Here is a 144,179-nt window from a genome sequence, read left to right on the forward strand (position 1 = left end):
AGTGGAGAGCAATTTGACTGTAACAGAACGTGCCTTTTGATCCCACTGTTATTAGGTTTCTTAGTTCTCAACTTAGATGAAGTATTAACAAGCTGTTTCTACTGGATTACAAAGACGGTTTATAATTTCTAATCTAGACCAAAAATAACAATAAAGTAAAATAATCAGAGCCATGTGTATTGAAAATCATATTGTATTAAAATTATATCTATTAATTTACATTGAAAAGACATTAAAACAAGCGATTTACAATATAAACTAAACACAGTAGAGATTTATGTTTAAAGTCAAAACTTTCCACCCACTTTTTCTAGGGAAGAGTTCTAAGCAGCCAATAGTTGAAGCAGCAGTGTTTATACACAATATTACCATATATTAGAAATAAGATTTAGCTATTACATGATAATATTAAATCTATTTGGATAATAATAGTAGATTTTTTTTGTTTACTAGGTAAGAGAAAGACTTCTTCTTCCGGAAGTATTAAAATGAAAGGAGACTAAGCAAACTTCAGTAAAAAGTTACTAGCACAGTAATGCAAATTTTTCCCCACTGGCCTGAGTAATTTTGCTAGCTGTATAGAAACGTCCTTTTTTTTTTCTTAAGAATTCTTTGAAGGAAAAGAAAATCTAGATTTTGAAAGCTGATGCTGAGCAAAATTTCTTAGCATGTGTTGGATTTTCCCCCTATTCACCATTGAAAGATTTTGCTGTTCATTATATCTCAATATCCCTTCAAAATTCCCATACTATTTTGCTCAGAAGAAACATTGACATTTCATTGAAACATATTTCATTGAAATGTGGTGGCATGTCTTCACCTCCACTCCACCCCCACCCCCCAATCTTCCCTCTTCATCAAATCTGGAGTTTATCTTGAAGGACAGAAAAAAACAAAATTGTCTTCTGCTTGGTTTGTTTTTATAGCTAGCAGGCTATTATTGTCCACGTGATGCCGCTTTTGGATTGGAATACTAATATTACAGAGGATAACTTCATTCCTAGAAAAACAACAAATCCTAGCTACCCATCTTGTGTTCAGTACTCAATATTCAACAAAAGCTAAAGGCATTCCCAGAAAATTTGACAAATATCCTTATAACACATGATTTCAAATATCTATTGACTAAATATTACAGTGCATGAATCAAAGAATGGCATGTATAAGAAATTCTTAAATTCTTCCCCTACAAATCTTTATCCAATGTTCACATAAACGTGTACATTCACTTAGATGTCCAAAACATGATTATGCCAATCCTATAGCACTATCCCTAAACCTACTTTTAATACTAAAGATGGCAATGAGTTACATGTTCAGCACTTTGGGTTCATAATGATTTAGATTCTAATTCAGTCACAGGTTTCCACATTTTAAAATTTTCCTTCTTGTTGGCATTCCTTAGGTCTTAATCACATGAGTTCTATATGTTTGCTAAATTGTAATTTCTTCCTGTAAGAAAAACCCTTAGTTTTGTCATTATTCCTTTCTATGTATCATCATTATGTGTTTCCAGAGTGCTGCTGAAAGACATTGTGGAGCGATTTGGGAGGTTTTTTTCTTTATTGCAATTCTGAGACAAGATGGTTAGAAATAGAAGGTGATGTCATTTGGACATCTAGTAGAATTCTGAATAAGGCAGTTTGACAGCTTAATAGAAGTCTAGTATTGAAGAAGCCTTTGTTTTCATTAAAAAGCATGTAGTAAAATAAGGCAGTAAGATCTGCTGGAGTTAGGTAGCACTATAATACAGTAAATGCTTTGCCACAAGACATGCAAAAGATGTTTAACTAGACAAAAGATGGTTGGGCCAAAAATTAGTACATTGTTAATAAAATGTTGAAAAGCAGAGAATCACTGAAAAATAAACCAGTTTTTCTAAAAACGTCAGAATTTAAGGAGATCTTTGTTTTTAAAAAAGATCTTATTATGCTGCCTGTATTAGAAAGTATAATGTTTAACCTTCTCAGTTCCTGATCAAAGAATGTTGAACACTTTAGTTCTTTAAGTGAATTTCATAAAAATACCCATTCATACATTCGTGATCAGATTTGTTTTGCTTTATCTTCTTGAGAAAACTCAATATTTAACTCTACTTCAAAAACTGGCTGATTTTTGCAATACAGAGTGTCTCAGAAAAGAATAGAGTAATTGTGCTCTCATATCATACCCACTCTGTGTTCACCCCGAATTATGTGGGAGGAGAACTCATATTTGTCATGGCTCCTGTACCCACACATGTTACATTCAAAAGGGTCACGAAAACCATGACATCCCATATGGATAGTGAACATAACATAATCCAAGAAAAGAACACGGCAATGATCACATCGAAAGAATCCAACGGGTTCACCTTCTTTGTTGAAAACTTTCAAGACATCACAAGGACAAATGGTTGATTGCCTGAACATGTCATATGATCTAGGGTTTTCCTTGAAAGTCAGCAGTCCATTCCTGGCCTGCAAAGGAGGAGGAACCATTTGATTTTGAAGGTAGGCATGATTCTGGTTCTCTTCTTGAATGTTATCTGAATCTGTAGAATTTTGACCACTATTGTTTGGAGAAAGGCCTTGCTCAGTAGGTATCTTGTCTCTCGGTTGGATGTCACTCCTTTCCATTTTCAGTGGGTTGTTATTGGGCATTTCAGTGTGAGTGAATGTAAGAGGGTACAGACTGCTGATAACAGGCACCATCTCTGAAGTTGGAGCAGCTGAGGTCTGCACAAGTGAGCGTGCTGGCTCTGCACCAAGATAGCCAATGGCATTGTTGAAGGCTTGCTCTGCCATGCACCCTGGCAGCATAGCCTCTCTCTCCTTTTCATATAAAAAGCCATGGCTGTAATTCACTTCAAAGTTAGGATGTTTTTCACCTACAAAAGAAAATAATACTTGAGGAGTTAGAAAACAAATTTCCCAAAGCGCAATATTTATGATGAATGAAGGAGGTCACACCTTTGATGGGCAGCCTTTAATAAACAAACAAACAAACATTCTCTGCATACTTTCTAGCCTGATTCAAGTCCTGGAAAATTATCTTTAAAGTAATGCAGAAAAGGGAGAAAAAACCAGCAGGTAAAATGGTTCACAATATAGGCCTGGTATTTGAAAAATAAAATCATGGAATCAGGGTAAGCAGTTTTCATCAAAACTGCTGACACAGCCAACTTTTTAACCTGCAGTAGACAATACTTTCATATTAAAACTTTCTAAGCTACTTAATAGAAACTAGAACAAAACCTTGAGATATTTATCACTGGCACAACTATGAGTCAAGGACCTCCAATGTTCGGTGGATAGGAGTGAAACCATACACTCACGTTTCTTTAATAATGTGCTTGAGAGTGCTGACAGCTTATTGCCAATCTCAAGACCCATCTGATAGTTCAAAGGAATTTAAAAAAATCCCCACAACATGACATTTCACTATGACTCATAATACCTGTTCTAGAAAACATGAATCAAATAATATTCTTAAGCTAGGTTCAAAGAGGCATCCTGAATATATGTCAATATGTTTGCCACCCATCCAAGTTGCTGGGATGTGAACAAAAGTATGCAAATATACTAACTTGCTTGGAATAGAGTGATCATTTATGTGGTAAAACTGAGATTTGGTTGCACTTGTTGAATTTGGCCTACATGTGCCTGAATGTATCAGTCTTACCTTTACCATTAGTAGGAAATGCCCCATATGGCACACAGATACTAAGGCTGGTGCTACAGTCTATCCTGCCCTTATCAAAAATGCATTATGCAAAATCCTTGAATGACCAAAGCCATATTGGGCAGTGAAAGTCAATTTTTAGGGGCCCATCTGTGATGAACATGGTAGAGGTAGCCCTCAACTTACGACCACAATTGACCCCAAAATGTATGTTGCTAAGTGAGAAATTTGTTAAGTGAGTTTTGCCCCATTTTGCAACTGTTCTCACCACATTAGTTAAGTGAATTGGCTTCCCCATTGACTTTGCTTGTCAGAAGGTTGAAAAAGGTGATTGCAAGACCTTGGGATGCTGCAACCATCATAAATGTGAGTCAAGCATACAAATGTAAATCACATCACCATGGTGATGCTGCAATAGTCATAAGTGGGCGAAATGGTCATGTCACTTTTTTTAGTGCTGTTGTAATTTTAAAAAGTCATTCAATGAACTTTTGTAAGTCAAGGATTACCTGTATAAGGAAAGTCCAATTCAGAATTTAAAAAAGTAAATGCTAAGGAATACAAATGAATTAAAAAAAGAAAACATTGTTATGTTTTTTAATGAAAATAAGATAAATGATATAATATTTTATATATAATATAAACTGATCTGAGTAGAATTGGTAAATACTTGCAGGAAAATAAAAATATACATTTAATTATGAATAAAAGGGTTGCAAAAATGTCGGAACCAGAGTCACTTCGATTGCTCTCAGTATGTATGAAAACAGGAATTTATAGTTTGGTGATGACTGAAAAACTACAGAGGAGTTTTAGACCTTTAGAATGGATGTGATTCAGAGGAAAATATTATTCTCTGAGGTGACATGATTGAACGGGTGAAAAGAAGATAATGAAAGAATACAGAAAAAGTTTGGGTTACTCTTGAAAGCTGAAGAATGAATGAAAACAGTAATTAAAATTTGCTTAGAAGAAGTTCTGTTTCTTTCTGATACATAACACCATTTATTCATACATACTTATGTGAAAAATATTACCTTAAAATCATAATAGATTTAATTATGATTTTATAATGAGAAATTGAGAAAAGTAGTTAAGGATACAAGAATAATGAATGGCTCCAAATGAGGGGCAGACCAATTTTCATTAGTTTCATAAATGCTTCTTTTAAAAAAGAAAAAAAAAGACATAGGAAAGAAAGTAGTAAAAGATCCTAAAGTTGAAGTAAAAACCTGTGGGGAAAGAAAATACAAATTATGTAAGGGGGAAAAAAAGATAGATTAAACTTCCAGGAAAATGAACATATGTTAACAAGGAGGAAAATGTGAATACTGTGTAGAACAGAATGAAAAGAATTGTGTTATAGAGGATCGCAGAAATATGAAGACTTACTCTAATGATCACTATGTAAAAAATGGGTGGGATGATGAAGTGAAAAACGTGGTGGATCTGGAAAATGCACGTAACAGAATGTTGCAGAAATGAGGATGAAAGCTGTAGCTAAGAGAGAAGGGTAGCTGCAAGGTCTTTAGTCAAAGAGAAGAAGGAATTGTTAAAATTTAAATGAAAAGGGAAACTCACATTGATGAAGATAAAAATCTTGTGAGCGATCAGAGCTAACCAAGGAATCTTCATCAGAATGAAAGTAATGGGATTAAATATAAAACCAGTGAAATTATTTGAGCTGAAACTAAAATGAGAAAAGCATGCTGGGCTAGCTGAAGAGATTTTTATGTAAACAATAGTTATATTTTGAGGAGTAGAAGTGAAATGGATGTTTTAAATATTTGTGCCTATGAATGAAAAGGAAGTCATAAATACTGGGGAAATATTGAAAAAATGGTAAAAACTGCAGGTGTAGATGATGTAGCAGAAAACACATTAAAAGTATGGGTGTGGCTTGCTTGTGGAAAAATTATGTGACTTATTTATTACATATGTGACACCTGCATCTCTAATTAGAAGTAATGGTCATGTCTTTACTGAGAGCTATGTTGAGTTCAGCCCCATTGAGCTTGATAATGATATTGATCCTGCAGATAATATTGATTTTGATACAATTAATTTTCCAACTGCTTTTGTAGTATGAACAGAATCAACAACACTTGGAATCATTTAAATGGAACCATACAAGTTTCCTATTAAGATAAAAATGCACTGAATAAAATAAAAATTTAAAAATCTGAGGTCGATGCGATATTGTGACTTTGGTTCAGTCATGTACATTCAGCCCAATTCATCTCTCAGGGCTGCTGTAGAGAAAATGGGAGGTGGAAGAAGTATTGTGTATGCTCACCTTTCTGGATTATTTATACAGACAATAAAGGTGAGATTAATATATAAAGAGGTGGCAAATAAAACACATTTGCCATCTCTTTATACAACCTTTTAATGCAACCAATCAAGAGAAGACGAATGCTGATCAAAGCAATTGGTAAGATTTTTTCACCTTTTTTGGAGAAGACGCTTATACTGATCAATATTTAATTTCACCCCCTGACATGGAGCTAAGAGCTCAATCTCATTGTGGGAAAGCAGGTGGCAGAACTGTGAGTGATGGAGCCACTGAGGCAGAAGATGGGGCACATAAAAAAGGATATAAAATTGAATCATTCAGTATCTCTACAATAACTGGAGATTCTTAGTCACTAGACAAAATCTCAGATTGTCTCCTTTCTCTTTGAATCAGGGGAAGTATTGGTCTATGATACACTCTTCTTTATGCTTTTCATTGTCAGAGCTCAAAACTAGCAAAACCAACATATTGGTTATACTGCAATGGAATTCTGCATTGGTGAAGAAGATGGTTTCTCCCACCATGGAAAAGAGTTTATTTATTTATTCATATCCCACATTTGTTACTTTAACAAATGACCTAAGGCAGCAAACATATTCAACACATCTTCCTCCTCCTATTTTCCTCACTGCAACAACCCTGTGACATGCATTGGGCAGAGAGAGAGAGAATCACTGGCCCAAAGTTATTCGGCTGGCTTTCATGGTTAAGGCAGGACTCGTCTTGAACTCATAGTCTTTTGCTTTCTACCCTGGTGTTTTTTTTATATATATATATACACACAAGATGGATTGATGACATCCACAAATATTGTGGGCCCAATTGGTAAAAGAAAGGACTCAGAATTATATTGATTGGAAACATAAGGAAGAGGTTTCATCCTGCAGTGGATAGATAATGGCCAAAATGATGGTGATGATGTTTTATCAACAGGAATAAAATACAAAACAGAGAAAACAGAAAAACATTCATCCAACGGTAACAATGACAAAAATGTGTACAAAAAAGGAAAACAATAATCCAAACATCATAAAGAGCTAACATTGAACATACAGAAAAAATCTAAACACACACACACACACACACCGTATTTTTTGAAGTATAAGACGCACCTTTTCCCTCAAAAAAGAGGGTGAAAATCTGAGTGTGTCTTATGCACTGATTACAGCATTTTTTGCCTCCCAAAACCCTGCCTCCTTTGCAAAAATGGCTGTGCATAGGCTTTAGGAGGCTTATAAAGGGCTCCTGGGGACAAGGGAGGGCACAAATGACCCAAAAAATGAGCCATTTTTTGCTTGTTTTTCCCCCTCCACCCTCCAGGAGCACTCTATAAGCCTCCTAAAGGCTATGCATGCCCTTTGTTTTTGACAAAAAGGGCCCGTTTTTGTGAAAAACGGGCTGCTTTGGGGAGGTCTGCAGAGTGTATATAAGAACAGTCAACAGGTTAACAAGAACATTACTCCAATCTTCAAATTCCTCTGTTAACCATCTGTTATTGTATTGTATCTAATTCACCTCCAGTCTCTTATAAAGCTGTCTAGTCCATTGTCTCTAATCAATTTATTTGTAAACTATCATATTTCCCCTTAATCTTCTCTTTGCAAGCTAAGTATACAGTTTCTTTAATTATTTTTCATATGCCACTGTTTTTAGATCCATCATCATGTGAGTTGCCTCCCGAACTCATTTTTGTTTTTCTGAATCTCATTTAATGTCTGATGCCCAGTCCTGGAGCAGATTTCCAAGCTAATAAGTGTGCATTATTTCCCATCACACAGGTGTAATGGTTTTGTTAATGCAATCCAAAATAGCATTGGTCCAATTAGCTATTTCATCATAATTTTTGCTTATGTTCGGCTGGTAATGTACTAAAAACCCTAGATTATTCTCATAGGCATGGTGGTCAAATCTGATTTCCCCAATCATGGATCTATATATTTGATGTTTCCTCTGATGCATCATCTGTTAGATAAAGCTAAATGTTCAAGATTGTAAGCATTATTTTATTTGTGTGTTTTTTTTTCCTTCTAATTATTTTAGCCAATCATTATTTAATGTCATCTACCAATTTAAAAAGTTTCCATTCCATCCAATAGGTCATGTATAATAATATTTAATAGCAGGTGTCCAAGGTCAGAGCTCACTCAATATGCTCCTTCCAATGAATTTATTAGTATTCTTTGTGTGAGCTTTTCAACTAAATCCTCTGTACTGCAGAACTGCAGAACCTCTAGATCACGTTTACCTATCTTGTGTGCAAGAATGTAATGAGAGGTTTTGCTTTTGCTAAAGACAGTGCTCAATGTCCTATATCATCTAACAATATCAGTTTTCCCTTTATTTTCTACCAAGCTAAGGGATTGCTCTGTCATGAAAAAGGGACAGACTGACATTTGTCCTTAAACCAATTCTCACTCCTACTAATCACAGCCTTTTTTTTACATTCTCAGAGGCATACATCTTTATAATCTCTTCTAGTATCTTACCCAATGCAGATATTAGTTTGTATGTTTCGCATTACTTGACAGCCTGACGTTTTCCAAGAGAATCAGCTGGTACATTTAGCAAACTATTGCAGAAAATTGGGTGACAGACATACATATGACCAGCTCAAAGAACACCCCCCCCAAAAAAGATGTAAGTCCCAAAAGATAAAAGTTGCAAAATAGGAGTGCCAAAATGAATATAGCACTCCCACAAAACAACAATTTCTAGGCACCCAAGTGGTCAGGAGAATAATAGATTAAGAGTGGAGTGAAATGACAGTGAAACTGCAGCTTTAACTTCTGAAGATGGAATCAGCAGAATAGTTAAGTTCTTAGAAAAAATCATGATGATGTGTCAATTCTTACAAAGATTAGAATCAAGCAGGAAATTGTTTTTCCTGTGACATTCTAGGGAAGTAAAGTTGGACGTTAAATTAACAGAATAGAAAAAGTATTAGTTTAATAATAGTTAATTAATATTTAAAGTATTAATTCAAAAGATACTTTTGAACTATGGTGTTAGACAAAATACCTGAGAATACCATGGATAGCCAAGAAGACAAGACAAAACAAAACAAAAAAGGCATGCATTGAAAAAATCAACCCAGAATTGTTATGCAAGGCATATCTTACCAATTTCAAACAAGTATACTTTGGAAACATTACACAAAGGCCTAGATCTTTGGAGAAGTCTATTATGCTAGGAAAAGTGAAAAGAAAGAGAAGAAAATGAAAGAGAAGATGAGTACAGGTAGCAAGCTGGATTGATTCAATTACAGGAGCAATTGATGCACTCATAGAAGACTTGAAAAATCAGAATAGAGACAGATAGTCTTGATAAAGCCAAGAAGTTGATACCAACTAATAATCAATCCTATGTGGAACTTTTCAAAGTCTTCTTTGATTTGATGGACAGTTTAGTTGATATATTGAGACAGAAGAACAGTAATTCAAAGGATCAGTTTCAAGAATAGATCTGATTTGGATTTCAAAGAACAAATGTAGAGTTATTATCAAATATCTTTTAGAATTATAATCTTGTGGATTTGGTTTATAAGAGAAATTCAAATTCTTTTAGATGGAGACTGAATGAAATGTTGTTACAGAAAGAAGAGTAGCAAAGGATTGTGAAAGGAAATTAAAACATGTTTTTGAAAATAAAGACACTCATTTAAGTACGATTTGACATGCAGGTAAAACTATTATTAGAGATTATTTTACATACCACAATATTGTACTTAAAAAGAAGAGCCAAGAGAGTACACAAGCTATTTTGGATAGTACAAAGGTGAGGTGGCAACAAATGAAAGACATTTCTAGAGAAGATAAGAATTTCTCAACAAATTAAATTGTTACAACAGCAGTATGAGAAATGGAAATAAAAATTATTATGTAAAGCAAAAAATGGTTGAATTTGCAAATAAAGCAGGAAAATGGCAAGCTTATAAAATACAAAAAGAAGAAGAAAATGGCCTAGAGTCACTTGGTTGAGTTAGAAGCTGAATGAATGAGTGAATGAATAAGTGAAATGATAAGGGGGAGAAACAGCTATAATGGACAATGTGGCTATACAAAAAACACCCCATCATTCCAATTTATATAAAGGAATGGATATTTTACTAAAGAAAACAGATGAATTTTTAAAGAAATAAAATTTATCACAGATTACTGAGGAGCAAAAACAAATTATGAATGAACCTATAACAATAAGAGAAGTTGCTCAAGATAACAACAACAACAACAAACAACCAGGGAAGATGCCTGGACCAAATGGATTGTCAGGTTCTTATATTTTGAGGATGAACAGAATGAATTTTATCTAGGAAAGAAAATCCTAGATACTTGGAAAGAGATCAATACAATACTAATAGCTAAATAGGGACAAAATTTGATTTTAACAAAAAACTATAGGCCAGTTTCATAACTGGATAATTTCTACAAGATGTTCATAATCATTATAGCCGATAAACCTAAAATAATTTTGTAAAAATGTATTTATTAGGACCAATGTTGATTTTTTAAAAATCTAAAAGACAGTTAAGAGAGACACTGTTATAAATGTGCTAGATATTTTGGGATATTTAGAGCAACATTATGCAAAAAAGCTGCACTGATTTTGTAGATGTAGAGAAGGCTTTAGACCATTTGAACTGGGCCTCTTTATTCAAAGAGATTTTAAATGATGTTTATTTTGGGGAGAACTTTTTAACATGAGTAAGACTGATTTATACATCACAGAAAGCATAAATAATTGTTAATGAAGAGCTAACAAAACCATGTAAAATACAAAAAAGAACAAGAGAAGGATGCTCACAGTCTCTCTTACTTATTTAGGTTTCTGAAATACTAAATAGAGATAGAAGATGGGAGACTTTAAAAGAGACTTAAAATTTAAGAGCTTTTGTAGATAATTTGATATTGATTCTGGAAGATCCTTTAAAGAGAACTGAAATATTAATGGACACATCAAAATTAATTGGTGCATGGTAGGTTTTAATAAGGTAAAATATCTGGGTATCATTATGCCAAATATGATTGTATATTATTTCAAAATAGTTATGTGAAGACATGGAATGAAATTAAAAAGATATGTTAAGATGTGGAAACTAAAATTTGCTGGGAAGAATTTTTATGATAAAAATAAATGTTTTGCTTAGAATGATGTTTTCATTTCAGACAATACCTACATTGATAACTGATGACACATTTAAACCATATCAGGAGGATATGTCTAAATTTGGGTGGCAAGGGGAAAAAAACACGAGTTAAATATAAAGTATTATAAGATGCAAAAGAAAGAGGATTGGACAGACCTGGTCTGGATGAAGAATGGGTGTTGTGTAGGGGTAGGCTCCTGCCGGCATTACTACCGGTCCGGTGCCCGAAATTTTTTGCTAGAAGTAAAGATATTAGAAGTTGGACAAAAGAAATATAATATAAAATCAAGAAAAAAGCTGGGGGCGGAGGGAATATAGATTTCAATAGTTTTCTTGTTTGCAATTATTAGAAAAATTTAAAGTAAATAAAAGAGTTTATGATTTTGAACATTGTAAGAGTGACTTTGAAATAAAATGTAATTGCTAAAATGTATAATTTTTTATATTAAAACTTGAAATAGAAGAATGCATGATAAAGTAGGCTTAATTTTTGGATAATAATATGCAGCTGTAGTAATGTAAAATATATGGCTGAAAGGACTGAAATTAACATTATGTTAAGAGAATTTTTATAAAATGTACCATTAGTACACATCACCAGAAAAATTGTCTAGAATGTTAAAACACAATCCAAATCTATATTGGAAATACGAACAAGAACAGATATTTTACATTTTTGGTGGACCTGTAAAGAAGCTAGAAAATTCTGGCTTCAGATATTTATGGACTAATTCATATGAATTAGTATAATATACAATTGAGACCATGGGGTTTTTTTCAGGATTGATGGACAAACACTTGCAGAAAAAATCATGGAACTTTGTTTTGATACATTAGAATTACAGCAAGATTATTGTATGCACATAAATGAAAAGATTTGACACTAAATGTGTCAAAGACTAGACGGAGAAGATGATGAAAGTGGCTGGGATGAACAAATTCATTTATTTGATCAGAGAAAAGACAATATTTATGTCTATTGCTAACTTATAGACTTCCTTGCACAAAAAAAAGAAAAAAATGAACTCATTATTTATGGTTTTGATGATTAGACAGAATATATTGCAGAAAGAAGAGAGCTACGTTGTAATCATAGAATAAGAGATAAATTCATATTGTACTTATAACTGCTGTGAAGTAAATCAGAAGCTAGTTCATTTTCAGATTTTTGTTTTTCTCTTTCTTTCTTTCACTTTTAGCTTTGTCTTTGATTTCTTCCTTCTTTTCTTTTTCTCACTTTATATTAATTTATATTAGTCTTTATCTTATTTTATAAAAATCTTTAGCATAATTATACTAAGAAGGAAGTTGGCTTCATAATCTTTACAGATATCTAATCTTGTTTTCATACTGACTGTGAATCAAGAGTTTGATGTTTGCAAGTACCAGCATATACTGATAGGTACAGGGGAAAAATAGAGAACAGAATTTAAATGATCTTCCTTTCATAGAGGTCATTCACCAGATTAATTTCATTAAACAGATTTTTGACAGTTCTGCTCAGTAAAAAGATGACTAACAATGTCTAGGCCAGTATATGTTCTTTATCTTCTGGGTCTGTACAGTAAGACAATTGTGTTATTAAATTTGCACTTATAATATGAAAGAAAATGACACAATAAAAGAAAAATAATGCAATCAGATGTAAATTAAAATGCATTCAATGAAAAATCAGAAATCATATTGCTTTAGCATTCAGGTGGCAACAGGCTGGCTAGAGAGGTACCCAGTACAGGTAGTCCCTGATGTACAACCATAATTGAGCCCATAATTTCTGTTGTTAAGTGAGACCTTTCTTAAGTTAGTTTTGCCCCATTTTACAGCCTTTCTTGCCTCAGTTGTTAAGTGAATCACTGCAGTTGATAAGTTAGTGACATGGTTGCTAAGTAAATCTAGCTTCCTCATTGATTTTGCTTGTCAGAAAGTAGCAAATTTAGCATCACATGACCTTGGGACACAGCAATGTTCATAAAAATGAACCAGTTGCTAAGCTTCTGAATTTTGATCATATGATCATGGGGATGCTACAAACGTAACTGTTAAAAATGTTTATAAGTCAGTTTTTTCAGTGCCACTGTAACTTTAAACAGTCACTAAATGAACTGTTGTAAGTCAAGGATTACTGTAGTAACTTATAGGCTCTGTTCTTGTAGTTTGCCACAGTAAAACACACATTATCACTGGTTTAAAATACAGCATTTCTACACCCATTCCATGCACCTATCATTCTTCAAGAAGTTTAGGGTGGTATGCATTGACTTTCTGTATTTTTTTCTCACAATATGAAGTTCATAGCAGATTGAGGATTTTACTTTCTCCTTACCTAGTATTCTACCTCCAAATGCTATGATTTATCGACTACTACTGGAGAAAGAGTTATTGATTAAGTATAGAGTATTAATACCAGTAATGTTGAATCAAACTTTGAATTTTCTTAGTTCTCCAAGCACAAGCAAAAATAATCTGCTCTTTCTGCAACCCTAACATTTTGGATTCATCTCCAATATTCACAATGAAGCTTGCACAGCAGAAAATCTGTGTCACTGCAAAGATGCTCTGATCAACAAATTCTTACACAGAGCCATTTCTGGAGTTTAATATATGGCACTATCAAACAATTTTGCATGGCTTTTGATGTAAATGACTGAGGGAGGTCTTTGCGGTAAAGGTGAACAATTGTTCCGCCTCCACTTTTGCAAATTCAGAAGAAAAATATTAGGTGAACTTTATTTTTTTTTCAATGGCAAAGGAATAATAGCTGTAAGATCTTTAGATAAATGCAAAGTGTTGTAGATCTCTTCATACAATTGTGGTGGGTTTAATTTAGGGGCTGGGGAGCAGGGAAGAAAAATATGGCATATTGGTTTGGGCATGTTTCTACTGTAAGAAAACAATATTTCCTTCTATTCTGAATGGAAATAGAATAATACACAAAATCAGAGGTTAAAGATAGAAAAATCGATCTAGTTCTAAGGGCTATTGCTTAAAGATTTATATTATGGCATTAAGATCAAACAGTGGAAGATGTATACCTATGATTCAGTGGGTTTTTATTAATCTTCAAAATTTAAATGAAGCTGCCAAAAACTACCTCCCAAAAATGGCCAAGCCTTTAACATTGTACTGAAATCCATACTGAAATCATTTAATAGGCCTCCTTTAAGTTTGGTAAAAAGCTGAGAAATCAAGCAACCACCCAATTTTTCCAGTTGAGAAATATATTTGATTTGACATGGCCCACATAATTAAAAATATTTTTTCTCTTATAGCCTGGTTAGTATTAATTGTAATTCCATTATTTCATATTTGATAATATAATATACTTAGGAAATACTATAAATCCTAGAAATTAAAAAGAAAAAAATAATTCTTCAGTTAGGGGTGGGGTTTTTTTGCCTTTTTTTCTCTTTTTCAATTAATTATTTCAGTTACAATTGAACAAATCATATTTTCATTAAAATTCCACAATATAATTATCAGATGCCTAAAATAAACTGCATTAAAATAAACATAATTTTGAAATGTCAATATTGACACCGACACTGATATTATTTTATTATAAACAATCATTCTAATTAATAAATTATTTTTAAATAAACAGTATATGGCGAGAAGATAGGAATTAAAAGGAATATTACATGATTGTATATGCAAGCACCTGAACTTTTCTTTCTACAAACAACTGATGTGATTGAGCAATCATAATATTTATTTTAAAAAATTCACTACTGATTCAATATTCAATTGATCTAATTAGTAAGTAGAAGAAAACAATTCTTAATCAACAAAACAGAATGTCTCTGCATTTGCTTTTAACACTGCTTCATCTAGCTCTCTGACGGTGGTGAGGAATGAGATGTTTTACTCTTGTAGCAGTTTATTCTATATTTCAAAAGACTTATTGCTGAGCTTTTGAAAAAAATATTTATCAATGAAAAGCAGTCAGCTAAAACCAGTTTTGCTAAAAGTATTTATTATAATACCTATTTCATGGAAGAAGAAATAATGCTTCTTCCCCCCCCCACCCACCCCAATGTAAGATAAAGGAGAGAGAATTATTTGCCCTATAGTATCTGCATATACTTTGGTAACAGGACCTGCTGTTTATACTCCTTTTTGTTTTGTGGCTGCCTTGATTGGTTGACAATAATTTGAAATCAGTGACAATTCTCAGTCTAATGCTCTCTTGTAGGCTTTGTGGTTTGAAAGAGTCATCTATCATCAGAAACCTCTCCACTGTATATTTCAGGGGCTGATCTGTATTAAGCCATGAATACGCCTAAATCCATTCATGTCATGGTAAAGAGGGAAGAAGGAAATACAGTAACAGCTTTTCCTTATTTGATATGTTACTGTTGTCTAATAAATGCAGGTTTATATTCGTTCGTAAGAAGAACCATGTCATATTTCCATTGCTTTTAATGGCCATACCCAAAAGAGAGTCCATGAAAAAAAAATCCTTACCAATAAATTTCTGTGGCATGGAACGTTTTCGTTTGGCAACATTGCTTGCTAAGCGGTCCAGGACAAGGGCCCGCTCAGTCCCCATCTCAGTTCTGATGTGCCTTCTCTCTGAACTTTCTGGATTGGGAAAAGCAAACAGAAAAATTAGAATAAAGTCCTTAAAAGCAAGTGTTAAAGGAAGATGTAAATGCCCACAACTGTTCATTTAGCAGAGCTGCATGGGATTAACTGTGTGGTTATTTTTTTCTTCTTCTTCTCATACCTCCGTTTCACTAATGTGGTCAGCAGAGCAGGAGCAAAATAGAAGACACATCCAAATTTTGCAATTCTCAGATTCACAAAGCCTCACAGAATTAACATCTTGATTATACACTTCCTCTTGTTAATGAACAAGCTTGACCTGGTAGTTATGAAACACAGAGGAAGATCTTGTCCCGCCCAAATTTCCATCTGATTTTGAGAACAATAACCAGACACCTGCAGAACGGCCCCTGAAGATGTAAAATGCAGGGGCGCATGGAGAATATTCAAACCCGTGAAATGTTGATCCACTGAGATGAAATCTTACAATCTCCACCCTATGAAACATTACTTATTATTAATAGTGACAGTAATATTCATGATTGCAGAATATTATCAGTAGGCTATGTGCAGAATTACTTAATAAGAATAGACACTATAAGACTATTCCACGTATAAGGTATCAGGGTAATAATGGTGATTATAGCAAGAAAGAAACTTGCACAACAAAATTTCATGATGGCTGGGTTTATAACACATGTTAAATTCTATCTACAATGCATTCTTCTCTTAATTTCTATGAAATAGTACAGTCTAGTCATATTTTGTTTTATTATTATAGTTTGTTTAGAGTTCTGTGAAGACAAAACAATAGAATGTAGGGGGTTTCTTGGTTGGGAAATATCGTATTACAATTATTTGTCCCACAAAGCAAGGAGGTAGGTTAGTAAATGGAATAATTGTCATAATAAAACGGCCCCATTTCTCCATTTTCTTAATATTTTGTGAGTCTCAGTGTTTCATTGCAGCTACATCCCAATTCCTTTCAGTGCAGAAACACATGGTAACCTCTCCCAAGGATAACACTAAAACCATTTTTTAAATCAATTATATATCTTCTTAAAGAAAAAATGTATAAAATTGAAACCATGTAGCATTGACATAAACATGTCAATTTGCTTCTGTAAGCATAAGGGCAGGCTGCAGTCATATATGAGGTTAGCAGATGAAAATGTAAAACAATTGAAATGGTGTTTTTAGTCATTTTTAGTCTTCCTGCATGGAGAATTGGTGTTTCCAGGAATCTGATGGCACTAATCATTTTGACAGTGCAATGGAATGGGGAATTGGCCTGGTGTTGTTGACCTCTCTAAGAAACCCTGGGAAACAGATGCCAGGTTACACTTACGCACAGAGAAAGATACATACCTTTACTTCATAAGATTTGATGTTTGCTCCTTTATTAACTTTATAAACAGAACATAATTTTAGCTGAGAGATGTAGTACACTAACATTAGTAAGAATTTCTTAATTTGAATTGATTGTAATTTTGAAAAGCAGTTGTCCAAGCATTTTTGGACAGTCTCTTGAGAATGGCTTCTTTCCAAACAATTTGTCAAATTCTAGAATTTGCATACAGTTTAGGTGAAATGTTTTAATTTTGATCTTGACTGGATGGACATAATTTTCCCAGTAATTTGATGTTTCAAAGGTGGCTTTCCAAAAATATTCCTATTGCTCCCTATTTTTGGAAGCGAAACCTTATATTATAGTCTTTTAATTTGTCTAATAGTGGTTTTTTAAAATTCTAAATAAAAAGATTTCCTTCCCTCCATATTGCAATTCTTTATAAATTAAATAAAATGTCCCCTAAAAACAAATATATATCTTGGAGGAAAAAAGCTTAAATAAATTTTCCTAATTTTTTAAAAAAATCACAGTATATTTTTATGAAATGGTTTGCAAAAAACTTCTGTAAAACAGACAATATCTGTGAGCACCTTGAAAAAATATGGGATTTATTAATAATTACTTTTGCCAGATTAACTATATCTTATTTTTCATTAGTAGATTATAGCAAAGCTGCATATGTAATATAGTTTGTAATATATTTCAGCAATGGAGTAGATAAAATACCTCATGATTAGCAGCTACTTAAGTACAACCATAATTAGTGGATATATAGCTCAATTAACAATTATGTTCTAACAGCAAATCTGTTTCAAGGTAGATCAAACTGAACTCAGGTAGGAGTGAAGTGTAACGAGGTTTAATCCTGTGTTTCAATGGTTATCAAATCTGCTGACGATACAACAATTTCTCAAAATATTTGTCAAAAACTTTGAGGAGTTGCAAGATTGGGAGGTTCCTGAGAGAATGCCTTCTCAGCAGTTCCTTATGAGCAGGCTTACCACTTCAATGCAAAATTTTGGTAAGCAAAAAACAAAACAAACATATATTATATTTCCAGAGCCTGTATAAAGACTAATGCGTTTTGTTTGGTTTGGTTTGTGGTTTCTCTTTTCCCCCCCATCCACCTCCTCTACATTTGACTTTTAAGGAAGAATAATTATTTCTTGAGCAGAACTATTGATTCCCACCCTGGAATTATGAATGAGGAAGAGAGGTAGCTATCAGACTACAGGGAAGAGGGGGTTGCAAGAATGGGGGGACAGGATTTTCAAGTATCAGAGTCTAAAGGAAATAGATGATCAGGCAGTGACTTTATGGCAGTGCAACTACATGGGGAAAGAATGCCAAACTCAACTTAAAATCTTTAGCGGTTTGCAAGCTTTAGTATTTTAAAAGCAGGTGATTTAAAGGAAGTGGGATTTTTCTTATGATCGTAATAGCTCAGGAAAAAAAACCCATCAATTTCTATTCTTTTTTTGGACTTCCTTGAGTAAAAATAACAAAGTGAGGAGAGAGTAAGTTATCAGTAATCATTCTGATACATATACAAACTAAAATCAGTATGGGAATTAAGTTTTTCCCTATATTTGCATTTGTCTCATGAATAAATAATATCAAAATGTATTACTTTACTTGAAAATATGGTAACAGTATCTAAACAAATATTGTTTGGTTTGGGATTCAAAGATAAGCAAATTTATCCTGGCCATTAAAAGGAAAAAAGGTTTAAATTTCCAATCAGACAGATTTCTAAGCTGTAATGTTCTAGCACTGTGTTGATACTTGAATTATTTTTTAAATAGTATTCTTATTTCTTGCCCAGTCTTAACCCAAATGAAATCATTAGTTTTATTCATGTAGTGGGTTATGCAAAATCTTTACAAAGGGCTGTTAGGGAACAAGAATCAAGTGTACCAAAGAGACTGGAAATGTGGTTTAGAAACAATATTTAGGGGTGGGGGATTATATTCATTAGAAACCAAACATGAGTCAATAGCATTTGGCTAAAGAAACATTAACTCCAATTTTAGGCTACATCAACAAAGGTACAGTTTCCAAATCTATAAAGTAGTACTTATACTTTGTTCAACACTGGGCAGCTCTCATTTTAAGATCTGTATTTGGTTTTGAGACTATCCCAGCACTTTAAAAAGATTGAAAAATCTGGAGGAGAAAAATTTGGGAATTAGAAATTATATCCTATTCAGAGAGATTGAAATAATTGGAAATGTTTAGCCTTGAGAAATAAAAACTGAGTGTGGCTTTAAAAAGTACTGTTAAAAGGCTAAGCATGTGTTACACAGAAGATGGGAAAAGTAGGAAGTCTCCCTTTGTTTGGATAGGAAGTTTATTTGCACTCCTGCAGTAGACAAATTGCACTTAGTGCCCAAACTCTATCATCATTTTATAATAAAAAATAATTAAGCATTTCAGTCCAGTCTCTCTTATTTTTATATTAAAAAAATATAAAATAAAACAAGAAAAGCACAAGTGGCAAAATAGTAGCACAAATAAAAGCCATAAATAACAATGCAGAAAAGAATCTGATGAGACTTGTTTAATTATTTAAATGACTGTTGATGCTCTTAACATTTTTTCAGCAGACCTGAAATAACATCAATTAAATTTAATGCAGTATTAACATAATCTGGAATTGTGGCTTTCAAAATTTGTTCCTCTGAGTGCAACAAGTTTGTTAGTATTTTATTAATGAGAAGATTTATGAAAGCAGACAAACTTGCTAAAAAGAAGTTTGTCTAACATATTTTTCCTTTGTTTGAAAGAAGAACAAATACTAAATATGCTGTAGGCCACTCATCCACAGCAAAAGCATACACAGAGTTTCATATTCAACTTCACACAAACCACTTTAAACTAAAACTTAAAATACAGAAAAGCTTGGATTTTTTTTTTACCTAATACCATCCATTCTGAATTTTACCTTCTTGGGTTAAGCAAGTAAGAATCATCTACTGGGAGGAGTTCAAAGATCTGTCTAACTGGAATTTTTTTTCTTTGCAGAGACCAAATTGATGGCTTAAAGACTGATGCTGAGAGTAGCTAAGATGATTATGATCTGCCCCACTGGAAGAGGTTTGTCATTAAAGAAAGAAGTGCTTAAAAAGCATTATATAGACATAATATTGCACCACATATGAAGGCTGTTGCTCTGTAGGTACTCCCTCTGTTGTTACAACCTCAGACACCCATAACTTTAATCTTAAACTGTCTAGTGTGGACCTCACCCCTTTCCTAAGAGGTCTGTAAGGGGGCATGCATAAGCGCAGCAGAGTGCCTATTGTCCCTGTCCTATGGTCCCCACTTATTGTACCCATTTCCTGTGTTCATGTCCATGTTTATAGTTATATCTTTATCTCATACATGTGAATAAATAAATAAACATTTTGACAACTAAATTTCAAATTCAAAGTTATTTGAATTGGCTCTGATATTCGTCATAAAAAGGCAGATTACTTAATTTGCCAACTTGCACTTTACACAGCAAGTGCTACTGAAGGCACAGGGCCATCAAAACACACATTTCCTAAATCGTGCTCTGGAAATTAATCAAAACTGGTGACAGGGAAGAGTAGGATTAACCACTGCTGTGACTTTTTGTTTCTTTCGTAGGATATTAAGTTGACCAAAAAAAAAAAGAGACACAGTCCTACTATAGAGCAGTTAAGGCAACAACATAGACACTGAAAGAACGTAAGTTCCAGTCCTGCCTTAAGAACAAAGCCAGCTGAGCCAGTCCTTCTCCCAGTTAACCACAGGTCAAGACTAACTTGAGAGCACACACACACAAAAAAAAAGTCAAAGCATTCAACATGCCTCGTCCCTATTTTCAATTTAAGGATTGCATATAGGGGAAAATAATTCACACAACTTTTAGGAAAGACCTACTCTTATGTTCAATTTTGTTTTGCAGATGACATTTCTTTTGTGTATTTGTAAACCTCATGGTATTATCATAGTGTTGAGGCAAAAGATCAGAATTAATACCTATAGTTGAAAATCTGATTAGCCATCTATTTAAGGAACATCAATTCTATACTTTTTCCCAAAATAAATATTTAGGCATGTGTGTATCAAAGGATATAACTCAGTAGTGCCATGTAATATAAATAAGATACAAAGAGATATTAATAGATGGAGTCTATTAAACCTTATCCTTTGGCGAAAGGTAAATGGTCTCAAAATGAATATTATTCCCAAATTATTTAATATTACTTTATATAGTATTAAATATTGAAGCCAACAATCGGTGTTAATTTTCCAATTTGGACAATTTTGGGATTCTTTTTTAATTTTGGAACACTGCTTGGAATGGACAGTTAGGAATGAAATATACTAAAAGCAGAATCTCTTGAAATAATTGCATCAGTCAGAATTGTATGGAATTTAATACTTATTTTCTTAGTTTTCATTATTTCAAAATATTCAATAATCCACATCAAAATCTAGATATTTCTAAGTGTGACTTTTCCTGTGTATGTTTCCAGACCACCAAAACAGTAGATACACTTTCCAAATATTCATATATTTTTGTGCCCATTTTTCATCTCATACACATTTTGTATATAGTTTTTTTTTAATTGCAGTGCATTGCAATGTCTGAAAAGTCTTTTAGTTTTTAATATTCACAGAGTTTTTGTATGGGATGCTATTTCACTAAGTTTCAGTTCACAAGTGTTCTCTGCTGTACTTGAAACACAGCATACAAACAATTCAAGAAGTTAATTGGATGGAGTGATCACATAATTATTTCTAAATAAATTATTTTTCTAAATAATTAAATAATGGTTTAAAATAATTAGATAAATAAGTTTCTAAATAATTATTTCTGGATTATGTAAAATTTCACCATATATATTTCTTTCCAAGAGGCTTCCATACTAGAGGAAAAATACTCAGATCACATGGAAAATATTAATTTACGGAGCTTGTGTCCATGCAGTATAGTTTCAATAAGCTCCACACTAAAGAACATACAGTATACAAGTTTCTCTAATAGGAATCTGGCCTGTTTAATGTAAATGCAACTAGACCCCCCCCCCCAAAAAAAACCTTCTTGACTTAACTAGAATTCTTGACTTATAAGTAGAGATGGGTAAATCTATCACTTGTGGATTCTTGATTTCCCATTTTTCAAGTGAAATGTTCATGTTTCAATTTCACATACAATATAAAATTTATCACATAATCAATAGGTCATTATAAAATTGTATATGGAAAACTTAATATTTTTAGATTGTACATGATAAACCTGATAAAGATTTTGTGTGTATTATTCTAATTGATGCATTTTGCATGTATTTTGCCCAACTATATACATTTTTGCAAATGTGTTTTGTTAATAGATGTGTTTTAATTTGAAATACTACACTGTGAAAAGTAAAAAATTCAAAGCAATTTTTCAACTCAAGTATTGCTACAAAATGCAAAATAATAATGCAACTGTAGAATAAATATTTCAAGTGAACAGAAAATGTAATTTAAACTAGCTGATAGAAATAAATCAGTTAACTGGTTATAACAAAATATATTTCCGATATATTACACAAAATAAATAAAAAATATATTTGTGAACCATTTTTTCAAACCTTAATATATTTAAATGTAATCTAATCAATCAACCCAATTAAAGCTAGTATTTCTAATACTTATTTGCATATGACATTAACTTAAATGTCATCTATTGAACTACTGTGGTGACGTTAAAGGATATTCCAATAAATTATAAAATGGAAAAAACTATCAAGGAATGGTAAGAATAGCTAAAACATCATCATAGTAATAATTAGCTAATCTTATCAGTAATATTTTTGTTATCTTTATTCCATTTCTTTCTATATCCCTTGCTTCTCTATTTTATTATTATTTGAGTGGTGAGTCTTTTGGAGAAACAGTTCACTCTGTTTCAACATGTGACTTTTGTCATTCCAGGCCTATAGTTTCACATTTTTTCAGAGCAAGAGAGCTGGTTAACAAAAACCTCAGAAATACTAAGCGTGACCTGAATGAACGGCACTGTTTCCTGTAACACCAAATGATGTGGTCGCCAAAGGAATGGAACACGGAAAAAGAGAGCCTGCTAATGGTCTGATATGAATCTCCAATCAAGCATGGGAGCCACATTTGAATTCAATGTTATATGCACGTCCCTACCTTCCCCCAGTGTTCTCAGCCCTGTGGTCATAAATGTTAAAATTATCACCAATGACGAATTCCAGAGGAGCAGTCAAACAAAGGTTAGTGTTAGGTAATTAAATATCTAAATATGTAAGTAATACAGAAAATCTCTATGTTCTCTCTTCCAATAGATCAGCTAAATTTGATATAACCAGATAGCTACCCTGAATTTTGGCAATAATTTATTTTACCTGTGTCATTTATAATTTTAAAAATGAGTAGGTTTCTTTTAAATTATATTCATAATTCCAACTGTTCTGTTATTTTTGACACAAATATTATGATCAGAGATTTCTTTACTTCTTGAGATATTGATATTACCTCAAAATAACCTATTTGCCAAATTTCAACTTTGAAGTACTGCATTGAACAAATGCCTGTAATTTTTAAATCCATATTTCTGCAATTTATTTTTTAAAAGTGAAGGTAGATATTATCATAAATTAGAAAACTATAAAATATTAACAAATACTAAATGCAATTGTACATCAACCATTATTTTTAGTCCTGCAAGAAAAAAAACATACATGAAGGGATGGGTGATTAAGAAGTTTGATAAACAAACAAACAAATATAAAGTGACTATATCCTCAGCCAAAAATTCCTACTGTAGACATAGCAAGCCAGATTGCTGCAATAAAAGCCATTTGAAGAGGGATGCCATTTTGGGGCAATCTATGCCTTAAGACAGACACAGTTTTTTTTTTAAATGCCATTCCTTCAGTGGTACATCTGAGAGAAACCAGCAATAAAATCACAAGTTACAATCATGTGATGCCTCGCTTAATGACTTTCCTTTAATAACTATGGCAGAAGTAAGATTTGCACTCCATTGCAGTGATATGATAGTTTACTTAACAGCCACATTATTAAGGACAGTATTGCTGAGTTGGCTGTGATCATTAAATGAGGACCACCTCTATGATATTTAAATTCCCATACTACCCTATTTTTTGGAGTATATATGTACCTTTTCCCCTCAAAAATGAGGCTGAAAATCTGGGTGGGTTTTATACACTGAAAACAGAAATTTGGGGCCTCCTGAAATCCCACTCCCTTCACCAAAATGGCCGTGCATGGCCTTTAGGAGGCTTCCAGAGTGCTCCTGGGGGTTGGGGAGGGCAGAAATGGGCAAAAAACAGGCCAATGTTTTGCTCAATTTCCCCCCAGCCCCCAGGAGCACTCTATAAGCCTCCTAAAGTTTATGCATCCCCTTTTTTTGACAAAAAACAGGCCCGTTTTTGCTCATTTGGGGGGGGGGTCATTCCCCAGGAGCACTCTACAAGCCTCCTAAAGGCTATTCATGCCCTTTTTTTAAAAAAAGGCCCATTTTTGCAAAAAAAAACAGGCTGTTTTGGGGAGGTCTGCAGAGTGCAAACACTTTTTTTTTTAATTTGCCGTTTCAAAATCTTGGTGCATCTTATACTCCGGTGCATCTTATACTCTAAAAATATGGTACATTCATTTAATCACATAGTTCCATCACTCTTCCTTACAGCAAAAGGAAAATAAGATTCCCAAAAATACTGTTCAAACACAGCAATTAAGAATTCCCAACTGCTCACCAGCTTCACTGAGGCTAGCATTCTGCAGGTATGTCCGACATCTTTCTTTGTGTTCCTCTAATGAACTTCTCTGCTTATAACTCCGTCCACAGAATTCACACTTGAATGGTTTCTCCACTAGAAATGAGTATTTGATTTATAGATGTTATGTAATAAATATTATATGATTTTAACATATCAAGTACTTCAGTTCATGATCTGTTAATCCCCAGAACAATCCTGCCAGATTAAATAACCAACAGCCTTAAGACTAAAATAGTGAAATATTCCCTAAACTGGGAATGTTTCATTTCCTAATCTAAATATATCTGATTAAAAGAAGGAAGAAGCTTTTTTGCTTTTCTCTGGTTAATGCTGCACAAGAAAGGTATTTTAATCTTTTTTTAAAAAAGCCATGGTCTCATGAATGTCTGTGGAGGAATTGGGTGTGTGTGTGAGAGAGAAATGATATCACAGGCAATTACTTAATTGACAACATTTGTACAATGACATCATGACACACAAGATCACATTTTGACTTGAAGAAATTGGCTCTGTCTGAACCTTCGTATTTCCATGCTGTCAGCAGTGGAAACCTCAGCTCATTTATACAATATATGATTCATCAGCGATGTACTGGAAACTGCTGCAAAGCTAGAGATTTACTTTGCTTTACTTTTGGATGCACTGCAGCTCCATTTCCATGCTAATGAGACCTCTTGCTTAATACCTCCTCATGGTTCCTGAACTTTAGGTCCCATTAGGGAGATGCCAGGATGACTCTCTTCGCAGCTACATCTCAGCTGTCCAGACATAAAGTGGAGCATTCGATTATTTTGTCCTTGCCTCCATGTTGGATAAACTAGCAGTGAGAGGGGCTACTGATATTCCTTCCTTCCTTCCTTCCTTCCTTCGTCTCCCACTCTCCCTCCCTCCCTTTCTTCCTTGCGGGAAAGGTCTGCCAAGATTTCAGTAGCTAGAGGAGCTGTTGCAGCACAAACTATTGTTCTGATTTTCACTTCTTTTTAGTATTGCAAGGCTCAAATCCTGAAAATAATAACAAATTATCTTTATACTACCTCTGACAATTTGAAAAGAAAGAAACAGTAGCAGTGAAGAAGTGCCACCAGTATTCTCAACCTTTATTTGGGGTATTGACTAGGTTTTTTTGTAATTCTTTATTTCTTAGCTCTTAATATAAAATCAAGTCTTCTCTCCCCAGATCATTTATACTATTTATTTATTTATTTACTGTATATTTCCTATTTCTTAACTGTCCATTCCCTCAGAATTGTTGTTCCTTACTTGCGGCAACAAAATTGGATTGGCTTTATCACATTGATCAATCTGATGTAATTAATGGATTCTTAAGTTTCATGGTTAATATGAAGGAGAATTGATCATTGTTAAGGAAACTCAACTTCTAATTTCCACTTCTCAATTTAAAATGGGGACCTGCAGTTCTATATGGAGGAATATATTATCTCAAATAACACAATTTTATGATCCATGTTTTAATCTGAGAAGTAAACAAATACATATATAGAATTGCAGAATACACACACACACAGAGAGAGACAAAAACATGGTAAGGGAAAGTTATCTCCAATAACAAAAGAAGAAAATAAATGAAATTTATAGATGAAAAATTTGCAAAATTATGTAGGAATTGGATGGAGTTATCATGAAATTGGATATATATGATACTGATGAGTAGTAATCTAATCTCTTTAGTCTAATCTAAGATTAGATTAAAGACTTACTTTTTCATTTATGGTTTTAAAACAGGTAGTAATAATAATAATAGTAAATGAAATATACTGATAAAAACAGAAATAAAGGAACTAAATCAATCAATCTTACGAGAAATAAACACTTACCAGAATGTGTCCTTAAGTGACCTGTGAGTGCATCTCTTCTTTGACAAGCGTAGCTACAAAGGTGACATTTGAATGGCTTTTCCCCAGTGTGAAGTTTAACATGGCGGAGAAGATTTCCCTTCTGAGTAAATGAGGCTCCACACTGATTGCAATGGAAAGGGCGCTCACCTTAAAAACAATATGAGTGGTGAAGTGATTATTAGAACATTACAGTCTTAGCTAATGATAAATTCAAATTATTCTGCCATAAAAATCAGGAGTTGATTTATTCCATTAAGCTTTCTACTAGCCTGAGCTAGTAGAAGGCTTAATTGAATAAAGGGTTGGTTGAGAAGGGGAAAATCTCTGTTTCTGATTATATTGCACAGTTTCCCCCAGTTGCCAATCAGTAGCTTTCTTTACCAAAACAATGTCCTTTCAGAGTGTGTAAGAGTAACAACATCTTCAAGGTACCCTCCTCCCCAAAATACATACATATGCACGCACCTAAGTTGTGCCACTCTACCTTGCTTGATCACTACCTGGGATCTACCCAACTTACTGCATTGCACTAGCTACTGGAACAGCCTCAGATCAAGTATTTTCAAATGAGATATTTCTTCTGACTGAATGATAATTACCAGTATGGCTGCGTTTGTGAACCACCAGAACGTTGAGGCTGACACAACCCAATCCACAAATGTCACACTTCAGTTTTGCAGTATTTGATTTGACAAGGTCACATGGTTCAGAATGCCTCTCCAGTTCCATGTGGTCATAGTCTCCATATTCCGGCCTGCAGTTATAAAGGATTCTGGGTTCTTCTCCAATTTCTACTGGCTCAGACTTCATAATTCCACCTTGTTTTTCATCATAGTCACAATTGATCTTAAATAAGCTGTCTTCTGGAAATAACATCAACATGGTCCCAAAATAAAACATAAATATAAAACATCACAGAAGGAATATTATTATTACTGGTGTTGTTGAATAGTATTTTTTACATTTTCTTATTTCCTTCCTTCATATTTTTCAGCTTTTTTGATAAAATAATCAGTCATCTGCACAATGAAATTTACTGTAGATCAATAAAATCCTACCATTACATCCAATATTTTCCAGGGGACAAGAGGAGAGGAGAGGAGAGGAGAGAGAAGAGTTGCTACTTTCTTCCTAGATCTGAGGGAGACTGACTGGCCCAAAGTCAGCCAGCTGGCTTGGTGCTTAAGCTAGAGCTTACTATATTCCCATTTCTAGCCTGATGCCTTTTTCAGTACATTTAACTGGCTCTCTCAATTCTGATGTCAAAACTGAATAGAACTTTAAACTGAACATTCAGTTTGATTCAAAAATGTTCTTTTATGTTCTGATTTAGAAAACATTCATTTAACTTGTTTAATGAACCTTAACTGCAGATGTTATTCTCCTTCCATATATTCATAGCTCAGCAATACAGACTGACATGCCATTTAGCAAATATAAATGTAGTAAATTGATTCTGAATGAAGGGGATATTTTTTTCAGTTTCCAAAAAACTGCCTATCTCCAGCATAAGCATTGTGATAATGGATTTCAAGTAACAGGACTGCATTCTGAGTACTCATTCCTCTTGACATCACCTACATTACAAAGCAGGTTTGCTGCATTCAGAATAGGTTGGAACTTGGAAGAGTAATATTAGCTCAAATGTTAACTTCCATTAAGAGTTCCTTTTTTAAAGACATAGTGGCCGCTACTTTGGATGCATTTGTGGCAAGTCACTAAAATAGTTTGAATATGATTATGTTTTCAGTTTAGGTTTGTAAGGTTTGTATTTGGAAAGAACTGTCTGCCAATCAATGCATATTCTCTTTCAACTCATGAATAACAGTGTCTCCCCCCAAAAAAAGAGATATTGTTCATAGTCTTCACCAACATGCTTCATCTATTTATGGATATATACACATCAGTAAATTCTATACAGTTTGAAGGGAAGTGATATGAGGGAGGGTTAATTATAAATATACTGTACATATACAAAATGTTTCCAGTCACTAGGACGTGTTGCAATCTAAATTGTAATGATGATATTTCAGTAATGCTGTATGTCCTTTTCCTATGACTATACCATTATTTACTGGACCATAAACCAAGAAATCAATCAATCAACCATGTCAACATGGGTCTGGTGAATTGGGTGGTGTGGAGAGAGAGGATAGAAGGTATGTACTATGCCTAGACATTGGGAAATCCAGGTATTAAGGGTCTCCAACTTGACAACTTTAAGATATGGCTGGCTGAGGAATTCTGGGAGTTGAAGTCCACAAGTCTTAAAGTTGGAGAACACTGTATTAGATAATAGGATATTGAAGGATGGGAGGGATAAGCAGTACAACTGCAGTTGTTGACTTAGAACTGTCCATATGGATTGTGAAAGCTTCTTGAAAGAAGCTGATATATCCCAATTCAAAGAAAAAAAGTTGAATGTTCTGTGTTTTCAGAAACACCATAGGTAGCACATAAATAACATCTTATTTAAGATCTTTCAGAAGTATTGCTAAAATGTATTCTATTACTAGATTAATAATGGCATATGAAAATCCCCCCAAAAATATTCTACAAGTCTTAAAATGATAGCTGTGAACCTGCCTTACTGTTTCAACCATCCTAAGAGGATACTAACGATAATGTTTCTCACAACCTTTGTACTGCAGCTTCTAAGTGAGAAGAAGTGTTGCTGAAGAACTTTCTCAGGTAAGACCGCGAAGGAGTACTGTGGCAGTGAGATGTAACCAGTTTAAGCAGAAAAAGAGGCCTTCCATTTTTTGCAGTTCAGTACTAAGGAGAAGCTTTGCAAGAAAAAGAGGGACTCAGAAAAGGGGAATGACTTTTAGAGAACTCATGTTGCTTTATTTATTAACTTTGCCTGCAAAGGTGTTTATATACTTCTCAGTGCTGAATTCTGAAAACAATCAGATTCGTGCCAATTCTTTCACATAAAAAATACCACTTTTCCCAAAAGTCAGGAGTTTTTGGTTGTTGTTGCACAAAAGAAAACCAGTCCTCTATTTGGGGAGTTTCTTAATTTTTTTTTCTGGGAACTCCACTGGGTATATATACAGTAACTCATTCTGGTATTTTTCTTTTTTGAGGTTCCTCCATGGTAAAAAATATCTGCTGTTCGCCTTTCTTCTAAACCACCTGCTTTTGTATAAGTAACTCAGCCTTTGATAACTTCTGGTAGGAAACTGAAAGGATGCACCTGAATCTTCCTCCTGAATTTTTTTTTACCATGCTCCAGCTGTGGAAAGCTCCCCACAAAGAAAACCTTGAATTTTTCAATGCACTTTGTTTAAGAAGTCAATGGAAAACATATGCTGGCTGGCAGAAAACCAAAACTGAGAAAATAACTGTTTAATCACAAGCAACCCAGTTCAAATAATATTGTAAGAGTTACCCTGTGCTAAGATGGATAGTGAATAAATTGGATGGATGGATGGATGGATGGATGGATGGATGGATGGATGGATGGATGGATGGATAAATAAATAAATAAATAAATAAATAAATAAATAAATAAATAAATAAATAAATAAATAAATAGTCTGGTCAGCAAAAGATAGGCAGCAATGAGAATAATCTTGCTTTGACTGATAGTTTACTTCTAGAGGATAAAAAAAACATACTCATGGCAGTATGCGTATGAGTATGATCAGGAAGCTTTCCTTAAATCCCACCACATTCAACCCATTACAGTTTATTAATTTTTTTTACTTTGCTTTTACTTTGCTATCATGGTAATCAATGCTATCTCCTCCTTTTTCTCCCTCATCCCAACCCTCCTGTAATTGATTTACCTGAAAGAGAAGCGGGGAGCAAAATCACCCTGGAATTTTCAGAGCTGAGGATGGACCGAAACCGGAATCCTCCCAATACTATCCAATGCCTTAACTAATAGCTATGACACTATAGTGGCTTTTTTTACAGCCTATTGAAAACTGCAAAAAATCATCAATAGATGAATAACAGAGTTGGATGGGACTTCTTCTAGTCCAATCCCCTACTTAGGCAGGAAGCCCTGTACTTTATTTAACTATACAAATTCAAACAAGTGGTTGTCCAATCTCTTCTTAAAAACTTCCAGTGTTGTTCCCATTGATGAAAACTGGAAAGCTCAGAATTTATATAGTTGAGCTGAAAATGTATTGTATCGTCTCCTAATAAGTCTCAGTACATCTCACTGAATTCAGTAAAACATCTGACTAAACCTATAGAGTATGTTGTAGTTTAGTTTGTCACTCTGTATCTATTTAGCTGACAATAACTACTACTGAAATTTCAGGATGCTGCTCTGTAATTATCATATTTATATTGATAATGAAGAAGGAGCTATTGGCTGCTCTTTTAAAAACCCTTTCAATTCTTACTTATATTCTTATTCTATTATTTTTTCTCTTACATACAAAATTACTCTCTAAGAAAAAAAATAGCTTTCTCTGCCACTTCACCTCATATATAACTAAAACTTCTTTTCAGAACTTTCTTGAAACTTTAAAATAAAATAAAACTAGATGGGTCTCCTGAGCTAGATTCGTTATCCATATTGTGAAATGGGTTTCACAGGACTGCCAATATAACATGAAAGAAAAGAAACATTCTAGAAGCTAAATTCAACTTCTGCAAAAATTAAATCTTGCTTTGAAAACTCAAATTTATTTTGCCTATCTATCCCAGCAATCATCACAATATTGCTGTAAGGGAGTGAAAATCAGTACATTGTAGATTAGAAAAAGAAGTCAGTTTCTGAAGATATGTCAGATGAACATTATTTATTTACTGAAGTAATATTTCTGAGAGTCTGAAATCACACTAAATTCAACAATTTAGTTCATACCTAGCAATATTTTCTTTTGTTCATTTGAAAAGTAAAGCTTGTTCTCATGTCTATAGAAGCCTTATTTTACCCAAACTAGTAAACAGGATCCAAAGATTACAAATAAAACACCTTACAAGTTGTAAACACTTATAATTTTCTTTTTTATGCTTAATTAACAATAAGGATGCACCCAGATGCCAGGAATTCAGTCATCTTAATAGGACAAATTAATGTCACACCTGAGTTGTTGTAACAATTCCAAGATAAAGACACCTCATGCTTGTAGATGATTTGCTTGGTATACAGCCCACCTTCATCAATATATGAGGTATATAATAGTAATGTGTGGGCTATCCTTTCCTAAATATCCTATTTAAAATGTCCTAGAAATGTGTCAACAGCAGTCCATTAGCTTTAAGAGTTTGATGCAGCAAAACATCATTGCAGTCCATCACATACAAACACCCACCAAACCTCTCACTTAGCTGTAACAAATTAAATGACATTGCCTCTAGGCAAAAGTGATAAGTATTTAATATTTAGGATGGATCTACATTACAATATAAGCACACTGAGATTCTTTGGGGCCATTCCCAGAAATCCATGATGGAGATGCTTGAGGTGGCCCTCTAAGAATCTATGAGAAGGATGTTTGGAGTGCTAATTGAGAATCTATTGGGTAGGCTAACACAAGGATTTATCTCAATACATGATTCTGGAGGTAATCCTAAAATTATCACACTTTTTATCTAACCTGACATTTCCATTGAACAACACAGAAATTATTTAAATTCTTTTGAGTATTGCAAGTAAGACAGGTCCTCTTAACCACAGATTTTTAAGGCTTTTAAAACTGTAGAGAAGGATCTCCAAAGTGTCATAAAAAGGCAGTTCTTCACCCAGTTATACAGATATTCCTGCCTGATTCACTTTCTTACTCTTTCAGAATTCAGGATTAATATCAGGTTTTAATGTCAGAAACAATTTTTTATTTACATAACTCACAAATGCACCATCAAATATAGTTTCATTAGGAAGCAGTCAAGGTTAGCAATATATTTGTGTAGAAAGACAAATCTATCTGTCATTTTCTACAGCTTTTCATTCACAACTTCAATCCATCTGATTTCTGTACCAATTTACAATTTTAGTTTATTTTTTTTCAAAGGAGGCATGAAAATATACCCCCCCCTTTTTGTTTTAGCATATAGATGGATGGATGGATGGATGGATGGATGGACGGACGGACGGACAGACAGACAGACAGATGAAAGCAAAAGAGAGGTTTTAATTTAGTTAAACAATTAGATCTATTTTTCCTCCTAATTAATATATTTTTGTACTCATTTTTATGTTGTATCAAACTATCATAAAACACAGAGAAGTGCAAAAATGAAAAGATATCTACTTTGTGCTGTTTTATTAAGTACGAATCAGGATGATTCATATTACAAAGTGAGCAAAATAATTATTACTATTTCTTCAACATTAGGGTTTTTAACTGGTTAGTTTTCCTGGCCCATTGGTTTTTCACTAACTGTCAGAATAGCTAATGTGACAGCTGAAACAGTATCATGGCTGTTTCACCTACCTACCCATCTAACAACAAAACAAAACAAAACAAAAACTATTAAGTCACATACAAGAGGACCTTCAGGACTAAATGAGTTATCAGCTGGTGGATAATGCTGATTCTCTTTCTCTGGAGGTCTACAAACAGATGATCTAGTGAATCCTGTATTTACTGAGGGATGGACTGGATAACTGAAGTAATTTCCACCTTTACATTCTGCAATGACAAATTTCTATGCATTCTTCATTCCTCAATTTTTTTTTGCAGATTTAAAATATTTCACTAAATTGTTGCTAGAAAGGCTTTCCCAAACCTACATTATAGAGGCCACAAATGGTCTTAAATTGTACAATTACATCAAAAAAATGGCTGAATCTTGCTATGTATATAAACTAAGGAAGAAATGAAGAGGAAGAAATGAAGCCACATGCAGTCACAGGGGCAAATGTCTAAGTGACTGGACTTTGGCCTAAAATTAGGCAATACCCCTGATCCTTCAAAGCAAGCTGGGGGAAAAAAAACCTGAATTAGAAAAATCCATCTCTTATCACAAAATCTATTTAAAAAGATGAATGGTCCTTATGGAAAATGTCTATCAACATCAGAGAAACTTGAAGAATGTGTTTCTTTTAGCATTTATCATTGAGAAAAACTGGTCACAAAAGATTGGAGAAAGAATATCGATGTTGATCTCCAATGTCTTGTTTGTCTAAATAATTTATAGACATAAAAGCTAACTTAGAAAATTGTTATCTTGCAGGTTGGCTTCTGGGGATAGTTGCGAGGAAGAAGAAATTTATCCATGATTTCTTTTACACCATTTCACTCTTAATATCTGTCATTCTGAACTTCACTCATTTACACTATGGTTTTGGTAAAGTGGGAAGAAATTCAGAAATATCATTTTTAATTTCATGAAAGGGAGTGACATAGGCCTTGTGGATCTGAGTTTGGATTTTGTTTTTTTTGAGGGGTTTTCTTCTTTTCACTAAGATAGGAAGGGATTCGTTTTGAACTTGTCTTGTTTTTTCATTTAAATAATTCAGTTTTGGGGTGATGCCTCAATGAACTCAAACAGACAGTAAACACCTGGTGGAAATTTCACAAGCTAAAAATAGCAACAAAACTTTCTGAATTCCCTACCAAGCATGAATGCAGAGTGCAAACTGGTTCACTTCTAAGAAGGGAAGGAGGGGGAGGGGACAAGCGGGGCATTCTTCTGAAATAAAGACATGGAATACTATTAAGATTTTTAAATACTGGAACTTATGTTTCCAACGTAGAAGGCATCCAGGTATTTGAAGCAACTTTATCTCAGAAAACATAACTAAATATTATATTAATGGTGGTTGATATTGTTATTTTCCTATTTCAAAGAGCCCATTCTAGATATGGTTTCATAACGAATTCCTGAATAGTGAACGGATCAGAAACTTAGTTTATCATCATGGCTTTGTTTGTCTTTATGGGATGCCACAATCCCGCCAATCATTACTATGGCTTACAACACATTTTGCTGGTTTACTTCAAAAAAATTCAATTTAGGAGAATGGATTCGCTTAATGATCATGTGATTCACTTAATGACCATGTAATTTGCTTAATGGTTACCTTACAACTGTTCATAAAAACAATCATAAAATTGCATCAGGTCACTTAGAGACTTGTTTAACAAATGCAATGATTTTCAATCAAAATTCCAGACTCAAGTTACGGTTATTAAATGAAGACTACCTCTAATTTACTTGTGGAAGGAGAGTTGTGTTAAATCAAATAGTTACATGCTCATTTACATGGTTTTTGAATCATGTTTCTTCATTTATGTGTGCTGCTCTCTGTATGTAACATTGTATGTTGTTCCTGGTCCTGTGCCTATATATGTATCCCTCTCTTATGGCTATACATATGCTTACAATTAAATATCTTTAGAAAGGAAGACTTGCGCTGGGCTTGCGCTATGTATACTGAAAAGAGAAGCACTTCATTTATTTCTTAACTATAGAATTATATTTTATTAAAATAAAGGAAAAAGATAAAATGATAAAATCTGACGATGAGTTTCAAATCATGGCCACAATCAAAGGAAGGCCATGCCATTGTAGTGTGTCAGGTTCCACCAACGTTTTCAGGTTTTTAATCCTTTCTATAATTTCTGTAATTGCTTGCTAACTGAACCTGCAGAAAAAAATATCAGCTGAGTTTGCTACATCACCCCACACCTGCACCTTACTTTCATTTAAAAATAAATATATTTTTTTTTTCAGTTGCACCCCATTTTCTAACTCAGTAGGACGGTACACAAGATCTAATTTTCTGACTAGAAAAACACGGCATTTCCTTTCCTAGCACAACCACATGTCTTCTAAGGCAAGGGTGGCTGGAACCTCAGCTACAAGCCTAAGTGTACTTTGGGCTGATTTTCCCACCTTCTTTGCTCCTCTTTCCTGCCCATAAAACACCACCATCACCACACCAGTTAATTTAAAAGCCTGAAGTAGGAACATTTATGCTGCAGTTATTTTTCCTTTTTTGCATGCACCAAATCTATGATTTCAAATTCCCACGTAGAAAAGACATGTCTTTAAAGAAGTTATTTGAAACTTCCACAGTGGTTTTTTGACCTTTTTAAATGAACACATAAAAATTGTCTTCGTTTTTCTTTATGAAAATAAGTGACTTCTATGCCCATTGTTGTTTATCTCTTCCACGTAGCTTTCTCTATCTTTGTTTTTCTTTTTTAAAAAAAAGCCTTTTCAGATGCCCAGGCTTTCTTTATCTTATCACCATGTTTCCTTCAAAGGTCTGTGGGAGTCCTATGTAATATGAAATAATGCTTGCAATACTCCTTGACAAAAACTTTGGCATGGTTTCAATGTCACTCGTTGCTGGGGGGGGGGGAGAGCAAATGGTGTAGTAATGTTGGAGAAAGAAATGTATTTCTATGCACAGGCAAAATATCCCCATGAATCTCTTACTTTTGGCCATGGAGTTCACACAAACAGGGAGCTGTCCTTATTTCTCTGTCTGTCTTTAGAAGATACAACATGCTAGTCCCAAAGATGCTTTTCTTTCCAGGGGCAACTGGACATTCTTGTTTTTCCTTTTGAAGATGTTTCGCTTCTCATCCAAGAAGCTTCTTCAGCTTTGACAAGATAGTGGAGAATGGAAGAGGCTGTCAGAGCTGAAGAAGCTTCTTGGATGTGAAGCGATACATCTTCAAAAGGAAAAACAAGAAAGTTAAGTTGCCTCCTGAAAAAAAAGCATCTTTGGGACAACCATGACCTGGATGACTGAGAATCTCTACAGACTCATACAAGATGCCACTTCTCTGTCAGCAGAGTACAAACGTTGTCTATTTATAGCAATAGCAGTAGACTTATATACCGCTTCATAGGCCTTTCAGGCCTCTCTAAGCGGTTTACAGAGAGTCAGCATATTGCCCCCAACAATCTGGGTCCTCATTTTACCCACCTCGGAAGGATGGAAGGCTGAGTCAACCCTGAGCCGGTGAGATTTGAACCGCTGACCTGCTGATCTAGCAGTAGCCTGCAGTGCTGCATTTAACCACTGCGCCACTTGGCTCTTATTTATACAAGCAGGTGTTAATATGAGGAGGATTTGCATACAAGATTCTCAGTTCCAACTTCTGTGCAAGGATTAGGACTTTTAAAGAAGAGATTGGACAACAAATGTCTGAAATGTTACAGTGTTTCCTGCTTGGAATAATAGATGTCTAAGGTCCGTTCCAATTATCACTAATGGTCTCTTCCCCATTACAACCATATTTATTTTATTTACTTTTCAAGACTTAATAGTGACAATCAAAACTTCCAACTCTGTTATTCAGTTATTTTGAATGTCGTATGATCATGCTGAAAACTGAAAGAGAATTATGCATGTAGGAAGTTTATTTGCTTGAGAAAGACAAAACAAAATCTCTTACCCCATGATGGATGGGCCGGACAGCACTTTTCTAAGGACAGCATTTTATTGGAGGTATAGCACTGAATGGGCAGCATGCTAGAAACGGCCTTGTTGAAAATCTATATTGAACTTTGCCAACAATAGCGATGACCAATCCCTTTTCTGTTTTTACTTTTCATTCTTCACCATATGCACTGCTAAAGGGGTTTCAGAAGACTCTGGCCAATTTTTTTATTTTTTAATTAGCAACACAAAATTAAGCTTAAACCGACTGGTTGCTTATAGATTGGTTGTCTATGAACAATAGTGGTCTGCAAAACTTAGGGCATGTGAAAACTCATGGGTGTATGTTTGGAGATTGTTATGTGTGTTGGGCCTGGTCTCGGTGTTAGGTGAATTTTGTTGTATGTGTAAACTGTGTATATTCGTACAATGACAATAAAGTAAAGTAAAGTAAAACCTAGACTTCAAGAGTCTAGGAAAAGTAGCAAAAACATATCATCTTTGCAAAGATGACATATTTCTGCTAGTCTTCCTAGATTCTTGAAGTTTGGTTGGCCAGGAAACAAAGGGCTGGAGGGGAAGGGAATGTGAACTTTGGGACTTCCAGAATCAGTTTTGATTAAATGGCTATTAAGTCTTGAAAAGTAAATAAAATAAATATGGTTGTAATGGGGGAGAGACCATTAGTGGTAATTGGAAACATACATATTTGAAAATGATCACCCTTAGTACGCACAACATGCTAAGCAAGACAAAGATGAATTTCAGTAGTGTGTGCTTTGACATATTGTAAGAAGCCAGGTATTGTCATTTAATGTTATATAACCAAGACACATTATAAGCCATGATATATTTCATATGTTATACAAACATGCAACAGCAGTGTGGAAAAACTTTAAGTGGTGTTTAAGTGGTTATAATGGAGTAGGGAGAAATTCCCAGTAGTAGTAGTTAGGAATTTGTCTTCTCTGGAAAAGAAGCATGAAAAATGGCAGAAGCATGATAAGTTCACACCTAACTGTCTTTTTCTTCTTCTTTTTGTTTGAATAGGCTACTTCTCTTCAGTGTGAAGTATGCAAAATAGAATATATTAAATACATAAAATCAGTCCTTCTCCCTCCCTTCCCCCCCTTTTTTGGCTTAAACTTTGAAGCCTCTGCAGTACAGGGAAATAAAGAGGAAGTTCGTGACCTTTTCCTTTTTATCTCCCTTGTTGCTTATCACTTTTTTTTGATGCATAGACAGTTACTGTTCTGCTAACTCTATAAGAGATAAAGGCAACGTTTCCGAGCTAAATTCTGTTGGTGAAAAAAATTGAGTTGATTTGCCCTCTGAATCAGGCATGAAATCCTCTTACCTTTGCTACCGATTCGGAACTGGGAACGTGCGCGCGGTGCTTCTGCGTATGTGCAGAATCTTCTGCACATGCACAGCGCATCCATGATGATGTCTGGGCAGGTGGGTAGAGCCTCCTGCCACCACCACTACCGGTTCGTCCGAACCCGGGTGAACGGGCAGAATATCACCTCTGTTCTGAATCCTTCCAAACTTGTAAATTTTCTACCTGGAGACGGCTTTTTTCTCTGTTAGAATTCAGGCTATCACTACCCATTTCAATCTAAAGCTGCAGTTAATGGCAATTTTGCAAGAACAAGTTAGATTGTAACCGAGGAGTCAAGATTTGACCATCTCCTGCTTTTGCCACCCATGTAGTTCCTGCCTCCCATCAACCAATCTTTGTCCTGGGTCTGTTACGCCACACGATCTTCTTAATCCTCACTCCCATCCCAGTTCCCCACAACCTATTCTATGTGCCTTGAAAGCCCAGTAGACCCATTCAGGTTATGGAAGACATTGCTGTTTTGGTGTCTTCATGATGATGCTATTACAGGTAGTCCTCAACTTACAAGAGTTCATTTATCGATGGTACAAAGTTACAATGACACTGAAAAAAGTGACTTAGGACTATTTTTCACACTTATGACCTTTGTAGCATCCCTCTGATCATGTGATCAAACTTCACTTACTTGGCAACTGACTCATATTATGACTGTTGCTGTGTCCCAAGGTCATGTGATCCCCTTTTTACAATCTTTTGACAAGCAAAATCAATAGGGAAGCCAGATTAACTTAACAACCATGTTACTAACTTATCAGTTGTGGTGATTCACTTATCAACTGCGGCAAGAAAGGTTGTAAAATAAGGCAAATGTCACTTAACAAATGTCTCACTTAATACAGAAATGTTGGCTCAATAGTGGTCATAAGTTGGGGACTACCTGTACAAACAATAGAATTCTGGTACTTTATTTATGTAATTAATGTGTGTGTGTGTGTGTGTGTATGTGTATGCATGCGTGTGTGTATTTATGTCACATTCTGTCTACCAAATTATGAATTTTAATTGTACAGCTTATACTTTACCTTCTCTCTCTCTTTCATTAGTCGAATTATATTCTTTCTCATATTCACTGTTCTGCATGTTTTCTGTTTCATGATATGAGTTAGGACCCCCATCATTCAAAATATCCCGTAAACCTGATACAGTTTTAATGAAAAGAAAACAAAGACAAATGTTGAGGAAGAGGACGAATCACCGTAGCAGGAATTTTAATGAGGTTTGAGACCTCATTAGGCTATTTTTAAGGTACAGCATGCTTTGAGTATTGGATAATATGGCATAGACTTAGCAGTAAGGTAGGAAGATAAATAAGTTTGTTAAGTTTTATACATAATAAAATGTAATATATAATAATATAGTAAAAGCTTCCCACAGGGAAGGTTGTTGCTGGTTTGTACCACTGTCCAAAAGGGCCCTGTCACAAGTAGGTAAGAAGCTTTTTTAAGGAAGGAAATGAGGAGAGTTTAATGGCCCAAACCTGCATGTTCTGTCTGTTCTTGACAACGGCTGAGGTCCAAGCCAGCTGGTGAATCTACAACAGGCAAACACAAAGAAAGAACTCAGTCTTTGTAAACTCTGTACTGTATCACTTCTGTAATGCAAGCGGGTACAGATCACAAGGGCTCAGAACTGTGTTCTTATTTTGAAAACTTATTTTTCACGTTAGAACACTTTTCCAAAGTGACAGCTCTGAAAGAAATCTATACAATGTCTTGTAATACCTGCAGTGGAATTCATGTAATAACTAAATATATCCCCAGACTTCCAAGGGCAAATAAATTATCAGAAGAGAAGACAGAAAATTCACTCCTAAAGCAATGCATGTAATTTCTGGGTAGATTCTGATGCAATATTTAATATTTATTGTCTCTGCAAGCTGAGCCTAGTGCATGTTTGCATTTTTATTGCATGGTTATGGCTATATTGTGACTTCTTTGATCTCCTCTGTGGATGTCCCTGAAATTTACTTAGGACAGGGTTGGACAATCTGCACCCCCATGCCACATATGCACCTCAGTACAAGATCATATTGAAGTTTTGGGGCAAATTATTCAATTGCCACTTTTTTCTTTTTAGGAAAAAAAAGATAAGAATGGAAATGAAAGCACTCTGAGAAGTTTAAACACCCTAATTTTTATCCAGTGGCAGAAACTGAGGCAGAAGTTTAGACTCATTAGAAAGAGAAAGTTTTTCATATATATTAGAACTGGTTTGCTACATGTTGAAACAACAACAATAGTAACTTTATTGCACTCCAACATTGCAATTGTTAAAAATAAGTACAGGACATTAATAATGGAATATCAATTTAATATGAAAATAAATGTATTATAAAACTAGACAGCCAGGTTCTAAAGAAATAGAGCAGAATACCAAGCAGGTATTTACAATTTAAAAACTACATCCAGTTTTGGTCACCACACTATAAAAGAGATGCCGATATTCAAGACAAAATGCAGAGAAGGGCAACCAAGATGATTAAGGGACTGAAGGCTAAAACATATAAAGAACAGTGGCAGGACCTGGGCATGGCTAGTCTAGTGAAGAGAAGCATCAGGGGAGAGATCATAGCAGTACTCCAATATTTGAGGGGCTGCTGTAGAGAGGAGGGGATCAAGTTGTTTTCCAAAGCACCTGAAAGCCAGATAAGGAATAATGGATGGCAACTGATCAAGGAGAGATTCAACCTAGAAATAAGAAGAATTTTTCTGAAAGTGAGAACAATCAACCAATGGAACAGCTTGCCTTCGGAAGTTGTGGGAGCTTCGTCACTGGAAGTTTTCTAGAAGGAACTGGACTGCCATCTGTAAAAAAATGCGGTAGGGTCTCCTACTCAGGCAGGGGGTTGCTTTAGAAGACCTACCAACTCTGTTAAAGGTGCACCATTTCCATCCCAAACCCGAATCCAATCCAGGCATGAAAGAGAAGGCTTTTACTCCCATCCAGTGCTCCTCAACTGCTCAGCCAATTCCCATCCATGACATAGGCCAGTTGTTTTTAACAGGCTCTTTTCCTTGCATGATTGGTCTGTTCATTGCAAAACTGATCAATTGCCTTTGATGAAGATCAAATTTTCCTCTTTTAAAGGCAATATTACAGTTTCCCTTTTTAAGTTAATTTCTTCCTTTCACTCCACTTTTTATCATCTTATCAAGGAATCTGAAAAATCTTAAAATCTTGCTCCTGGCTGTTACATAACTGAGAAATTTAGTTCATTTGAAGCAGCAGGAAAGTGTTAACCGCTTCCCTTGCATTACCACCAAGGTTTATGGAACATACACGGGGCCTCTGCAAGCTCTGAATATACAAACTTTGATAAATGAAGACTTTTCCAAACCACTATCAAAACACTGCTTTTATCTCCCTAAGCAAACCAAGTGCTTTTGGGTGGGGGTGGGGAAGTTACAGAATTAGGAATATATGATTAACATGAAATAGGTTGAGTGAAGGAATTTAATCCAATCTCTTGTCCCATGCTTCTTCACCACTTGCAAGAAATATGGACTGTAGCTTAAATTGTAACATTTTAATTGTTCCTGTTTCAAGATTATTTTTAAAATCTGTATTTATCAGATATCGCTTAAAAAATAGGTACCTAATACATCTGTACATTATTAATCAGATAACACTTTAAAAAATAGATACCTAATACTGTGGAATTAAAAAAAAAAAGATGGTACTTTTGTTTCCAGTTTCCAGTTTATTGGTATTTGTATGCCGCCCACTCCCAGGGGACTCTGGGCGGCTTACAGACAAACAAGGGAATTTAAAATTAAAAATAGAAATATAATCATTTTAAAAATACGCAACATATATACACTTAAAATGGGGCTGGATGCTGATCAACAGCCCCAGGCCTGCCAGAACAGCCAGGTCTTAGTGGCTTTATGGAAGTCCGGAAGAGTAGTGAGGGTTCGGATCTCTACGGGGAGATCATTCCATAGGGCCGGGGCAGCAACAGAGAAGGCCCTCCCCCAGGGGGTCGCCAGCCGACATTGACCCGCCGATGGTACCCGGATGATTCCTCTCCATATCACTTAAAATGGGTTATGTATACCAGGATACACAATATTGATCAAATAACGATCACAGAAATGCATTGGAAAAAATCTTTTTACATGATGTTTGAAACTGGAAGGTCAAGTAAAGCCAATTAGTTCTTGAGCTATAAGTCAGAAGTTGATAGCCACTCATTGCTACCTTCCTCAACAGTTGTTTCTCACATGTAAACTTTAGATAGATGCCATCAGCTTTATTTGAGTGAAAAACCCAGAGAACGTATTTGCTGAAGCACTATTGAAAAAAGTGTGCATCATAACAAAAAAGAAGGGAAATATCTCTAAACATGAATATCTCAAAACTTTTTTCTCATAATTATTATGCATTGAGACGCTCTCATCCCATGTAAGAAACTAAGGAGTTTCAAAACAACACTTTCAAGGACAGCCTGAATCTTTTTTGAAGTTAAGCAAAACTACTTCTTATTTATTTTTCTCCTTTTCTTTGATACTTGCAGAATTTAGCTAAAGTTTAAGAACATGTTGATCCATTGTCACCAAAACAATACACACCTTTTCATTTTCTCATATATTTTTAAAAAAATATTTATGTACTTTCCCACTATGTTGATATTTGAAAGGATTGCCTCCATAAGTTGTACATTCTTGCAGAATAAAGACACAACAGCAGGTGTAGACTCTATGGTACATATGCACCAAGGACAAATTCCTTGTTTGTCCATTCACACTTGGCCAATAAATAATTCTATTCTATTCTATTCTACTTCAACAATATGCACCAAGGACATCTGAAGCAAAGAGTGCTTGCAAATTGACCACAACACCTTTTTTTACAAGTAAAGAGGGGGGGAAAGCTAATAATGTTTGATATCAAAAATGAAAGTGATTGTACTTATTAAAGAACAGCTGCAGCTTAAGCACATGTAACATTATCTGACAATTAAGATTGTATTGAAAAAGGACGTATTGAAAGAGGGTTTTCATAGAAAGGAAAGGAAAAACTGCCCTGAATTTTAGGTCAATGGTTTTTGGATGTATGTACTCAATGATCAGTATGCATAGCTGCTCCATCCACTCACTTCTGAAGGTTTAAATTATAGAGAGTTGGAGAGAACTAAAATGAAGGCTGAAAACTGTCAGTGTTAACAACTTTCACTCACAGAGTTTTTAAATAGGGCCTGGTGACCTCAAACTTTCTCTGGGACAAAAAGAAAAGAAGTGGGGGGGGGGGGGGAAGAAACAGACATAAACTTCAGGGAGAGATCATAGTAAGATTTATTCCCAATAAGAAAAAAATAATTGGATGACTTGCCCAAGAAATAAGCAAACAAAAGGATATCATTTAGGGTTTTTACTAATATCTGTTAATTCATTTGATATGAAGAAAAAACACTTAGTCCTCAGATTTGTAGGTTATCCAAGATAATATTTTAACAATCCATAGTTCATGTCCAGATGTCCATAGAAGGCATGCATTCACCAATAATGTGGACCTTTCCTTTGCAAATGTATTTCCAATGTCAACTAAATCCTTTGTTTCTACCTTTAAGACCTGGAACATACCTTCAAAAACTATAAATTAGCTTTACATACGAAATAGCCAAATCTTCCAATGATAATCATCTGGATATCCTTGGACGGCTAATGACAGGAACCCAGTGAGAAAAAGGCTGATGAAATATTTTATCTTTGTTGAAGACTTAGGAAATGCAGTCTCTGAAGAATAATTGAATGGCCAGAACAGTATTTAAAATGAGGAAGGGGCAAATCATACACCTAAACCTTCCCCAGTCTGCAGAGGCCAAGAAAACCTCTATTTATTTATTAATTTATTTATTTGGTTTGTATGCCGCCCACTCTCAAGAGACTCAGGGCGGCTTACAGGTCTGACAAGAACAGACCTATGGATGTTAACTCCTTATTCATAGGATTAAGAAAGCAACTGGGTTTGGAGAACCAAAAGGAATGAGATCTAGGATCTGGAAATCCCCAACTAATGATACTGTTAAGTACACCTCTTACTTCATGCTACCATTCCCAACTTTTTCTATTTTTTAAAAAAGTAGCCTTTTAAAATTAAGAATGGGGTACCAGGTAATGTTTTGTTATTCACATTTGTAAAGTAGAATATTTTAACTTTCCATTGTCCCAGGATTTTAATTGCTCTTTTCTCAGGAAAATAAAAATGCATCTAATCTTAGGGCATAATATATATTTGTATATCTTTGCCTGTAAAAAAAGAAATAGGGAAGAGTTTGATATAAAGACTTAAAAGTTTATTTTAAAATTTGAGCTCCCTCCATTTGCCTAGAACATATACTTAAATATATATATATTATCACTACCTAACAAGGTGAAAAGATTGCAGGAGGGTCTCAGAAATCTTTTCCCCCCAATTTTTTTCTCTTTTCCTCCCCTCTTCCTTCTTTTGAAGACAAGAATGCTTAGTCTTTGCATTAATATTTTGCATTATATTTGCCTATTTTCTTGCTCTGCAATAATCATCTGTATTTTTGGCTAGTCTAAAATATCATTGTTTGGGATAGGACAATAAAACAATATTAAAAATATTGGGCCACATTTTGGAGAAAATCTAAATCTTCAACATCATAGAAAAAGTATAATCCATGTTGGACTAAATAAAATGGAAAGAATGCAACTGGAAAAGAAATTATTTTGCTTCTGACATTAGGAAGAAAATCAAAGACACCTGCCTCATTTTTATTATGTTAATCCGAAAAATATATTTTAACCTGAATGCAATCTGAAAAAAGAAGTGTAGTGGTGTTTTACATTTATACACAGGAATATAAATAACATACATCTTAAATCCTACTGTTCATTTCACAGGTTTGCATTTTCCTCTCTCAAATGTAACACATAGACATAAAAAGTATATTTGTTTTGATGTGTTAGTACCAACTCACTAGATGCAGAGACTTTTTAAAGGTGTAGCACACTTTTAAAAACTGTTTTGGCACCATGCAAACATTGTTGCTAGAACCAAATCATGTTGACTGAGAGGAATTCCCCACTGATTTCAAAGAAGCTTTCTTTTAAATAAACACATGAAATTTCACTTTGTGACACATAAATTTTTTAGAGCACAAATTCACTTGACAGATGGGATCTTTTAATATCACTTATGGAATTATAGTGAAGAGTTCAACCTGCTGTGCTGGATATAGAAATTCACAATTTACCTGTTTCGGGTTTTTTTACTTTGGAACGCAAAGCTCCTAACAATGGCAGACAACATTTATGACAGGTAACTGATTCTGATTATCTTGATTGCAGTGACATTTTAAACTTCCAGATTAAAATGTTTGAAACATGCAATATTTTTAAATTTTTATATCTGAAATTATATTCTATATAACAAATAAAAAGGAAAATTGGAATTGTATATTAATTGTGAGAGCAGCCACATCCTAATCAATATATACTTACTTGTGGGAGGATTTTGATATTTAATTTAATAAACTGTTATTGAGGTAATGGTTTAACTAACTTCCTTCTAAAGATTCTAACCTATGACAAATATTTTCTGTTAAAATATTTCCTAATTTACTAGTCAGCAAAAAGCATGTACTGAAATATATAATTCATGTTTTGAGAAGTTATGAGAACCAGAAAAAACAAAGCTAAACTTTTTCTTGTAGTTTTTAGTGACATTTTAGGATGTTCTTTGCAGGTTTAGAAATACAGCCATTTGGGTGGGGAGGGGGGTCTCTTGGTAATATATTTGTAAATCTTATAATTCTTCTAGAAATATATTGATTGATTCAATATTACAGTATATAAGAAAAATAAATCTGTTGAAAAATCCTAATAGCAGGCATACGAGCAAAGAGGCATATAAAGCAAAGTTATGTAAATTGTGGAAACTTAGTAAGAAATTGGAGTACAAATGTATTACTCTGACCGAATGTTCGCACTATTATTCCTCTGAGATGTTAAAGTTAAAATCTAGGGGGGACGCTTAAGTGGGCAATGAAAAGGAAATAGATTTTAAAGCAAAAATATTTTATAAAAAGTTCGTAATTCAGATTACTATGGTTGCTGAAAAATAAAAGAAACTTGAATTTTGCTAAAATAAAATCAGCAGAATTCCAGTAAATCTCTCACCTTCCATTTTCTTTGGCAGCAGCACCTAGTCAGAAAGCTTCTCTCCAGGGTTCAGGGATTCCACTGAACTTCAGAAAGGAAGGAAGATTCCCAAATAGGCAAGTTTCAGATTCAAAAAAAGGAGCTGGGTTGCATTGTAATAATGAGATGATAAGGACAGGAAATGGTTAGAAGTTGTGTAGAAACAGGGCGCCCTCAAGCTGTGAGGAAGGTGGTCCAGTGGATGTAAATCATATTCCCGAACAATGATAACTGTTGAGGAGTTATTATTATTCATTCCTGGCTACAATTGTTTTCCAAACTACTGTTAAAAGAAACATAATTCCTCTAGCCCTAAAAGTACTTTTTCGTGATGCTTTTTTTAAAAAAGGATCTTGAATCTGATAGGGCTTAATTCAGTCAGAAAACATTACCCCCTAATCAGAAAGCCCTTGATTTTGTCAGACAGAATAAAAATATGTTTCTTTCTTTCTTTCTTTCTTTCTTTCTTTCTTTCTTTCTTTCTTTCTTTCTTTCTTTCTTTCTTTCTTCTCTGTCTTGGGATTTGGTTAAAAAAAACAAAAAAGCAAAGTTCTTCAAATTGCTATTTATCTTATATTTGCCACAGGTTTTTGTTATTTTAAATCTAAACATTGGAAAGCTTGGCTTGCTTACTCATAAGTACATTTCATTTATAGTTACATCATTATCCTATATCCAATATTCATCGCTACTCTCTACTCCCAACAATCTCTGGTTGTGGCAACAGCCCCAATTTGCAAAAGGAGAGAATCAGCCCTAAGAGGGTGCGCACACCACTGGCTAAGGCTATTGAGTCCAGCAGTCAACTGAGGGATTTAGAAATGATATGTTCTTCTCCTGAAAATTGAGCATTATATGGGACTTTGGGCAGTACACAGCAAGGTATTAGGCCACAGAGCTGAAGTTAATATGTCCACAAAGAATCCAAACATTCTCTGGAACCTAGCTGAAAACCAGTAAAGGAGAAAGGTAGTCATGGTTACAATTGGTTGACAGTTGGAATGTCATGTGGGTGAGGAAGGGAACTTCTTGCTCTTTTTTCTTCCGTATGGACAGAAGGCTGTCTAGGCCCGGGTAGGAGGAAGGATGGGCTCTCTCTTGCACTATGCAAGGGGGCAACACTTGGTTAACTCTTTTTCTCTGCATTGTCCTGCACCTATTCTTCCCTGCAAGGTTTGTGCTGAATGCTTTCATGGCCCCAGAGCAAGGTATATGGCATCTTATAAATTGTGTGTATAAGGCAAAGGTGGAGAACTTCTACGGAGTTGAGTAACACTCTACTTCTTGATTCTCTGCAAAAGGCCTCCATATTCCTCTAAAAATGCTGAGAGCACCAGAAGGAACATGGCTCATTTGGGAGTGGTGGGTGGGAGGGTCAATTTTTCCCCAACAGAAGAGGGCAAATCATTATAGTTTAAACACTTCCTAAAAGCAACGGAGTAATTTGCACAATGAAAAAATAATGCAAAATGCTGTGGATTTAATAGCATATGTATACATTCTAAGATTGTATTTAATTTGGAAAATGAGAGGTGTTAAATTACAACATGATCTAAAAACTGCAGGTCTTTAATGGAAAAGATATGTTCTTTAAGCACTAGACAGACAGACAGAGTATTTCTGTATATAACATATATCCATGTACTATGTTATTTATCCCGTATTTTTGTAATATAGATAGATAGATGGAGGGATGGAGGAAGAGAGAAAGAGAGAGAGAGTATTTCTGTATACAACATATATCCACGTACTACGTTATTAATCCCGTATTTTTGCTCAGAAGACTTACTATTTTTTTATTGTTCCATGTCTCCCTCCCTCATTTCTTTCCTCTCTCCACTATCTTTTATTATCCCTTTCAATATTCTTATGAATGAATCAACTTCTTTCCAACCTCATCAATTTCAAGTTAACAGAAAGCATATCCTTAAAGTTTCTTTGAGCATAATCCTTGATTTTCAATGAACTGGTTTTATTTTTCTGCCAATTCTCTGGACTATCCTTAGCTTCAGAAAGAAATTATGCACCATCTGTTTTACAGTTTTATTTGTATCACATTTTTGAATTTGCAAATGTGATTTTTTTATAAATGTACAGCCCATGATTAGGGTTCCGCTTTTTTAAAATAATATTTTTTTTATTTTTATCTTTTATTTCAATTTCTTTGGGTTTATAGTTTATTATTGTAGATTTCCAGGATACATTGCACATGACAGGAATTCTTTATGGTGCCTCTGTTTGTTTAATTATTCTCTAATAATTTATCCTGATTAAGTTTTTTCTGCTTAAAGTTAATATATGGAATTAAAAGAACAATCTGAGAAATCAATGCAAAAGATTAAAGACTAGATTTTTATTTCCCTGAACTACATTGAATTCTATTTACCCTTGGATAATTTTGGGGGTATAGATAATTTTTTTCTTTAAGAAATATAGTTCTCTTTGGAGGTTTATCAGTAGTTTCCGAGTTAAAAGGTTCCTAAGTAGTTCTTTTCCATAGAGTTTGCTCCTCAGTGTGAAGTCTTTGTCCCAGCCTGCAATTGTGTGGTGCAGGTTTTTGTTTCCTCAACTTGAATAAAGCAATTGCAAGACAGAAATGACCTGTGCAATACCCCTGATACATGTTTTTTTTAGAATCCTAGAATTACCAGCAATTTTGTGAGAAAGGAATTCTTAATACAAATGTTCAACCATTTGTATTTATTATTATTATTATTATACAATTGTATCACAGCGGCCCGTTGTTTCATTGGATTTGGCATTGGTTACTAGTCGGGCCCCACCCAGGGGCCTAGGACGTTGTAACGTATTTTCGTAATATGCGTGCAGATCCAAGCAGTACAGCTTTTTGCATTTGACTGATGGTGATTTTGTCAATTTTTAACTGTTTTAAATGTAATTCCAGTGCTTTTGATATAGCACCCAGTGTGCCAATTACCACTGGAATTACCACTGCTGGTTTGTGCCATAGTCGTTGAATTTCGATTTTTAAGTCCTGGTATTTTGCGATTTTTTCATGTTCCTTCTCAGCGACCCTGCTATCACCTGGTATTGCGATGTCTATGATTGTGACCTTATTTTTCTCAACCAATGTGATGTCTGGTATTATGCACCAGTATTTTGTCTGTTTGTATGCGAAAATCCCACAAGATCTTGACCATCTGATTTTCGGTGACTTTTTCAGGCTGATGTTCCCACCAGTTTGTTGCTGTTTTAATATTATAATTTTTGCACAAATTCCAATGGATCATTTGTGCTACTGAATTGTGCCGCAATTTATAATCAGTCTGCGCAATTTTTTTACAACAGCTGAGTATGTGATCAACAGTTTCATCAGCTTTTTTGCAAAGTCTGCATTTGGCATCATCAGAGGATTTTTCGATTTTGGCGTTAATGGCATTGGTGTGGATAGCTTGTTCTTACGCAGCCAGGATTAGTGACTCTGTTTCTTTCTTTAATGTACCTGTTGTTAACCATAACCAAGTTTGTTCACTGTCCACTTTATCTTTTATTTTTTCCAGAAATTGGCCATGCAGTGCTTTGTTCTGCCAACTCTCCATTCTTGATTTTATCACATTTTCTGTATTCTTGTTTCATCTGTTGGGCCTTCAGTAGATTTTTGTTCTTTACTTCAATTAATAGATGTTCTTGACTTTCTTTTAAATAATCAGCCAGTGCATGTTTTTCTTCTTCAACTGTTTGCTTCACTTGTAATAATCCTCTGCCACCTGATTTTCAGGGCAGATATAGTCTATCAGTATCACCACGTGGATGTAAACTGTAGTGCATTGTCATTAGTTTCCTGGTTTTTCAGTCCAAAATGTCCAAATCAGCTTGTGTCCAGTTAACTATACCAGCTGTGTATCTTATAACTGGTATTGCCCAGGTATTTATGGCCTTGATTGTATTTCCACCATTCAATTTAGATTTTAAAATTTTCCTAACTCTGTTGGTGTACTCTCACCTTACAATAGTTTTTACTTCTCCATGCTTGATGTTATCCAACTGCAGAATGCCTAAGTATTTGTAGGCTTAATTTTCGTTGCATTTAATTAGTTGGCCATTGGGCATTTCAATTCCCTCACATGCAGTGATTTTGCCTCTTTTTATGGATACAGTGGCGCATTTTTCCATGCCAAACTGCATTGAAATATCGGTGCTGAATACTCGGACTGTGTTTGTCAATGATTGGATTTCTATTTCTGACTTTCCATAGAGTTTCAAATCATCCATATATAGTAAATGCGAAATTTTTTCAGCTTCTTTGGCTGTTTGGTAGCCTAATTTCTTTTTTTTTAAGATTACTGTTAGTGGGATCATCATTATTATTATTATACAATTGTATCACAGCGGCCAGTTGTTTCGCCGGATTTGGCATTGGTTACTAGTTGGGCCCCACCCAGGGGCCTAGGACGTCGTAACGTATTTTCGTAATATGCGTGCAGATCCAAGCAGTGCGGCTTTTTGCATTTGACTGATGGTGATTTTGTCAATTTTTAACTGTTTTAAATGTAATTCCAGTGCTTTTGGAATAGCACCCAGTGTGCCAATTACCACTGGAATTATCACTGCTGGTTTGTGCCATAGTCGTTGAATTTTGATTTTTAAGTCCTGGTATCTTGCAATTTTTTCATGTTCCTTCTCAGCGACCCTGCTATCACCTGGTATTGCGATGTCTATGATTGTGACCTTATTGTGACATTATTATTATTATTATTATTAGAATTTTTTAAATCTCACCTTTATTATATTATGATTCAAGTCAGCCAATATATGTAATTATTGCTCCTGTTTTCTCCACAACAACAATCCTTTGCACTGGGTTGGTTTGGGCTGAGAGAGAGTGATTGGACCAAAGTTATCCAGCTGGCTTTCATCTTTAAAATGGGAATAGAATGACCTGGTTTTCAGGTCAGCGTTTTAACTGCTACACCAAATTAGCTCAAGCATTTATTGACAATGGAAGGTTTTGAAGCTTCTATGATAAGTTCAACACATTAATGTGCACATTAACTCCCCAGAGCAGATCCATAAATACCAGACTTCATTCCCAAAATAAGCTACCTACAACCAAAAGCATCAAAGGAGACTTACTTTCTTTTTACAGCTGAGTAATCTAAGAGCTAGATTTAAAATTTAATACTTTAGAAATAATAATTTTTCCAACTGGTGGGGGGACGGACCCTGAAGGTTTATCAATGCTGACTATGGGTTAGTAATCAAGCAGCAGTAATCAAGTACATATGAAAAATACCAAGTTTGGAAAAGTATATGATTATCGTATCATCGTTCCTATCACCCATCTCCTCCAACTTATGACTGTGGGACTTTGTTGCTTGTATTCTTACAATTTATATTGATATTGATTGTTTCCTGATTGTTTGTTTGTACCCTATGACTATCATTAAGTGTTGTAGCTTATGCTTGACAAATGTATCTTGTCTTTTTATGTACACTGAGAACATATGCACCAAAGACAAATTCTTTGTGTTTCTAATCACATTTGGCCAATAAAGAATTCTATTCTATTCTATTCTATAGAATAATTTTCCAATCATATTCTATATGATGCAGCTGAAATAACTATTACAAGTACGTAAAGGTGGATTTCTTTTTGCTCCATATGATTACATATTCATTCAGCTGCTGTCTCTGAAGAAACAGCTATTTATTATCCAAAAACCTTGTTTGCAAAATATTAATATGGAGCAATAAAAGGTTTCAAATAGTAATACCAGTTTTTTAATAATTGATTTTTTTAGAAGTAAGCAAAATCTTTTCTGATAACTCCAGGACATTGGCTGTCAGATAATATATGATAAGTTTGGAAGCATATTATTTGCTTAAACTAGGTTTGTCCAAAAGCCATGGTATAGTGATAGCTTGATTCACAAGGCAAAGTCTATGGCTCCTCAACTAATGGGAGATTAAAGTAACTATCCAAAAATGAATTGAAAAATATTTATGGAAATTGTTTAATTCAGTGGTTTCGGACCTTTTCTTCACCAAGGACTCCTTTAAATACCATTTGTGGCCACATACCATGGCCACAGAACCTCAAAACTTAATTCAAGATTTAAATCATAACATTTCTTCAAGCATTCATGGAACACCTATGACAACATCATTGTCACTGGTTTAATCCTTAACACTGCCCATGATGCAACAGCCACAGCAATTTGGTTCCTTTTGTCCTTCATAGTTATCTTGACTTGTGTCTCACTAATAATCTCTTCTATTGCTGAGGCAATATAAATTTTTTATCATTACACATCTACCTTCACAATGATTGTTGGATGATGCTAGATGACACTATAAATCATGAGGGAGGAAAGGTTTAGGTTTATAGGTTTATTGGATTTATATGCCGCCCTTCTGCCAAGGACTCAGGGCGGCATACAACATAAAAGAAAACACATATTAAAAAAATTAAAAGGGACATTAAATAAAGTATCCAAAAAAACCCAATTGATATTTACAATAAAAATTGCCATTCCCCGCTGATCCAGCCTATCACGTCCATAAGTAAGTTTTGGGGGGAGCAACCGGGATAACACCACAGCGTGGGGAGCGGCAGCAGCAGAAACCCCAGGCAGGGCGTCCCACACTCATGCCGGCAGCTGCAGACGCGCTCCATTCTCCATTCACCACCAACCACCCCATTTCACTCACAACATTCTGGCTACAAGGCAGGAAATCGCAGCTCAAGGGTAGCCCCGAGGTCCCAGGAAGTTCTCATAGCTGGACCTGGAGCCAACGATGGAATAGGGTACCCCCTGCAAGCCCTGAGAAGGACAATCATCTCCCTGAAGTCCTCCTCAAACGCAATAGGACACCATCTTGGGCATGCTCAGTAGAGTTAGGAAAAATGCCTTCACTGAAGTCTTTGATCTACATTTGTTCTGAGTCACTTCCTTTGTTCACATGTGGGATTAATTAGTGTTTTTCTTATTTCTTACCTGGTAAGAAGGAGGGTGGGAGGGAGGGAGGGAGGGAGGGAGGGAGGGAGGGAGGGAGGAAGGAAGGAAGGAAGGAAGGAAGGAAGGAAGGAAGGAAGGAAGGAAAAAGAGGAAATAAGTTTTATTTGATTAATAATCTGAAGAGTTATAAATTATAAAATAAATGGATTTGTATGAATATGACTATGAAATCTGCTAAAATGCAGTAAAACACATGTATGTATAGTACAAATTGTAGCCTTATTGTGTCCTCTTTCTTGGCTTGAATGTCCTTACACAAATAATTTATTTGTGAAACATGTTCTGAACATTGTATAGTTTTACAAAAAATCTTTTTTTGGTGAAATGAAAACAATTGCATCAGGGAAATTGATGTAATAAAGAGCAATATCAAGACAATTTGCATTGAGAAGTCTTTGGGAAGTGTATTTTTAAATATGTACATTAGGGGAAGTGGTAACTAAAACTTTTTTTGTTTAAAAATATGCTAGAAATATATTTTTAAGTGGCAAAATAGCAAACATTTGCTCATTAATTCCCAGGTCTAATCTGAATGATAAACTTTAATACTTTTTCCCCCCTGCAATAGGAAATGGAGTGGACGAAACACAGTATTCTGTTAAGTTAATTAGAAAGAATTATATATATGGCAACGTTAATCATAAAGGTAACATTTTATGTTTTTAATGAAAAACTAAGATGATGCAAAGAATGTACCTATATTCTGGAAACAGATAAGCTCAAACAAATTATTGACCCATAAAAAGCAAAATTCTTTAGGGAAACTAAAACCAAGAATTACATTTTATGTTCTATCACTGGGCAGACCCTAAGAGTTACTTATATAAAATTCTGAAATCTTCCAGCCTCAGTTATCATTGTTAACGGAAGACTACCTGTATGTTGAAAACATTTCTAGCTCAGCCACTAGGTTCTCTTGGCTGGTAACAATCCACAAAAACCAATTGAAACGAACCAAAGGTGTTGGTTCACCTGCAGGAAAAAGGCATTCCACAGTTGGGATACCATAGCAGAGAAAGCTCTTCCCCATATTATCCCTAAACTGCAGGACATCGAAACTACTGCTGAAAAAAGAAAATAGTGTGTTTTTACAGCAGACAGAAAAAAATAATCTTCAAAGCAATTGTTCTGAATGTGGAGCAATCCTGTGTTCAAAACACTTGCCCAAAGCAATCTATTTCACAATCAAATCAGCAGTTTCACACTCAGAATAGGAGATTGTTTAAAGAAAATAGTTTTAAACAATAGTGTGGGTGAATAAGCTAAGAATATTTATTTGTGATGGAAAACAATAAGGCATCAGGAACTTGAAGATATGTGGACATCAACTCCCAGAATTCCCCAGCCAGCATATATTCTTAAAATCCCCCCCCCCCACCAGTCATCTTAAAATTGCTGAGGTTGAGAAACACTGATTTAGGCCAGCAAGTCCTATCATCAGCTCAGAATACAAATACAAATTAAAGCATCCCTGACAGATGGCTGACTAGTCCTCATAAACATTTTCAGTGAAGTGAGGGGCCATCATTTCTCTGAGCAATTGATTACATTGTCGGATTGCTTTTATTCAGAGAGATGTAAGTTCTACTTCACTGGATGTGTGCTCAAGGGGAAGCTAAGGGAAGCTTTAATTTTCTCTGTGTTGTTATTTTGCACAATAGCTATGGAAGATGCCTGTTTCATCTTCTTCTGCAGTCAATGTTTATGTCAAAGTGCACAGAAACAGCCCCTATCTTGTCTGCATGGATTTGTCTCTTTCACAAAGTGAAGTTATAGACCCCAACTATCTCTGGATTGGACCAGATGGACAGAACCTAAAAAGTAAGTTACATTTTAATCAAAATATTCATTTGTTTTCAAAACTTGCACTATCAAAATGGTCCTGCAAGCTCTATTTGTTCTCAAAATGTTATAGCTCTGTATGGCATACAAGGTACATTAACAATATCAGTAACAGAGGTGGATTCCTACCGGTTCGGACCAGTTCAGCTGAGTAGGTAGTAACTTGGCCTGCAATGCCCACAAATTGATTCTCTTGGCGGCGCCATAAGCACCGCCGTCTTGTTTTTTGCTTTTGCGCATGCACAGAAGCGTTTTTTAAGTACTTCATGCATGTCCCTGAGTGAACTGACAGTAGCAGCAGTTGGAACCCACTCCTGATCAGTAATAATAACAACAATGCACAAAAGCTGTAAACATAGTACTTGGAAAAATATGCTTTTTCCTCAAATTCAGCTGGTAGAGGTGTGAATCAGGAAGTGTGGGTAGGAGAATCTCCAGCAGAGATTCTCCAATTAAGAAAACATACACAAGCAAAGGATGGGATTGCAGGATTGTGAATCCCATCAATTTCCAAAATGCCTGTGAAAATAAAAATCAAGGAGAAGAGTCTTAGGAGAAAGAAAAATAGTTTAAAATGATTCTTGCTTTACAAAACCTGTTCAGAGGCCACTGTAACTCACAACAGTGGTATTTATGACTAGTCCTCAAACTTATGTCGGTTGAAGTGTCCCTGAAGTCTCCAATCACAATCCAGGTACTTGGCACCTGACTTACAGTTAATTAATGTTGCAGCATCCCAAAGTCACGTGATCATCATTTGTGAGACTTCTTTCCTAGCTTCCTACAATCACAGTCAATAGGGAAGCTGGCAGGAGTTCACAAATTGCAAGTCTTTCCTACTTAAGTTATTCACTTAACGATGGCAGCCAGAACTGCCATAATTTCCATTGCAGTCACATATCATGCTTTATAACTGCATCAGTTAGTAATGGAAATTCCATGCTCAATCACACACACACACACACACACACACACACACACAAAAACACACATGCAAATCATAATATCTGAACAGTTATATACTGAAGGAGACAGTCCTCCTTCAAGTATTAGGAAAAACTACTAAAAGCCTTGAATGCCATTGTTAAACAGGAAACAAAATTGAGGTGCCTCCTAAAAATGTGATATTCAACTTTTACTTTCCAAGGAGTGCTGTTTTAAAAGCCAAAGTTAAGATCAGGTGTATCTAAACTATAGCCTGCAGGCTGGACACTCAGTAATGAGCTCCACAAGATTGTAAACTTTTAACATATGATTTTTAGTAGTAGTTACTCTATTCTATATTTTATAACTAGCTCAAGACAATTCTTCACTCAGAGTAGCCCAGGAAAGCCAAAAGCTTAGACAGACCCAAACTTGAATTATGTTGACCTGGCTTCTCATTTTTGTTGCAGGAAAACAATATGTGAACCTCACAGAAACTGGAAAGCTGATGTTGGTTGGTTTTAAGGAGCACATGTCTGGATCTTATATGTGCACGCTTTCTTACAGAGTTTTTCGAAACGACATGCAAGCAGAAGAAGAAAGATTTAAGACCTATAAATTTATGGTTTATGGTAAGCCCTATTTTAGGTTGTGCCAAGTTGCTCCTCATTAGGCTAATCTAAGCTTTAAATCCAAATTAATAAAAAAAAAACATTTTAAAAAGTTTGGATTTTCAAAAGGTCTAATCCACCTTTCACCTAGTCTCCTAAAGAAACAATTTAAAACAAAATATTCCATTAGACATACTGTATAATTTTAATTGTATGAAAAATAGTAGACTATGTTGGAAAATAAAAGATTCACATGAAAATATAATCAACTGCTATCTTTTTTTCTGCACTGGAAAAGATGTGCAGGCAATATATTTTTTTCTGCCATGAGTTGGAAAATAGTTCGGGGGCAAATTAAGAGGTTGGTTGGTATGAAAATACAGACTTCAGGCAAAGAATTCAGTAGGAAGTACTTCCTCCAGCCCACTCACAAAGCTTCAGGGCCAATTCAACATGATGGAAATATGTCCCAGTGTTTTTCTTATTCTTATTTTTTACCATAGTATGTCCATATAAGAGTCTGAATTTGATTGGAACAATTGTATCAGAGAAAAGGGGTGCTTAATTTTTTCCCTGTGGGCCACTGTTCTAATCAAAAGAATCCCTTCCCTGTAATATGTTTTCAAATGCCTATGCATTTTTTCCATTATAATGAGTAAACAGGTGAAGAAATTCTAACAGAACAAATGTTCCACTAGAACAATATTGAAAAGTTCTTTTTCTCTATCTCAACCTTCTCATAATTGTTCTGGTCTAATTAAGACAACTTCCTCTTCTGTTTCTTTCCCAAGATCAAAAACAATTTTAAAACATCTTGTTCACCCTTCAGATATATAAGGTAGTTTGCGTGCAAGGGGAGATGAACAACATAGAAACATCATGCCACTAGATGGCACCTACTACCCTCCAAATAAAAATGCCCCAGATCTGAACAGCCAAATCTTACCATTTCCTCCCCTGTGAAATTACTATTTTGGGTTTCTTAATTTTTAAATTTAAAAATTGTGTATGAACATGAGATACTTCTTTGATAAAACGTTATGATTCCATCCTATTTCATGCCTGTATTTACATGATATCCTACATTTCTTAATTGGTTAACAGAATCTCCATAGCATGTAAGATTCCATTAAATGTGATAGTATGACAATGCTAAGAAAATGAATTGGTTTTCCACAGTGTATAGAACCCCAAAATATATCAATCCCATTTTCACCTAGTATTTTATCTGCTTCCAAGTAGTTTATGCTATTTTATGTGGCACTAAAAAAAACATAAGTGATTATGTATTATATTAAAGGCATAGTAGTTATTCCAAAATGATAAGCCTCCATTAACTCAAATTTTCCAGTTTTTAGTTGATCCCTGCACCTCTGCCTTTTATAGCAACTTGAGCTGTAGATCACACTGGGCAGTTTTTGTAGTTCATACTGGGAAATATATATAAAATAATGTAATGTTATGTTGTTACTATATTATGTTACGTTACATTGTGTGTATATCAATCAATCAAAAGCCAAGAACACTAAACCAGTGTGTCTCAACCTCACCAGTTTTAAGATGTTGGACTTCAACTCCCAGAATTCTCCACCCATAATTACATCTTCACTGAAGTGCCTGTTTTTAGATATTTTTTTTTCTTCATTGTGACATCTGTATGCTAGTCCAAGTATCCTCTGGAACATTCATATTTAAGTAGCAGGCAGAAATCTATATATATAAAAGCAAAATACCACTCATGCAGCATCACAGAATCTTCAGAATTGTAAAGCCTACAAACTTGAAATTTGGCTTCTAGGTGCTCACTAAGAAAGAATTTTTCAAAATGACATCAGATCATTAGTATTTTTTATATTATTGTTAACCCGCTCTGATGCTAAGGAGTTAGATGTTCTACTCCCCCCTCCCCACCTGAAAACCCCAACTGCTACTTGGGCATAGCCAGCACATGACTCTTCTAGCCTTCAGGCTGGGAGTTTGGAGAGGATCAATGGGGACATCCCAAGGAAGAGAAGGGGATAAGATAGGAGAGGCCTCTGTGGAGTAAGCGAGAGGAGAGAGAGGGAGAGGAGAGAATGATCATAACCACTCGTTAATTTTCAAGCTGTAAGTGTCAATTTATCAAGCCCAATCACATAGTTTTGTAGCGGAGCACAGATATTCAGCTAGTATATACTGTACATATACACATATATTATGAAGATATTATTTTTTCGATCCTTCTTGAGAAACAATGAGAAAAAGAAAATAAACCAGGCTATTGAAATGGCTATCCCAAAGTAGCATATTTGTGTACTTCATCTCATCAGTTTGTCAAGATGGTATGTAGATACTTCAAAAGAGAATGCTCCAGATTTTTATTCTGTATTTCTAATGCAGACAATAATAATGTAGATAATAAACCAAGATTTATGAAGAGCAACAACATATTACTTTCCCCGCCACTTACATTCTATTTCTTTCCTCATCCCATTTTTTGAAGCATATCGAGAACCAGACTATACTTATCGTATATCTGTTCACTTTACAACCAAAGAATGCAAATTAACAGCTAATAGACAATTCTTTGAAGAACTACAGAAAATCTTGAATAATCTGATTGATTATCTGAAATGCCACATCGCCGATTCATCATACAGATGTTTTTCTGTCAAGCGACCCAAACATGGATTAGTAGATGAACTATTCATTGTTTTTCAAGGTAATATAAAAATAATACTTACTTTTTCAGCATACTTTTTCTCTTATCTGGACAAACTGTGTGGAGCTGGATTGTGGGGGGGGGGAGTCTCTGTTCAATATAACTATGTTTTCAGTGCCTTTCTTATTGATGGCATGATTTCATCAAATCATAATCCCTTTAATTTAGTTCTGTGTCCTCGCCCTCAGCCAATTTTATCCATTTAATACAGGCATAGCTGCTCTCCTTTTGGTTTTTGAAGTGAGCTTTGTTAATTTTTCCCTTTGAAAATTCCAAGATTGTGTCATTCTGAAATATATTCTCTTGAATTCAGTCACAAGAGGTTTGCTATGGGTAGTCCATGGAAAACTCTGAACAGAAAATTATTGCGGGCTAATTATTATCACCAGAGCTTCTACTGTATTTTGAGGGAGGGGGGATTGTCACAGGCTAAATCTTTTTAATCCAGCATCAGCAAAAATTCTATACATCTATTGGAAGTTCAGCTGAAAGACGAAATCAGTTGCACTGCTGAAGTGAAGTGATGGTATGACTAATCTGCACCCTGAGTGGAGTATATATCTTGAATTCATTGCAATTTCGGGGTCACAGAAAAATTGGGAAATATTTCCTCAGGAAACTTTGACAGCCAGTATGAAAATGCTTCTTTCAGCTGCTGTCCATGGTACCTAGTTAGATAAATTGGGACTCTAACAGCTTTTTTCTTCCCACTTCCATCTGCTTTCACTGTAACAATTGGCTTTACATGTTTTGATCTGGGTAACTCAAAGATGAAGCTGGATTACAGGTTATGTCTCTTTTAAATTAATTGTTCTTCCTAGGAACAGCTCTACATAAGGCACAGTTGTTATGGCCCAGGGAGAAATAGCCTTTGTGGCTGAAATCATAAATCCATACAATTGTGAGTCCCATTTCAATGCCCAGGTTTGAATTATTTATTATATTTAGGCACAATTCATAGAGAAGTATATTTTTATCTGCAAATGTTTATTTCTTTTTGTCACTTAGTAAATCCATTTGCCCCTGGCTGGGAGGTTAGTTGCCGTCACATTACCACTGACTGTGAAGAAATTACCAACAGCCATGTACATAAGGTTCGAGATTTTCCCCCCAGACTTTTTCAAACTGGCATGTTTCTGGATACTCAAAATACCAAATAGTTTAAAAGGTGTCAAACTGCAGGTTGTGGTTGCAAGAACCTATTGCTGGGCCCTGGGATCTCCCTGCAGATTTAACTATTTAACTTTAGCATCAAAATGCAGAATTCAGTGGTGGGGGTGAGAAATAGGGTATCAAAGCATAGAGATGTTTGAAATCTCAACAATAAAAATAGGTAAATATCCTATTTACCTATTTTTATTCCACCAATTAAAAAGAGAAAAAAGTTTAAGCCTACCCTGTTCAGTGAACTGATGCATCAGCACAATTGCCCTGCATCCTTTAGAGTCTGAAAATTAAAATAAAATTAAGTCATCCTGAACCAGATAAGCTGTGTTCCTGCCAAAATAGATAGATCATTAAAAAGTATATACTTCCATAAACGATGAAATGTCACAGTCACTTTCTTCAGAGTTACTAAATTAGATTGAGGATCAGATTGCAGGTCATTTTTCTGTAAGAACTTTAAATAACAATAAAATCCAACCCAAGATCATAGAAGTTTATTCTCTCATTGGTTGTTTTAATCAGCTTTTAGAATACTATCAAGATTTAATACAGAGGTCTTCAAACTTGGCAATTTTCTTGTGGACTTCAAGTCGGCTGGAGAATTCTTGGAGTTGAAGTCCACAAGTCTTAAAGTTGCCAAGTTTGGGGACCCGTGATTTAATGCCACCTTGGCATAGAAGAAATACCATCATCCAGAAACATTGCTTCTGGGCCCCCACCCTCTAAACTGAGACAAACTCATAATTTCTCACATAAAAAATATATCAAATTATTCAATTCCATTTAGAAGAGGTACCTGAGAGTAGCTGGGAGCCAAGACATCTAGGCCCCTTGAGGTTAAAATCAGCACTTTGAATCACAAAATACCTTGAAATCTATCTTAAATCAATGCAGGGATTTTATCAAAACACAAAACTGCAACACAAGCATTGGCAGCATTCCCCCATAAACAGAGAGAGCAAATACCAGACAGGATTGACCTGAAGGCTTATTAGAAACATCAATATAAATTGTTACAGCATTTATTTTATCCACCTGGTTATTTGGGAGTGTGCTTCTGATGTATCCTTACAACTAATGTCCATTGGAGTTGGGTGCCCGATAAATTTAAATAAATAAAGTTTGTAAAGTGGACTGGATAAGAAACAGCCTTTCCTCCTAGAAATTTGAGAAGGGTGGCATTGGCCACATGAACTCTTCGGTTTAATTTACCTACAACGAAGCCTAGAAGATCCCCAGGCAGTTGACCCTTTGATTGGCCTTACATTGTGTGAGCAAGATTTCAGGACGCTGGGCATCAAGGTTTATTCCTATGATTTCATTTATTAATGTTCTTGTTTTAATGTTTTAGGCTCGAGGGCTCATTGAAAAGTTTTTCCGTGAACAATGGTACATCTTGAAGCATGAGTTTGTGAAGATCCCTGCAATCCATTATATAGATCACAGTTTCCAAGTTACTCGGCTAGACAGCTGTCGTCCAGGGTTTGGGAAAAATGACTTCATCCACAATGACTGTGCAAATTGCTGTGGTATTTATTTTAATCCATGTGCTTATTTACTCAAGGACTCTGCTTTTGATTTAACCTCACAACCATCTTACCATTTGTGATTGGTCATAGTTTACACGGCAATGGTTAAATCCTCTTAGCTTGTTGGTTAAATCAAGCAAGAGCATTCATTTATTTTGACAAAAACCATTTTAGGGGGGATTTTTTTTTTTACTGAATTTGATTTAGGGTTCAGGTTTTCTTTTAAGTTTACTGCCACCTGCTAAAATGGTCTATAGCTGCACAGTGTAATGTCCCAAAAGGAATTATATTAAATTACTATAGGTAATTTTCAAATACTGTTTTGGGTTATCAAAGGTTCTCTGCAATTTTACTCAGTTTTATCACTAAGAAGATTATTCCCCTGTACCAAGATCTTTTTAAATCTTATTATTGGCTCTAGGCTATATGTTTTTTCTGCTCCTCTACATTGTGCCAATCAATCTGCTTATTTTCATTTGAACACAGCGCCACTTTGTAGAGACAGTTAAGTATGACTTGAGAGGTTCTGGCCTCCTGATCTCCTATCAAGATCTTACTATCTAACCCAGTTGTCCCTTTTTCTTCCTTTTGTTATCTTTATCTTCCTTTGTGAGCTCAGTTCACTGTGTGTTTTATTTCTATTTTCCTGCCAATATCAGCTACCTCCTAGTAGTTTTCCTTTGTGATTATACCCAGCTTCCGTGTTCTGTGCATGTCCTTTGAAAGGGCTCCATATATCCCAGATGGCTTACTGGGCTCTCCTCCCAACATCTTCTTTATTATTTTTCTTATTGGAATTGTGTGTAATTGAATTTCCAGTATTGCTAAGACGAGGAGGAAGAGGAGGGGAAGGAGGAGCTAAATTATAGCATCAGACACTTTGAGTTTCATTGTTTTATCAAGTTCCAACCTCTGATTGAGGGATTCTCTTTGTTCATCCCTCTCTATTCAATTTCAGAAGAATTCCTTATTTTCATCAAATCATTTTGCATGCTCTCTTTTAATCTTATCTGTTCCCTCATCTCTTCTATTGCATTAATTGCACCTTTCTATTCTGTGTATACACACATTTTCTCATCTTCACTTTAATAGCCATCATTTTCACATATGCATTTTTCCTCATATGCAGCCTTGATAGAATAGAATTCTTTATCGGCCAAGTGTGATTGGACACACAAGGAATTTATCTTTGGTGCATATGCTCTCAGTGTACATAAAGAAAAAATAAAATATATTCATCAAGAATCATAAGATACAACACTTAGTGATACTTATAGGATACTAATAAGCAATCAAATTATACTAGGAAACAATAAAAACAATATAAGTTGTAAAGATACAAGGAACATGGATATAACCATAAGTGGGAAGGGATAGGTACTAGCAAGGATGAGAAGAAGAACAGTAATACAGTATTAGTAGATAATTTTACAATGTTGTGGGAATTGGTTGTTTAGTAGTGATGGCATTTGGGAAAAACTGTCCTTGTGTCTTATTGTTCTGGTGTGCAGAGCCCTAAACCATCATTTTGAGGGTAGAAGTTGAAACAATTTTTATTCAGGATGTGAGCGGTCTGTAGTTATTTTTTTTTACAGCCCTATTTTTGCCTCATGCAGTATACAGTCCTCAATGCTTCCATGTTGTTAGCAATTTTTTTCTACAGTTCTAATTATCTGTTGAAGTTTTGTCTATCTCGTTTGGTTGCAGAGCCAAACCAGACAGTTATAGAGGTGCAGATGACAGACTCAATAATTCCTCTGTAGAATTGAATCAGCAGCTCTTTGGGCAGTTTGAGCTTTCTGAGTTGGCACAGAAAGAACGTCTTTGTTGTGCTTTTTTGATGATGATTTTGATGTTAGGTATCCATTTTAAGTCTTGAGATAGGATAGAACCTAGAAACTTGAACAACTTTACCGTTGATATTATAGAGTATTGTCTACCGTATTGTAAAAGATGATAGTATAGGAATGTTTCTCCTAAAATCTACCACCATTTCTACAGTTTTTTTTAAATTATTATTATTATTATTATTATTATTATTATTATTATTATTATTATTATTATTATTATTATTATTATTGTACAATTGTATCACAGCGGCCCGTTGTTTCGCCGGATTTGGCATTGGTTACTAGTTGGGCCCCACCCAGGGGCCTAGGACGTCGTAACGTATTTTCGTAATATGCGTGCAGATCCAAGCAGTACAGCTTTTTGCATTTGACTGATGGTGATTTTGTCAATTTTTAACTGTTTTAAATGTAATTCCAGTGCTTTTGGAATAGCACCCAGTGTGCCAATTACCACTGGAATTACCACTGCTGGTTTGTGCCATAGTCGTTGAATTTCGATTTTTAAGTCCTGGTATCTTGCGATTTTTTCATGTTCCTTCTCGGCGACCCTGCTATCACCTGGTATTGCGATGTCTATGATTGTGACCTTATTTTTCTCAACCAGTGTGATGTCTGGTGTATTATGCGCCAGTATTTTGTCGGTTTGTATACGGAAATCCCACAAGATCTTGACCATCTGATTTTCGGTGACTTTTTCAGGCTGATGTTCCCACCAGTTTGTTGCTGTTTTAATATTATAATTTTTGCACAAATTCCAATGGATCATTTGTGCTACTGAATTGTGCCGCAATTTATAATCAGTCTGCGTGATTTTTTTACAGCAGCTGAGTATGTGATCAACAGTTTCATCAGCTTCTTTGCAAAGTCTGCATTTGGCATCATCAGAGGATTTTTCGATTTTGGCCTTAATGGCATTTGTGCGGATAGCTTGTTCTTGCGCAGCCAGGATTAGTGACTCTGTTTCTTTCTTTAATGTACCTGTTTTTAACCATAACCAAGTTTGTTCACTGTCCACTTTATCTTTTATTTTTTCCAGAAATTGACCAATCAGTGCTTTGTTCTGCCAACTCTCCATTCTTGATTTTATCACATCTTTTCTGTATTCTTGTTTTGTCTGTTGGGCCTTCAGTAGATTTTTGTTCTTTACTTCGATTAATAGATGTTCTTGAGTGTCTTTTAAATAATCAGCCAGTGCATGTTTTTCTTCTTCAACTGTTTGCTTCACTTGTAATAATCCTCTGCCACCTGATTTTCGGGGCAGATATAGTCTATCAGTATCACCACGTGGATGTAAACTGTAGTGTATTGTCATTAGTTTCCTGGTTTTTCGGTCCAAAAGGTCCAAATCAGCTTGTGTCCAGTTAACTATGCCAGCTGTGTATCTTATAACTGGTATTGCCCAGGTATTTATGGCCTTGATTGTATTTCCACCATTCAATTTAGATTTTAAAATTTTCCTAACTCTGTTGGTGTACTCTCGCCTGACAATAGTTTTTACTTCTCCATGCTTGATGTTATCCAACTGCAGAATGCCTAAGTATTTGTAGGCTTCATTTTCTTTGCATTTAATTAGTTGGCCATTGGGCATTTCAATTCCCTCAGATGCAGTGATTTTGCCCCTTTTTATGGATACAGTGGCGCATTTTTCCATGCCAAACTGCATTGAAATATCGGTGCTGAATACTCGGACTGTATTTGTCAATGATTGGATTTCTATTTCTGACTTTCCATAGAGTTTCAAATCATCCATATATAGTAAATGCGAAATTTTTTCAGCTTTTTTGGCTGTTTGGTAGCCTAATTTCATTTTTTTTAAGATTACTGATAGTGGGATCATTGCGATGATGAAGAGAAGAGGTGAAAGTGAATCACCCTGGAAAATTCCTCGCTTGATATTAACCATTCCGTAGCTCTCATTCCCTACTGCCAACTCAGTTCTCCATTGTTTCATTGCCTTTTCAGTAAAGGATGTAATATTTTTGCTAATGCCAGTTGTTTCTAAGCATTTTATGATCCAACTATGTGGCAGTGAGTCAAATGCCTTTTTGTAATCAATCCAGACCATATTCAAGTTCGTTTTTCTGTTCTTACAATTTTCTAATATCATTTTATCAATTAGAAGCTGATCTTTTGTGCCCCTGCTCCTTCTTTTGTTGCCTTTTTGCTCTACTGGCAAGATGTTGTTTGTTTCCAAATAATCCATCATGTTATCTGCAATAATGCCTGTGAGTAATTTGAAGGTTGTTGGTAAGCATGTTATTGGTCTATAGTTTTCAGGTGTTGTTCCTTTAGTTGGATCTTTCTGAATCAAGTATGTTTTTCCAGTTGTCAACCATTCATCAATTTGGCCCTTTTGTAAAATTTCATTCAGTTGCCTGGCCAATATTGCATGTAAACTGGTCAGATATTTGAGCCAGAAACCATGTAATTGGTCCTTTCCAGGTGATGTCCAATTCTTTACCTTTTTAACTCGATTTTTGATCATCTCAGTTGTTATTTCTAATACTTGCATTTGTTTGTTGCCAATGCTTTTCTCAAAGTCATGTATCCACTTTGCTTCCTTGTTGTAGTCCTTTGCATTTTCCCACAATTCTTTCCAGAATTCAACTGTGGCCTGCTTTTCTGGTTTTTCACTTTTGGTGTCACCATTCACATTAAGACTTTGATAAAAACGCCGTTGGTCTGATCGAAATTGCTGATTTTGTTTATATTGGATGATTCGTGCCTCATATCTTTCAATTTTTCTAGCTGTTGCTGTTATCTGCTGTTTTACAATCTCTACAGCTTCATTGATGTTTCTTGTATCCAATCTATATCTTCTGATTAGCCGATCTATGATTTTGTTGTTTTTAAGCCGTTGCTCATGCATGTTCTTTAAGTTACTAGCATCTGCCCTTAATTTTTTGATTTTTTGTTCTAGACGGATTTTCCACTTTGGCTTTGATGCTTTTTCTGTTGTGTGACTAGGTACTTTAATTTTAATGCCTAGTTCATTAGTGACTATTACAGCTGCGCTGTACATTAACTGGTTTGTTTCCAAGATGGATCCCGGTTCAATTGTTGAAAACACTGCATTAACCATTTTCATGATAGGGGCCAAAATTTTCTTAGGCACAGTTTTTAGTGATGGTAAACGTTGCCTTTCCTCATTAAGCAGAAAATGCTCCATGATCTTATCCTTCAATTCTTTTTGTTTTTGAGTTAGTTCATCAGTTGGTTCAGTGATAACTGGTTCTAGTGGTGGTGATGTTATTTCCTCCCTGAGAGCTTCTTCTGGGAGTTCTACTATAGTGTCTTTAGTTGTGTCTTGAATATCAGTTATTTCCGCTTGTGATATTGTTTTTTGGGTTTTGCAATTTGCCTGAATTTCCTCATGTTCAACTTCACTAAACACTTTATTCTGTATAATAAATCGCCTTTGATCTGCTAGTCGTTGTTCACTAACATTTGAATCTGGATATTGTTGTTTCCATAATTCATACATTCGCTTTAAATATCCTCTTTTTTCTGGCTCTGAGTTGTAGTAACAGGCCATTATGGCACGGTTTTCATCTGCACTATATTTTTGTCGTTTTGTTGGCTGGTCCACTTGTAGCCCACTTGTCGACGGATGTCCAGGGACCCCAACATCCGCCGTGGCCCTTGTTAACCCGCGCGACGACCGATGCGGTATGGAATTCTTATTCGTTTTTTTCACCATATTGTATGGGTTGGCGGGGTTTTTTTTACGGGACTAGATGCCAACCTGATCCCAACCTTCCTCCTTTCTCATCCGGGCTTGGGACCGGCAACGGCGGAGTTATTATTATTATTATTATTATTATTATTATTAGGATTTATAGGCCGCCCTTTTCCCTGAGGGGACTCAGGGCGGCTTACAATCATTAGGGAGGGGGTGCAGTTCAAAAATAAACAATATGTGAACAAAATAAAATACTAAAAACACAACTTGCATTCAACACTCAACACTCGGGTGGGGCAAATGAGAAGCTTATCCCCAGGCCTGTTGGGATAGCCAGGTCTTGAGGGCTGTGCGGAAGGCCTGGACGGTGGTGAGTGTGCGTATCTCGACGTGGAGATCGTTCCACAGGGTCGGAGCTGCAACAGAAAAGGCTCTCCTCCGTGTAGTCGCCAGTCGGCATTGACTGGCGGATGGGATTCGGAGGAGGCCCAGTCTGTGCGATCTTATCGGTCGGAGGGAGGTGATTGGCAGAAGGCGGTCTCTCAAGTACTCAGATCCACTACCATGAAGGGCTTTAAAGATTGTCAACAACACTCTGAAGCGCACCCGGAGATCAACAGGTAGCCAGTGCAGCTCGCGGAGGATGGGTGTTATGTGGGCGAACCGCGGTGCGCCCACTATCACTCACGCGGCCGCATTCTGAACTAACTGCAGTCGCCGGATGCACCTCAAGGGCAGCCCCATGTAGAGCACATTGCAGTATTCCAGCCTAGAGATCACAAGGGCTCGAGTGACTGTTGCGAGAGCCTCCCGGTTCAGGTAGGGTCGTAACTGGCAGACCAGGCGAACCTGGGCAAATGCCCCCCTGGTCACAGCCGACAAATGATGGTCGAGAGTCAGCTGTGGGTCCAGGAGGACTCCTAAGTTACGAACCCTATCTGAGGGGTATAAAATTTGACCCCCCCAGCCTGATAGATGGAACATTGGCCAAATTATTGGGAGGGAAACACAACAGCCACTCGGTCTTGTCCGGGTTGAGTACCAGTTTGTTAGCACTCATCCAGTTCTTAACGGCCTCAAGACCCCGGTTCATCACGTCCACCGCTTCATTGAGTTGGCACAGGGCGGACAGATACAATTGCGTATCGTCCGCATATTGATGGTATTTTATCCTGTGCCTCCGAATGATCTCGCCCAGCGGTTTCATGTTAAATAGTAGGGGGGATAAGACCGAACCCTGCGGCACCCCATATTTTAGGGGCCTCAGGGACGATCTCTGCCCCCTGACCAACACTGACTGCGACCTGTCCGAGAGGTAGGAGGAGAACCACTGCAAAACAGTGCCTCCCACCCCCACCTCCCGCAGTCGTCGCAGAAGGATACCATGGTCGATGGTATCGAAAGCCGCCGAGAGGTCAAGGAGAACCAGGATGGACGCATGGCCTCCATCTCTGGCCCTCCAGAGATCATCGGTCAATGCGACCAAAGCGGTTTCTGTGCTGTAACCGGGCCTGAAGCTGGACTGGAAGGGGTCAAGGTAACTAGCTTCCTCCAAGGCCCGTTGAAGCTGGAAGGCCACCACCTTCTCAACAACCTTCCCAATAAAGGGAAGGTTGGAGACAGGACGATAGTTATTTAAAATGGCTGGATCCAAGGATGGTTTCTTCAGGAGGGGTCTCACCACCGCCGTTTTAAGTGCGGCGGGGAAGTGCCCCTCCCGAAGGGAGGCGGTTACGACCGCCTGGATCCAGCCACGTGTCACCTCACTGCTGTTGGCAACCAGCCAGGAGGGACACGGGTCCAGAATACAGGTGGAGGCACTCACAGCTCGAATGGCCTTGTCCACATCCCCAGAGGCAACATCCTGAAACTCAACCCAGAGATGGTTTGCCAAGTAATCCTCTTGTGTCCCGGCTGGAACTGCAGCAGTGGAGTCCAAGTCCGACCGAAACCGAGCAACTTTGTCCGCTAAGAACTGGGCGTAGTCCTCAGCCTTACCCTGTAGGGGGTCTGCCACGTCCCTCCTATTTAGGAGGGAGCGGGTGATCCTAAGTTTTGAGTGTATTTAGTTAGTGTATTTAGTTCAAGATTGTTCTGGTTGCATCCAAAGGCTAGTTCAATCTCCCATCTGTATGCAGATTCATTGTTGTCTCGAATGAGACCAATCACTGTTGTTTCATCTGTAAACCTCAATACCTTAACAGAGGGATCTTTTGAGATGCAGTCATTGGTATATAGAGAGAAGTGGAAAGAACACACAGCCTTGGGGGCTCCTGTGCTAATTGTACAGATATCTTATGTGATTTTACCTAGCTTCACTTGCTGCTTCCTGTCTGTTAGGAAGCTTATGATCCATTTACAAGTGTGATCAGGTCCCCCTAGCTGATTTAGTTTAGTTAGAAGGATATCTGGAATGATGGTATTGAATGCTTACCTGAAGTCTACAAAGATGTTGTAGTATGTAGTGCAGAGTCATATTAACAGCATCATCTTTCAATCTATTTGCTCAGTAGGCAAATTGTAAGAGGTCTAACAGCAGATCCATATTGGTTTTCAGGTGGGCCAGCACTAACCTTTTAAAAGTCTTCATTCCAACAGATGTCAGAGCAACTGGTCTGAAGTCGTTCAGTTCCTTGATGGAGCGTTTCTTCGGCATTGGGATATTAGTAGAGTGTTTGAAGCAAGAAGGAACATAGCACATCTCTAGAGATTTATTAAAGATGTGGGTGAAGATGTGGGCCAGTTGGTTAGCACAAGCTTTTAAGCAAGAAGGAGTTGCCTTCTCTGGGCCCGGTGCTTTTCCTGGCTTTTGTCTATGAAATAGACCTTGTACCTCATTCTTTGTTATTACCAAAGGTTGTGGGCCCAATGGGATGGGGTAGGTTGTAGGTGGCTTGGCTGATGTTGATGTGTCTGAGGTGGGCATTGTGAAGATGGGTGGCAGTAGTCAAATTATTTTAGTCAAATAGGACATAAAACTATAGATAGTCACAGAAACTGTGGCTTTACATTATTATGCCACTAACATATAAAATATCTTCATTCTAAATTCTGTAAATCAAACTATAGTGTTACTAAGAAGGTAGGAAAGCTCTTTTGGTATAGGGCTTCAGGGATCAGGCTAGAAACCAGGAGACTGAGTTCTAGTCCCGCCATAGGCGAAAATCCATCTAGGTGACTCTGGGACAATCCCTTCCTCTCAGCCCTAGGAGGAAGAAAGCAATGATAAACCACTTCTAAAAACTTTACCAAGAAAACCATAGAAACTTGTCCAAGAAGTCATCAAGTGTCAACAATGAAATAAAGGCTAAAAAAAAGACACACACCCCCAAAAAAATGCCCAATCACTTATTCTGCACTTCTTGCCTTATCTTTATTATTCAGTCCTGTCACCCAGCATAAAATTTCCCCCCTAAAGATCGGATTCAGAATGTTGCATAATTTTCTTTTCAGATCACAATTTTCTCTTTCCAGCTCATCCCTGATTGTTCAGTTATCATCCTCTTTTACAGCTTTCTATTTTCATATTCACTAACAATGACCTAGATCACACCAGGTCAGAGGTAGGTTGCTGCTGGTTCAACCCGGATTGGTGCATGCACAGAAGTGGCATGGGTGCAAGCGCAAGCATGGGAGCTTGCCTGAACCAGTAAAGTAAAGTAAAGTAAAGTAAAGTAAAGTAAAGTAAAGTAAAGAAATTAGCAATCCACCACTGCACCAGTTCATACCTTCTGTTATACTTTTCATCCCTTTCATTCAAAATTAAATCTTTACCTTTACTTCCCTGCATGTATTGATAACTCTACTCCACAAGATCACATCACCTTCATTCATATCTATTGCATCTTTCCCATCTCTTCAAGTTTCACTGAGATACAATATTATCTTTCTCGTGTTATTTATTTATATTCATATTATTAATTCATTTCATATAATTCAAACCCATGCATATTTCATCTTATATGGCCCATGAGATTCAAGTATTTCAAAAACGTCAACAATGAGCGGATATCTTCCTTTCTCTAATTGACATACTGTTTATTTATTTTGTTTGCAGTTGCCTGTGACCCTGGGAGTTACAGCCCAAACAATGACATAACCTGTCAGCCTTGTACAAGCATCCGGATTAAACACTATGGAGCAAAATCCTGCTAAATAAAATCAAAATAAGAAAAGAAGAATTGCTGCAAAGCATCTTGTTATCTCATCATTTACATTTTATGTTATGTTTAGATATTATGCTGAATTCAAGATTCCAATTGAAAAACAGTAGTTATGCATTTAGCAGTGGAATTATGTAGTAGAATTTACATCCCACATTATTGGCAACTGATAACGCAGTATGAAAAATGCCAAACTTCATAATATCTAAACAATATAAATTATATCAGTTGCTATGATCACTGAACAAGAAGTGAAATAGTTGTCTTTCATGGCTAACAGCTAATTAGCCATGCAATTCATGTGGTATGTAATTGAACTCTGTGATCTAGTTCTCTATGCACTATTCAGTAATTCCATTGTCATAAGCAAGTCTCTGAATATTATCACATTTGCCCTGGCATAATTTTTGAAGGATCTGCAAAGTAATCCCAAGAAAGCAAAAATTGGAAGAAACAATTTGAATGCATGTTCCTAGAAAGTGAAAAGCAAATCAAGCTTATGGTTTAGTAATTTAAGAGAAAGGTTTATTTAGCAGGAATTCAGAAGATAGGCAGGAAAGGCTATAAAGAGGAAGTCTATGTTGGAGAGAGCAAAGGCAACATGGAAGATGCTAAGATTAGAAATATTGTAAACAAAGAACAGGTAGAGTAAGAAATAAAGAGGAAACAGAATTTTTCCTTATCTGTTCACTGCCCATGGGAGTCGATAAATAGAGAAGAGGAAGTACACCTGAATCCTCCTCCAAAACCTGCTGAAAAACCTATCAAACCTTTCCAACCTATCAAACTTTGCAATCGGCTCTAATAATCAAGAACCAGTAGCATTAGTCTTGTTCCAATCTTTGAAAACAGAAGGAACAGTATTGAATTTTATGTGAAAAAGTGTTAACTAAGAACACTCATTTGGGCAATTTAAATTTTAAAACTTGTTATTTAGAAAATTTGTCAAAGAATGGAAGGATTTAAAATCTAAAGGCATTTTTATTATCACACCATAATGAAAATAAATTGGGCAGTTCATAAATTCTAGAGAACTGAACACTGAACCTGACCACTGTTGAGCATCTTCAAGGAGAGGGAGGGGAAGAGACTAAAACTGACAAATACAGTAAAATGGCAAACAGTTACAAAAAGGTTAACATTTCTTATTATTGTCTGGACACTTGCAGTAATAGATAAAAATCACATTTGATGTACAGATCACCATTTCAGAATACCATCGACACAGAACTACACAAATATGTCTCCTTTTCTTAATACCTAAAATAATGGATATCTGCTCATTTCCCTGTCCTCTTAGCATCAAATTGGGCAAATATGCCTCCTTTTTTCCACTCTAATAACAGAAAAAGTTATATGTTCTCTTCTTTATTGGAAATCTGGAAAGAAGATTTCAAAAATGTAGGGTGGCAAGTACTAAAGCAACTCAAAAACCTGAACCAAAATAAAAATGGAAAGGAGGGAGAAAGAAAATTGTGACAGATACTACTAGTGATTGGAGGGATAGGGCATGCCTTCACCACTGCAAAGTCATTCCACTGATTGTGTCTACAAGAACTAACCTCATTTCCAAGTAATGGCCAACAAAGTGTTACAGAATATAGCCTTGAATCTATGAAGAGACTAGACCAACAAATGTAAAAGATAGTGGTAATGCTGCTGAAGCATCTTCTCAATCTGGAATGTGCTATTTTTTGTTTCAAGTTTCATGCTGAGTCTGGAAGTCAAACAGATTGTAGCATTTTACTCTCAGTTGAACATGTACTCATTACATAGGTCACTTGTGAAGCAGCTGCTGATCATCATTCAAAAAAGAAGATGGATCACTGCTACTTTCACCACTAATTTCAGATTTTCAGACATTTCTGAAATCAAATGAATGCCTTGGTGATGCATCAAGAAAAGGCTATAGAACCTGTGTCTTGGAATTTAGGATTTCCCTCACTTCACAAATCATTCTAAGCTATGATGAGATACCAGAAGAATTCTTCTCAATTTAAAAAAAACATTTTGGAACCTATTAATAAATTTAAAGTAATACATTTTATTTGAACAAAATTTTCAATTAATGTAATAAATTTCATACAATGCAAATGGAAACTTCATGTTGAACTCCTGGCTGATTCTTACAGAACCTTTGGGTTCCAGGAAACAGAGTTTGAATACCACATTCAAATCTTTTGATGTTCTGACTAACCCATTCTGATTTAAGAATTCTAGTTGATAGCTTAGTGCTTTGTGTTGGCTCTTCAAAAGCTATGGCTTGTAACAAATCATGATGTATAATAGAAGATGATTAATGAACCTAATCTCTGACTATGGTCTGGTACCCTTTGAAATTGAGCTTTTATTGGATTTTTAATTTTTTAATAGTGTGTTAATTAGGAAATATATTTCTCTATCCTTTTATCTGAGATTCATTAATATAGTAGATGAAGTCAGAAATAAGTTGCCACCCAGCCCCCGCTCCCCCCAAATAGCTTCCTAGGTAATGGAATCTGTAATATATCCTTGGATCTTGTTAGCATAGACAGATAAAATCAGGAAGGGACAGTTCCTTAAATAACCCTGTCCCATATCATGAAGGGCTCTAAAGGTCCAATTCCTTGAATATAAACCTGAAAATAAAGTAGTAACCAGTGTAGCTTGCAAAGCAGAGGTACAACATATGTACCACCAGAAACACACATGTGCTCAGACTGTGTATTTTACTCCAGTCTGAAGTTTGCAGATACTTTTCAATGGTAGCCCTATTTACAGTGCTTTGCATTAGTGTAACTGGGAAAGGATTAGAGCATGCATGGCCATGAGTAGGTCTCCTTGATCTAGGAACTGGCACAAGTGCTCCAAAGTTATGAAGTTGTGCAAAGGCCCTCCTCGCTCCACTGTCACATTGAGGTAGGGGATGGGATGCCTTAACAATCATGTCTCAAATATGTTTTTTCGAGCTTCAGAGCTAAAGAAGCTTCTTGGATTCTTGTCTCAACAAAACGTCTTCCCAAAAAAGAAAAAAAAAACCAAAAGTCCAAATGCCTCTTGAAAAAGCACCTTTGGGACAACCATGATCTAGATGACTGAGAATCTCCATAGACATAACAATCATGAATTCTGGTTATTTGTAGATCTCATGGTTTAAAGGAAAAACAGAATCCTTTGTTAAAGTAAAAGAAAACACAACTTTCAAGTATCAATTATAGTTCAATCAGAACATGAATAAATATAAACGTTTCTATACACTTACAAAAAAGAAATACATAAATACACAGAGAGTTGTTCCTCAGTTTTTTCCAAGACTCTTGTAATAACCAAAATATAATTAATTTAAAATCTAACTCCAAACCTCATCAAGCCCCTTGGCCATACGCATACAACGACATAGATACAACATAATATAGGAAAATTACTGAGAATTGTAGACAATCAGGTGGGAAACTCCTTAGCAGCTAATATCAACAATTTCTTAGTCCTCATTATTTTCTCATAAGAAAATGGGAAACATCAGCCTATCTGAAACCAAAGAGAAGTTTTGAACCGCTAAGAACTTTTTTGAAATATTAGTTTTAGTTCACAGCCTGGTTGACCTTTTCCAGTCGCAAGGTAAAAATTGTCTTTTTATATTGTTTTAATTCTTCCTTTATCCACTTAGGATCTGCAGGGCATACAAGCTGGAGTATAGAGCAGCCAATTCTGAGCAGGCATCATTATTACACTGGCAAGTGATGGAATCTTCCTCAACTTCTAAATCCAGCCCGCAGATTTGCAGCATATCGAGGTTGAGATCAACTTCCTCCTCCATCAGGGAATGGGAAGGAAGAGTGAAAGTACCACTTTCTTCACCAGAAAGAATCCTTTCCAAAGTGAATTTCACCTTTTGAAATGAAGCAGGAGAACAAATGAGAGAGAAAATGAAAAGAGAGGTTGGGAGACAGAGATAATGAAAAAAACAATTTACAAATGCAAGTAACTGGTTAGCCAGAGATAGAGTCAATAGAAACTGCAACAATAATCATGAGATCTGCTCCTAGTTTTAAATTTTAGATTGGGCAGCTCATTATCACCCATGCCGGTCATGATTATAGTCCAAGATTCAAACTCAGAAATGCTGAGGCTGATGGAGACTCCCTGTTTTGGATCTCTCATACTGCAGCTTTTTCCAAATAAATATTTTGGATTGCAACTGACAACATAATGATATTTTGAAACATAATTTAAAAACAAAGGAGGCACAATATAATTATTGGATGGGATTTCACTGTCCCAGACAAACCCAATATATAATCCGAGGGTTCTGCTGGACTTACAACTAGATTTTTGTAGATTTTATTAATATTTGTAGGCCGCCCTTTTCCCTGAGGGGACTCAGGGCGGCTCACATAAAATCGGGGAAGGGGAATACAGACATTAAGATAAGACATATAATAAAATAGTAAACAACATACATTCATCATTCGGGAGGGGAACTATCCTTGTCCCCAGGCCTGACGGGCGAGCCAGTTCTTCAAGGCTGTGCGGAAGGCCTGGACGGTGGCGAGGGTGCGAATCTCTACGGGGAGCTCGTTCCAAAGGGTCGGGGCTACTACTGAGAAGGCCCTCCTCCTTGTAGTTGCCAGCCGACACTGGCTGGCCGATGGTATACGGAGGAGGCCTAATCTATGTGATCTTATTGGTCGCAGGGATGTAATTGGCAGAAGGCGGTCTCTCAAGTATCCAGATCCACTGCCATGTAGGGCTTTATGGGTGACTAATAGCACCTTGAAGCGCATCCGGAGATCGACAGGTAGCCAGCGTAGCTCGCGGAGGATAGGTGTTATGCGGGTGAACCGAGGTGCACCCACAATCACTCGCGCGGCCGCATTCTGTACTAGCTGAAGTCGCCGGATGCTCTTCAAGGGCAGCCCCATGTAGAGCACGTTGCAGTATTCCAGCCTAGAGGTCACAAGGGCCCGGGTGACTGTTGTGAGAGCCTCCCGATTCAGGTAGGGTCGCAACTGGCGCACCAGGCGAACCTGGGCGAATGCCCCCCTGGTCACAGCCATTAAATGGTGGTCAAACGATAGCTGTGAGTCCAGGAGGACTCCCAAGTTGCGAACCCTCTCTGAGGGGTGTAGAATTTGACCCCCCAGCCTGAGTGATGGAATATTGGTCGAATCTCTGGGAGGGAAACACAACAGCCACTCGGTCTTTTCTGGGTTGAGCACAAGCTTGTTAACCCTCATCCAGTCCATAACAGCTTCAAGGCCGCGGTTCATCACGTCTGCCGCTTCATTGAGTTGGCACGGGGCGGACAGATACAGTTGAGTATCGTCCGCATATTGATGGTATCTAATCCCGTGCCTGCGAATGATCTCACCCAGCGGTTTCATGTAGATGTTCTACATGAATTCTCCTACTCCTACTCCTATTCTCCTACTCAAAGAATAGCTGGCAGTCGTGGCTAGTAGAACTTTTGCTCAACTTCATGCTGTGCACCAGCTATGCCCTTTCCTGGATAGGGAAGCTCTTTAGTCAGTCACTCACACCTTTGTCATCTCTCATTTGGACTATTGCAATGTAATCTATATGGGACTATCCTTAAAAAGTATCCAGAAGCTTGAATTGGTATATATTGTGGCCACATGAGCAATTTTGAGTGACCCAAGGATGGCACATGTAACATCACTGCTGTGCAAGCTACATTGGATGCTGACTTGCTTCCAGGTCCAATTCAAAGTGTTAGTTATAATCATTACAGCCCTATATGGTATGGGGTCAAGAACTGTTTTTGCCCCATTAGATCAGTCCATCCCCTTGGGTCAGGCAGGAAAAGTATGTTGTGAGCCTCAACAGTTAAAGAATTGTGATCTGAAGTGTCCAAGAAGAAAACTTTCTCTTCCATTGTCCCTGCCCTGTCTGTCATCCAGACATGAGGCAGGCTCCCAGCCTTCTGGCCTCAGAAATATCTGGAAATTTGGTTCTGGTGTCTTGCTCTGAACTCATGGAGGTGCCTGAAGCCATGAAACTAGTTAACATCTTGATGCCCTCCCCCCCCTGCCTTTTTAACTTTGAATTTTAACTTTTCCTCCTAATATGATATTTATGCACAGTTTATGTTTTTACATTTTATTTCTACACATGCAGGGTTCCTCTGTGGGGGAAATGGGCAATTTCTAAATTCAATGAGTGAGTGAATGAATAAACAAATGAGTGAATGAGTGAGTGAGTGATTAACCTACACATTTCATGCTTCCTTTGAATTTGAGACAAGGGCAAATAGTCCTTCTTTAGTCCTCTTTACCCCAGGCAGTTTATTTCACATAGCTTTGTATCTAATTGTATTGAAGGAAGATAGGCTTCCTTCTTCTCCTCGCCTTCAAAACTGTCTCCCGGCTAACAGCCCAAGCCACTTCACAGAAACTTCAAGTCTTCCACATTTCACCGTCAAATCAATCCTAATATAATATTCAAAGTCATTCCAGACATGGAGAATAACCTATAACTGGATAGGGATCTGCTGTTTGGAATTCCATGCAACGAATTGGAGCTTGGGGAAATGGCCAGTTTTTGCTTCTTCACCAAAACTGACAATTTCCAGCCACACCTTTGACTCATTGCTCTCTCAGTAGGAGCTGTGGCCCTTAGAAGCACAATAAATGAAAACAATGTTCTGAAAAGGGATTCCGGCATATGGCAGAAGGGCTTCTAGTGACCACAAAGCCACTAGGATGCCTAGTTCACAAATAGAGCATTTCTCTTTTCACTGAATCAATATATCTTCCAAGGAATTGGCACATCTCTGCCTAAACGCAACCTTTTGTAAAACCTCAATGGAATTCTGAGGAACATCAGTTTTAGCTACCTGCTTTTTAAGGCATGCATGTTTGGTATGAGTTTGAAAAAGCATTGTATATTACAGCAAGTAGGAAAAAGATTATAGCAAAAGATTTAAGATAGTAAGAGCTCACCATCTCCATTGGTTTGGCCAGTTGTTTCTTTTCCAACATTTTCTGTAAGAGGGGCATCATCTCATAGTCTAATTCTATTAATGCAAAAACAGAGACAGGTATAATTCAGACGATTCAATCATATGATGTTGTCACATGTGGAACTTATCTACACTCATTTTTCTTCTTCCTGATATGTTTTCCCCCCTCCCCTCACAGTTTTTTGTTGCCTCCAGAATATAACATTTTTCTCAAGGCATCTTTTATTACTTTTGTGCTGCTGATTGCAGTTTCTGTTGCAGAATATTGCAGCATTCCTCTTTCTTCACTTTAGACTTGGAATGAGGGAAAGCATTTGTGGGCAAGTTTATAAATGTGCTCCATTCCTCTTCTTTGATAACAAAAATAGTAAGTCAGACTTTTGGATGAGTGGAAATTCTTATTTTTCAGTGAGCATCTGCGTAAGTGCTCAGTTTGAAAACTTCGTTTATGTTTATTAGAACAATCATAGAGCAGTATGTGCTGTGAACAACAAAAATAGAAGGCTTCAATGTGAAATCAACTCTAGAGGGATTCCGAAGCTGCTGGCAGTTTCGTCTGTCTGTCTCCCTGCCTGTCTCCCTGCCTGCCTGCATGGTTCTTTCTATCCATCCATCCATCTATCCATCCATCCATCACATTGTCTTGAGAGCCAATACAAATAGAACAGTGTCTATCTGTATAATAAGATTGTGTTAAAATTGTCACTCATTTTATAAATATATTTAGCTAATGGCAGTGGTTAAAAATGCGGCAAAGAAACAACATAACTCTTTGAACCAGGCTGAAAAGGTTTTGTTGAAATTCAGGCTGGGCAAAGGCAGTTTGTGGGGGAGGGGGGAGAAAAAAGTATGGCTAATTGTGTTTCTTTCATATTTAATTTAAGCGTTAAAAATCCCTTTCTTCCAGCTTCAGACTTCTCATTTGAAAAACACAAATTGCATATCTATAATTGCAATTTATAGATTCAAGTTCTTATATATATTACATTAAAACAAATTACTATAAATTGTGCCTGAAGTGCTACAGATGTAATACAGCAGCAACATTCAAATGTCGCCTCAAACCATGATTTATTTCTTCATAGAAACTATTGTTTTAGAATGTTGGCAGCTAGATGGTTTGCCTGTGCCTGCTCTACCCATACTTCTCCTACCACTTTCCCAGGGTTCTCAACTTTTTCTCCAAATTCAGTAACAATCTCTTTCTACAATAAATTCTGCTCATTGTGGAAGGTTGGGAATGAACTGCTAAATTCTGAAGGGGTACCTTAAAAGAGGTACCTTCCAAGCTTGAGAAAGCAAAGAATACTAAATAAGTACAACAACATCAAAATGATAGTTTCTTGTACCATCTATAGAAGAACAAAAGAAGTAGATTGGTCCCCAGAGATCTTGGTTTTCTCCTCTTTTAGTGTCCTGGAAAATCCCTAAGTAGGATAGCAGCATTTCTACTGGAACTCGGAATTCCTCATTCAATGACTCCAACATGGAGCGATCAGCATTGTCACCTGCCATGGAAAGCTCCAGCTGGTGGGGAAAAATATATAGCAGTCAGTCAAGTAGAGGTGAAATAGAGAGTTAATATCTAATAAACACAGTATGATTACACCCAAGTGATGTAGTGATTCAGACCTGATCTCAGCCATGAATTTTTGATAGTTGATTTGGGGCCAGTTACTATGTGTTAGTTCAATTACTATGCTCAGGGGAATGTTGTAGGAAAAGAATTAGAGGAAGGAAAGTATACAATGTATATCACCTTCAGCTCCAAGAGACAACAAGGATATAAATCTAATTAAGAAATGAGTAAATTCACAAATTTTGAAAATAATTATTTCCTGCTATGTAGCACTCAAGGGTTCTTGGAACATATTTACTCAGGAGCTGAGAAAATACATTCTAGGTAGAAGTAGGCTTGAAGTAAACAGGCAAAAAATAGGCAGCTAAACAGGAAGTTGGAGCAAAAGGGTAGTAGTGGTGATAGAATCTTAAACATTCAAGCAGAAATTAATCTGAACAGGATTCCACACCTAATAATCTACAGAAGCAGCAAAAGAACATGAGAAGTCCTGAGATAATGGTCTGTGGACTGTGCCACTTCAATTGGCACGAGGAGGGGTCCTGTCCTTCCCTGTGTAAAAATGGTCCTGCGAATTAAAAAAAAAAGAGTAAACTTATCAGGGAATTTTTATCTACATCCTTTCTCCCTGTTTCACAACTAGTATTGATATGCAGGGTTTATATATATATTCTCCAATCCATAAATGAAAACCCAACTTTTTCATAAGAGAATAATATTAAACATTCTTCCTTGGTTACCATCAATTCACTTAAAAAGGAATTTTTAGGGTATTCAGGAAGGCCAAAAACAAAGGGCTATGCGGCAATATGATCCACAATCTGGGGAAAAGTATACTTTCTAGTTTGCATTTAGCTTACTTGACATTAGCAATAGATTTAGATTTAGAATAACTTTATTGTCACTTTGAATGTACACTAATTGGCATACATTAAAATGAGATTTTGTTGCATAGAGCTTTCAAAGAGTCTAGAAATTCATGAAAAAAATTATATCTGAGAACTCTTTCTGACCTTAGAGAGAGACTGATTTGTATCTACAGAAAGATGTATTTTCAAAAACCGTGTCTCCTACTCATGCCGAGGTGGCGCAGTGGTTAAATGCAGCACTGCAGGCTACTGCTAGATCAGCAGTTCAGCGGTTCAAATCTCACCGGCTCAGGGTTGACTCAGCCTTCCATCCTTCCGAGGTGGGTAAAATGAGGACCCAGATTGTTGGGGGCAATATGCTGACTCTCTGTAAACCGCTTAGAGAGGGCTGAAAGCCCTATGAAGCGGTATATAAGTCTACTGCTATCATGCCCAAAAAGAGTACAGACCACATATTTGCTTCAAATATGACCACCTCATTCTGCTGCATGTGCAGATCTTGGGATATTGCCCTCCTTGGGCAGCATCACAAAATATGTTAAGTATTTTCAGAGCATCATTAAGTCATCCTTAACTGATGTAAAGTTCCTTCTCACTATTATTATTTTAACCCAATGGCTGGATGAATGGAAGATGCTCATGGAGAAATGACTTAAACAGTCTTCCAAACGTGCTGGAACTATAGTTCAGACTATCTGAGAATTGTGACACCTCTTCTCCTAACACATTTGGAAGACATGTGATTTGGAGCTTGCAATATTAGGAAAGGGGGGGGAGGGATTACTTACATAAGGCAAAGAGATGGAAAAACAAAGGGATAAGTGTGGTTGTTGTAGGAAAAATAGGGGAAGGAATGATTATTACAAATATTTACCTGGTTGAGTTATTTATAATAATGATAAAGGCAAGGCAGAAGTCTAATGAATAAATCCATATTTGTACCGGATGCTACAGTACAAATGGATAGCTGTATGCCATCAAACAGCCAAAAAAAAAGGAACATACCATGGACCGTACAGTGGAAACATTTCTGTTCTTCAGGAAAATCTCAAAGGATTCCAAAAGATTCTTCTTCAAAGGCTGGGTCTGGCGCAACAGTGGCTCATATGCTTCCTTAACTGCATCTTGCACCTGTTGGACAGCTAAAGTTCATTGGTTTTGTTAAGATTATGAGCAGTATAGTTTCAATTCAGTTTCTAGTTTTTAAAAAAGAGAACACTTTGAACAACTGCTGTGACCCATATTATTGGGTCTCTGTGTACAACCTAATCGGCATGTGTGGTGGAGAGACATTACTGATCTTATCAAAGAGATCTGCACTATTGGGGAGACCAAATATAAGAATGAATCAAAGTTCAGTCATAACTTGCCTGTGAGTGAAGATCCCAGTTCACTCTGGAATGCTACGATGAAAAGAAGAAAATAAATATTAGATTGAAATTAAGAAGAAAAAGCTGAAGTATTCCTTCTTTGGAAGAGGTGAAGGAAGAGGAACAATAGGACACATTGTTTACTCAATGTTATTTTTTTATTGACCCAGAACTAAATTATTAAAAGTCTCCAAGCTTCAAACCATGTATGGAGAAGGTCCACTATTGTACAACATTTGGAAATTCAACAGAGACATATAAAATACTAGTAGTTATTCTATACAAAGAGACACAAATTAGTTGAAGATTGATTTTCCAAATGCTGATAAACTACAACTCCTACAACTGAAGCTGTAGTGCCACACTGCCTTTGGGTGACTAAACAGGGCACTTTGTTGACATGGAAACTCAGACATCTTTTTGCCTCTTTCCTCCATAGCCATACTTCATCTACATGTCAATCCATTTAATTAAGCTATGGTTGATAGAATTAACCCAGTTTTCTAGGTTCACACAGGTCACCGAATTATAAGCCAATGATGTTGGATGACTTCACATCATACATTGAGCTGCAAACTAATTAACTACATTGTAGACTAGCATTTTCTTTTTGCAGACTTAACCTTTTACTCACAATAAAAAGTCATCTTCTATGATCTTTGGTTGACAGCTCTATCTTGTTTGTTTGCTTAGATTGCTCCACAAACAATCATGCTTTTTCTAATTTTCATACACACATTTTTTTGAAAGCATAGATATTAAACATACCATCATAAGTGAGTGAGTGGTCCAACATTGTTTCAAATCCCTGGTTGAGGTAAACTATAAAAAAAACAAAAATGCAAAGAAATTAAAAAGAAAAGAAAGATGCCTGACCCTGAGTATGGCAAAAAAAAAAATCAATGAAACGATTTTTTCACTCACCAGAGTCTTCTTCACAAATTTGGAGTTTCTCAATTCCATATGCCATCACTGTACCAAAAGGAATTAGCATGGACTTATTTTTCATTGTCTTGTGCTGGCCCTGGAGATTTGAGCACAGGATGTTAAGAATGTTTCATCCTAGACCAAGTCACAGATTGTGAAGGAAGCAAGCTAGCAATCCATAGGCATTCTCATCATCTCACAGAAAACAGGCAGGGATGATTCCACCCTCTAGTGATCAGTCATAAATTGTCTGACTGGAAACTCATAGCCCTAAGATTACCAAAAGATTACCTATTCGGGAGAACTGGTTGGTAACTTTCTAAGTAGTTCAGAGAACCGATTGTTGGAAGAAATCTCCTTTTGTTTTTCTCCACTTTACAGGGCTAATCCTGTAAGGAAGGCAGGAAGGAAACATTCTAGTGTTGTTTCTAGCCTAATCTTTATTGACCTGCTTACAGAAACTGCCTCTCCGGTTAACCCTTATTACATTGTAACAGCTAAGGCGAAGCACCCATCGACCTGAGTGACCTTGAATTGGCCAAGCCCACCCAGTCACATGACCACTGAGCCCCACCTACCCAGATAGTCATTAGGGCAGAGAACCGGTTGTTAAATTATTTGAATCCCACCACTGATGGGAATGCATCCCACCCATCTTATTTACAGCTATAAGCAGTCAGGAAACTCTTTCTTATAAATGTAAGTAGTGAGCACTACTCTTCTTCCAGCAGACCTCATTATATTCACTTTGGAATATAGTAAAGGAAATAAATGTTCATTCCGTATTCTTTATTCAGTGCATTTGGTTATGATGGCATGCACTTTCCCAAAATCTCTCTTTCCTGCAGGTCCACTCTGTGCACACACATGAAAAATAAAGCTAACAATATACTGTTACACAAGTATAGTAATCTTTCTGCAGTGAATTTTTATGCTTTCCTTTTGCCAATTCCTTACATTTCAGTGTGCAACATTATTTATTGTGCTTTAGTGGCACAATGCTATTACACACTCCCAAAATCTGTCACTCAAGGGCTTCCCTCTGTGCTATAAGGTAGGGGATATATATATACATGTAGTACTAGGAGCCATATTTGGTCTTTCAACAGCATGCCAAGACCATGCTCCTAAAAGCAGAAGAGCCAAGATCAAAAGAAACAAGTCATATGCTATTCTCCATGCATTAAACATTTTTTCTTAGAAAAGTTTTACTCAAGTGAAGTTTAATATTGATCTATATAGGAATAGGTTTTATATTGTTTTGCTTTTGCCACTGTGTGGAAGTGGTCTGCTACAGTCAGTAATTCCTGCTGCTCTCCTATCCAAATACTAATCAATCTATCTATCTATCTATCTATCTATCTATCTATCTATCTATCTATCTATCTATCTATCTATCATCTATCTATCTATCTATCTATCTATCTATCTATCTATCTATCTATCTATCTATCTATCTATCTATCATCTACCTACCTACCTACCAACCAGGGGTGGGTTTCTCGCCCCGTTCCAACCGGTTCGGTTGGAACAGGGCCGGCGGCGTCCTCGTGCACGCGCGCGGTGCACGCATGCATACTAGCGTCTGCGCGACGCTCCAGCTGCTCCTGGACGATCGCGCAGGCACTGTATGCGTCCTGTGCATGCGTGGAAGCGCAGAACTCATCAAAACCAGGTAAGGACCGCGGGTGGGCGGGCGCGCCCTTCGCCATTCCCGGAAGTTACTTACTTCCGGGCTCGGCGACCAACCGGTTCGCAGGGACCGCCGCGAACCGGTTGAAACCCACCCCTGCTACCTACCTACCTACCTACTTACCTACCTACCTATCTATCTATTTAGTCAACATGTACAAGGTCACAGGTATTAGTATAGACATGGACATTATTGCATGAAGTTGGGACAAATAAATGGATATAAATAAGCATAACATGGCCATGAACACATAAAATGAGTACATATCAAACTGGGGGGGGGACAGTAGGACAGGGATAGTAGGCACGCTGGTGCACTTATGCACACCCCTTTAGGGACCTCTTAGGAAACGTATGAGGTCCACAGTGGACAGTTTAAAGTTAAAGATATGGGGATTTGAGGAACTAACAACAGAATCAGGTAGAGTGTTACAGGCATTGACCACTGTATTGCTGAAGTCATATTTTCTGCAATCGAGTTTGGAGCTTGGTTTACTTTGAGTTTGTATCTATTGTTTGCCCGTGTATTCTTGTGGTTGAAGTTGAAGTAGTCGTTTACGGTAGGATATTGTAACAGGTAATTTTGTGTACTACGCTTAGGTCGGAATGTAAGTGGTGTAGTTTGAGGTTGTCCAGGCCTAAAGTTTCAATCCTGGTGGCATAAGGCTTAACCTTCCTTAGCTTTTCAAGCTTTTCAAGGTCAACCCATTTAAACTGTTACTGCTTAAACAAACCATTTTCCCCCTAATGTCATATTTAAAATTAAGTTTGATAGCAGCTATAGAGGTTCTGGGGCTGAGCTCATGTTTTGGTCAGAGAGGTTAAGTTTGTGCTTATTCCTATGAAAAAGATAAAATACTTGATCAATCAATTCCTCCTTAAGGAATGATATTGTGGTGATTTTAGTCATTAACCTGTTCAGTTAAAAATCAAGAAACAGCAAAAAGATGAAGCCAAAAATGATAACCACACCTGGATTTTAAGTATGTTCACTGCAGAAATTTCCCCCTTCCCACCTGCCTGGATAGTCTCTTCAATGAGAAAGGGCTCCATTATCTCCAAAACTTCTGTCACAATATACAACTGGAGTTTAGGGTAGATTTGCTGGACAATGCTGAGAGAGAGATCTCTCTTCCTACAAACAAAATGCAAGATGGTAATAGCTGCAGTTCTTACAATAAGGTTAGAGTTCTGGAACTTCTCACGAAATTCCTGGAAACTTCATTCTATCCTGGGGGAACTATCCAAGGCTTCAAAATGAAATCCTTCCACCTAGACTGGAACTGGCCCCAAGCATTTTACTATCTGCAGTAATGCCTTTAGTTGGTAAGAAAGTTCACCTTTCCACAATGAACTATCACATCTTAGGTGATGCCCTAAAAGAAACAAGCTGCTGGAGTTTAAGCTCAGCTCTACGTTTAACTACCCTGTCCTCAATTCCTTCCATTTCCCAATTCCTTTACCTAAGAGGAATTGGCATTATGGGCCAGCAGAAACAGTTTTCAGCAGATTGAGATCAGTACAGAAGTGCTTGAAAGGCCAGAAACAAGGTGACTGGGAAAGATGAGAGGTGAGATCCCACTGGCTTAAGCAAAGATAGAACATTAAAAAGGGCTCAGCAGGACTCCAAATTAGGATCAAAGCAATTTCTCTACCATTCCCTACCCTAAATATGAAGACTTATTGCCCTACATAACAGGATCCTTGCTCCCCTCTGCCCCATTTTCAACAAGCTGCATTATTAAGTCCTGGAAGCTAGGAGCTTAAATCTGAGAGAACTGGCAAAACTTCTCATTTTCTTTTCTGAATCTTCCCATCACCTAAGTCCACAGAGATATTGTGGGAAACTGCCATGACTGATCTTGAATAGGTTTCCTCTGTACAGTGGGGATATTGATGTGTTTTTTAGACAGCTATTCAAATGAAAATCCAGGCGATGAAGCCCTGTCACACGTTAGCATGAATGTTCTACACCAGTACTTTCGCCTGAATGGGTCTCAAGAGATTTATAAGAGTTCTGCCAGAGTATCATAACTACCCCTCATTTCATTGCGATCCATAAAGTCCCCAAATGCATTGTAGCAGACAGGTCAAAGTCATTTATTTATCCCTTTCTTCAGCTTTTAATAATACCAAAATTCAATTGCCCCTTTGTGCTTCATGGTTGGATTACAAATGTTTTTGAGACATTTTTTTTTCATGTACAATTCTCAGGAAAGCTACCTAGTTAGTAATTAGAGCCTATTCTTCCATTCGTGTCACACACCCTTGGGTAATAATAAGCAAAGCCATATTCACCACAACTCTCCTGGGTCCACATAGGTTTTTCGGAGACGTACTGGAGAGGCATTCAAGCAAGCTAAGGCCAATCCACCAACATCTACTTCTGTAGACTGTATCTTAAAGTTCAGCCGTCCTCCAGATTTGTGGCATGTGTTAGCAGAAAACAAAAGCGGCTCAGAATGCTTCAGCTCTAAAAAAAAAAATGAAAGCAAGCAAAAGATAATGCTCAAAATACAGTCTAATTGTTTTACCATGGTCAAACCTACTGGAGCAAACCTTACACATTTTTCCTCTCTTTTGTATACTCAGATTCCTTTCAAATAAGAAATAACCCCAATTCACTGAATTCATATATAACACTGGTTCTGGCTTAGCAAGTTGCATGACTCTTGCCACTGTGATTTATAAATGCAGGTTTATGTCTTAGCACAATGTTTGCATGTAGGATTACATCTGAATCAGGGAAATTACTGCAAAGGATTGATCTTCAGATCAAAAGAGGAATCTACACAGACTGTATTAAATCTGTGAGCCTGATGAATGATTTGGGTGTGGTTTCTGAAAACTTTTATGTTTCTCCTTTGGTCCCAGGGCTCCCAGAAAACTGTGCAGGCTGTATTTATCCAAAATGATCTCTATGAATTAGTTTGAACAAGAATACCTATTTCCATTATTGCTTCTTCTTGGAGTACGTCTGCCAGTTTGAAAGAGATTGGGGAATATTTTCTACTCTTCCAAGGCCATCTAGATGGCTTTTTAGTCACCAAAGAGAGAAGTTGAAAGCCATCATTTTGTGCCAGGCTGCTCACAGGAATCAGTTTCCCATCAGAATCCAGTTCTTGGGTAAGCTGCTTGGCCAATTTTTTAAACATTTGTTCTCACCAATGGACAAATGGGGCAGAAATGATATTGGCAAGGAGATCTCAAACAACCTGAAAGGAGGGACAAAAGAAAGCATCATCATCATCATCCTGAATCAATCCATAGCAGGATGAAATAATCTTCATTGAGTAGATCATAATCTACCACCCTTGTCTAGTACAAGTTGATAGATTTTTTTTACTTCCCACTGTAAGGTAGAATCAGAAGAGTTAGCCCAAAGTCACCCAACTTACTTCTGATACATGCATAGACAGACACAGACACACACAAATTTTCAATTAGTAGAGTTCAGGAGGAGAGGATTGCTTGACAATTAAAAGACTGCACAGGAAAACTCCAATATAACTGTGAACAAGTCAGTGCTAAAGGGGGAAAACACACCTCTCCTCTTGGCTGTGGACAGATAGTGAAAACTCTAGTTTTATCAGGACAAACATAAGGCATTTAATTTCTCCCTTAGCTGCAAGCACCCTTATCTTCAAGAAACTACCCTGACATGACCTCTTTGGCCATGGCTTGCCCTAACCATCACATTTCCTGTTATCTATTTTTTTTTTTAGTTTCAGACTTTTCTAGCTGAGATTGACAAGAATGTACTGCTGAGAAAATTAATGGCACTAATCATTGTTAATCTGTAACTTCCATTAATTAAAATAAAAAAATAAACAAATACGTCCTATGCATTGTTATACAATCCATGATTAAAGGTATCACAAAATTGCAGACTTTTATCCTTAAGTTAAGTGAACTTAAAAAATTTAAATTTCCCTGTCCCATGATGCCTGACTGAAACTATCCCAAAAGTGCTTTAAAAAAAAAAAAGCAACTGGACTTCGTTTTTTCCTTGAAGATGTTTTGCTTCTCACCCAAGAAACTTTTTCAACTGAAGGAAAAAGCAAAGTTCAGTTGCCTTCTGGGGGAAAAAACACTTTTGAAATCACCATGATCTAGATCTAAAGAATATAGAATCTAGAGCAAGGGTGTCAAACTCAAGGCTAACCTTAACCTTAACCAGCCCTCTGGCATCAAACACAACTCTGATGTGCCCTTCATGAAATAGAATTTCACACCCCTGATCTAGAAAATCAATAAACATAGGACTGAAGTGATTTCAGGGCATTATGGGAATTTTTAAATGACACGCATTTTATAACAGATGGCTGCTGTGTTGCTTCCCAGAAGCCGACTGGCAGTAGTAAAATTTGCTGATTTGCACTAACTAATCTGGGGGCTCATCAGATAGGAACTTGTTTCAAATATAAAGCTGTTCTGAATGTCACCTTTAAGAGTGAAGAACTTACGCCATAGATAAACCATTATTTACAAGGGCTCAGAATTACTATTGTAACACAGTTGAAAGGTTGTTATAGTTATGTCTCTATAGGAAAGTATGAGTTTTGATAAGGATCACCAAATACACTCCCTGGATTCTTTGGTGTAAGATACAGTTTTATAGCAAAATGTATCAATGAAAATAAGATATGTTCATTATGCATATACTCTGGAATCTGAGCTTTAAAATCTCCATATCTATCTATCTACTGTCCATTTGTGTGTCTGCCTAGCTATCTACTTACCTATCTATCAAATTTGTATGCCACCATTACTGTGATTTTGCCAAATTCTTGAAATGTGGAGATAATTAACCATAATATTGCTCTTAGATTGTTGTTTAAGATTGTTCCTGTAATAGGCCCATATTCGATCTTACTAGACTTCAGAAAAAAAAATATTTTCCCATTGAATGGGAAACAGCAAGGCTATCTGCCAAAGATAAATATGCCTTAGCCTTCAATTCAATTTTTTATGTAATATTTGTTAAATATTTTATTCAGGCTATTTTGTCTAGTACCGAGTTCAAATATATGCATAGCTTGCCTTTGGGCCTGTTGGCCAAAAATGAAATTGATTTGTTCAGTTTCCTTGTTAGCTTTCTGATCATCTGATGTTGGTTGCTATTGGACTGGTATTGCACAGAGGAGTTTCTAGGCTTTTGAAAGTTTCCCCAAGCTAAGTTCATCCCATTAATTCCCTCAAAATGGTTATATTCCCTATCTTTGAAAGAGAGGCAGGATATTTGAGGAAATGATTTAAAAATATTTCTTAGTCAAGTGCATTTCTTATCAATGTTTTAAAGGCAAGATGAAAAGCAAAGGAGCGTCATTAATCATTATTCAAATATAATTAATTAAATATCAATTTCAGTTAGTAACAATAACTACAACTCATGTGGGTTGGATCTGGAATTAACCATATTGAAAAGGAGATCCTTGAAATTAGTTCTACTGAAGATGGTCATAATATCAACAGATGAATCTAAATATGACTAAATCTGGAACCAACAGGCTTGACATTCTGCTATTCAAGATACTTAGTATTTTGATATATATAAAACAGGTATAATTATTCTTTAGCTAAATATTATTTCTCTCCAAATTAATCAGTAGCTTCTAAAATCCAACCGTTGACATGAAGGCAATATTTATATTCCTTCAGCTATTGTTGGATGATGCTATGAAGATGCTTATAAGTAACAAATGGAGAAATAGTCAATCCCATAGGGAATTATTTGAATATTTGTGTCAGTTTGAATTGGAGACAAAGGGAATCCACACTATATTCAAAGAGTTTAGTCTTCATAGGTGTGCACAGGACTGTAGCCTCTTCTATTATCCTAGTCAATTTCAATACAGGTTTTCCATTCATTTTCTTGGTATGAGAAATTAAAACTGAAATATTGTTTCAAACATCATTTGTGAAGAATTTATACCTGGTGCTGAAAACAAAAGTTTATGCTGATGAAAATAGCCCATAAACAACTTCCCTAATTATTACCACTTAATTTGTTTGGTGCAAAAAAAGCGGTTGTTGGAGATCTTTAAATGTATTTATTTTATGGTTGAAACTAGTCTCGTTTCCTTTTTTGCTAATGCTTTGATGCTATTTTGAACATGTTCATAGAATTCTCCTTAAAGAACACACAGTCAATGTAGTAATATACTACTGTTATTATCTGATTCAGTTACAACATGGGTGTCAAACTCACAGCATCATTTGCTGTCATGTGACATTTTCCCTTCACGAGGCTGGGGTGGGTGTGGTCTGCACATGCACACCTGGCCCAGGTGACACCATTGAGCTATAAGATTTCCAAAGGCAATTAAGAAACACAATGAAGCTAATTCCAGAAATTGGCAATGTACCCTGTGCAGCTTCCCTCTTATTAATAAATTCAAACATTTTCCTTATTGGATATTTTCACCAACAAGGATCATGTTTATACTGTTGTCCAATATGTTCCCCCAAATGCTCCATGCACTGCCTTTGCTGGAAATATATCAGAGGCGTCAAGGTTTACTTTGGCAGTTTGTGCAAATTGAACCAATTGTAGTTTATGGAAGAAGCCATGGTTAACCTAATCATGACTTAGAGCAATGTATCTGCTCAGTCATTATTTTCAGTCTTAGATCACAGAGAGCACAGAAGCAGACTTTCTGATGGCCTTTAAAGAATAATTGTTGACTTACCCAAACTCTGATTCCTTTAGGTTTCTTCTTAGATTTACCAGTGCTCTTTGTTTAACAGGAATAAATCTGATGTTGAATTTTAACAGAATCTTTGCAGGGTCAATCTTTCAGGTGCAACCACAGATTGAAATGAATTATGAAATGAAATGTTGACCTCTTATTTTATAGTAAGAGGCGGAAGTTAGAGCTTCCGACACCCATAGTCACTTTCTTCCCTTTTCCTTCTGACTCACACAAAAGGCTAGTATTCATCTGTGCAGGAGGGGATAAATGTGGTTTGTTTATCTTAGGGTGAGGGAGTTCAAAAGTGCCAAGATCCAAGCTGACCTCGAAATCACTCTCCTTGACCTAAACCCGATTTTCCCTGACAATCATGCCAACCAAATGGGCAGAGGATGAACTCTGATGTGGTGACATTAAAAATTGTACAGGCTCAAAAAACTGAAATTCCTATCATGTTTCCATCCCACAACTTTATATGATCAAAAACTGATTTGTTTAGCTTTTGCCTGAGGAATGATTGATGTGGTGACATCAATGAGTGGAAGGAGCAAGCCCAGTATTCTCTGGCTCTTCAGGGGCATACTAGTTTGGGGAATTTTATTTTGGTGCAGGGTGCTCAGTGGTCTGAATGGTGAGAGAGAAAGCTGATGGATGACAACAAGGGTGAGTGGAGTTATTCGACGGTTCTGGGAAGCTACACCATGGAGGTACTAAGGAAGCAGTTTGAAGAGGCCAGCTTCTGGGACGTCCCTCTCTGGTCCATTCCTTCCTCAGATGTGGCTCCTGAGGCAGCTGGGGATGGACAGGGTCAGTGGTTGGGGTCATATTAAAACAAAGAGATATTTACTCATCCTTTATTTTCTGGCATATTAGAGGGAGGGGATGAAAATTGGTTCCTTGTGTAAGTTGATGGTTGGCTCCCTGAGTTTGGTGACAGATTTTTAAAAGGATACAGGGACCAAGGAAAGGGCCAAAGAAGTTGTAGATTATTATAGATTAAGGGTGTCAAACTTGCAACCAACAAGCCAGATGCATCACATGTTGGCCATGCCCACCCCCGGTTTAGCAAAGAGGGGGAAAACCGTGATACGTCACATGACAAAGTGATGCCGTGAGTTTGACACCCCTGTTATAGATTGCCAAGCATTTCCATCTCCAGGATATTCCATTCCATTCCCAGTTTCTGGATTTGCTAGTCCTTCCTCCCAAAGTCCCAAATGATACTGAATTGTTGGTTGATGATCTAAATTATTCAGATTTGCAAAGTGGAAATAAGAAATAATTCTCTTCTAATATACACTGCCTTTTTTTTAGTGCAGCAAATTAAGAGCCCTGTCATACTGTACAACGTTTTCCATTTCTGGGTAGCCTTAATATATGTAATTGTGGTCCTTTTTCACACTATTATTTTATAGTTTTTCATTGTACATCACCCAGAGTCACATTTTGTGAGGTAGGCAGCCATATAACTATGATGATGAAGTAAATAAAAATGAAATAAAATAAATATATATTTATTGTTATATTTATCTAGAGAGCTAAACAAATGAATGAGCACAATCCCAGGCAAGAATCCAGACCTTCCCATATCTCCTTTAGCAACTCCTGAAAATGTGTGGGGGTGGGGTGGGGTGGGGAATCCCTTTGCCTCAGTATGAAAATAAACCCTTGGGTACTCTGTTTTTCTTCCCTTTGGCCGTCCGTGTTGTTTTCTATTTTTGTTCAATATACCCTCAATAACCCCAACCAAACTTTGCAAAAGGCTTTTCCAAATTGTCAAAGAAATTGTGCAAAAGTTGAAGTCTGCAGTGATGATTTGACTGGGTCACCCCTCCTACAGGAAGGAATTGTGTAATTAAATTGTGTAATTAAAAGCGGGATTTCCTTTCCATGATGAAACACTGTTTCTTGCAACTCTCACAATTGGCTTCCTGGGTTAATAGTCACACTTGTCAAACCCCAGGATTCATTATTTTTGAGAATTCTAGAGCATCTAATTAATGCAGAGTGCATGTTTATAATTGATTAATGTGTACTATTTCTCTAGGCATTTTCAGCCCTTACAAAATCCACTAGGTTGTGGATGGGCTATAAATATTTTATATCATAATAAATTTGACACTTTATTCTTCAGCTAAAAGGGCTCCTGTAACCAGCTAAACTACAGATAAGAAAAGTAAGGCAGTTCCTATCCCCAGGCTTGAAGTCTAAACAATGACACAAAAAGATAACAGGGAAGAGATGAAAGGAAGAAAACCAGCAAAGTCGTGTATTAATAAAAGTTGCATACTTATTTTATAGTGACAGCCATCAGGGTCAGTATTCTATCCTTAGAGAAACAGACAACCTTGATGAAATTGCTGATATTGTCAAGAAAATATCATGAAGAGATGACTTCTTCTGTCTGAATGCTCTCCAGATGTGTAGACTAACACTCAAAATTATCAGAAATGGCCATAGCGATTGGGTGATTCTGGGAGTTGAAGTGCAAATATCTGAAATTTGGGCAATGTTAAGATACAGCATGATCCGTGGCAAGATTTGTTATGATTGGTCCTCTATTGGGGAGCCATTTGTCAAATGCAGTGTTGTTATGATTTTCTAATTTTAAAAAAACACCCTTCATCGAACTTTTATTGTACTAAATAGAACCTCTCTTCAGAGCATTGCTGCCTGTTTCGGGGGGGGGGGGGGGAGAGAGCATTTTTCTGAAGGTATCTATTGTCAACATATTGTGAAACAGATCTCCTAAATCAGCCACAATTGCAGCCAGTATCTGGAAAATAATACAATCAATGTATTAAAAAATCCTGCAACAGTCATTATAGAAAGGGGCAGGAGGGGATATTCTGTTAAGATACAGCCTGTTGTGCCTTAAAATGGCATCTACTGCACTGCTGTAAAATGGCTTCTACTGAACAGCGGAGTGGAGTTGCCATGGTAATGGCTTCACAGTACTCCACAAGGGGACTCCCTCTGGTAAGGGGGAAAATCTAACATTAGAAATTACGTTTGGTCCGGACATTTTCCCTCTATAAATAAATACCCGGGCAATGCTGGTTTATGAGCTAGTAGAATATAAATATATCCCAGTATTCACTTATAATGCAAAAATATGCTGAAACCAAGATCTATACAATTTAATGATCTGCTTAAATATAACCCTAAATCATAATTATTACTTTTGTGCATTGTGAGAACCATGTAGTACATTATACATTTGGTTCATCATATCACCCTTGGTGATAAAGCAGACTCCAATGCTGATTCATTTTATACAAAGTATCTGTACAACCCAATCTCTTATGTTGGTTTTCCAACAGCTATTAGCTCTTCCTAATATCTGTATTTTTAAGGGCTATTTTGTTTTTTCCCCTTATTTTCTTGGTTTTATATTATTTTATACTTAATGTTTCAGGATTCTTTAGCAGTATAGTCACATTAATTACAGGATCAATAGATGTCTAGGAATCTAGTTTAAGACAACTCATTCTAGTTGCCTCCAAATATTTGGGCTAAAATCCTTTTACCTGCAGCCATTATCTTGAAGGGGCAAAGTTGGAGATGGCTATTTAATGCCAAAACACTCAATATAAGCCTGTCTGACAGAAGAGAATCCCAGGCAGTGTAATTTGGGGACCATTGTTCTTTCCTTAGAATGTATGTACAGAGAATCCAATTTATTTCTATAATTGTTGCTTATAGAAGCAGGGATCATAATTTCTATCTTAAGAATTGTAGCCTTAAAATAATTAAACAATTAATTCAGCAAATGTCTGTATTTAAAATACATTTACATTCATGGCAGTTCAGAAATTATATCTTTCCTAATAAACATTTATATTCTTGACAAAAAAAGCTGAATTGTTTCTTGACCTCCATTCAGTTACCCAATTATCCTTCATTTATGAGGAAATTATTGTAATAGCTATTTCCCGAGATAAGTGTGTTCCCCAAAATTTCAAATGCCCAAGGATTTAAACCTAATATTTTTCAAAGCAGATTAATAGATAGAAAGATACCTGTGGCTCCAGTTGACCCTAAATAATCTTTAAAACAGTGTGTTAAAATACAGTTGAGCTTGCTATGAGTCTGCACAATTCAAATGAAAGACTGTTGTGTAACAATTTGGGGCACAAATTTCTCCTATTGCAATAGCCCAATTCTTATAGTGTCAACTAATGTTTCCCCTCCTGTATTAGTCACTCATTCTTCAAAGAAGGGCTGAGATTTTGTTTATTTTTTAAAAAAAATACAGTATAATAAGCAGATAGAAATAATACTGATGTTTTTGAATTTGGTGTTGAAGACTCAAGAATACCATGGAGATTCAAGAAAACAAGCAAACAGATTATTAAACAAATCAACCCAGGGTTGCCTATTGGGTCAACTCATAAACTCTTGACACAAATAATCAAATGATCCTACTTCAGACACAATATGCTGTCTGGAAAAGGCTTTAATGTTAGGAAAAATGGAGGAAAAGAGAACAGGATGACCAGCAGAAGGCAGATGGATACACCTTTGTAAGACATGAAGCTTAGTGACAGGTCATCATGGAGAAAACAAAGCACACAATCAATTAATAAAACAGGCGGGCAGGTCTCCAGCTTTCAAAATCAGTTTGGTTCCAGTCTCTTGGTCCAGGGGATACTTGCCTTCACATGATCCAGAACAGTGGTGGGATTCAGATTTTTTTTATTACCTGTTCTGTGGGCATGGCTTGGTGTGCATGGAGTGGCTTAGTGGGTGTAGCTTAGTAGACATGACAGGGGAAGATTACTGCAAAATCCCCATTTCCTCCAGATCAGCTGGGACTCAGGAGGCAGAGAATAGATGGGGGTGGGGTCAGTCAGAGGTGGCATTTACCAGTTCTCCAGACTACTCAAAATTTTCACTACTGGTTCTCCAGAACTGATCAGAACCTGCTGAATACCATCTCTGATCCAGAAGATACTTGAATAACGTTCCAAGAAGAGTTAGAGAAATGAAATACAAAACTTCCTGCTGCTATAGCTACAGTGGGTTTTTAAAGACAAACTAATCCTGGAAGAAACACCTTGGTTATCTCAAAAATACAGAATACAAATTCCATTCCTTTCCACATCAGTTTGTTCTGGAAAATAATTATTTTTCAAACCCTTAAGAAACAAATCTGGATTGCGCAACCAGCTCCTGCCAAAGCAATAATTAAAATATTTTTTTTCTAGATCCTTATATATTTGTCCCATTTATTGCATTGATGGCAATAAATTAATCTGATAGCCAAGACATAATATTGCTTTCCTGGGCCTGTTGCTCTCCAAATATGTTGAAATTACAGATTTTCAAGGCAGCATGACTTGCACCATGTTCACTGGGGATTCTGCAGGTTCTCGTGCCCAAGAAATGAGGAAGAAGATGGTAACCTTATCACAAAGGCTTTGATATGACCTTGTTCTCCGATTCACAAATCCCCAAAGGCTTCTTTTATTCATTCAAGGATAAGATATATTACACATTCTTGACTGAAAGTAGGGTAGTAATATCTTGTTTCTAAACTTTGAACACTACAAAAAGGAAGCCAGGGAGACATTTAGTAATTCAGAAGAATAAAAGTATCTTCGCAGACCCACCAAGAGTTGAAATTCAGCTATAGTGTATTTTAATCCAAAAGGGCTCAGTATAGTTACTCCTGCCTGACTACTTCTAAAATTGAGGACCTAATCAGTCATGCATTTTTGCTAAGGCCCAGCTAAACACAAGGTATGTTTTAGGGATTATTTTAATCCTGATTCTCATTCCTGCACAAGACCATTATAAGGTCCCAGGAGTTGTGTTTAGGGCCAAAATTATTCAGTTACAACTAGTTAAATGAAATTTCCTGCACATCTCAGGAGAACAAGGAAATAAGCTCCATGAATGAGTCCTGAACATCTCCAGAAAGAAGTTGAATTAGCAATCTTGTCCTAACAGCCCAATCCTAAAGCAGCAACTTCAGAAAGTGGCTGTTGAAGATTTTTGTTTTTTGTAGCAAAGTAATTTTCTTGTCCGATGATATTAGGGTAATATCAAGTAGAATCTGAGCCCCTGTCAGGCTCTAGGTTATTATGTGTGGGATGTTAGCAATGGCAGTAGTTTTCCAAAATGCAACTAGTATTTGGCATACCCATGAAAATATGATGATGATATATGTAGTAACTGAGTACAGTACAAGGCATATAACTTGTAACCATAGGAGAAATAGGAAGTGCCAAGAAGGCTATGTATTTTAAGTTTCAGGTGTTGCTGTCATCTATGTTATAGAGTGCTCTTCTATTTTTGTTGTGGAAAGTGTTCAACTTTACACCATTTTTCTTTCATTACTCATCAATTTTTAAAAAATGAATCTTTTCCTGTCTACCAGTTCTTTAGTAGAAACAAAGATCAAGATCTCTTTCCTCTTACCTGCCTCATCCATCATGTACTTTAGCCAATTTTCTAAGCTGATTTTTGGGGACTATTAATTTGAACAATTCGTATTAACTTAATCAGTTTCATAATGCCAACACAGAAGTAGTTGATTTTCCTGTTTATCAAATTAGTAGGCACTTCTTTGCAAAAAAGTTTTGGAAGCAATCAGAAGATCCATACCTTTCCAACAGCATGTTAGGTTCTCAGATTCAAAACTGAGTTAATTTTGTAGCAAAAACAGGAGACATTTATATTAATATTTAGCAGTATTTTTATTTGGTATGTGGTTATATCTAAGTGCACTACAAAATCTATATCTATCCATCCATCCATCTACCCACCTAATGATCTATATTGCCCACTGCAGGAACCCACATATCTTGGTCCATCCCATCAGTTCAGCTGTATGAAAAAAGGACCTCTTTCCAGAGACACAAGAACATCATGGCACCATTCAATACATCCTGCTTAATTATTGTTTATTTATCTTTTTTCATGGGAAAAGAAAATTAAATAAATAACATTGTTGGGAAAGGGAAAACAGGAAATATTTTGATTATTACATAACTTCTTTGTTTTCTCCCTTTTGTGCATGTGTAAAGGTTTTTCAGTGAGCATTCTGATTTCTCAAGATTTTCTTTGTGCGCAGCTCTTTATAAACTACCAGCATCCCACTAGAGGAGTCCAACTGCATACTGGGAATGTAGAGAAGAGGTACTAAGTTTGAAAAGCTCAAGGCATAAGGCTGCTTATCCGCGGAGAAAGAGAGCATGTACATTCTTCTCATCCTGTTTCCTCAATACTTGGTCACAGTAGCAGGTCAGCTCTCATCTGGATCCTCACACAAACATTTGGTGACCAGCGCCCCTTCTGTTTGATGGTACACAACGGCAGCACAATCTCTTTCTTCCAATGAAGGCGTTTTGGCTTTTATTGGTAAGGAAACAGAAGACGGAACCTCTTGAAAATCAAGGGAAGAATTTTGTTACAAAGTAGGTAGGACTTGCAAAAAAAAACACCTTGTCCACCCACAGAAAGCTCTGCCCTGAAAAACCAGACCATAAAGCTCTTGAGGAGACAGCCTCTCAATGAAGGGCACTTGAGAGTATGGCAGGTTGATGCGATTCTCTACCTCTTACCCTCATGGGCCAGAGCAGAGTGTAAGATGGTCTAGTAACCTGGCAGGGCAGAATTCCCTCAAGTACAAACCAGGTAGGCACATGAGGAATACAGGTGGACCTCCAGGTCATAATGGCAGTTTTGAATGATATGCCACACAGATGGTTTCATTGCCTACAGCTCCATCTCCAACCTCAATATCCAGATTAAGTAAAAACAGTCTCCAAGCACACTTCCCTCAAGTTCTCCACATTTGCTTATTCCAGTATTTAGGGAAATCTTGACAAAGCAACCCTTGAAAATGGCACATTGGTATAATAAAGGTGGTGCAAAGTTGGGTAGCAGGAGACATCAGGCGTGTTTACATTTTCTACTGGCATGGTGCCTGAGTTGGAGCCCATTGCAAATGTTACAACTGGATAATTTTGTTTCCCTTAAAAAGAACCTACTTAGGCGAGTAGCACAATGTGGGGATCTCAGCCATGTCAATTCCTGTCACATTTCAGATAATTGGAGATATGGAGGTTATCACAGCTGAGATGTGAGAACATCTGGCTTACATTCATGAAGATAGGTAGGAAGAATAAACAGGCATCAATGGCCAGCCATACAGCTAGTGGCCCTATTTTAACAATGCTGACCACAGAGGATGAATTGTATTAGATTTCCAATACAAGCCACAGTCCTGACAGGCACCAAGTATGTAAGACTGCATTTCTTAATATCCCCAATCCTGCTACATATCGAGACTGCTGGGGTTTGTATCTGACACGTCTGGAAAATGCTGGCTTGAGGAAAGCTGTTATAAAAACTTTTTTTTTTTTAAATCATTGCTCAAGTGTTGGATTCTTATTCACACAAGCAGACCCAATTCTAGGAGGGAAGAAATAACAAAATGCAAGATGTGAATGGCTCCCCCCCTCCTTTCCTCCATTTCACGGGTTCATATTTCTGGTTCTGACAAATGGAAAGAAAGCAATGCTCTTTTGGAATCCAGTTAAGTTATTCTCATATTTGACTTTAGAACCGATTTTGTTTTTTAAAAAGGTATTGAAGAACATAACCCTCATTATTCTATTCTATACCTTACATATATTGCAGATGTATCTTCCAGTTCATGTTTGACTACTTATCCAAATATTTATATAAGTGATCCATAAGTCCATATTCATGAGTAGAAGTGAAGCATTCCAGCAAAATGGATATCCAGCTATTGCTACAGATTATATTTAAAAATTGACCCATTTTAAAAACTACTGACATGTGTTTGAATTTCCACTTTTTTAAGTCCAGAAAATTTAGCCAAAGAAAATGTGCAGTGTTTCCCTTGAGAGAAGAAAAAAAAAACTGCTATACATTTCTTGGTCATGTGACATATGTTGCTTATACGTGCCCAGCTAAATAATGTTGGCTATTGGTTGATGATTTCTGTGTAATAATTATTATTTCTCTAAGTTATTTCATCAGAATGAACAAAGCTCTCAACTGTTAGGCTTTTTGAAGTCCTCTATCACCACTGTCATGATGCAATCATTTGCAACGAGAAAGAAAATGAGTGAAAAGCATAATCACACCTTGATCAAGTGAAGTCACAGCATGGCAGATTCCATTTTCTTAGAACACCAACCTGCAGACAACAAGGTTGCTTACCTAGACTTCACCAAGCCATGTGCTGGGCAAAGAAGTTTTGAACCATGTGAAATCACATGCTACCTCTTCCCCTACACACAAAGTAACTGCGTACATAACTTCAAAGCTAGCTGACTGGTTGCAGAAGCAGATTCCTTGTCTGCAGCTTCTGCTGTTCCTCTTGTTCTCTGGATCAAGGTGATTATGAATGTTTTCTTTGTGTCCTTTTCTGAATTTTTGCTGCATCACTTCAATTGAGATTTTCCATTTCTAAATAGGCCCCACAAAGGATCTTAAAAGAGCAATAAAAATGGCAAGAATGGCTTAATATATTATTTGACCGCCCCTCTATACTTAATATACTAATAGATTCCTGCAAATAGGAAAAATATTTATTTAAAAAAAACCATTTTGATATGAAGCATTGGAAAGGAAACTCAACAGTGGTTATTAACGTGTGTGTCCAAAGAAAAGGATCAGTATTTGAATTTGGGATTATGCACATGAATAACAGGCTGGCATGTCTTCTAGTACTTAATTATTACTGTATTATTATTATTATTATTATTATTATTATTATTATTATTCCCTCCCAAAACTTAGAATACCACCACTATGTAAGGGCAACTCCTAAACGCCCAACACAATTAGTGGGAACCAGGTTGGGGAAGTTTGCTCTTGACTCCGGTAAGTTAGGGCTGCAGCAAAATCCTTGTGACAACAAGAGAAAACAACAAAATCATCTCACTCCCAATTCTTGGCATCTCTAGAACATTATAGGATGGGAACTTCATAGAATAGTACAAGTTGAGAGCTGTGAGGTTTTGCAAAGTCTGGGTGCAACGGTGCCTCTATTGCAGGGCTGAGAAATAACTGATACATAACATGGCACTATTCCATACATTGAATTGTGCCAGTGAATTCAACCATGGCTATGATTTATGATTACTTGTGTTTTTTCATTGCTCAGGAATGAAAGTAAGAGAGGCCTTTTATATAAGCAAGGCCTTACCTCCTTAAGTCTTTTAAAAATTTCATTCTTTGTTTAATAACAGTCTCTTCAGCCATTGTGCATTCAAGCATCTAGCAGACACGATCCACCTGAAGTAGATGTAAAACCTATCTACTCCAATGGACAATAGTTTCCTGGGGATTTGTGAGGGTGAAAGGATTAATTTTGGTCACACTACAGTGCTAATTGTAGATGACTCTTCTGACTTCTTCTGCTTGCTGGGCAAGGACTTGAGATACTCTAAGTGTCGTCGGGCATCCTCTTGATTCTGCCGGACATAGTAGATTAAATATGAGATCACCATGGCGAACCAGCCGAACATGGTGACCAACATGGCGATGTCTGTGGTTTTTTTATAGATGTTGCAGAAATCTATGTCTCCAATCAACTGCAGAAAAGGCTTGCCAATGTGCTCTTTCCGTGCAGAGGCATCACACACAATCCCATCAGAGGTACCAGCAACCAGCTCTACTCTCTCAACGAGCTGCTGGAGTGTGCAGTCACAGAGCCAAGGATTGTTGGATAAGTTGGCTTTGGCTTTTAGTGCACTGAAGACATCTTTATTGATTGACACTAGCTTGTTAGAAGACAAGTCCAGTGAATGCAGGTTCTCTGACAAGCCCCTAAAGACTCCGACTTCCATGCGACTTATGACATTGTGGGACAAGTCTAGTTCTACTAGAAGTGGCAAATGTTGGAAGGCGTCATTGGGCAGGAAAGAAATCTGGTTATAATCCAAGTATAACTTGTTGGTATCATTGGGTATATCTTTTGGGATAACTGTAAGTTGAGCTTTGCTGCAGCGGAACGTTTTGAAGCCATCTTCTGTGGAGGGGTAACACCCCTTGGGAAAAGTGGTGGCTGAGTGGAAACAAAAGGCCATCAGAACAAAACTCTGGAGGAGCAGCCACATGGCAACTGAGTGGTAGAGGAACCAGTCCAGAAAAGGCATATTGGGGCACCAGGTAACTGTGTATCCACTCTGTCATCTGTTCCTTCCAGTACTTTCTCTGTTTCTTAGGAAGTCTTGGAGAATATGACTTAGGGAGTGCTATCTGTGGAAGACAGAACAGGCGGGGGAAAGCTAGGTATGAACCAACACTTTAGAATTTCCACTATCCAAACAAAAGGTATGTGGACTGGGTATATTTTCTATATTAACGCAGAATTGATTCACACTGGATAAAACTGAAGTGCGAGAGTGTATCTCATCAACTGGAATGTATCTCATTACATTCACACAAAGGCTAAGTCACCTTCCATAATTAATTGGGTGGTTGGAGCTTTGATCATGCATACCCATCCCATTTCATATGGTCCTTTAATCAAGGTTTACCCAAGATTGAACTTGTTATGTGAACCCAGACTGCCATTTTCTATTGGCAGAAGTTTTAACTATAATTTCAAATATGGGTTCACAATTCTGAATCCTGCTAACCAGGGAGAGTGGCTCTTCTGAGTCTGAAAGTTATAGGCAAGTTTAGAACCTTGATGGGGATGGACTAAGGTCTTGTGGGACAGGACTAAGATAGTAAAGAGCACTGTCCCATTCATTGAATAGGATGACTTAAGTGTAATGTGCACTCAGTAGGTAAGATGAATAAAATACATCTGCAGGTGCATGGGAGGCACCTCCATGTACTCATGTTAATTTGCAGACAATTTATCTGTCTGTTACACTTTTCCAGCAAAACACACCCAAAGCGACTATAGATGCAGATATTAGCTACTTTTTAAAAATATACCTAATGAACATTTTCCAACTTAACTTGAAAACCTCATATTCCTATTAAGAAGGCCTCCTTGTTCTAATCCATATTTAGCCCATGGAGGCTCACTGGATGACTTTGGGCCCATCACTTTCTCCCAGCCCAACCTACCTCACAGGGTTGCTCTTTTGGGGAATAACAAGGGAAAGAACAGGATGCATGCCAAATCCTGTTCAAAAGATGGGAGGTGAGGGAGGGAGGGAGGTTAGGGAGGGAGGCAGATGATAGATACACAGATAAGATAGAGATGAAACTATCATTCTATTAACAATGCCATATTATAAAAATCAAGCATCTGGCAAGATCACCGACTACTAAATTCCACACCAGAGTATTGAATTCCACCACCTAGCAGATGATAAACCCTGTCCTGGTTGTAGATGAAACCTACATCAGCTCAGGTGACCTGACCAGGAATTGAGAACATGACGCGAATCGGCCTTCAACTCTTTGTTCAGGCTAAAGAGATCTCAATTCTTCTTTGACAGAAGAATTAGCTGGCTTGAAGAAAGGATAGTGTGTAGGCAGCCTGTTAGAACAGCCAAAGATTAGCACAATGTAACTGCAACATAAATCCATTACAGTAATGACCAGGATGTAAAAAGCATTTCACATTCACTATAGTACAAAGATTTTCTCTGTGGTATCCAGAACATATTTTGTTGGGAAGCTTCAGTTATCCACTCTACTCTCCAACTGGGTACAAGTGACTGTTAGCAACCCCACTGGGCATACCCATAAGTATCATTCCGAGAGGAAGCAGAAGGCTTTTAACAGGCGGGAGAGAAACTAACTTGGAATTTGTGAGAGCATTTTGTGAGCAGTTTTTTTTTTCTTCAAAGGCCTGCAAGGATACACTTCACAAACTGGTTTGCCATGATGGATCACATCAGTCACGAAACAGGTGGTTATATTTCTCACCATCATCTCTGGTGCTACAGAATGTTTATCACTACAATTTTTTCTGAGTAGGTGGCAGTTACTTATCACTTTTATTTTCTGAAAACAATTCCACTCTTGGAAATAAAGTGAAATGTTTGGAAATGTTTATTCCATTTGTATGCCGCCCTATTCCCGAGGGACTCAGGGTGGCTAACAAAACAAAGGTGAGGGGGGAATATAAACAACAAAACAAAAAGACAAAACAAGTTAAAAACAAAGCAACAGTTGCAACAATTCAAGTGGGGCTGGGAACTCATCAGCCCCCAGGCCTGCTGGAACAGCCAGGTCTTAATGGCTTTGTGGAAAGCCTGAAGGGTGGTGAGGGTCCGGATCTCCACGGGGAGATCGTTCCAGAGGGCCGGAGCAGCCACAGAGAAGGCCCTCCCCCGAGGGGTCGACAGTCGACATTGGCTAGCAGATGGTATTCGGAGGAGGCCTAATCTGTGGGATCTAATTGGTCGTAGGGAGGAGTGAGATTGGAACCTGCCACTTTGCTTTGCAACGTGTCAGATTCCCATTTAACTTCTATTTAAGTAAAATGATATTTTTTTTAAAAAAAAATCAGTTGCATGGGAGCCTGGTGAGGAAAATGCCTATAAGCAACATTTCTGGGGTAGGCTTTGTATTTAAAATTGACAGATCTGCTGAAAAGATACATCCTTTATTTGGGGACCTTACCGATGTAAGAAAATAATTATTGGACCATTGCTTCTGAATATCTTCCTTGTCACATTCCAACATATTTTAAGCAAAGACATAAGGGATAAAGGCCCCTCCCTCCAAGTAACACAATCCAACTATATCTGAACAAAATAACAGTAGTTTTTTTGAGGGGGGGACCTGTAAGAGGCACATATAGACTTGAAAAGTTTAGAAGATCCATACTATATATTGTAAATTCCAAAATAAATTCCAAAAGGAAAAAAAAAACCAATCAGATGAGGTTGAGGTTGGGAAAGTAACCATTAGCAGAAAAAAGAAATCTGCTAAAAGGTAGACCCAGTTCCACTGGCATCAAATCAGCTGTTTGTGAAATATACCCATGCAGCAGCTTCAACCTTTGTCCGGCATAGAAATGTCACTGCCTATCAAGTATCCAAGAGCATCTCTCTTGTCTGGATTAAGCTTTAATGTGTTTACTCTCTTTTGAGCTATTTTAAACACCAGGTATCAGTAGCTGGGTGTGTCATTACTATCTGTATCGTTCCAATTTTAGTATATGTGCTGCCAAAGCGATTACTATCTGAATGGCTTGCAAACTCTCCAAATGATTTCACCTATATATTAAATTGCCTGGAGATAAGATGGAACAGGTAGAGCCCAACAGAGACAGGCGTTTGCCTTCCAGTTCTGAATATGAATCATTCACTAATATGTCCAAAACAATCTCCGACACACAACTGTAAATCAGATTGAAACATCTGTCACGTCAGCGTCATTCAATTTTTTTTTTACTATTAGCAAGTAAATAAAATAATAAGTATAGTAATAAACAGAAAAATCACCATATTCACCTCAGAAGTTGTTTCCTTCCCCTATTTTAAAAAAAAATGTAGAAAGTAATATCTACTGATCCAACTTCATCCCAAATTGCCAAAAGTTTTAGCCTTGGAAATGGAACATTTAAGAGGAAACTTGTATATCTGATTAAATTATCTAATACAATGGTACCTTAAGGATCATCATTAATTGGTTCCGGGAGGCAAAATGAATACCAAAAACAATGAGTACCAAACAAAAATTTCCCTTAAGGATTAATGTAGTGAGTCACAAGGCAGTCAATATCGGCAAGTTCTAGCTTGTGCGTTGAGTACCAAAAAAAAAACAATGAGTACTAGGACAAAATTTTTGCAATAAAATGCATTGAGTACCAAATTTGATAGATTTCAAAGCAATTGAGTACCAAAGTACCAATATACTTGTTGCAAATACCATGCTAAACCATGCTTTATTATATAGTTAGTTGAATACGCCACATATTTTGGTCTATATTTTTATATCGTATGAAGTATGAAAGTATAATTTATCAACTACAATACAGGCAGTCCTTGATTTATGATCACAATTGAGCCCCAAGTTTTGTTAAGTGAGTTTTGCCCCGTATTACTTCCCTGCCACATTTGTTAAGCAAATCACTTCAATTGTTAAATTAATAACATAGTTGTTAAATGAGTCTGGCTTCCCCTTTGACTTTGTTCGTCAGAATGTCACGAAAGGGGACCACATGACCCTGGGACACTGCAATGGTCATAAATATGGATCAGTTGCCAAGCATCTGAATGTTGATCACATTATTATGGGGGTGGTGCAGTGGCCATAAGTATAAAAAACAGTTATAAGTCATTTTTTTCAAAGGCTTTGTGAATTCAAACAGTCACTAAACGAACTATTATAAGTTGAGGACTACCTGTATTTGTTTCCATATAATACATTACACCCAAACCAAATAAATTAGACTTAAGGGTTAATGTTTGAATATTTTCTTTGTAATCAGGAATCAGTGGCTAAAGCTTGTTCTCAATGCACCTCATTGAATATTAGCTTCTGTTTATATATGTTTATATTTTTAGCACCAAGGATGCCGAGAATATTTGTAACTTTTCTTCTAAAAAAGGAAGGAAAGAAAGTGTGTACAACACAGTCAGGAAGCAAAACGTTACAGCACATATTGTACTTTTTTTAATGAATACTATGCAATCGGTGGAACAGCCTAGTGGCTTTCCCAGATGTACTCAATGGATCTTTGCCCAATTCAGAGAGCCAGAGAGGGAGAGAGGTCCTGTAGACTTTCAAAAAAATTATCTCACAGCAGAACTATAAAAGGTTATGAGCCTAGAATTCCATCAAAGGAGCCAAGCAAAGTTGTTTGGGTCTTTCCTCCCTTTCATGAAAATGGATTTTTTGCCAAAAAGGCAATCCTATTAAACGATGAAAGAGATTCAATTTTAGTCCTTATAAATGATGGATTGTTGTGCTTAAAAGCACCCAGAATGATGAGGAAACCCCTGCCTATGATAGACTGGCCAATTAACCATTACCGAGGAGACTTGGAGCAAGCCCCTTTGAAATTAATATACATTAAGGGGCTTTAGGTCTAGGAAATTACGGCTTTCACACATAAACTATATTGTACTTCCTTGTTTTCAAGACAGCAGCTAAAGAGACCTTAGCCAGTTAGGGCAATCATTTGCAGCAGAGCTCTGTTATAATTCAGGAACTAAAGCTATTGAAAGAGTAAGGAGGCCTTGTATCAAGAAAAGAGCACAGGAGCTGGACTTGAGGTGGGAGCTAAAGAAGCTGCCAGTGTCAAAGGAGGAACGGAGAGTGCCCTGTGGATCAACTTCAGCAATCTTCACATGTGTGGATTTCATCTCCCAGAATTCCCAAGTCAGCACATTGCCTAGAAAATTCTGGGAATTGAAGTCCACACATCTGAAAATTTCTCAGGTTAAGAAATACTTCTGTGAATTTTGCTCATTTTGATGGAAGACTATTAGCCAAACGAAAAACCTTCATTAACATAATTTTTTTTCAGTTTCTGAAAGCAACATTTCATCTATAATAGAAAGAGTGTGCTAGCCTGGCCCTTTATTTTTAGCTTGCATAAATAGGGACAGTAGAAAAACTCCTAGTAACTAAGCCTACCAGATTTAAGCTACTAAACTCCTAATGACCAAAGGGCTACCACATAACCCCATGGCTGCCCCTTTGGGACATTCTGAATTTTTGCAGCTTGTATTTGGTAGCCTTTTTCTGATGGGTAATGATGAGTCAAAATGTCTTCCAAGCGATCAGGTAATACTTACTTAAATGAGACAGACCAGATTTGAATTTGGTTCATTTTTTAAAAGCTTTTCAGAGCCTTGGTGTGCCACAAACTTTGGAAAGGCAGAAAATCAGCAAATTGCTTGCATGTACTTATTCAAAGGTGAGCGACAAATAAGTAACAGTGTAGCTGCCAGATTGTAGGTTTTAATTTACATTTTGTAGAGTCAGGTGAACAGACATTCAAGTAAAATAGATTTATTTTTTCTGGGATTCAGGACAAACATAAGTGACTCTGGTATTTTGTCTCTCAGCAGCTGATATTATCTTTTTGAAACCAATATTAAATGTATACATCCTCTAGTAAACATTTAATTAGATTTATTTATAATGTTTGTTGTAACAAACGGTACGCCACTGCATTTCCTGAGTGGCTTTCCATATCAAAAGAATAAGATTAAGAGCAAAATCTGATTAGTACAATTACAATCCAATGTGCCATCGTATTGGGGGTAGCATGATCTTACTCATCTCCAAATGCCTTCCTGAAGAGCCATGTTTTTACAGGTAGGAGGGGGTGGTCCAGATATGCAGGGGTAAGCTGTCCCAAAGGAGGAAGGTCATCACTGAGACGGCGGGAGCCTGAAGATAGCAGCAGTAGAGTCAGAACATATACAAATCTAGCAAGCATCCTATTTGAGTAACACAAAACTATGAAGGCAGAGGACTATGTATGAAAATGGAGGAGCAGTAGGCAAAAAGAAGGGCAGAACTGTCCAAATAGCTACTGATGGCCTACTTAATACCATCATGTGGAGTGTCCTCAGTAACACCTTTGTCATCTATTATAGTTGATAACATCAATGATACCCTGCCTCGCTCCACTCTCTTCTTGGGGACACAGGGAAAGAAGTTAGTACCTTACACCTACTAAAGGCAGTAGGCACTTCCTAGTAGTAGATATGCAATAGTTCTTGACTTTTCATCATGGAAATCCTCACTCCGCAAGCTAGGTTTACGGAAGCAGCCATTTTATTGCTTCATTCCTTCCTCTCAGAATTCTGCTTAAATTTCCTTCCACTGAGAGGAATAGGGAGAAGGAATGATAGAGATGAATGTCTATATGCCGAGATATATCAGGACTTACCCCTCTGGAGTATCCTCTGCATTATACACTCAGAGATTGGCCCTCTCAATCTGGGCCTCTAGGAATGATGGGTGCACCATAACATTTTGAAGACACCAAATCAGAAGTCTGAAAATTATGGGCACAAGGTAGAGTGATCACTGGAGTGCCAAATAATTTCAACTGCTCATGAGTCTAAATCACATGTCAAATAATATGAAGCCATTCTTTTCCCAAAACTATAATAGGTCTGACAGGCAAGCCCTTTAAAGCTAGAATTTATGTGTAATTCTTTCACAAGAAAGCTTTGTCTGCTACATTAATGTCCTTTCACTGTCAAACCTTGTCTCTTCCAAGCTTTTTCCTAGGATTCCATCTAAGATACATCTGAATTGATGATTTAACAAAGTGATATCAGCAAAAGCAACTCCATTCAGAAATAGATTCCACTGTTTCCCAATCAAACGCCTTCTAGATGTTGTATGACTTCAACCCTAGAATTCCCTAGCCACCATGGCTGTGCTAGTAGTTGGGAGTGTGGGAGCTGTAGTGCCAACAGATCTGAAGGATGCGGAGGCTGATGCGAAGCATTGAAACCTAATTACTCCATTTGTACTACCCGGTGCCAGCCTTAGTATCTTTATGAGTGTTGCAAATTGCCTTGGGAGCTTTTGAACAAAAGAGAGGCAATTAAAATGTTTTAGATAGACTGCACTGAACATTTAGAATTTCCCTAAATTCTTACTGTCTGAACCGGCTGTTTAATAAGCCCCTGAGCAGCAACATGAGCTTTGCTTAATGTACACAATATGCAAAACCTTATTTCTGTAAGTGTTGTCAAGAAGCTGACCCATTACAAGGATGCTCTTTTTACATGAAGTAGCCATTGTTCACAGCTCCAGAGGAGCCAATTTGGAAAGCATCCATATCTCTTGGAGTGTTTGTCTTATGACATTTCCAGAGTTCTAAAGACTGCAGCGTGCACACCTCTGCCAATTTCTTTTATTTGTATTTTTAAGCCTAACTTCAGAAGATATCAAATTGCAGATTTTGGTGTAGCAGAACAAAACCATCTCTTACACACCCCCTTTTCTTTCTTTCTTTCTTTTTTTTCCCGATACTGCTGCTGTTCTGATGTCATTTATTTTTTTTTGGTGTACCTAATCTGCAGAAAGGAAGCCCTCTGCAATAAAAAAGGAGGTATTTTAGAATGACCCATCTTCTGGGACAGCAACCTAATGCTGTAATGTATGTGCATATGTAGGGAGAAAGTCTGGCACGCATGCATGGGGGAAAATTTGAATCAGGTTTGCGCCATGTGATTTACAAATGCATCATTTCTCTTCAACCTTGCATCACGCGTGGGACTATTACCTCTACCTCCAGCATTATGGTTTGCAGAATGTGGATGATGGGAGATGTGGCTCCACACATCTGGGAAAGAAATAGTCATTAGAGAAGGCTACGCTGAGAATCAAATTTGAAGAGAAGAAAAGCATGTTATGTTTCATTTTTTAAAAATGGTGTTCCATTTCAGTACTTTATTTTTGCTATTCCTTTTACTCTCTTTGTTTTGCAGGATTGGTGTGTCTATGTCTGTGTGTGTGTGTGTGTGTGTGTGTGTGTGTCTATATGTTCATGCACATGCTCCTGACACTTTGATGAAGAGCTAGGAGAAATGGCTACAACTGGCCACTCTCTAACATGCTACTACGAAATAGCTCACAAAGTAGCATCATTATCTTCTTTTTAAATATAAGCAAAACTTGCCAGAATGTGGAAAAGCTATGTTAAACAAAAAACACAGGGTGATTGAAAACTCTTAACCAACTGTGAAGAATCACTAACTTAAATCATGTTGTGACAATGATTTCTATCAGACCAAGTGTGAATGAAGGTGAAAATCAGCTTTCTCACTATCAAAATCTTGACTTCTTCCCCACATCTCGTCTTCAACTTAAAGTTAAAAAGCCATAATCTTTCATTTATAAAATAAAAGATTTTATATGGAAGGTAGCCACAAGGGGGCACCCGAGCAACTCTCTCTCTCCCTAATAGAGACCGCGCGGGTACACATGCACACACTCGCCGCTAGCTCAGTGTAGGAGATTCCCCAGCTTTAATTGACAATAGCACAATACGCTACGTCGTTCCTAGAAGTTCAGATAAGGAAAGCACAGGGAGTAGGAGAACGAAAGGCGGAAACGTGAAGCCTGCTTGGTTGGGGCTCAGGCTTCCGTTCCGCAGCTGGTTGCCTTACCTGGGTCCTGAAGGAGGGTCGAAAAATCACACACCCCTTTCCCGCCCCCCTCCGGAAAATTCAGGCACAGTGGCCCTTGGAAAGTCCTCCCCCTCGGAGCTTCTCACTCCTTTCTAAAGATCGCAGAGGTTGCGATCCTGGGCTGGCTGCACCAGCCACAAGACCCACGGGGGAGGTTCCGTCTGAGTAGCCAGGGCTGTCTCGGATTGCGGCGTGACTCTATTGCCCCGCGATGGCTCCTCTGCAGGATTCCCAGCGACCAGAGATGTGCAGCCCCGGTCACTGCCATTTTCCAGGCATTTCCTCGGAAGTAAGGGCTCCTAGGGAATAGTGTCCGAGGGCCTGGCTTGCTTCTAAGTAAATACCAGTTCATGTCTGTCTGGGGGGGGGGGGGCTGGGGGAATGGAGTGGGGGGAAGAGTTTGTCCTCCGATACAACTTTCACCGATGCGGGAAAGTTGCACCAGCTCGTTCATCCTGCAGCTTAGCGCCTCCGCCGCCTTCTTGAAACTGCCACGGGCTTTCGGAAGCGCGGGCCCTCGGAGAGCCCCGTTTGCTCGCCTCATTCGTCTGTTCCACACGCGCGGGGCGGAGGGAAGATGGGACTCACCTGCTATCGCCTTTTGCCTCCAGCAACCGGTTTTCTCGGTCCTCCGGAGACCTGCAGCCCAAGGGGCGAAGAAACAAGGCGAATGGGTGGAAGGGGCGTCTTCAGAATCCGCCACGCTCCCCGTCCAAGCAACAGGCATTGCGGCTTTTCACCCCTTCCTTCCCCCCCACCCCCACCTCCTGCCTTCTATTTTTTTATCCCTTGAATCCGCAGGCTTCGGTGCCTCCCGGAGTGCGGAATCGGTGACCCCAGCCCTCCGCAAGGAGCCCCATCACGCCCGGGCAAGACGCGGGAAATTTGCCAGGTGATCACCGCCACGCGTGTCAAGGTTGGACTCGTTGTGCGAATGCCTGCGGGAGGCGGACACTACCGGTGTCCCCTCGATCAGAATTTGGGCAGCTTAGGAGAAATCGCGGCGGAGGGAGTGAGGAAGCCGCGGTTCCCGAGGGGTGGAAGATAGATGTGTGCTGCTCGGTGGAAGAACCAGCGTGTGTGTGTGTGTGTGTGTATGTGTGCGTGTCTGCGTGCGCGCGCGCGCCCGTCCTCCCGCCACTGGGCGTTTGAGCGAGGGTGGGTTTCCCCGTTTCTCTGAGAACGACCGCTCTCCTCTGGGGATTGAAAACCCCGCCTGGCACCAGAGCGAGCGAGCGAGAGACCGCCCCTACACACACAGAAACACACGCACACACATCGCCCTGAGCTGGGAGAAAGCTTGCCTGCTGAAGTAGGGAGGGATCGTGTAGGAACAGAGAGGACAACCCAAGGCACCATTCTCAATCCGCGCGCGCGTGGACAGCCTAACCCAGAATTTCCTTGGATGAGTAAAGCGCTAACATTCCGCGGGGCAAATGTCGTCGTCACCCCCACCTTCCCCGCGCGCGAACCCACACATGTAGCCTTCCCCCAAATAAAAGCACCAAGTCAACAAGCTTTAAAGCTCATGAATATTATTATTCAATGTTCAGGCTGAATTGAACCTCCCAGGCTGGAGAGAAGATTACCGTATCCCTGACATGCATTTTACAGAGAGATGAAATAAATTCAGTGTGTGGTGAGATATGTAGAGAGAACGAATGTGTACTGCAATGGAGAAAAGGTGGTTATGTGAAAACTTTATTTCTTGAAGAGAGGGGGGGGGAGGAGGGGAGGAGGTCAATTGATGGGAAGGCAAGGATGAAGGCTTAAGAGAGAAAGAAAGCAGAGCTATTCCAAACCAGCCCCTCCTCCCCGTTGTATAAGGAGGAGCTTCCATGTTTGTTGTTGTTTGCCTAATTGAACCCTGCTTGCAATTGGTCCAACATTTATAACAGACTAGAGGAGGAGAATTCGAGCCCAAATAGATTCTTCTTCTCTTGAAGAATGTATGTAGATATAACAGACAGTTATTAAAGATGGCAGGCCATGCAGAATCCAGCTTCTTAAGTACCCTGCTGTATTGGTGTTCCTGGTTATAGGTTTCTGGTCCTCAAAGGTACATTTGAAAATGTGAGAAAATATGGAATCGGTATTGGTTGCAAAAGCAAGCTGAAATGGATGGCCAGCTATGTTTGGTCTTTTTAAAAATAACTACACATATACCAAGAAACAGTATGAGAATCATACTGCAAGAGAATCAAATAGAGTTTTTGTATGATGTAGCCTGTCACTCAATCACATGCAGGGGATCTCTATCTCCCACCCCCTGAAGTGAGGTTATTTCTCAGCAAAAGGCATTAAAATCAAGACCAGGTTTTTGTCTTTTTAAGGACCACCCAAAAGGTCACAGAATAATACACTAGCTTTCCAATTCTTCAAAGATCATCAGCAGACAAAATGAATAAACGAAACAAAACCTAAAGAATATGAAGGAAACAAGAAGTCTGACACTAGGCCTAGCCTATGAGCCATCTATAAGTCAAGGTCAGTCTCAAAATGGTGGTTCTGAATTTAGATATTGCCCAAAAATAGATTTTATGCTGTCTCCCTCTTCTCTTAGCCTAAAATGGTGATACCTGCTGGGATGGACAGAGACTTCATAGCAACTGATAAATTCCATTTCAATACAAAACTGTGCAACTGCCAACTCCTTATGCAAAAAATGTAAGAAATATCACATTTGTATAGTTGTCACCATCTTGCCTGATAGTTGCAGTGAATTTCACAATAGATAATCAGAGGACAAATAGACATAAATATGAATTGCACTAAGTTCAAAAGGATCAGAGGTGGAAGATTGCATTAAGAAATGGGGCCAGACACACTCTTCTTTATCCTTGCTCTCCTGCCACTAGAAACATATCCTTAATTTGCAAGCTTCACATAAGTCCAATCTACTTTTCTGAGGGTTAGGCATGAAAGGAAATTCTGGATTCAAATTCTGCAAAGTCACAGGGTGATTGGCTTAGTTTTGAGTTAGCATGATGTATAAATCCAGCTATTAAAGGAGAATATTTGTAGCTCAGCCTTGATATGAGGAGTCCTTAACAGATTAACAGAGTTGGAAGGTACTTTGTAGGTCATCTAGTCCAACCCTCTTCTCAAGCAGGAGACCCTACACCATTTTTGACAAATGGCAGTCCAATCTCTTCTTGAAATTCTCAAGTGATGAAGCTCCCACAATTTCAGAAGGCAACTTCTGTTCCATTGGTTGATTGTTCTCACTGTCAGAAAATTCCTCTTTGTTTCTAGGTTGAATTTCTCCTTGTTCAGTTTCAATCTGTTATTCCGTATCTGGCCTTCAGGTGCTTTGGGAAATAGCTTGATGACTCCCCTCTGTGGCAGCCCTTCAGATAATGGGACACTGCTATTATGTCTTCCCTGGTCCTTCTCTTTACTAGACTAGCCATGCCCAGTTCCTGAAACCATTCTTCATATGTTTTAGTCTCCAGTCCCCTAGTCATCCTGGTTGCTCTTCTCTGCATTATTTGTTTTTGTGCAGAGAAACACCTTGGTGTTTCTGAGTTTGCTTGTTTTCTTGCAGACATTTTATTACCCCAAACTAGGTAACATCATGTGTTACCCTAACCCTAGCACTGATGTCATTTAGTTTGAGGTAATGAAACATCTGCAAGAAAACAAGCAAACTCAGAGCACCAAGGACCCCTCAAATCTAGCCATGGTCATTTACAAACAATGACTTTTATTAATGCAGCTCATTATGATTATTCAATTACCTAATTAGCTATGTTTAAATTAACTATGTGAACTGTGAAGTCAGTTACTGACATATGGTTCCTCTGAAAATCTTATAAAAACTTGCTCAAAGTATTTTCTTCCCCACTAAAAATAGAGATACCCTTTCATTTTAGCTTTTAGAAGGATGTTGCTCTTTATACACTTCCTAGGCCTTTTGATAGAGACCTGGACTCAAGATGGCTTTTAATCACTTACTCATTATATACTGCAAGATTGCTCTGGATGAAAACTTTGGAAATGAACCTTGGGATTTCTACAAGACTAGAATAAAACCACTGGGTGGAAATACTGGCTAAAGATATCAAAAATTATCTTGTTCCCTTCTGCTTGAAATTTATATGTAGTACCATAAGCAACCCTAGATTAATCCTGGGGAAGAGATAAGAGTTTTGAAACCAAGCCAATTCTATATATTCTTCTTGCTGCTGAAAGCTGTGCAGAGGTTCAAGACAACAGTGGGTTGGATCCCAATAAGCTTTATGGAAATCTCAACACATTCAGTGAGACTTTCTTCAGAGTAAATACAGTAGCCTTATTATGAAGAAAATAGAATTAGTGTTATTGTTAAGAAATGTAATAGGAAAATAGAAATATGGAGTCTATGGAGTCAAGACAGTTTATCCCAGGGGTTGGCAACTTTAAACACTCAAAGAGCCACAAAGGTACTAACTGGAGCTGACCAGAAGTCAGGTTACCCCACCATAAAGTCTCCTCTTAGTGCGGTCCTAACCAAAAGCCCTATCTGTCCTAACCAAAAGCCCTATCAATTGTGAGCTGACTGGCAACAGGGAGCCGCAGTAGAGGGATGAAAGAGCCACATGCAGCTCCAGAGCCGCAGGTTGCTATCCATGGTTTATCCATTTAGTTCAGCGCTGCCTACATTGCCCTTCCCTAATCTAACATCATTTAGATCTTTGTTTCTATGATGCCTATCTTCTCCAATATAACCAATATTTCTGTAAAGCCTGTTCTTAGTGAAGGAGAATGTATCAGGTAGTGGCCTCCAAGATACAGGAATCTAATATCAGGTGTGATGATAGATCTTTGTAAAATGAGATTAACTTACTATGCAGTAAGACAAATCAAGTATTGGTACAGCTTGCTTCACTTCGAATCATCTCATACAAAGCATGTTCATCTCCACCCTGTGCCAAATGCTCACAACAGAATTTAAACAAAAGTTAGTCACACAAAAATGAGATGTTTAAGTAAAGGTGCTGGAGTGAGCAGAAGAGATAAAATCAAAAATGAGACCATAAGGAAAGAATTGGCATAGAACCAACTTTAAATTACATACTAAAACAGCAAATAAAATAGTAATTTGATCACCTGGAGAGGATACTGTTGGATTCCAGACTATTTGCATGGGTTTCAAACTGGTGGCCTGTGGACCGGATGCGTCAGGTACAGACCACACCCACCCTACCTCCGCAAAGGCAAAAAGTATCACGATACGTCACGTGACATCAATGTGACGCAGTGAGTTTGACACCCACGGGATAAGAAAAAGGAGGTCAAAGAACACAAGGAAGATTCAAAAGAAGATGGAGAGACAACATCAAAGACACTATAACAACATCAATTAACAATGACAAACCCCAACTTTTTGTACGTTTCCTGAAATATCTGGTGCAAGTATATAAGTAACAGTTTATGCTGCAATATCATAATGCATGTTTCATCTCTTGTGGGCATCTGTAAATTGGATCACATCTGTTTCCTTGAAACTAACTTGAAGTTTAGTGAGAGGTACCACTGAGAACCATCTCAAATTCATCTTCCAGCCTCTTGTGATGGAGAGGACTACGTCCTAGCAGTAGCCTTGGAATCAGAAATATATTGATCATGGGAAATAGGTTTACAGGCCAGAAAAGTCATTTCCCAACTATTATTTGCTGTAAAATTTGCAGTTTTTGTCCTGTGTCTCAGAGTTATGTTAGAGTTTTAAAAAGCAAGATACTTTCATATGAAATGTCCTTAAACACAACTGAGGTTCAGCATTGTTATATAACGTTCCGATGTCAACCAGGGCTATAGGGCAAGTTATCTGAGAAAAAGAGTCCATTGTCCCAAGCAAATGATGTCATAACAAGGCACCCAAGAGAGAAAAAGAAAAGAGCCAAGACAGCTCTGACATTTCTTGGCTTTGGCTATATCATTAGCTGAGCCAGGCAGCTGCCTCCTATGGAAGACTAGAGAGTGACAATGAAGCTTGAAAAAAATTGAATTAGGTGTATTCCTTATGGCCTGCTTATTTCTTTCAAGTGTGGCCAAGGAGTTGTCCCACCTGATCAGTTTTGAAGGAAAATTCAGGCTCCTGTCTGGTTAGCTTCTGTGTATGGAATAGAAAAATGACACATCCTGTCCTTTGCTTTAGGCACAAATGAGTTCTCAGACACTTTTTTTATCTTTAACTGTCCCCAATGGAGGCTGAATGAGAGAAAAGAGAGAATTCTGAGTAGCTGCACAGGTTTACTTGATGGAAAAATACAAGAGAGACCTGAAAAGATTTTTTAATTAATTTGTATCTTTTACCATTTTAGTTCTGCTGCTTTATCATACTGAAAAAATAGAGAAAAGATGTATTAAAGCTTGAGCACATTGGCTAATCTTTCCATTGCATTCATAAAATGCCAGTTGATAAACAGAAAATTAACACATATCAAGAATCCATGGCCATAAATGTGGGATAGCATTATCTTTCCATATATGATCCACACTGATAGAATTCATGCTTGATATAAACATTATTCTTCATATAATTATACATTCCAACTTTAATTCAAAATTGCATTCACATTTTTGAACTATTTCCCAGTCTGTTCTAACAACTTACAGACATTAGAAAAGTCATGAAAAAGTAATTATTTTACATTTCAGCAAACAAGTTGACACCCAACTTTTTAAAACATTTTCTGGGAAGTCAAAGATTATCCTTGAATTAATTTCATTTTGAAACCATGCAGGACTGACATAATATTCTTTAAGCTTTTTAATTTCTTGCCCCAATAAAACCTAAATATGAGATTATGTCTAATCAATCTTAAGGATGGAAAATGATGGAATTCCTACTAGAAGTCACCTATGAGGGCAGCTATGTAATTCATTTAATAAATAAACAAATACTGACACTAAGTATGTCATTTGGAAATCCATTTTGCTTCAAAAATGTAATTTACAGAATAACAAAGCATTTTTTTTTCTTTTTTAAGAAGCTAAAACAATTGTTCCTTTTTTATCAGCATAGATAATCATCATGTCAAAGTGCCTGTTAAAAACTTGGTATCAATCTTTAACAAAAATATTGGGCAAGGGCTCACAGAATTCATAGGATCATTTTCTAGTTTCAAAATAACCATGATGCAATCCTTATAACATGATTTTGGTAGGATCCATTTTTTAAAAGATTACTCATATAACAAAACAGAAACCAAGTTTTGTTTAAATTTTTGATGTCACTCTATGGATTATATGAAAGTCCATGGGCCTTTCCAGATTTCTTTGCCACAATAGCATAAAATTCTTCTTGCAGTATTAAACTCTTGACTAACTCTCTTAAATAGGCATCTAAATTTTTGGAAAATTATTTTTAATATTTAAAATCTTTCAAACATTCAATGTGTAGCCCAACAATTGCAAAATTTTGATCTATATATAAAATGCCATTAAGTTGAAATTAATTTCATTTTAATTACGGTAGTATGAATTGTCCTCAATTGTCCTTTAGTGCAGTTATTGTATTAATTTGTTGTAATCGTTTCAAATAAGAAGCCAATAGTTTACCAGTAATTTCTCCCTGTTCACAAAACACTCTTGTTTTCAAAGCATATAATTGGCTAACAATTTAACTGATCTAAAGTCATAACATGCTTCCATAGTCTGATTGGTAGTATATACATTTTCTTAATTTCTTTTCTCACTATCTGTATTGTGACTCATTTTTCCTCCAAGCAACAAAAGGAAGATATTATCTTAAGATATATACATATATACACTACACGTATACATGCTTAAATGTATCCCAAACTACTATCACATTAATCAATAGTTTATTTCTTCAAAAAATGTATCTGCTTTGTGTTAATCAACAAAATAAAGATCCCCTAACAATCACAAATTCAAATGTCACCTTCCTTGAACTATCATTTTTTCCTAACACAACTAATAATGCAAACAGATGCATGATCAGAAATTATTATTGATCCAATATATCTGTCAAGATTCCAAGTAACAGACCCAAAGCAATCAAAATTCCGAGGCCAAGGTGCTCCAGGGTTGACAATATCATTTCTCAATTAACTGAACCATTGATCCAAAAAATAGTCAAACAAAACATGTGGTTATGTGGAGTTGATTAAAAAGTATACTTCTGCTTAATTGGATTCTATTTTCTGCATATGTCCATTAAATTAAATTCATGAATGCATCCATGGAGAATTTTTCAATCTGGGGAATAGATTTCTTTCTCATAACATCTTGTTTCAATCCTTCAGCTACAGATGTGGCCCACCAGTAAATCAAAAAAGACTTGCCTGCTGGCCAGCCTGCATCATCCTGACTCCCATAATGATCTGGTAATGTGTTTTTGATTGTATTGCATGGCTCAAAAATATCATATCAATGCATTACCCATGAAAGGCAGGGTTTGCTTATATATAATATCCATACTCCTACACCAGGGTTGAATCTCTTGGGAAGAAATGCTTACATGCTAACAACCACTAGCAACTATTCAGTACAATGTAGTGATCAAGGTGTTGGAATGGCACTAGAATACTATGATTCAAGTCTTCTCTCAGACACAGATGCTCCCTGGATGGCTTTGAGTCAATCATTCTCTTTAGTCCACTTATGTCACAAGATTGTTGTTATTGTAGGAAGGAGTGGGTGTTATTTATATCATCTTGAGTCCTCAATGAATACAGGATATAAATCTAACCAATAAAATAAGGAAGTAGTCTGGCTGGTGACCATTACTTTAATACAGTGGAAAGACATAAAACTATTTGAACTATTTAGTATAAAACTTATATTATAAAAGAAAAAAAAATGGAGACTAAAACATATGAAAAACAGCTGCAGGATTTGGTTCCACCACAAAACTGCACTCGACTAATCCGCGCCCGACTAAACTGCGTCGCTGACGTCATCAACAGGGCGACAACAGCGCGGAGACAGAAGCACACTGTAAACCTAAACCTAAAATTAACACCTAAACCTAACCCCCCTAAACCTAACCCTAAACCTAACCCTAAACCTAACCCTTAACCTAACCCTAAACCTAATCCTAACCCTTAACCTAACCCTAAACCTAACCCTAACCCTTAACCTAACCTTAACCCTAACCCTAAACCTAAACCTAAACCTAAACCTAACCCTAAAGCTAACCCTTACCTTAAGTTGAATCGGCTTGCTTTCAAAGCGCTATTTGAAGTGCCCTTCTTTCTCCGTGCTGGCTGTTGTCGCCCTGTTGATGACGTCAGCGACGCGGTTTAATCGGGCGCGGCTTAGTCGAGCGCGGTTTTGACGGGTCATGGCAGGATTTGGGTCTGACTAGTCTAAAGAAAAGAAGAATCAAGGGTGAGATGATACCAGTGTTTCAGTATTTGAGGGGTTGCCCCAAAGAAGAAGGGGGGGGGGTCAATTTATTTTCCAAAGCACCCGAGGGCAGGACAAGAAACAATGGACGGAAACTGATCAAAGAGAGAAGCAACCTGAAATTAAGGAGAAACTTTCTAACAGTGAGGACAATTAACCAGTGGAACAGCTTTGCCTTCAGAAATCGTGGGCACTCCATCACTGGGGGTTTTAAAGAAGAGACTGGACAGTCACTTGTCTGAGATTGTATAGCTTCTCCTGCTTGAGCACAGGGCTGGGCTAGAAGACCTCCAAGGTCCCTTCCAGCTCTACTCTGATTCTGATTCAAAATGGCACAAGAATATGTAAAAACAGAGCACTAAGTACCTCCACAAAATTATACCTACAATTGCAGGGAGAGGCAGAAGAAAAAGAGATACAGTGTCTAATTCTTTCACCTTTCACTTCACTACAATTTGACTATTAATTCATGTATGCTAGATGTTTACAATAGGGAGAGGAAAACTAAAATGTGAGTGAAAAATAAAAGCATTATCAAGCAATTCTAAGCACTATAAGCCCCATGTTTTTAGAGGGCACCAGGTTAGGCCTGATTATATTTTTCTCTCAGACGCTCCAGTGAATTGGACAGAATTAAAAGCAACAATTACATTCATCTCAGAGAATGTGTAATTTGTAGAAATTCATAGATGGTTTTAAGAACGCAAAGAAAAACAAATCCATTTATGAAGGCCATCGATGGCTTTTAAAAAATGAATAAAGAGATGATATGTTCATTGACAGCTATCAGTCACAAGAGCAAAATCCTCAAATTCCATTTTCAGAACTTGAATACAATTTCAGATCAACTTTCCTCAAACTTATGTTTTCACATATGGCCAATTTTAGTTCCCATCAGTGCAGCTGGGGTGGGCATATAAAAACTACTTACTTTCTTGTCATGACAGTACACATGTAATACCATCTGTACCTTCTTCTGTAATAATAAGAATTTCCAATCTGTTATTAGCTTATGGGGATACATTTCCTAAGGAAGGGAGAGACATGGAAATGAGTAGGTTAAATAAATATGGATCTCAACTGGGGAGCAAGCAGAAAATGGATATTAATCACATCACTTCCCCAAAGAAAATGCATCATAGATAAGATATATATTGCACAACTATACAAATGCTAATGTGTGTGTGTGTGTGTGTGTGTGTGTATGCGCGTGTATATTTTTTTCCTTTTATGATTCTGTAATCCCTTTTATCAGGATGGATTAGGACGACTGAATGGAGATGAGCATTTATTGGCCAGATTCCCTTCCTGAAACCTATGCGGAGTTCGCAGCAGATATTTCCTTTTTGCGCCCTGATAGAGAAACATGTGTCACTGCCTAGGAATAATTTTTGTCAGGCAGCATCTTCAAGGTCATCACCTGATGAACATAACTTGGATAAAATATTTCTTCAAGTATAGGAAACTTTAAAATGTTGTCAGGTGGGAATTATAACCACTCTAAGAAGCAGAAAATCAAAAATATCCTCTAGATTTCAAACAGTGTTTCCCAGACTATCTGTGAAAATATCCAAAACTATGGTCTGGGTTCCACTTTACAGTAGACCATAATGTAGTTTATTTCATTGTGGCCTAGTGCAATGTATGAACACTGCGTCTGTGGTTTTGAACTCAGATGAACTCAGTTGTTGTGGCTTTGAATCATATATGAACTCAGTCATTTTGAGTTATTCAGAAAACCATAGCTTAAACCTCTGAGGCATATATGAGGTATTTGATCATAGCTAATCTCTTTTTTGTAAACATACAAAACCTCTTGTAAAATACTTTATTTCATTTCATTATGCACCATGGATTTTATAAGTCTAATTTCAGCATAGTAGGATGAAATTATTTTTCAGGATCAAGGTAATCATTGCTTTTTAATTTATTATTTTAATCTCATCCCATCACTTCACCATTTGCTTATTTATCAATGCAGCACAAATTGTGGCTCTTTATGAGCCACAAATAATAGCCACAAATGGAGGTGCAAGAACAACTGTTGCCTTTCGCACAAAACCAGTTTTGTGTACAATAGTCGTTTCTTTGCCGAAACAATTATACAAAGTTTGCTGCCTTGTTGTTACACATTTCTTTTCCATCAGTGGCTAAAAATGTTGCAGCCTTTTGGGTGACTGGATATATTGCAAAATTCCAAGATGTCTTTAAAAATCAGAGTATTGATAAAATGACATCAAATGTTCCAACAGTTAAATCTGGCTGAAGGTAATGTCAAAAATGTCAACTCTCAATATTAATCCTATAAGGTATTGTTTGGAGGAATATGTGGTCTTCTAAAAAAAAATAGCTGTTATAACTTATTTCAGAGCTTCAGCCATAGTTCAAGACTAGCAACCTAAAATTTGTGGTTATCGTCAAATAAAAATCTCATTTAACTAGTGCATACAAATTGGCACTTGACCCTGTCATATATATTTGATTGTAACTAGATGTTGTTGATTGCTACGTCATCTGATGGTGGAACTTAAGACTGGAGATGTATATGGCAGATCCCAAATGGTGACTATTTTGCAAGTGTAGATTATGCAGTAAGATTACAAAACTTGGTTTTTTCAGTGAAATCCAGGAGAATGTAAAATGGTAGCATTCACTAAGATTTAGCACGACCTGAAAATTCAGACTCAGACATTATGGCATTGTGGAAATTGCTTGTTTTCTCTTGGCAGGAATCAATTTCCTTTCCCTGTCTCCCACCCCTGAACTTGGAACTCCTTAGAAGATAGGCCACAATGAGCCCACACAGGATACCAACTGGTTAAGCATCTTGTACAAGCACAGGCCTTAAAGCAATAAATCATAGCTTGGGATTGGCAATCATTGGATTCACAAAGAATGCAGTACAAAGCAGAATAGGGTTTCCCTCAGGAGCAGATAGGGTCATTTTGAATGTTGGGAATAGGTCATGGGTGCACTTTAAAATGTCAGGAGGCAAGCTACAATCATGTGTCTTCCAGGCAAAGCTTGTTTGGCAACCTGTGAATAAATAAGATGTTGGAAGCTATCCTGTGATTTTCTTTTTTTCTTCAGGCCTTTCCTATTTAAAAGTCAGGAAAGGAAGGGGGAACCTGGTGGATACTAAGATAAAAGTTTGGGGACATGCTGATCTTTATGAGTACCACCAATTTAAATGCAAAATGGGAACTAATCTTATGAGATCAGAGAAATGACTTACAGTCAAGAATTACCTTTTTTTCTTCCTGCTTCCATTCAGTTGTGTCCAGTTCTTAAGAGGCTACCTGGACATCTTCATAAAGTTTCCTTGACAAGGTTTTACAAAAGTGGTTTGCCATCGTCCCCTTCCTAGGGTTGAGAGAAAGTGACTAACTCAAGATCACCCAGCTGGCGTTGTGCCTAAGGCCTGGTAGCTTAACCAGGATACCAAACTGGATCTCACATTTACCTTTAGCATCAGGCTTATTCTGTCTGGGAACAATAACCAGGATCATTGATAATCTGGTCCTAAGAGATGAAATGAGTTACTCACTTGCATTCATCTGTTAAGGGGACATGGTTTTTTGATTAATGCTCCTGTGAATATATTGCAAAGATAGATGAGGCTCTTACTAGCTGTGGCTTCTATTATAATGCAAAGCATGTCTTCATAAATTGTACTCCTATATTTGCATAGACAACAAGATCAACAGTTCTCTGCTGAACTAGCCTTATTAGCATACAGAGTAGAGATGTAGGCCAATAGTTCTTTAGCAAGCTCATCATCATTAACAATAAACCTGAATTAGGGACTACTGGATACAATTCCCAAGCCTGAAAAGCAGGATATAATAATACTCCATCATTAACTGATATATATACATATACATATACATATACATATACATATACATAAACATACACATACACATACACATACACACACACACACACACACACACACACTGTACATATTCCCTTTTCCTTTATAATGAAGTGCATCTCTCTCTAAGGCACACATTTTGCAATTCCTAAAATCTTCCATTGCATAACGTCACCCATAGCATACAACAGCATGTAAATTAGAATAGAATAGAATTCTTTATCGGCCAAGTGTGATTGGACACTCAAGGAATTTGTCTTTGCTGCATAAGTTCTCAGTGTACATAAAGAAAAATAAAATAGAATACATTCATCAGGAAATCATAAGATGCAACACTGCGTGATAATCATACATTGCTAATAAGCAATCAAATTATACTAGGAAACAAATAAGACAATATAAATTTTAAAGATACAAGAAATATGATTATAGTCATAAGTGGGAAGAGATAGGTGCTAGAAAGGAAGAGAAGAATAATAGTAATACAGTCTTAGTAGATAATTTGACAGTGTTGTGGGAATTAGTTGTTTAGCAGAGTAATGGCATTTGGGGAAAGACTGTCCTTGTGTCTAGTTGTTCTGGTGTGTAGTGCCCTAGAGTGTCATTTTGAGGGTAGAAGTTGAAACAATTTATGTCCAGGATGTGAGGGGTCTGTTGTTATTTTCACAGCATTCTTTTTGACTCATGCACTATACAGGTTTTCAATGGAAGGCAGGTTGGTAGCAATTGTTTTTTTCTACAATTCTAATTATCCATTGAGGTCTGTGTCTGCCTTGTTTGGTTGCAGAACCAAACCAGACAGTTATAGAGGTGCAGATGACAGACACAATAATTCCTCTGTAGAACTAACTAATGCTAGTAGGGCATCCACAGTTCTGAAATGAAATCAACAAAACAAAAATGCTGCATTCACATAACAAGTTATGCTCAAATAAATCAATTACATTAGAGCTTAACATGATAGCATGGTTGACACAACTTACAAAGACAACAGACGGGTTTACCCATCAACTAGCCATCCATTTTGAACTTGCTCAAAACATTGTGCAATCCTAGCTACCACACAGGTAATAAATGAATGTTTTTGTGGCTTTTCATTTCATTTGTTGGCAAACTGGTTTTATCCTTCTGCCATCAGTTAGGTTTATGTTACCATGGTTTAATCTGATTTTATTTATTAAGTTTATTTGTTTAATCTCTTCCTTGCCTTTCAATACATTTCCAGAGAATCCTATTAAAATAAAATATCTTAGAATGGGGTACTTAAACATTAAGATTAAAATGTGGACATGTCAAACTAAATGTGGTCTACTTAAACATGAACAAAGGTGCAGAGGCCATGAAACAGAGACCATCCAAATTAAGTTATATCTTCTCACTCTCCATCATTTCAAAAACAGAAATTACTTCCTCTCAAGCTTTTTTCCCCATTAGGAAAAAAAAAAACGTTCATGAATGCAATAAAAACAAAAAAAAGCCAAGAGGGCAGAAAAGGGGACAGAATTAACATCTCTCTATGATTTCGGAAGAGGTCAGCATATAATTTGGACATGCTTGTTAAGGAAGATCTTCTCAGACCTCAGCCAGTTTGGATGCCATGAAAGGGTAGCAAATTGTTAGCTGTTTCATTTATAATTATTATGTGTTTTTAGTGCCAGGAAAAGGAAGAAGTGCTTACATATTATCTTCCTTGGGTTCCAAAACAGCTTGATCACCCTTTTATATTACAGCATGCATCTTGATGTGGATTTCTTTTTACTGTTCTGCCTTAGGAAGTGACCTATCTAACATCAACCCTATTGTCAAGTCTAATTTATTTCTGAACTGAGTCAGACTCGGCATCAAAAAGTGACATACCTGGGTAACTCCCTGGGCTCAAGATAAGCCCATTGATATAGATTTTGCCCTGGGCTTATCTGACACGTAAGGTTATCATAGTGATCATGATCTTTATGTTGCTCTTCCTTCCAGAGGACCCCACAATGCACCTGAATGATGCATTGGGTCAGGTAGCCCAGTGCATTCAAGAAATTAAAATAGCATCCAAGTATGTCTACTTCCACCTTAAACTCACAGTTGGGATTCTGGAGGGTGAGAGAGTTTGTGAGAGCATTCCTGAGAGCTTGAATGCAAGCTTAGCAAACTTTAGTGAAATGGGCTTTATAAACATAATGGAATATATTTTCAGGAAATACTTTACAGGGAAAAGCAAAATCTAGCACTTACATTTAGAAGGAACATTCAACTGTACATGCATTTTGTTGGGGGTTTAGTAATATGAATTACTTGAGAGTAACATGTCATTCTGATCATGACCAGGAAAGAAAGGCAGAAGGAAGTGACCTCGGTTCGACCATCTCTTAGACAACAAATAAGTAGACAGATAAAGAGGAAACACAGAATCAACTATCTACACCCCAAAGTCTCTTTCAGAGTACAAAAAAGTCACTGTCATTGGACTCATACTTCCAACATGAAATACTATCGACACTGAGGAAGTAGCCCTCGAAGTATGAGCACAAAAATTTACGTTGGTAAGTGAGCAGTTGTTAAGTGAATTTTGCCCCATTTTACTGCATTTGTTAAATAAATCACTGCAGTAGCTAAGTTAGTAACATGGTTGTTAAGTGAATTTGGCTTCTCCATTAACTTTGCTTGTCAAAATGTGGCAAAAGGTCATCACATCACCCTGGGACATTGTAGCCATCATAATTGCCAGGCATCTGAGTTTTGATCATGTGACCATGGGAATGCTGCAATGGTTGTGTGAAAAGGGGTCACAAGTCACTTTTTTCAGTGCTATTGGAACTTTGAACGATCACTAAATGAATTGTTGAAAGTCGAGGACTACCTGTAATCAGATAATTTTTTACTAATCTGAAGTTGATCCTAAACTGACTTTGTAGAACCGTCTTCAGCATTTCACATAGGATTCCATCAATATAAACCACTCCAAGCGAAATGTATCATCTTACCGAGTCTGGAATGCTCATTTTTTGCTGTTTAATGACCTCCTACAATAAAATGTTCCAGGTGCCATCAAACAAGAATTGTTACAATCATTTACATAGGCAGGTATCAGAGGCAACTGAAAGGTTGCTAGGACAGGTGGCAAGTAAGGAAAAATTACTTTGCTGTTTATTTCAGCTTGAATTCTTTGGATGAAAGAACCAGAGCAGACTAACAATGCAATACAACAGTCCCAACACTGAGTAAAGAGGAAAAGAGGCTATTTGTAGAGTTCAAGTAAAAGTTAACCACTGTTGCGCTCAGGGTACAGCCTTCCATTGTAATGTTTTAAAGTGAAGAAGGAAGGTAATCAACCAACTTCCATGCCAAGTTCAATGCCCACTTATTGAGCAATAGAAAGTGGGAAGGGAAAGTGTAGGGTCTGTGAAAGACCTCCAGGGGTCAGCAAGATTCAAGCAGCAATTGTTTGCTAACCCCCAAAAAACTATTTCTTCTCATTATTATGTCATGAAAAGCCGGATGTATCCTTCCTATTAAATGACATCCTATTGAACCATTGGTGAATCAAGGCAGTAAGATCTTCACAAAGCAAAGAATAACAAATCTAAGATAACTGAATGAGAATATTCTAATTAGAATAGAAAACACTGACAATGATCTTCCCTTTAACCTTTGGGAAATAAGAAATCAATCCTAGAAAATACAAATTCACTACAAAGTTGACCTGCCTCTAAGCACAGGCAGAAAGTTTCCTACCCCTTACATGGAATTATACAGGAATTGGGTAGAAATAAGGCTTCCAGGCCAGAAGAAATGTAGATGTCTGAAATTCTTCAACTTATAAGAAATTGATAAGCAATTACAAATTTCTCTTGATAGGAATGAGCAAAATTAAAGAAAACATGAATCAACTGATCCACCTGATTTGCAGTAGACTTGGGCAAAGATATTTGACTCAAATTGTTACAAATTTTGCAAAAAAAAATGATTCAATCTTTCTACTAAAATTATTCTAGTGCAAAATAAAAGATTGGAAGTAATGAGAAACAGATTTTTGTGAAGACTTATTTGCTTCAAACATATTTTTTCAGCTAAGGAGGATTTATTTTTTTTTAAAATTTACATCTTTGCACTTAGTTCTTGATTGCTAAACATTGCTAAATGTTTGGATTCTAGTAAAGATTCTCACAAAATAACTGCTGCTGTGGACTGGGCTAGTACCAAACTGGTTATCCAGATTTTTGCAGTCCAGATGTGATAGTCCTAAATCCAGCATCTTCCATCCCACATTGGCTAAAGAACAAAGAATCCATGGGAAAATGCTACTGGCGAATCTACATTCAATTCATGAATAGCAATAGCAGTTAGACTTATATACCGCTTCCTAGGGCTTTCAGCCCTCTCTAAGCGGTTTACAGAGTCAGCATATCGCCCCCACAGTCTGGGTCCTCATTTCACCCACCTCGGAAGGATGGAAGGCTGAGTCAACCTTGAGCCGGTGAGATTAGAACCGCTGAACTGCAGATAACAGTCAGCTGAAGTGGCCTGCACCCTAACCACTGCACCACCTCGGCTCTTAAGACTTTAGGTTTTGTTGATTCTTATTCCTGAACCAATGATGCTTACAGGAAGACCTTGCAGAAAGGGGGATTACAATGGGTAAATTTGACCTTCCCTAATTTTTTAAATCTCTTTTAAAGATATCTGACTTAATGGCACTTGCTACATTTTATAGGAAATTTGTTGTGGCCAGCCAGGAGTCAGCAGAGCTGGCAGCAGAGTCGGACAGTGAGGAGGTTGTAGAGGAACATGGGCCAGTCCTGGAGGCTGGGGAAGGCTTCAACATGGACTCTGCATTGGAGGCAGAGACAGGGCCGAGGCCATCTGGCAGTGATCAGGTGCCTACGGAGCTAGACAGGAGTGAGACAAAGGAACAGCTAGAGCCTGTTCCCAGTGTGTGCATGTACAGAGCTGCCAGAAGAAAAGAACAACTCAGAAATCAGGGTAGATTTAGGAGTAAAGTCACAAGTGGAAGGTGATTGGCCCCTCCCTTAAGAAATAAAAGAGGAAAAAAAGGGGGTGGTGGGCTTTTGCAAGAAACAATTAATTTGGTCGGTTGTTTCATTTCAGGAGTGTGAAGATCTGTCCGTGAATCTCGGAGACTCTGTGCCAAGCCTTTCCATGTTTAGAAAATATTTACATGGCAGCTTTCCAAGCTAGATAAGGTCTATGGTCACAATTACTCCTTTGAAAGACTGTTTGCCAGGTCTTGCTGAATGTGAATGAGAAGAATTCACATTTGTTTAATAAAAGGGGTTTTGTCGGGACCAGGACTCTGCCTCATGCTTTTTGGGGAAGCCAAAACAGAACAGAAATCCCTACAAGAGGCAAATGCCACTCTTTCTAGATTAATGAAGACAGTCTTGATCGTCAAATTCTGAGAGAAAAGTAAACGTCACAATAATAAGCTGTCTTGGTTTCCCTGAACTTCACAGCGGGAACTAATGCTACACAACCAGAGCACACTGGAACATACTAATTCAATTTCTTCTCTGTGTTTTTGAGACTGCAATGTAAGCCTGGCATATTTGTCTGCCCTTTGGCTGTATTGCGACAATAACCTATTTACTGGGCAGCTGGCTGGGATCCTGCCTCAATTAAGAAGAACCGAACTTGACACCTAAATAAATAAATAATGGGAAATAAAAGAGAGGAGGTCAATTCTGCAGAAAGGCTATGGTCAGCACCTGTTTTTCCAAAACCTCTTGTTACCATCTTACAGAATTCTCTTTCAGTTTAAAAGAGCCACTGGGGGGTTATATTTCAACTGAGAGAGTGGCTTAAAAACACCAAAATGTCAGGCGTTTTTCTGGCACAGAATTTTGAAACAAAGGCAGCAGTAAAAGCAGCCGAAATGCTTTTAAGGTATCCTGGCTGGAAACAAACTAGCAAAAAAAACCCAGAATTACAGTGTCATTGAATGAGAGCTTGGAGGAATACAATATTTTCTTGTGCTCTAAAAATAAATAGATAGCGGCAGCATGATTATTCGTAACCAGTATGAGGACACCTGTGAACAAGTGTGCCCAGTGCTTTGTTTGTGGCCAGGGGTGACACTTTCTTCTCTCCCCCCCCTTTCTCTTTCTCCCTCCAAAGGCAACAGATTTATAGCAGCAGGAAAGATAAGACTGAAGCAACAGAGATCTTTTGTTTTTGTTTTTGAGAGTATGTTAAGATGTAAAATAGGCATGCCATGCCTCCAGATTTAAAAACATGAAAAATGATGGTTCCTCTAACTGGGGGTTCAGGGTTCTATGCAGTCCACTAGGTAGATCTTGCTCACCTTGCCCTTATCTTTGAAGACGGGCACACTTGAACGGGCATCCCAGGTGAGCCATTTCACATGCAAGCAGATGGCTTGTTCAGAGATCAGTAATCCCAGGATTTTATAGCTCTAAACCTTGAAAAGGTAATGAAAATGGCTTGTCTAGAATTACGGCCCATTATTCTTTGCCCACAACAGCATCGTCTCTGTCTCAAGGGCTTCAGATTATATACTGCCAATGTATTTTTAGCTTCTACTACATTTGAAGCTATGGCAGCCCCAGGTGTTTCCTTTCCGGAGCCTCATTAGGATTTCCCTCCATTCAGGCACTCAGCACTTTCCCACCAGGAGCTATTTTTAGAACGGGCTGCCCTTTCTGGTGCTGGTGTGTGTGTGTGTGTGTGTGTGTGTGTGTGTACATACGTGCATATGTGCGCACGCGCATGCTTGCATGTGTACAAGTATACACAGGGAGAGGAATGCTTGGGCTCGTGGAAGGAGCAAAATCATGAGAGAGCAGGATGAAAAGCTTAATTCATCTCTCTTGAAAAACCCCTGGTTACCAAGCAACAGGGAAACACATGGGGTTCCTGAGATGCTCAGATGTTTCTGCACAGAGCTGAGACTTGGGGGGGACAGAATTGGTGCAGCATGAAAGAGGCACAATATTAAAGAAAGGTTGCTTGCTTTAAAAAAAAAAAGCTGGGAAGGGGGCCAGCTCAGTTCAAACAAGAGAGGCTAACAAATCATTGTCACAGTCTGGTTCGGTCTCTGATAGTTGTGTGCTTGAAGGTCATGCGTACAAACGTGTTATTGTGATCCCCATCAGGATTGCTTATGGAGGATGGCCATACAAATCTTTTCAATAAATAAATATCTCCTCCCAACTTCCACTCTGCAGCCACCATGAGTGAACGTAACGCAATGGGAAGCCCAAAAAAATGGAATGAAATCCTTTCTCTCTTCTCCCTGTGTTTATATGATATCGATATGGAGCTTTCTGGTTCCTCGGCTTTTGAAAAAAAAAGTCATAACCCTCTCATTAATGGATAGCTTTACTTTCAGCAGGTCCATAGAGTGAACAGCCTCCAACGTGTTATGTCAGGGAATTGCACAGCAGGTGTCCAAACGAAGTCAGAGACTCTAGACACGAACTTGTAGTTTTTATATAAATAAATATATTTACAGCAAATAAGACAGTCGGGCAAATAGGAGCATCATCAGGTAAATCAACATAGCAGGAGCATCATAAGGTAAATTAAAGAGCAAACAGACCACACACACACACATACACACACACAAACACACACAGAGGAAAAAGGGTGGGGGGAAAAAGGGTGGGGGGAACAGCCCTTCCACACCTACAGCAACCAGTCATACTATAAATTGCCTCACACAGGAGCAAGCAATCTACAACTAATCAACCATGGCTATGTGTTCTGGCTTCCTGGCACAACTCCACTGCTCCAGCTATTAAATTTAAATATCTTAACACCCAGGATGGGTTCCTGTACCAGTTGGTATCAGTTGGCTTCATGTGCATGCCTGACACGCGTTGCTCGCACATGCGCAGTTGATTTTAAATTGTTCTGCGCATGCACAGAAATATGCCAGCAACGTCAGAATAGACTGGGGAACCGGATCGGGGGTGTGGCCAGCCTGGGTCACTGCTGGTTCTGTGACCCAGGCCAAATTACCACTACCAGTTTACCCAAACTGGTGCGAACCAGTAAAATCCCATCTCTGTTAACACCTCTCCAATTTATACCTGGACAGCATTTAAACCAAGTTGTTTCACAAGATCCATATATTTCTGTATACCCAATGGCTTTGTCATGAGGTCAGCCAAATTCAGTGGTGGGTTGCAGGTGGTATGCCCCAGTATGGGCATACCAGAGCCTGCCCGGAGCACCCGATATCATTCCGGTACAGTGCTCCAGAGGGCCTGCCCGCCCGAGCTCCTTACCGGTCTTTTAAGTCTTCGGCGCTTCCGCACACGGGCATGGCACATACAGCTCCTGTGCGATGCTCCATTAAACAGCTGGAGCATCACAGAGGCTCGCGGAGGCACTAAGATGCATGAGCATGCTGCGCGCGTCCAGCCATAACAGTTGGAACAGGATCCGGAAACCACCACTGGCCAAATTACATTCCGTTGGATGATAAATTAGGTCTATTACATTTTCTTTCACTGCTTCTCTGACATTACAAAAAAATTTAAATGAACACTTTTGCTTCTAGTTTTTTTACCTTCTCATCTGTTGCCATTTGTATACATGTTGTGTTATCTTCAAATACCGGTATAGCTCCTTTCACTTTAATACAAATAACAAATTTGTAGTGTTGTCCAGGTCTTTCCTTTTACATCCTCTTTTGTACATAATCCATTTTACATCATAATTCTATCTCCAATTTCAGCTCTATTATTCTCTTCCCATATTTTCCATCTTAAACTAATTTTCTTCTTATTGCATAAACAATATCACTAATTGCCCCTTCAAAGTTATACCAAATTATCATTTCATGATTCCTCTTTTCATCTATTTTACCCGAGTGAAACCATTTAGCTATTTTTTTATTTTCAGTTCCTTTTTTTCTGTTCTTCTTCAATTGAGCCCTCCTTGACCCTCTTCTATTTCCTGGTCTGAGTGCTCCATCTAAATTTCCAGCTTATCCTTACCATCTAAAGTTTCACACACATTTTTTAACATCTCAGATAATTCATTATATATCCATTATACCAATTTAACTAAATTAACGGGTTTTTTCATCATAGTTCTGTTTCCACTTCCAACCCAATTTATTTTCTTTTCATTTTTTCATCTTAAACTTATTTTCTTCTTAATATCTAAACAATATCAATTTCAAGATTAAACCAGATTATCCTTTCTTCTTTTACCTGTTATTCTATTTTACTATGAGCAACATACTTCCCCAACTGCATTTTTTACACAAAAAACATTTAACTTAACAATTACTATTATTATTATAATTCTCTTGTATCTTAGTTACCTGCATATTATTAACAGTATTGACACAATTCCCTTTAATCTCCTAATATATCCCTTTTTCCCTTCCTCCTTTATAACTCTTTTCTCTGGTTTTCTCACAAATTCTATTTCTTTTTAATTTTCTTCTTTGTTCTCATTCTCCTCACTTCTTTTTCTTTTTTTCTTTTTGAAATTTTTATTTATTTTGTTCCCAATCCTTTTTCTCTTTTGTGCTTTTATTGTTCTAGTCATTTTCCCCAGGGTTTTCCATCATCTATTCCCCCTTTTCCCTTTTTCGCTATTCAATTGTTTCTTTTGGGGAGGGACTTCCCCTATGTTTTTGTGTATCACTGTAAATTCCAGTAAAATCATCTGGCTTTTTTTATTTTCAGCTTCCACCTTATCTTCATTTAAACTCTCTTCTTCCACGTTGTCTTCTTGCTCTTCATTTAAGCCCTCTTTTACCCCCTGTTCTCCTATTTGCCACATTGTGCCCTCGTCTGAGTACTCTGTCTGCATTACTGAGTTTTTTAGTTTCACGCACATTTTTTAACATCTCAAATAGTTCATCATACATCTAGAACACCATAATATCAGTTTAACTAATTTAACAATTTTTAAAGATTTTTTAAAATTATATCACATTTAATTACAATTTAAAGTCGATGCTGTCTTTTCCCCCCCCATGTAATTTCCAAATTTTAGAATCCAATTTTAATGTTAGTCCAATCCCGTCCAAATTGAATATTTTCTTCCACAGCCCTAAACAGTGTCAAAACCAAACACTGTTATGAAAACACTCTTTAAAAGTTCTCACAGCTTCAATGTATCTTTCCCTGTAACCAATGTACTTTCATCCGTCTTTAAGCATTGTAATTATCTCTTTTCACCAGTAGGTGGCCTCTCTCCACTGTACACTCCAATGTGTTAATTGTCAATAATTGTTAAAAACTACTTTTATTCAAAAAACAAACAAACCCCGAAAAAGGAAATTTACCCCAGATTCTTTTTTTTTGTCAATTTTAGTATTTTCCGATTCAGATAAAACATAGATCTTCTGAGGCTTTAAATGCTTTATCCTCCACTTCAACTTTCTTCCTCCATGAAATTTCCCAAATGCAAAATAGCTGCTAATTTCGCTCCGGGATCCTTTTTAAATCCAAATTTAAAATTTCTTTTTATCTGAGAGTTAGCCAATCACTCACCAGTTTCAACACTTTGTTCCAAACTGCTCCAGCTCAAAAACTTAGTCCGGTTGTCCCAGCTTGAAAGTGGTCATTTGGATATGGCAGCCAAACCTGCTATCAATTAGAAGAGTTTTCCTTTGACCTACTGAGAAACTTGCTGGTTCCTTTTGGTCATCCAGGGCATCTCTCCTTCTTCCCCATCTCTTCAAGAAGGTTCCGGTCCGCAGACATCACCCCCCCCCCCACCCAGCAGTTTGTCTGGCTGGATTTTGTGATGCCCCCTCGGAGCTCACTAATTTCCAACCGGTCTCACCATGAAAAACTTCCGGTTTTTCTCAACACTTCTTGGTAGTTTTGAGGCCCATAAAATGTTACATACTTTTACCACATCAATTGTGAATCTTTCTTTTTTTAAAAAAAATATTTTTAAACAAACAAACATAGACAAACATAAAACATAAAACCATCTTTCAATTTCGTACAGTGTGTCAATTGGTTACAAAACTTTTTTCCATCCTCACCATAGTTTTCACTTACAATTTATATAGAATTTCGTATTATTAATCTGATATATATGTATACAATTATTATCATTGTTAAACATTTATTTAACTATAATTATTATTACTTCATTTTATGAGATATTCTAAATTTATATTATGACATTTCCTTACATCATCCTAACTCCATCCAATAGTAATATCTCTTTATAAAATTCTCTAGCATATTTCATTTCCATATATTTTTTTTGTCTAACCATTAGTAAGATACGTCCCATATTTTATAAAATTGTTTATCTTTGGTTACAAAACTTTTGTGCATCCTCTCCATAGTACTCACTTACAAATTATATAAAATCTCATATTATCAATCTAGTATATATGTATACATTATTATAATTGTTAATCATTTATTTGACTACAACTATTATTATTTCATTTTATGCAAATTATCCTAAATTTAAATAAATTCAAAATAATTTTAATTATAGCATTTCATTACATCATCCTGTATCCATCCAATAGTAGTACAGTCCTTTGTCTCTTGCCATTTGTGGTATTTGTATTCTAAATGCTTTTTAAGTAAATCTTATATGGACATCTTTTGGCAACTTGTATTTCACTGCATATCTTGTAAAGGCTTGAAACCCCACATCTGTTCCTGCCATCATCTTTCCTTTGGTTATCACCAATGCTTCTGCCAAATTTTCTATCATTGCTTTGCCAAATTTTCTCCCTTTTCTTCTTCTATACTCTGGAATCTGAGGTAAAATTCTAGTCTGTCGATCTCCCATTCCAATATTCCACTCTTGTCTTTTTCAACCATGCTCAATTTTCTTATCTCTTTGTGTTTTTCTTCAATTTTTTGAAATCTGTCCTCATATTTCATCATCATTTGGTGGATATTCTCAATTTTTCCATCTGTTTTTCTGTTCTTTGTACAATATTCGCTATTCTCTTTTCAATGTTCTTTGTTCATACTTGTATTTTTTAATTTCTTGCATAATCATCTGCAATGTCATTTCCTTTTCTTTTTCCTGCTGCAATATCATCTGTATTGATCTTTTCCTTCAAATAGTAAATACTGCCACTATATAGAATCCAAGGCTCTTTTCCAAACAAAGTTAAGTTCTCTTTCCAAGTTCACTGCAATCTTTCAACTCCAAGCTTTTCACTCCAGTCCAACTACTGATAGTACCCAGAAGAGCACCTGTATAAACAATCTGTGCTCATCCCACCATCATTTTCAATAAACAAGCTCAGAGTCCTTGAAATGTCTTACTTTGCACAAGATTATCTAATGCTCAAATAAAAGAAAAAACTATTTCCAAGCCTCCAAGCCTCTAAGTGGCAGTGTTACTTCTTTTCATCTACTTTCACTTCCCTCTTTATATTCCAGGAAAGAAAAACTTTTTTAAAAGGAAAATACTATAGGGCGTTGAAAAAAGAAAAAGAAAGTTTTAAAAAGTCTTATAAAAAAATAAAAATAAAATCAATCCAGTTTAAAAAATAAGAAGTGTTTGTAGAAATTCCAGCAGTAAAAGGATTAAAGAAAAATAACACACTAAGTTTGACTAAGGCTTAATCTTGCCGCTTGACCTCTTTTGTCTTCAATTTTAACTTTACTTTTAATCCTTTGGTGTATTCTCTCATCTAATAATAAAATTTATCTCTCCAATTCGACACACTTTCTCTCCAGCTTGCCTTCCATTTCTGGAACTGTCCTAACCTTCAGCAGCTTTAATGGCTGCTTCTCTGTTGCTGGAAAAAAAGGGCTTCTCCTGGATCTACCAGGGACTTTGCAATATCCCTGGGATCAGCAGGATGTGCCCTTTTCTATCACCATCTCTACGGGACGGTTTAGGTCCAAAAGGACTGTCCAGTGACAGAGATATCAATGGCGATCTTGGAGCTTCAGCTCCGCCTCTCCCAATTGTGAATCTTTCTATAGGAATACCTTTATTTACTCACTCAGAGCTCCTTGGAATAAACTGTTCCTGTTTCACTGGAATCTCACTTTGTAACATTTCTCTGATCTACACACAGCTCCTCAGCTACTCTCAGATTCCTATTTAATGTGCCAGTTTAAAGTGCCAATATGAATGTTCATTCATTGGAGACTTCTGACTATACCAGGCATTAAGATTTCAGTATTGGCATGTACCTTTTCTCAATTCTCATGTTCAGAAAAATTTGCAGAACGTGAGATAATAACATTTTTGTGTCCATCTATAAATCTATATGTCTTTGAGCCTGATTGATAACCTATAAATTTCAATTTTCTTGCCTTTGGCTGTCCTTTCCTCCTAATTGTTTTGGGAATGTGCACCCATGCACTGCTGCCAAAGATTCTTAAATGTGCCAAAGATGGTTGTATTTTATACAGCATGTAATATGGAGTTTGATTAATTGCTGAACTCCATAGACTATTGACCAAATAATTGGCAGTTAAAATTGCTTCATCGCAATTCAACTTTCTCATTCCTGCATCTGCTAGTAATGCATCTTTCATAGTTTGTAACACACCATTTCTGTGTTCAGCAACTCCATTCTCTGCTGGAATGTAGGGGTTCATCTTTTTATATGTTATTCCCTTCTTTCTCAGCCATTGCTGAAAAATATTAGATATGACTCTGTACTTCTGTCTGTTTGTGGCTGACATACACATTGATTATGCCTTCTCTTTACGAACATTACCTAAATTGTTGAAACATTTCTATTTTGCTTTTTAATAAATAACAAAACCCATATCTTGAGGAAATCATCTAATAAATCTAAATCTAATAATAATAAACCTAAAAAATTATCAAAGCAAATTTCAGCATGTAGTAACTGAAACATTGTGGCAAGTATCCTTTCATTTCTTTTGCTGACTGGATATACTTTCAATTTTGCCTCTGCAAATAGCACAATCCAAATAGTTTTCACAATCTTTTACATTTAAATCTACAACCAGGTCCAGGCATTTTCTGCAATACTTTAAAGTATGTATGACCCAGCCTTCTGTGTAATAAATATTCACACCCATTATGTTTTGGTTCTTTAGAAAAGATTGTCTGTACACTACCACCAGTTTCAATGTGGTTCAAAACATATAAATTGTTCAGTTTCAAATCTTGTGCACACAACCTGTTATTCTTTTTGACCTTGTATGAACCCTTTGCAAAAATTACCTCATACCCTTTATTGTCTAAACAAGACACATTCAGCAAATTGTGATCTAAATCTGGCACACATAAATCCCAATCAAACAATTTACCAATATATGTACCATCTGAAGGATTACCATCTGCCAGACTTATATATTCCTTGGTAGGTGGTCCCAGACTGAAAAAAGTTTTGAGTTATTTACAATGTGCCACTTGGTCCACTGTCCAACAACCAAATATCTTTAGTATCTTTCCTGGTTGTTGTCATCACAAAAATCTGTGTGTCTTCCTTTTTCTGTCATTGTGTTTTCTCTCTCCTGCTTTTATCTTTTAATTTGGATATCCTGAATAGATCCATGTGCAAAGCAGTGTTTTACTATATAGACTTTCTCTCCCATTTTGTTATCTTTCTGGAATGCAGTTCCATTCTGACTGAGTTGCAAATTACTATCACCTCTCTCTAGTCTTTTTTCTTCTTCTTCTAAAGTCTCCCAGTTATATAGCTCATAGTTAAATCACAGTCATCCATGGATTCAAGGTTTGTTACTAACATGTCCCAAACATCATCAAGGGAACTAAGAACAACATACACTTTGTGTGCTTCTGAAAACACCACATCTTGCTCTTTTAATTCAATGAAGGATTTCCTCCTGAACCGCAGGTGATCTGACACTCTTTTTTCCATTCTGTTGCTTTGCCCTATTAAGTTTTCTAGTGAGAGTTACTTTGCTGCTTGCGGTCTCTCTTACATAAATTCTACGTAAGGCCAACCAGCATTCTCTAGCAGATGTAAGTCAATGCACATATATTACCTGACTATCTTCCAAGCACAAAATTATGCTTGCTAGTGCTTTTTTATTTTGCCTTTGCCCCTCCTTATTGAGATTTGCTGGATGGTTGCTAACACCTTTCCACAAATCCTCTCTTTGCAGAAACATCTCCATCTTTAGGCTCCATGAAAGATAATTTGTCTCATTAAGAATGAGCCACAGGAAAATCTCCTTCCATTCCTGTAACTGCTGTCTTTACAGGCAAGTAGAATCTACAACCAATCCACCACAACTATGTGTTCTGGCTAACTGCACAACTGCACTGCTCCAGCTACTATATTTCTGTATCTTAACATGTTAACACCAATTAAACAAACTTATCTAAAGATGGAGCAAGCAGAATAATATTGATTGCACTTGCCATGATGGCAGGATCTACATTGTAATGCTAGTTGTAAACTTCAGTTCAGAAAGTTCAGACCCCATTAATGAAAATCCAGACATCGCCGTTCTTCAGGACATCCCTAACTATTAAGAGGGATTTGTTAAAGTAACTTCTGACAGCAATGAAAGTAAAGGTTTAGAACAACATACAGTGACATTGACTGAACAGTTCCTTCTGCAGCAGGTTATCCAACTGGTTTTGTGGCCAGGGCTGATTTGCTGCTTACTTATTTGTCTTTTGCTTTATGGCCTTTGAAGTGTTACACCAGTGGCAAGCAACAATTGAACCAAGGTTTGGAATCAACTCCTAAGGAGTGTTGGTGAACTTTTTTGGCACGGGGGAGGACCCACCGAAAACCAGAAGAGCAGCTCCCCAGCGCACATGCGCAAAAGTGCCGGAAACCGGAAGAGCCGTTCCCTGGCATGTATGCTCATGTTGGGAAGCTGAGCTTCTGGTTTCTGGCATCCACATGCACACTGGTCACCTGGTCCTCCAGTTTCTGGCATGCATGTACACACGAAGGCCAGCTGGCCGGTGTGCACATGCACGCTGGACCCCAGAAGAGCAACAGACAATGACTGGTGTGCCCAGAGAAATGGCTCTGCATGCCACTTCCGGCACATGTGCCATAGGTTTACCATCATGGCCCTAAGGCCATGAGGCCTCCTAGATACTCCAAGTTCTGATTTTCAGCAGTTTTATTTTTAACTTAAATTGTAAATTTCTAGGTGGGAGCTCTCCCTTAGGAAAAAAAAAAGCAAGCTGAAGTTGCCCCACACAGATCCTGGCTATACACCATACCAACTATAATGTGTTTGGTTTTGTCATAGTGTGGTATATGAATTCAGAGAATTGTGTTTGTGGACCATTTCTTATGTCTTTGTCCCACTGTGATCTGATCCGTTCAACTGATGTGATCTGATTATTCCATAATGTGGTTAGGTCTAATGTAATATTCCTAGGCAGGCTATGTTTAGCTTAAACTGAGGTCAAGGCAAAGAACTTTCAATACTATGTGCCCTCGTGATATGTTCTATTGTTATTTATTCGGGTTATTGCTTCATGTTGCATCTTTCATTTCCACCATTCAGTTTGGTGTGGTGTTCAGATGCTTGATTAGAAATTAAGAGACCATTGTTTCTAATCTTCCCTTAGGCATGAAAACTGGCTGGGGTGACTTTGGGCCAGTAATTCCAACCTACGTCATAGAGCAGTTGTGGAAAGATAAGTGATAACTCAAGCTGTATAAAATAAAGGTGGTATAAAGATCTAAAAACAAGTCACTTGACTCCTGATGAGGCTGTCATGTTTGTTTGTTTTTAATTATTAAGGGATTCCTTTTTAATGGGCAGCCATTACAATGAATGACAGAATGGTAGCTAACAAAAAAATGGCCACATTTGCTATTTCATCTACTATGCAACAGAACAGTAGGAAGCTTACCAATGTTTAACACTAAACTAGATTTAGCTTGTTGTGAAAACATGCTCTATGCCTCCTATCATCCAATTATGTCTAAGTGTGATATTGAAATACAGCCATAGTTTCTGCTATGCCAGGTAAAGAATTAACTCAGGTGTCTGGACTTCAGCTCTAATCAACCTTAGAAAATAAGGCCAATGGCAAGATCTGGTGGGCATTGTGGTTATATGTGACTAATGGACTTCACTTCACTTGGTGAGTCATAGGTCAGATCTGAAAACTTCCTTTTCTCATGAAGATTAGGAAAAAGCAACTTCTCCCTTGACACTTTCTTGGAATGTCCTCGGTGTTTTCCTTTCATAGGGAGTCAGCCTGTTCTCATGAAATACTTCTCCAAGAGGATTATGAATATATCTGTTCCTTTCATGAAAATACAATGATTTTTCCATGCAGGGTACAGTTATGAAAAGGGCATGGTGGATCCGGAAATCACAAGAAAAGGTCTCTTCTAAATACTTTTGATCCAAAGTAGAGTGCTAGGAAAAAGGAGGAGAAAATCTCATTATTCTTCTAAGCTGATATAAATTTACATTTCCTCTTGATATTTCCTCAATACTTATCCAAAAATTAAAAAAAATTCCTTTAAGCAACTCCTGGAGTGCAAAAAGATTAATGGGGGCCATAAAAACAAAAGTGTATAGCAATATTATATCCAGGTCTTAAGGAGCTTTTAAAGAAGGCATCATGCAGAGAGAGTTCAAAACTGTTTTTTCACCATTTTTGTTGCCTCATTGAACTAGAAAAGTGATAAGCAAAATAACCATACACAGGCAGAACTATTATGGTGGTCTGCCTCAGTCTGAGAAGTCAACAAAAGATGGAATTATCCCATTCAACTTCCCAAGCAAATTTCTTTAAATCTTGGGGACAAAGAGAACACAGAACAATATACTGCTTTGGGTAGTACTGATCAGACATTATCATATATTTAGGAGTCTTCCAACAGAGAAGAATATGCTAGGGTTAGGAAGGATTGGATTTGCCATCTAATTCAATTCCATCAAGCTACATAATGGTGCATCCAGTCCTAATGGGGATTGATAAACATGTTAGTTAATCTCTGTTATCTGAATTATTATTGATGGATTTTGGTGATTCGCCAGTGGATGAAACCAGAGCTTGCTGCACTTCAGCTGTCCATTTCTGTGTTTGGGTAGCCCTGCCTTGCTTCTTTGGATAAACTCTTCTTTGCTATGAATTTGTTTTTGGGAGGCCTTCCCTGGTTCTTGTGCAGTAGGTAAGAACATACAGTTTTCACTAACCCATGCCTAGGAACTGGCTACTCCAAGGATGTATACTTCAGGTCCTGGCCTAGGTTTTCTGGCCCCTATCGAAAGTTGTTTTCCAAACAAGTCCCAAAACACCTGTTGGAAGTCCAGCAGCTGAACTATTTTTATTTTAGCAACAATATATGTCCATTATAGTTTTCTCTTTCCAGCAGCTTTCTGATGAATCACAAGGACACCACTCTCTTCCCAGATTCTACTAATAATGAGAAGGTGAATGTTTGTTTAACAATCCCATGAATGACTGTCCAGTCTGAGAAACCATTCATACACTTCCAAATTATAATTACCATGATTTTCTATTTAAAAATATTGAAATTTTATCAAGCTTCTATAATTGATTTTATATTGGAGAACTTAATGGTAACAGATATTTTAAAAAAATCTTCAAAGAAAGGATGCACAGGCATGGTGATCAAATGCTTATGAGAAGACATTTCCTAATTCAGGTCATGATAGTTTATTTAGTGACCGTTCAAAATCACAATGGCACTGAAAAACGTGTCTTGCGACCATTTTGCACACTTGCAACCATTGCAGCCTCCCCATGGTCATGTGATCAAAATTCAGGCTCTTGGCAACTGACTCAGTTGCAGTGTCCTGATCATGTGATCACCTGACAAGCAAAGTCAATGTGGAAGCCAGATTCACTTGACAACTACGACATTAACAACTACAGTGAGTCACTTAACTGCCAT

At 37.1% G+C, this 144,179-nt stretch overlaps 4 protein-coding genes and 1 long non-coding RNA gene across 5 annotated transcripts; 1 reads left to right on the top strand and 4 right to left on the bottom strand.

Annotated features, from left to right (window-relative positions):
* Window positions 1–731: 731 nt before the first annotated feature.
* On the bottom strand, window positions 732–27,490 carry IKZF3 (IKAROS family zinc finger 3). Its single transcript, XM_032234776.1, has 5 exons — window positions 27,241–27,490; window positions 26,621–26,788; window positions 24,762–24,878; window positions 15,567–15,683; window positions 732–2,869 (listed from the first exon to the last, which is right to left on the bottom strand). The coding sequence occupies exons 1-5, from the start codon at window positions 27,449–27,451 to the stop codon at window positions 2,160–2,162; spliced, it is 1,323 nt and encodes a 440-aa protein (XP_032090667.1). The 5' UTR covers window positions 27,452–27,490; the 3' UTR covers window positions 732–2,159.
* Window positions 27,491–39,383: 11,893 nt separating this feature from the next.
* On the bottom strand, window positions 39,384–46,550 carry LOC116520979. Its single transcript, XR_004256871.1, has 3 exons — window positions 46,503–46,550; window positions 39,833–39,886; window positions 39,384–39,491 (listed from the first exon to the last, which is right to left on the bottom strand). It is a non-coding gene; the product is annotated as an uncharacterized LOC116520979 (long non-coding RNA).
* An 8,640-nt stretch (window positions 46,551–55,190) lies between these two features.
* ZPBP2 (zona pellucida binding protein 2) lies at window positions 55,191–71,972 on the top strand. Its single transcript, XM_032238251.1, has 6 exons — window positions 55,191–55,324; window positions 56,740–56,901; window positions 59,363–59,581; window positions 60,590–60,675; window positions 62,100–62,277; window positions 71,867–71,972. Exons 1-6 carry the CDS (start codon window positions 55,246–55,248, stop codon window positions 71,962–71,964), a joined length of 822 nt encoding a protein of 273 aa, XP_032094142.1. The 5' UTR covers window positions 55,191–55,245; the 3' UTR covers window positions 71,965–71,972.
* Window positions 71,973–75,241: 3,269 nt separating this feature from the next.
* Window positions 75,242–88,525, bottom strand: LOC116521231 (gasdermin-D-like). The gene is made up of 10 exons (XM_032235921.1): window positions 88,315–88,525; window positions 87,669–87,843; window positions 86,343–86,505; window positions 83,676–83,775; window positions 83,520–83,573; window positions 82,752–82,784; window positions 82,387–82,523; window positions 80,283–80,460; window positions 78,914–78,987; window positions 75,242–75,840 (listed from the first exon to the last, which is right to left on the bottom strand). Exons 1-10 carry the CDS (start codon window positions 88,523–88,525, stop codon window positions 75,607–75,609), a joined length of 1,359 nt encoding a protein of 452 aa, XP_032091812.1. The 3' UTR covers window positions 75,242–75,606.
* Window positions 88,526–102,426: 13,901 nt separating this feature from the next.
* Window positions 102,427–103,209, bottom strand: LRRC3C (leucine rich repeat containing 3C). Its single transcript, XM_032234733.1, has one exon. It carries the CDS (start codon window positions 103,207–103,209, stop codon window positions 102,427–102,429), a length of 783 nt encoding a protein of 260 aa, XP_032090624.1.
* Window positions 103,210–144,179: the final 40,970 nt, after the last annotated feature.

Source organism: Thamnophis elegans, chromosome Z (assembly GCF_009769535.1).
Source record: "Thamnophis elegans isolate rThaEle1 chromosome Z, rThaEle1.pri, whole genome shotgun sequence".
Lineage (NCBI taxonomy): Eukaryota > Metazoa > Chordata > Lepidosauria > Squamata > Colubridae > Thamnophis > Thamnophis elegans.

Bases quoted from the DNA above. Each gene is read 5' to 3' on its own strand.
- LOC116521231 (XM_032235921.1), bottom strand. From the start codon at position 88,525: ATGTTTAAAAAATTGGCCAAGCAGCTTACCCAAGAACTGGATTCTGAT. The intron at 86,506-87,668 runs GTGAATATGGCT...TTTTGTTTGTAG, and splicing joins GTGGACCCAGGAGAGTTGTG to GAAGAGAGATCTCTCTCTCA. The intron at 78,988-80,282 runs GTACAAGAAACT...TTGCATTAATAG, and splicing joins CTTTTGTTCTTCTATAGATG to AATTAGACTATGAGATGATG.
- LRRC3C (XM_032234733.1), bottom strand. From the start codon at position 103,209: ATGCCTTTTCTGGACTGGTTCCTCTACCACTCAGTTGCCATGTGGCTG.
- IKZF3 (XM_032234776.1), bottom strand. From the start codon at position 27,451: ATGAAGTCTGAGCCAGTAGAAATTGGAGAAGAACCCAGAATCCTTTAT. The intron at 26,789-27,240 runs GTAATTATCATT...ATTGTTTTTAAG, and splicing joins TCACAAACGCAGCCATACTG to GTGAGCGCCCTTTCCATTGC. The intron at 15,684-24,761 runs GTGAGCAGTTGG...TTCCCAATCCAG, and splicing joins TGCTAGCCTCAGTGAAGCTG to AAAGTTCAGAGAGAAGGCAC.
- ZPBP2 (XM_032238251.1), top strand. From the start codon at position 55,246: ATGGATTTGTCTCTTTCACAAAGTGAAGTTATAGACCCCAACTATCTC. The intron at 55,325-56,739 runs GTAAGTTACATT...TTTTTGTTGCAG, and splicing joins AGATGGACAGAACCTAAAAA to GAAAACAATATGTGAACCTC. The intron at 62,278-71,866 runs GTATTTATTTTA...TTTTGTTTGCAG, and splicing joins TGACTGTGCAAATTGCTGTG to TTGCCTGTGACCCTGGGAGT.